Source organism: Tursiops truncatus, chromosome 4 (genome assembly GCF_011762595.2).
Source record: "Tursiops truncatus isolate mTurTru1 chromosome 4, mTurTru1.mat.Y, whole genome shotgun sequence".
Lineage (NCBI taxonomy): Eukaryota > Metazoa > Chordata > Mammalia > Artiodactyla > Delphinidae > Tursiops > Tursiops truncatus.
In genome coordinates, this window is record NC_047037.1 from 32,650,470 (window position 1) to 32,772,365 (window position 121,896).

The window sequence follows — 121,896 nt, forward strand, 5'->3', positions numbered from 1 at the left end:
GTGAATCGACCTGATCTGGACTCAGCTCCCCCCTCCAGCGCTGACTAGCTGTTCAGTTTTACCTCCTTATTTAGCAAAAAAATGTTAGCAAAAAAATGTTACGAGGTGAAGCTCTGGGACATTAAATAGGACGAGCAGACTGGGTGCCTGCGAACTTGACTCAGGTGTGAAGCTCTTCTCAGAGAAAATACTTTCTTCCCTCCTTGGAGGGAAATGTGCTGGTCCCTGGAGCAGTGAGTTTGAAGGAACAGTGCGGAGAAGTAGAGGGGCCCAGACTCAGCCCAGAAAGTTCACTTCCTGGCAGGGGGCTCAGGGCCACCGACTTCACCTCTCAGGACCTCTGTTTGCTCATCTGTGAAATGAGACAAAGTTGCCTTCTCTGTTGACTCCAGGGGGATTATAGGGATTGAAGGAGAAAGCACATGTGACATACCTTGTGGGCAATGTAGGACTGCCCTGTGGGTGGGGTGCCCAGCTGCCATCTGGGTTAAGAAGCTTGCTGCTCTGGCAGGCGTTACGGGCTGGAGTGCGTCCTCCCAAATTCACATATTGAAGCCCTGCCCACACAATGGGACCACACTTGGAAGTAAGGTCTGTAAAGAGATAATTAAATTAAAAGAGGTCCTTAAGGTCATTCTAATCCTATGTGGCTGGTGCCTTATAAGAGGAGGAATTTTGGACATGGACACACATGGAGGGAAGGCGATGTGAAGATGCAGGGAGAAGACGGCCATCTACCAGTCAAGGAGAGAAGCCTCAGAGGGAACAACCCTGCTGACACCCTGACCTTGGATTTCCAGCCTCCAGAACTGTGAGACAATAAGATTCTGTTGCATAAGCCCCCTAGCCTGCTGGACTGCGGAACTGTAGTTACAGCAGCCCTAGGAAGCTAAGAGAGTAGGTCTGGATGAGATCACGGAATGTTAGGAAGTCCAGGAACTGAGCGCTCGCCTCCTCTCCTACTCAGAAACCCCTCCCCAGACACACATACTGACCCCAATACCAGTCCCCCGGGGTCCTGCGTTCACGCCCTGCCTCCCTCGGTCCTGGAGCTGTCCATTTGTGTCCCTCAGTGAAATACCCAGTAATTCAAGAGGAGTCCACTTGGCACCGTGGGGGCCGTCTCTGCACAAAGACCCTCAGGAACACACCTTGCTGAGGTTCCACGAGGAGCGGGTGTCTGGGAGGGTCCTGGTCACATTGACTGGGATGGAAAGTGCAGCCTCTGCTCACCTTTTTCCGAGGAGAGGAGTCTGTTCTCTCTGGAAAGGGCTGGCGCACACCCAGGGCCCCGTGCCCACCTGCCTCGTCCCTCATGTGCTCCGAGGCCCTGTCTGGGGTGCTGGGCTCTCAGGGTTGGGATATCTGCTCGTGTGGAGGAATTGCCTCTGGGCAGTTGTAGTGCAGATCCCTCCCATGAGAGTGTGGGGTTCTGGGGGGCTGCCCGAGGATGGCCCTCACTCCTCTCAGGGATCAATTCCGCTGGGGCAGCTCATCTCCAGACCCTCCTCTCCTGCACCAGATTTGTTTAGTTGTGGCCTATGGTGGGTCCACTTGCCCCCCGAGAACCTCCCACCCTGTCCCCCTTTCAGGTCACACACCCCTTTAAACTGCTTCTGTCAGTAATGCAGGCTAAAAAGATCAAGGCACTGAGACCCACATATCAACGTTATGAACGTGGACCCTCTTGGAAGAGCTTCCAAGTCAGGTGCTGGGCTAGGAGTCCTGTGAAACCATGGTGGAATGTATCTTATTTCTTCTGCAGAGTAAGGGGGAAAAAACCAAGGTTTTTCTTGGCAAAACAAGGACACCCACACACACCCCTTTAAAAAATCGAGGCGTAACTGTGTGCCTTAGTCTACTGTCGTGTAATTGTCACACTGCAACATGTGGTCTGAGGCCATCTCCCCATCTGACTGGCTCCTGACCTAGGAAAACAGGAGACTGCAGGCCAGGCCAACATTCCCCACACCCAGGCTGCCCACACCCAGGCCCGTGAGGAGAGAAGTCCGAATTCCAGCCCCACGGCCTTGCGCCCGACTGCCACCTGGGCTGAAGGAGACTCCAAAGGTCAGTCCCCCTTGGTCAGCACGGGGCACAGCCTCCAAGGAGCCGGCTGTCCTGTGAAAGCCTTGCCTCCGAGGTAGCTGCTGGCACGCAGGGTTTCGGATCCACAGGCAATTCTGTGTGACATTGGACGGGGTCCAGAAATCGGACTGTAGCTTTGTTATAATAACACTCAGTTATTTCCAGTGAAGGGTATGGGGCTTTTGCTTCTTCCTTCAAGCTCCTCCGCAAATATGGATGTTTTCTAACAGAAGCTGGACCACACGCTGACGTTGAGGTCTGTGGCCTCTAATCTAACTGCGCAAAGGGCCAAATTGAAATGGGCTTTTCCTGACAGTTCCAAGGAGGGAGCAGCAGCCTGTGTTTGCGGGTGTTACGGGGCTGAGGGACCGGAGGCCCCACCTCTGTTCTCTGTCAGCGGGGGGAGCTCCTGGGAAGGCAGATGACCGAGGAGCTGGCCGGGGGCCCCTCACGTGTAGGCGTGCCCAGAGGCCCCTCCGTGCGGGCGGCCCTCTGCAGCCTGGGCTGGAAGGTCCTGGGGGAAGGAAGCCGCCTCTCCCAGGGGGCCTGCCTGCATTTGCAGCGGATACTACGGCGCCGCCTAAGCTCGTTGAACCCACTGCCAGGGAATTTCCTCCTCGTTGTGGCCTCTATATTAACATGAAGGCAAATAACCCATCAGGAATATTTAAAAAGACGTTTAGGGAGTTTCCTGGTTACCACCACACGTTAGCTCTCCGTACCCTCCGCTTCGGCTGTCTGATGCCGTTGGAATGCAGAAGGATGTCCCAGGAATCATAAAATCCTGACTAATTTTTGTAGATGTTCAATTATGCTTACTAGATGAATCTTACGAAGTCAGGAAAACAAGAAATATGTTCAGGAAAGATTTCCAGTCATAGCATTTGAAACCACACCGGACAATCTGTGGTCGGTGGAGCCTCTGCCCCATCCCCAGGGGCTCCGAGAGTGACTGGCTGTCCTGACCACAGCTGAGGGCCCTGCCCCAAGGCAGCTGCTCGCTGTGGGAAAGGAAGGAGCTGGAGCGTGGGCCCAGTCTGGCCAGTGCTTTGCTGGCTTTGCTTTCAGGTTGTTTCCCACCGGCTGGAATCTGCCTGACACTGAGGGTCCCCTCTCAGGGAGTTTTTAAATCGGGACACACAGAGTGAGAAGTAGAGAAACAGACAGACAGACACGCAAAGGTGTGGAGAAGTCATCATGAGAGAAAGGCAGATCCACCAGGGCAAGAGTCACAGACGCCAGCTTCTGGGAGCGGCAGGATGAGGGGGTCTCCTGGGCACATGGATGGGTCCCTGACAATGTGGGCTTGCCTCCCAGCCCTGCACTTACTAGCTGTAGGACTGCAGGCAAGTCACAGGCCTTCTCAGCCTCACCATCCTCCTCAAATGGCCAGTGATGGGAATTATTCCATAAGACTGCTGTGAGCATCATGTGATAACGCACGTTGGGTGTCTGGGGGTCGTGCTGGCACCCAGGCGGGGCAGACGCTCAACAAATGCTCACTGTTCTTAGAGTTAAACCCAAACCCACGTCCTGACTTCAGGACAACTGCCGAGGTCCTGCCTGTGTATCTCTCTCTGTCCTTCCTGTGTATCTCTCTCTGTCCTTTCTGTCTTCCTTTCCAAAAAACAGCCATCACTCCAACCAACTGGAGTGTCTGTGTTTCTGGCAGCTTGGAAGAGTTTCTCTAATGCAGAAATAAACAGAACCATATCGACTTGCCCAAGAGCCCAGGGGGCCAGGTTGCAAGTTCCTCCAGCGCTTCATGTTAAATGTGTGGGGAAAAGCAGCTGGTAGGTGGTGGCTTGGTCTTTGAAAGGCTGGGTCTCAAGTGCCCTTTGGGTCAGTGCAAACAGAACGAAATGCATTTATGGGGCCCTGCCCTGTTGGTCGAGCTCAGGAAGGAGGTGGAGACCATGCCAGGACAGCAGTGGAGGGAGAGAGCTGGTGTCCATGCTTCATCCAGCAGAGGAACGGCAGCCCCAGGGGCTTGATGGTCATCGGCAGAGAGTCCGTGCCCCTGTCTGTGTGTGTGTGTGCACTGGGTGTGAGCACACATAAGAAGGGTGGCTGTGCCAGAGTGCATGGTGTCCTGTGTCCATGCACGTGAGCGTGCTCATGCCAGGATGGGTGCATGCAAGCTTGTGTCTGGGAACAGCTGCAGGGGTAGCTGAGGTTGGGTCGTGTGCACAGGTGTGAGTGCAGCCCCGTGCACAGGTGGCCATGCGTGTCTAGGCGTGTGTGTGACTCTGTGTGTGGCCGGCGTGTGGGGAGATGACCCTTTGTCTTCAGCGGCTCAGATGGCTCCGGCACAGGATGGGGGTGTGGGGTGCAGCCAGCAGGTCACCTGGCTGACAGGGCTGTGATGAGAGCCTCTACGGGGCCTGCTGTGTCCCAGGAACCAGAGCCGTACGGGAACTGCTGATGGAAGACAGGAATGAGTAGGTCCCAAAGGTTTCTCTGGGTTTTCATTTCAAGGGACACAGAGTGACCTTTACCTGTGCTACTTGGGCTGCTGCTGCTTTGCCCTTCCCCCAGGGAGGGGAGGCTGGTTTCACTTTTCTTTCTGTTGTTTTCACTTTCAGACTCCCTTGATGAAACACCGAGAAAGGTGGGGCAGCTCTGGCTGTGGGTGCCCGGCTCCGGTGCCAAGGCAGGCCATGCTGCGTGGAGGCCGTGGGCTCAGAACCTGCTTGGTCCATGCCAATGGCTGTGCTGGGCCAACACGGCCCACCCGATGACAGAGGCTGTGACTTCCCAGAGCACATGGGACGGGCTTCTTTGTGCTGCTGAGAAAACAGCTCCCAAGAGGAGGCATGGTTTGTCCAAAGTAACACAGACATGGTGCCGGAACTGGGACCCGACCCAGCTGTCAGGCCTGGCATTGGTGGGAGATACCTCGCCAATGGGCCAACAGCAGGCAAAGGCAGGATCTAACCCCCTGACCCATGTGCTAACAGTCTAAATCAGACAGCGTGGCTCCCTACACCTGTTTCCCCAGGCCACGCAGGGTGCCTCCCTCTGTGTGGCCACTTTGTCATGGACCTCACTGTCCCCTCCTGCCTGGTCAGGAGCCAGGCAGGCCCTGCCCACTCCCACTCGGGCCACACTCACCCGACAGGCCGTGGGGTCCCCCCAAGACTTCTCCCAGGGTAATAAACTTGGGCTTCTCAGCTCTAGTCTCCAACCCTTCAGACAGGTCCCCCCTACTCCTAGAAGGGTCCCTTCTGTGTGGCAGGGCAGGCCATGAGCAGACCCAGATTTCTCTCTGGGTTAGCAACCCTCAGCTTCCCATGCCCCCTCCCACTTGGGCTATGCCTGACTTGCCCTGGCGCATTGCCCTCCCAGGGCCTGGGGCTCTGATGGCCAGTCATCTGCGCTCTGCATTCTCCAGAGTGCCCCCAACAATGACAACACCACAAACACACATAGCCCCCAGGCCTCCGTGTGCCCCCACAGATACTGTGCATCCTTAGGCAACACCGCTTCCCCCAGAACACCGCTTGCCTTCAGGTCGGCTGCGCCTCTCCTGGTCCCTGTGAAATTGTTCAGCTCTGCCCGAGGCTTGCTCTCCTGGATCCCTCTCCCATTGCTTCCGAGGTGTCTGTCTGTGCTGCAAGTCTGTTAACAAGCTGTGTCCTGGTGGATCCTTGACATTTCTCAGGCTGGAATAGGTACGTTCTGCACTTCAAATAAGATAATGGTAGTCTTTTCCCAATACACAGAAAAAGTTCATAGAGAGAACTCTCTTTTAAGTCCTCCTCCCATTAAACTTTTGACATCTGTGACCTCAGAAAAAGAAACAGTGACACGTTTGATATAAAGCATCTAGATTCAGTTTCACCCACAGTCTTCACGTTAGATTTGGCTATTGTTTATTTTTACCCCACTGACCTGTGTCTGAGATGAAATGCAGGATGAGGACCCTCGCTTGTGGAATGGATTCAATGGCCCCATTCTCTAGGAGGTCACTCAAGAGTGGCTTTGCTGTCACCTGACCAGGGCACACCCCAGACCTGAGTGATGCTTGTCATCAGCACCCTGACTTGGTCCGGAAAGGCCGTCAGGCACCCAGTGTAGCTAGTTGCTAGATTTCGTGAGTAAAAATAAAGGGCACCAAGTTCAATGTGAATTTCCAGGAAACAACAAATAATATTTTAGTATAAGCTTGTCCCATGCAGTATTTGGGACATACTTATACTAAAAAAAAAATTGTTGTTTGTTGGAAATTCAAATTGAACTGGGCATCCGGCATTTTATCTGGGGACCCTAACTTGGCACCTACATCCACTGGCGCGTGCCATCCAGTGTCAGAGGCTCTGCAAGCAGCTTGTAACTGGCAGTAAAGAACTGAGGTTTGTCAATGATCTATGTGTGTGGGCCGGCCCAGGCCGCTCCTGGCATAATGTCCCTCTCTTGGGTTCTAGAAAGTGCATATAGCCTCTAGACAATCTTACTGATACCCAGACCCTCATGCCCCCAGAGGTCACTCCAGCGCATCAGTTTTTGCAGTGGTCACCAGCTGCATAGTGCTCTGAGTTTATGCTTTCACCATGTCTCTTGCTTTTCTTCCTCTTCTTGGTGCATTGCTATAGGCTGAATGCTTGTGTCCCCCAAATTCATATGTTGAAACCTAACCCCCAAGGTGATGATATTTGGAGGTAGGGCCTTTAGGAGGCGATGCGGTCATGAGGGTGGAGACCTGAAGAATGGGATTAGTGCCCTTATAAAAAGGATCCCAGAGAGCTCCCTTGCCCCTTCCACCTGTGAGGACACAGCAAGAAGATGCTGTCCATGAACCAGGAATCTGCTGATGCCTTGATCTTGGACTTCCAGACTCCAGAAGTATGAGAAGTAAATATCTGTTGCTTATAAGCCACCCAGGCTATGTTGTTTTGTTATAGCAGCTCGAACACATTTTTAGAAAGGAAAAAGGCAGCATGACAAGAGCCCTCAGCTCAACATTGCACTCAGGCGCGAAAGACACTGTGACTGATTCCCACGTGAGCTCAGAGCTGGATGTTATCCAGGTTAATGATACCACTGTATGCATCTGTAAGTTAAATAGTAAATAAGGTTTCTCTATTCTTCATCTTCAATAATACATCTTCTTAATAATACTTGTGGATTGGAGATATGCAAATGGAATCAACATTTATTGAAAAATATCCAGTATTTGAAAACTTAGCTAACCTTATTAGTTTTTCCTGTAAAGTATCACACTTTAGGCTGGTGTGTTTACTCATATGCTTGTGAAACACTTCGGGATGATTTCTCTAAAAGACGACATCTGAAACACACTCTGCCCCGCATCACAGCACAGGGTTCTAGGGAGGTGCCCATGCCCCAGTCAGCCCTGGGAGGGGTCAAGGACTGGGTTTCTGCCCGCTCCCCAGCTTCAAGGGGGTGGTAGCCACATTTCCCTCGACATCAGTCTGGGCTGAAATCGCTGGCAAGTTGACTCCTATTTCTTCTCGTCGTGGTTCCCCTGAAGATGCCAGGTCACGAACTGCATCAGATGTTGACAGAAGGAATGGGAGAGAGAGGAGCTGCATTGCTTTTTGTTTGTGGAGGCAAAGGGCCAGGATGGGAGGGAGGCAGACCCCGGCCTCGGCTGACTGATGAACGGACTTCCTGCTCCCTCTTCTCCAGGGGCTCTGCTCCAACAAGTCAGGCATCCAAGCCCAGAGAGGGAAACCTGGGGCTCTGACTTTGGGCCACATGGCCCAGCTGGGCAGTGCTGCCCAACCCCATCCAGCATGCACCCTGTCTGCCTGGCTGGCCTCGCGGGACAACAGTCATCTGCTGGAGCGGCACACGGGGAGTCTTCTGAGGTTGGGGGCCTGGGGCAACACTGCCCAAAGAAAGGACCACTTTCGGTAAGGGATACTTGACATGAGTTTAGCTACACAAACTTTAGCATTTTTGTAAATGGTTATGAATTTTTTTCTAATTCGTTCAAAACTAGAAAAATATGACACTAAATTCACCAATAACCATTTATGATACCATGACACGCTGTAGAGTGATTTCTTTAACCTCTGCCACCTGGTCACATTGCATGGCCGTTTTTTTTGTTTGTTTGTTTTTTGCGGTACGCGGGCCTCTCACTGTTGTGGCCTCTCCCGCTGCGGATCACAGGCTCCGGACACACAGGCTCAGCGGCCATGGCTCACGGGCCCAGCTGCTCCACGGCATGTGGGATTTTCCCAGACCAGGGCACGAACCCATGTCCCCTGCATCAGCAGGCGGACTCTCAACCACTGCGCCACCAGGGAAGCCCTGCATGGCCGTTTTGATGAAGATGGCTATGCCCAGTAAGACTGTGACTTCCTTACAGGGGAGGGCTATGCCTGCATTGGTGAGGTTCTGGCATTGAGAGCCCGATCAAGAAGAGAAACTGGGCATGAAAAGAAGCAGAGCTGGGTGCAATCTTCCCAACTCTTGGCTCCAAAAAGCAAGTTTATTTTACAAGTTGGCGACAAAATCAATTCTTTAAAAACATCTTTCATTTGCCTTTCATTGACCCCTGGCTCACATCCCTGGCTCTTCTTTGTTTTTTAGTCCTCTTTTGAGGCCCCAGATCTCCTGAGGCCTGGGAACGAGGGACATCATGTCACGAGGAATCTACAAGGGGAGGGACACCAGCACAGTCACCAGGCGACACCTGCCCTTGCAGATTCCTGGAGCTTTAGATCTCCAGAGAAGGGGAGGCAGCCCTTACATCCCACTGGGGGGGTCATCAGAAGGTGGCCCGGGGCTCCCTCTGGGGTGGGGCCCATGGAGGCAGGGCTGGGTTGGCTGAGTGCAGAGGGAGCCCATGGCTAGGGATTTTCATGTGTGCGTTGGTTGTACATGACTGCTTCATGTTTCCTGGCAGGATGAAAGAGGATTTGTTTTCTGCTCCATCTGAGAACTTTAAAAAGGGAAGGATTAAAAGAAACAGGAAATGCAAGAGATTTCTGTCCATTAATTTTGTATCCTGCTACACTTACCAAATTCACTGATTAGCTCTAGTAGTTTTCTGGTAGCATCTTTAGGATTCTCTATGTATAGTATCATGTCATCTGCAAACAGTGACAGCTTTACTTCTTCTTTTCCGATTTGGATTCCTTTTATTTCTTTTTCTTCTCTGATTGCTGTGGCTAAAACTTCCAAAACTATGTTGAATAATAGTGGTGAGAGTGGACAACCTTGTCTTGTTCCTGATCTTAGAGGAAATGGTTTCAGTTTTTCTCCAATGAGAATGATGTTGGCTGTGGGTTTGTCATATATGGCCTTTATCATGTTGAGGTAAGTTCCCTCTATGCCTTCTTCCTGGAGGGTTTTATAATAAATGGGTGTTGAATTTTTTTGAAAGCTTTTTCTGCATCTATTGAAATGATCAAAATTAATGCACAGAAATCTCTTACATTCCTCTACACTAGTGATGAAAAATCTGAAAGAGAAATTAAGGAGTCACTCCCATTTACCACTGCAACAAAAAGAATAAAATACCTAGGAGTAAACCCACCTAAGGAGACAAAAGACCTGTATGTAGAAAACTATAAGACACTGATGAAATAAATTAAAGATGATACCAACAGATGGAGAGATATACCATGTTCTTGGATTGGAAGAATCAACATTGTGAAAATGACTATACAACCCAAAGCAATCTACAGATTCAATGCAATCCCTGTCAAACTACCAATGGCATTTTTCACAGAACTAGAACAAAAAATTTCACAATTTGTATGGAAACACAAAAGACCCCGAATAACAAAAGCAATCTTGAGAAAGAAAAATGGAGCTGGAGGAATCAGGCTCCTGGAGTTCAGACTATACTACAAAGCTACAGTAATCAAGACAGTATGGTACTGGCACAAAAACAGAAATATAAATCAATGGAACAGGATAGAAAGTCCAGAGAAACCCACACACAGTCACCTTAATTTTGATAAAGGAGGCAAGAATATACAATGGAGAAAAGACAGCCTCTTCAATAAGTGGTGCTGGGAAAACTGGACAGCTACATGTAAAAGAATGAAATTAGAACACTTCCTAACACCATACACAAAAATAAATTCAAAATGGATTAAAGACCTAAACGTAAGGCCAGACACTATAAAACTCTTAGAGGAAAACATAGAACACTCTATGACACAAAACACAGCAAGATCCTTTCTGACTCACCTCCTAGAGAAATGGAAATAAAAACAAAAATAAACAAGTGGGACCTAATGAAATTTAAAAGCTTTTGCACAGCAAAGGAAAACATTAACAAGACGAAAAGACAACCCTCAGAATGGGAGGAAATATTTGCAAATGAAGCAACTGACAAAGGATTAATCTCCAAAATTTACAAGCAGCTCATGCAGCTCAATATCAAAAAAACCCAATCCAAAAATGGGCAGAAGACCTAAATAGACATTTCTCCAAAGAAGATATACAGATTGCCAACAAACACATGAAAGGATGCTCAACATCACTAATCATTAGAGAAATGCAAATCAAAACTACAATGAGGTATTACCTGACACCAGTCAAAATGGCCTTCATCAAAATATCTACAAACAATAAATGCTGGAGAGGGTGTGGAGAAAAGGGAACCCTCTTGCACTGTTGGTGGGAAAGTAAATTGATACAGTCACTATGGAGAACAGTATAGAGGTTCCTTAAAAAACTACAAATAGAACTACCATACGACCCAGCAATCCCACTACTGGGCATATACCCTGAGAAAACCATAATTCAAAAAGAGTCATATATCACAATGTTCATTGCAGCTCTATTTACAATAGCCAGGATATGGAAGCAACCTAAGTGTCCATAGACAGATGACTGAATAAAGAAGATGTGGCACATATATACAATGGAATATTACTCAGCCATAAAAAGAAACGAAACTGAGTTATTTGTAGTGAGGTGGATGGACCTAGAGTCTATCATACAGAGTGAAGTAAGTGAGAAAGAGAAAAAGAAATACCGTATGCTAACACATATATATGGAATTTAAAAAAAAAAGGTTCTGAAGAACCTAGGGGCAGGAACCTGAATAAAGACGCAGACGTAGGGAATGGACTTGAGGACACAGGGAGAGGGAAGGGTAAGCTGGGAAGAAGTGAGAGAGTGGCATGGACATATATACACTACCAAATGTAAAATGGATAGCCAGTGGGAAGCAGCCGCATAGCTAGTGGGAGATTAGCTCGGAGCTTTGTGACCACCTAGAGGGGTGGGATAGGGAGAGTGGGAGGGAGACGCAAGAGGGAGGAGATATGGGGATATATGTATATGTATAACTGATTCACTTTGTTATAAAGCAGAAACTAACACACAATTGTAAAGTAATTACACTCCAATAAAGATGTTAAAAAAAAAAGAAACAGGAATAACTCAGTTTAGATAAGAGTAGCCAGGATCACTTCAGATCTCTTGGTATGGACAGATTATACTGGAGTGAACGCATTCATTCACTCAACAAATATTTATCGAGCATCTCTTGAGTGCCAGGCAAGGATCCAGGCACTGCTCCACAGGCTGTATTAAAGTGTGGCTGTTTTGAATGATTGAGTCAGATCTGGGTCGTGGTAAGGAAATGAGTACCATGTTATTCCAGTGTTTACCAAAGAAAGTGTCACTCTTAGCCTTCATGCAAAGAAACTCAACCCCTGCCTCAGCGGCTTCGTGCATTCATGAGCACGAGCATGCCAGCCTTCCTTCCTGTGCAGATACCATCAGCCCGCCAGTCCACGCCGGCTGTGGAAAACAGGGCAGACCCTTGGCAGGGGCTCACAGTGAAGGCTGCTGAGGCAGAGAGGAAGGAGCCAGGCAGCTGTGAGGCTCAGCCCCTGGGGAGCGAGCTCCTACAGCAGGAATAAGTTCACTGTTTCCTCTTCAGGGGGGCATCTGCCCTGCGCGGAGGGTCCTCTGACCCTCAGCCCAGAAGCGAGTGCTGGGGAGGGAGCTCATGGCCTTAGAGGAAACTGAGTAATAATTCTGAATGTAATTATTAGATACCTTTTTTCAGGTCTTTGAGGAAGCATAGCTTTGTGTGCCTTTAAACCACAAAGAATGTGGCATAGATAAAATGCAGCGGTAAGAAAGGAAGGTGTGAGTCTAACCCCGGGGCAGGCAGAGCACCCTCGGATGGCCATCACTGCTGTCTACCTCCACCTTTAGCACCAGTAATGACCATTAATACCTATTTCCTGCTCTCCAGCCACAGCAACGAGGACCAAGAATAAGTTGGAAACTGAGCCAAGAGAGGAGTCAGTCCAACCCAAGGTCAAGGGCCTCACTGTTGTAAGCAGAGCCCAAGTGGAGCCAGAACCTTCTCCCAGTCTGGGTGGCAGGGCCCCACTTTGCAACGAGCCTGCTTTATTCACTGAGGCGCTCAGGACAAGGCACTTTCCTCCAAAGTGGTGCTTCTCAAAGCGTGGTCATGGACCAGCCGCAGCAGCAGCACCCAGGAACTTGTCAGAAATGCAAATTCTTGGCCTCTCCCATGGGTGTTTGAGGGCTACATACCATGAGGGTGCTGGGAAAGAACCTGAGGGCAGCCGGAGTCGGGGCAGGGGAAGCAGGAGGGGGCAGTGTGCAGACTAAGCCGGAAGAAAGCCTCCACGAGCACGTGTTTGCGGCTGCGGAGAGCCTGCCAGGAGAAGAACCCAGACGTCCAGGGAATAAGTTAACAAGGTCCCTGGTGATCCTGTCACGAGCAGTCCATTGTGATGGAGAAATCCCCAGGCCAGTTTGCAGTGGGTTGAGCCATCAGTGGTAGGTGAGAAAAACAGAGACAATCTCAGGAAGCTTGACCGTAAAAGAGGACAAAGAAAGAGGACAGAGGCAAGTGGAAGCCAAGGGGTGAATGGTTCCTCTGTTACTCATGTGGGGAAACATGGAAAGAGAAGCAAGTCTGCTGAAGGAAGAGGTTCACAAATGAGAGAAAGTTGAAGCTGCAGTGGGGAGGGAGGAAATCTGAAGGAGCAAATTACTGCCCAAGAAAGCAGAAGGGGATGGACCCAGGGCACAGCCTGAGGGTTGGTCACTCTTGGTCAAGAAGAGGGACAGCCCTTGCCGGAAATTCTCTGGTTTCTAGGCTGGAAGGAAGTGAAAGTAGGTGGGGACAGATAAATGGGAGAACTAAGGCATTAAAGCACCGTGTGACTCGACTCTGTGAAATGCGAGGCTGCGTGCAGAGTGATGAGCCGGAGTAGAATGTGGGTGTTCTGGGGGTGCAGCAGCTCCCAGGGGAGCGAGGCACCCCGCGTGTGGCTGCAGGTGACCCCTTTGCTGGGAGAGAAAGGCCTCCGAAGTGGAGGAGGTCAAGGACTGAGGGTGTGGGGTGTGGGGTGGGGGCTGGGGGTCAGTCCATGTGGATATCCATGCTGCCCGGGGGCAGTGATGTGGAGGCCGAGAGGAAAAGCTCTGAGCCAGAGTCACGGCCTTGGAAAATGAGGAGAGGGGCCTGGGGAAGGTTGGGAGACAGAAATGAGGAGGGGCTGAGGGGGCCTGGGCTGGAACTCCAAGCCTTGCAAGAGGCAGGGCTCACAGAGAGGAGGCTTGGAAGTGGCCTCTGGGGCCCAGGGGAAAGCCTCCAGCCAGCCCCGCAACCACTGCCTGGGCCTGGGTGTTGGAGGGTGTGCAGCTCTGCCCAGGAGGGCACAGGGAGGTGGGCCCTGAGGGCAGCCAGTTCCTCGAGATGCAGGTGGAGGGAGCAGAGAGGCAGAGGCTGAGGAGGTGGGAGATGGGGACCACAGACCCAGGGTTCAAGGTGGGCTGGGCTGGAAGGGGCGGGACGGTGGGAGCAGTTGGGTCTGGTAGGAAGCATGGAGGGTCTAGGGGTGGAGGAGGCAGAGGATCTGGCTTCAAAGACCTTGAGTTCAGGGCCATGTCCCGGGCCAGGGTAGGAGCCTAGCTGCTGGACTGGGTGAACACAAGCTGAAACACGGGGGCCCAGAGGCGGGCAGGGCCAGCCAATGCTCTGTAGGCTCCGAGCCGAAATCCCACTCCCTGAGTTAGGCCGGACACCTCCCCATGGGGCTGTGGCTGGCGATGTTCTCGTGTTGCCTTTGATGCCCTTTTCTCTCACTCTGCCTGGATAAAGCCCATCCCAGTGCAGCTCCCACCTTCTCCACAAGCCTTTCCTGATCATCCCAATGTACAGTTTCATGTATATAAACATATAAACAAGATTATATGCCAATCAAAGATTTATCACGTATGTTTTATAGGGATGTCACTATATCAGTATATCATGTATATTATAAATGCTTAAAAACAGAAATGAAAAATTATTAGACAGAAAACAGCTATAATAGAAGTTGTGGTGTATTCAGACCGCTGCCCAGAGGATGATCCTGTAACCCCACCAGGCTGCACACGCTCTCCTTTGGGACAGCTGGGCTGCATTATGAGCTGCTGGGGTATGCAGTTGTCTCAGATTTCCTCCGAGTCTCCTTTGTGAATAAAAATTGTGTCATGGGCATAGCGGATGCTCAGCAAATATTTGTGAAAGGGACAAATAAACAAGTGACCCAGGAAGGTTTTAGAATAGAGGCCACGTCACAGCACGGCCAGTGGTGTGGACTTTGGAATCAGACGGGTTGCAGTTCAAGTTCCAGCTCTGCCCCTCACCAGCCCTAGGGCTGAGGGCAAAGTTTTAGGCTCCCTGAACTTCGTTTTACCCCCCCAGTGAAAGGGGGGCAATGCCCGGAGCTCCCCACAGGCTGCTGTGGGCTGGAGTGCACCATGAGGGGGGCCCCCGCCTAGCAGGGGTGTGACGTGAGCCCTCCGAGTAGCCAAGCTCTCATAGGAGGGAACAGGATGCATGTGAATTTCGGCCGCGTTCACTGACTGGAACCTGAGCACCAGGGGAGAGTGGTTACGGCAGGGCTGGACCAGGAGTAGCTTCCCTGACGCCCTTCCAGACAAGGGATCGGTTTGGTTTCAATTCTGAAAATGGTACTTATGGAAAATTGCTGTGTGACCAAGTGATTCCTTCTTTCTTTTGTTTTTTATAAAGCTTATATTTGATTCATTGTAAAGTAAATTTATCATAGAAATGAGAAAGATGTAGAAAAAATGAGTTAAAAAGTTCACATTTCCACCATGGAAAGATCATCTTTATTAACATTTTGCTGTATTTTCTTTTAGTCTTAAAAAATTTTATGCACAAGCTTTTTGAAAAACATAATTGCAAGTATTATATGTGTGTGTGTGTGTGTGTGTGTGTGTAATCTATAAGTTTGTCCTTTTTTTTTTGCAGTACGCGGGCCTTTCACTGTTGTGGCCTCTCTCGTTGCAGAGCACAGGCTCCAGACACGCAGGCTCAGCGGCCATGGCTCACGGGCCCAGCCGCTCCGCAGCATGTGGGATCTTCCCGGACTGGGGCACGAACCCGTGTCCCATGCATCAGCAGGCGGACTCCCAACCACTGTGCCACCAGGGAAGCCCCCAGTTTGTCCTATTTTTAATTTGACATCATGACACAGCGTTTTCCTTATTATCGCAGATTCTTCGTGAACATGATTTTAGTGACCGTGTACACCCACGGAGCTGTTTCTCCACATGTTTTCGGAGCCTCTGCAGCTCGGCCGTCTCACCAGGTGCTGGGCAGTCCGGCTTCCACACTTGTGTCTTCAACCTCCAGGGCACGACTCCAGCATGGCATTAGGGCTCCTTGACACCTGAGACCCAGCAGAAGGACGAGGTCTGTGTTCAGAAGACCTAGGTACCAGGCCACGCTCACCTCTTGCCTTCGTTCTCGTTCTTTGAAAGAAGGGTAGTAGCAACCAGACCTGCCTCACAAGGCAGCTCCCAGGTTAAGTGAGATCCTAGCTCTGAGGCTGCTCTGTGAATTGCCTGGTGTTGTCCAAACCTTGGTTTATTGGATTCATTAGCACTTTTTACATGCCAGCAACAGGAAATCCAGCACCACACAGCTTAAATTGGCTCACAGAATCACAGCATCCAGATGCTGAGGTCCAGCGGGACCCAGGGCCTGAAGGACACAGTCACAGGCCTCAGTGACCTCTGTACCACATTCCTGCTCCTTCAATGGTCACATCCTGGGACAGATTCTCCCAGAATGCCCCAGACCCCTCCCTGAGGGAGGCACCCCCCCTGCTGGCAGCCCCAGGAGAGAACATGCTGTCCTGACAGCTCCAGTAGAGGGCCAGGCCCCATGCCCTCTGCCCCAGCAGGGTCCACCCACCTAACCTCATAACCTGAGAGTGGGGAGGGGGTACCCCAAAGGAAGGTCGGGTGCTTCCACCAGAAGTGGGACAGATCTGGGGAGGGGCCAGCCGGAGATGCCCACTTCTCTGGCCATCATTCCTACTACTGTGGCTAGAGGGAGGCTCTCAGAGCAGGAGTCCCCACCACACCCCAGTGTGAGGGAGCTGTGGACTCCCCAGCCTTGGGTTCAAATCCTGCCCGGTCACCCGCCCCCACCTCCTCCCCAGCTGGCTGCGCACGGAAGCAGTCAACATTCTCTTCCCGAATTCCCAGCAATGGGGCCACACCCCCAGGCGATCGCTCCTGGTGACCCATGAACAGGGAGGAGGCCTGACTCCCAGTGACCTCATCAGGTGACTCAGCGCACGGGGAACAGGGCCCAGGGCCCAGGGTGTGTTAGGGACCCCAGCGCAGGGGAAAGACCCCACGGAGCTTTGGAGGCCCCAAAGTGTACCGCTGAGAACGCAGAGCTGATGCTTCCTGGCAGAGCGTGGGCAGGCAGAGGGCAGAGCAGCAGAACGGGTAGCTGTCAGAGGAAGCACTGGTGCCGTCAGGTCAGGCCCGGGAGCTGGGAAGGCCAAGCTCTGTCCAGTTGGGAAGTGAGGTCTGTGTGATAAGCGTGTCCCCACGAGCTGCTCCCACCCGAGTGACAGTCGGGCTCCTGCTCTGTCCCCTGGGTGACATCCTGCTGTCTGCGCACATGTTTACACTTGGTCCCTGCCCCAAAGGTTCACAATCCACCTGATATGGGGTCAGTCCAAACAGCGCCGGAGGGTGTGTGCACAGCCAGGCAGGGCCCACTCCCTCTCCTCGAAGGAGACAGAAGCAGGCCCCAGAATACCCTTGGGAGCTGTGGAGGGTGGGAGGGAAGGAAACAGGGAGCTGGAGGCCTTTCCGGTGAGGAGGCCACAGACCTGGATAAACACAGGAGGAGGAGATATGGGTGAAGAAGCAAGACTGACGAAAGAGCAAATTCCTTCCAGAAGCGAGGCGGGACCAGTGGGAGCGCGAGGCCAGACCTCGACCCACAGCCCGACAGACAGGGAGCAGAGTAGGATCCAGGTGCCCCAGAGGGACGTCGTCCAGGCCAAGTGGGAACTTTAGGAAATGGAAAAGGTGCGCAGTGCGTGTCCTCGTTGGGGCTTCCGTGGGGTGACCCTGCTGTGGACAGGTGTGAAGATTCAAGGAGAGGGCAGGGTGAGGAAAGGATGGGTACCTCTGAGCAGGAAACATGTGTGTGTGTGTGTGTGTGTGTGTGTGCGCGCGCGCGCGCACCCTCACACTGCAGCCACGACAGAGCCCAGGCCTTGGGCTCCCAGGCGAGGGTGTGGAATTCCAGGGCTGGGACTGGGACACTTGGCCTCTCCCAGTGCACACAGAGGGGACACCACGGTGAGGAGAGACCACGGGGCCTGGAAGGAGGCCTAATCCTGCAGTTCCCCTGCTGGACCCCCAACTCCATCCCCAACATTAGGGGAGGATGGGGCTCCAGTTACGCTTCCTTAGGGATGGGAAGGCTTGGGCCCCTCATGCCTTCAACCACCTCTGGCCTGGGGTGACAGGTGACAGCCCCCACCCAGGCTCAGCTTCCACAGAGGGGGCTGGATTAAGTGTCTCCCAGGCTCCATTGAGCAGAAGCCTCTGGGGAGATGTTTCTGGAGAAAGGAAGCCTCCGAAGGGGAAAGCAGGGAACAACTGAGGAGGGATCAGGGCCTAGGAGGGAGCACTGCTGGCTTAGGAGAAAACAACAAGGGTAACAATATGGTGACCACCACGGAGCTGCTCACTCCCCACGCAGCTCGGAGAAAGCGAGCGCTGCACAGACAGGTTGAGCAACTTGTCTTAGGTGATACAGCCAGTAAGCTGACAGAGCTGGGAGAACAAGAGGTCCCTCTTTGGACCATGGAGCCCAATGCCTTGACTATACAGGTGAGGAGTCAGCTCTCTCCGGGAAGGTGCCCACACAAGGTGCCTACAGTTCCTTCTCCAGAACTGGGGATGGGGGACAGAGTGTCGGATCAAGGCAGCCACACGACCTGGCATCTGGGGATCAGCCCTGAGTTGGCTCTCTGAGTTCCAGGGCTTTGTCTGGGCTATTGGAGACAAGAAAGACCCTAGGAGGTTCCCAGGGCCTGGGTGGACTTTACAGTAGCAAGTCAGGCCATTCCCCTGGGGTGCTGGCTTTCCTCTACAGGGGCCAGGAGGGGTGTCACTGGTGAGGAGACAAGACCTAAGGGGTAGAAATGCAGCAGGAGGAATGATTTTGACTATCACAGAGGAAAATATCTAGAGGTGTTTGAATTACACTGCTGGCCAGCAGTCCAAAGGCAAAGAGCTTTCTGCAAAAAGTTATCCATCAAGTCCCTGTGTGTAAAAGACAAAAGTTAGAGACACTCCCAACATTCAACAACAGCGGAGGGCTTAAATAACTCCTGGTTGCCCACTCAGCCATTCAAAGAGATAGTGACAAGCCCCTGTCAACGTGGAAAAATGCTTATTGTAAAAAGTAAGAGCTAAATGCTATACTGTGATCTTTCTAAGTAGAAACATGCTTATTGGAAAGAAACGGGAAAAGTAGAAACCTGAGTAAAGTTTTAACAGTGGTGTGGGATGATGGGTGGAGTACAGTTCAAACACAGTTAAATTAGTTTTGAAAGACTATAATATAAAGATTAACAAACAGTTCAAAAACAAGCGTCATGGCAAAGAGACAAAGCATTGGTTTTCTGGTTACTTGGTAACATCCAAACAACAGGATCCACGGGCCCCAGGCCCTCAGGGGCCAAGGGCACTCTAGATGCTCGTGACAGTGTGTGGCATGACCCCCAGCAGGATCAGGACGGTGAAGTCCGAGCCCTGCAGGGAGGCTGGCTGGTGATCACGCAGGAGGACGGGCTATGATAACACCGCTTGGGGACAACCTGAACCCGGGTTGATGGAGCACAGAGGATGGGGCCTGGCTGGGCTCCTCACTCACAGGGAGGGGTGCAGGGCCAGCCCTGTTGTGGTCTCTCTTTTTCCTGCGTCTGCTGCATCTCCTGCCATAGCAGTGAGCGACCTGCACTGGGTGAGACCTAGAGCTGGAACAGGACACCAAGGCCTTGAGAAGCCCTTCCCGGAAGAAAGCAAACATCCCATCTGTGTGCCCCACCCTGAACGAGCACTGGTGTACCCCAGGTAACATGCGACGCAGCTGGGGTCCCAGGAGTGGGACCCCTGCCCCTTCCTCTCTTTGCTGCATTTTCTCATGGGGAGTGGGGAGCTAGGTCAACCCCGGGAGGGGCCCAGTGGCCGAGAGAATGGCGTGCAGCAGGTGCTGCAGGAGGGAAGGTGCCAGGTAGAGGGGAGAGGGATGGAGGGCCCTCAGAGCTGGATCTAGAAGGGTCCCGGAGGCCCTGGGCTGTGCTCAGACCCCCACTCAGGGAGAGCACTCTGGGCTGGGTGTGTTGCTGGCAGCGGAGGTTCTGAGGGGGCAGGGATGGGTGAGGCCCAAGGTGTCTTCGGACCCCTGAAGGTCCATCCAGTGGGGGACTACACTTGTCCTGCCCGAACGCTGCGAGCGGAGGCCCCCAGGAGCTGGGACTCTATACCGAGAGGCCGGGGTTTGAATCCCGGCTCTGCTACCTCCTAGCTGTGTGGCCTTGAGCAAGTTCTTTTAACCTCTCAGTGCCTCAGTTTCTCCAAATATAAAATGGCACTAATAAAAGTAATCCCTCTTATTGGGCTGTTTTGAGGATTAAATGAATCAGCATTGTGCCAGCACGGGGCAAGGGCTGTCAACACTGCATGTTTGTCCAATAAAAATATAAACTAGTGGCCAGGGCGGTTCACAGGGGACCGGGCCTCCCCACCAGTGTCACTGACAACGTGGTGGAGCACTTGGCTGCAGGGGTGCCCTCCACCTTGGTGATGGGGTGGTCATTGGGCCCCCCTCACCACAACCCCCCCCCAACTTGGCACACAAGGAGCTAGGTGGGCAGAGTTAATGCAAGATCGTAGTTGTGTCCAAATTGTCAACAGACCCCCATTAGTGGCTGCAGGAGTGTTGGGTGTGGCTCGGGGACTGATAAACATACCGAGGGGCCCCTGGCCAGCCTCCAGTGACGACAAGGCTGATGAGGGAGGCCTCCAGGGGGCAGAAGGGAGGGGCCCGGAATGCAGGCAGTAGGGGGTTGACAGAGACAGCAAGGGCTTGGAGGCCTCAGGAGCAATGAGGCCTTTCCCAGTCACTGGGTCTTTTTGGACTTCATTTCAGCTCAGTTCCATTAAATAAACATTTTAAAGCAACGGGATGTGCTCGGCCAAATGGGGGATGCAAAGAGAATGAACACAGAACCGTTGTCTCAAGGAGCTCACAGCTGATTTGGAGCAAGAGAACATCATCAATTCCACCAACCACCAGGCACCGGCAGCTCCCACACCAGCACCAGGAACTCTCGGCACCACCTCATACACTTATAACAGCCCCAGGATGGGCACAGAGAAGCTGAGAGGTTAAGCAGGCCAACTAAGGTAACGCAGCTTGTGAAGGGTAGTGGCATCTATGTCTGACTTTGGGGTCTGTGCCCTCAGCAACACATGTATTGTCTCCACTGGAACCTGTGAAAATAAAGGCAGGAACACATGGTATGTGTTGGGGAAGAGCCCCAAGCCTCAGTTTATTCATCTGTGAAATGGGCATAATGACCTCTAGTTTCGTGAGCGACACGGGATACTGTATGTGACAGGTTCTATTGTTTTTATGGGGGCCCAGAATAGGCAGTAACAGGAGCTGCCCTTGAAGGGTAGAAGCCCAGTGCTATGAGGCAGGCAGCAGGGCAGGAGGAACAGCATGAACAAAAGCCTGGAGGCGGGACATGTAACTGCTCCAGTTTCAAGCGGAGAGAAAGCAGGAGGTTTCAGGGCTGAGATGAGAAGCTGCTCAGCTCCTTTATCTTTCTTCTTCCCTCTGCACTCCTCGGGCAAGTTCTGCCGGCCTCCGTTGGCACTTTCTCCCTTCCAGCTCCCCCTCAGCCCACGTAGTCTGGCTTCTGCTCACATCACTCACCGGAAATACTTGCCAAGGTCCTCGGTGCCAGCCTATAGCCAGCCCGATGGCCATCCTTGGGTCTTATCTTCCCTCCTCACCTTCCTAGGCATGCTCCTGACCTCCTCCTCCTTGAAACACTACCCCGGGGCTATATCAACATGTGGACATGCACTCTCGGGTTTACTTCCCTCCATGCTGGACTCTTCCCCTCTGTCTCCTTTGCTGGCTCCATCCCCTGCGTGACCTGGATGTTGCTGTGGCTGGTCCTGGACCTGTTTCTCCAACACATTCTCACCAGGAGACTCATCCTTTCTTGAGGCTTACCCACTGCCTCCATGCAGATGTCCAGGCCACAATCTCTAGCTCAGCGTCCGCCCTGAGCACTGGACCCCTGTACCAGTCTGCCTGCTGGACGCCTTGCCTGCATGTGCTCCAGGCCATCTGAACTCAAAAGGAACCTAGGAGGACGCATCGCATTCCCCCAGTTGCTGCTGCCCCTTCTGGTCCCCTCTGCCAGTAGTTGGTGTCACTGATGCAGGCTGCCCAAGTCAGACCCTGGGAGTCATCCCCGCAGAGCTCCTGAGATGCCTTCTAGACTGCCCCACTGCACTGTGACCCCGCTGCCAGAAAGGCCCATGTAAAATGCCAAACAGCCCACGTCACCCCCTGTTCAGAAGCCTTTAAAGGCTGTCCATTATGTTGGGGATAAGACCTACACTTCACTGCATGCCGCTCGTGTCCCAACCTCTTCACCGCACACCTTCCCACGGTCCCCAGGTCTCATGCTCCAGCCAGACTGAAATCATGGAGCAGATTTACCTTCCTTCACCTTAATCCTCCCAATCCTGGCAGTCCCTAGGGCTCAGCTTGAAAGTCACTTCCTCCAGGAAACCTCCCTGCTGCCCCAGGACGAGTTAGGACCCCTCTTCTGTGTTCCCACAGCAGATGTGCACAACAGCTCTTTTCCTAGGTCACACTGATGCTTCCTCTCCTCACTCCCCACCCTGAGTTCATAGAGTTCACAAGGAACTGTCTTTGTGCTTTGTTTTTCTAGTGCTAAAAAGTATTTGCTGAAATCAAAGGATCTGGGAAGAGTCTTAGAAACAGACCCTGGGGGTGTTCTTTGAGGGAAATGGGTTACCCTATGTGTAGACGCTGAAAGGAAGCAGCTAGAGTATTAACTACAATTCTTAGCCGCCTTCTAATGGGTGACCATGTGACCCAGTTTGGGCCAACAAGTCTTAAGGAAAGGTAGCTGAGCGTGCACAGGAGAGATTTGCTTCCCTGATGTGCTCACGGCCCCTTCCTGTTTTCTGTCTTCCACTTCCTCCCTGGAATTAGGAGAGGAGGCTGGCGGTGGAACAGGCATCTTGTGATGATGAGCCAGCCATAAGGACGGGAGTCACACACTAAGGAATCTTGAAGGGACCTAGGTCATGACCCCTAGACTACCTACTAGTGGCTTCTTATTATGAAAGACAAATAAATCTCATTGAGGCCCCAACTTCAGCTGGGTCTCCAGTACATTTAGCTGCACTCCCCCATAGAAAAGGCAGATGATGGCAGATAACCATCTGTGGGCATTTCTGAATAGACCTTTTCTTTAAAGATGATGCTAGTCCTGACAGTGGGCAGAGGCAAGATGAATGGATCAGGACAAGGTGAGGGCTAGAGAGGCCGACCCTGCCTAGGATTCTGTCAGAGGACCATGGCAAGGACTCACTCAAGGTTTGAGGAAGAGGCTCCAGTCATGGTGGCCCTAATGTGACCATGACCTTGGCCTGGGCCTTCTCTGGTCTCTGCTTGGTTTCACTTGTGAGATGGGGCTGCTGGGATAGATAGCTTTTCAAAGGGCATAGTGCTGCAAGTCTGGGCTTTGGAGTCAGGAAAGCAGGGTTCAGGTTCCAGCTGCATCGCTTACTGGGGGTATGACTTCCAGTCACTCTTTTTGGTTGACCTCATCATCATCCGTAAAATCCAGATTGTGACAGTGCTGATAACCGTTGGGCTAATGCTGGGGTTCTGTGGCATCGTGCCTGGGGGTGCCAGCAGAATGCCTGGCACAGTCCATCATGGCTGCTACAGCCCAGCGCCCAGCACACATTGAGTGCTCTGTGGGGAAGGCCGTTCTTGTGTTGCAAGTTCTCTGAGACGGCTTACTGGTGACCAGAGTTTCATGCCTACTCTGGATCTGGGGCTGCTGCAGGGCTCTGGAAAGCCTCGCTGATGCCCCTCGATCTGTGGGTGAGTAAAGTGGCCCAAGGCCACCCACTGTCCAGCGGCTTTTCCTCCAGCACTGTGTGTTGTTGTGTCCAGGGTCCTGGGCCACAGGTAGAAAGGAGAAGCCCCTGGACATCGGACAGCCCAGACCAGGCCCAGAAAGGCATCAGGCCTTGGGTAGAAGTAAGAAACCTACATGGTCCATCTGTCCTGTGGCCCCTGTCTTAGCCAAATCTTCCTGGGAGTTGAGGGGCATCTTTTCCTAGGAATAGCTAGGAGGAGGATGTGAGGGTGGGGTCTTGAAGAGGTTGGTTCTGCAGATAACTACAGGAATTAGGGAGTTAGAAAAATACCCCCAGAACTGGATTCCTTACTGCAGCTGCTTTGGGCAGACCCTTCTTACCCTTCTCGTGAAAGTGTCACCTTCTTTCTCTTTTCTGCACTACCTCTCCTGGTGGAAAAGATCTTGGGGAAAAAAAAGTAAGCGTTTGTTCATTCCAGCCCTGAAAAGATCAGTGGGTGCATCCCATTTGTCCACGACCTCCCACGCCTCCCCTCAACACTCCAGGCCAGGCGCAGCCATGCTGACACTCGACAGCACCTCCAGTTTACCTTGGCTCCCGTCCAGAGAGTCCAGGCCCAGCCCGGGGCGGCCCCCACCTCTCCACCTTTGTTACCAGGCCCCTCTACAGAGCAAAGAGCAGTTTAAATATAAATCAGTCCTGGACGCAAACAGAGCCTCGGCAAGTCTCAGAGCCATCACCGGAACTGAGAGCCCAGGTTTTGGACGAGTGCAAACAAGCAGAAACCGACTCCGTAAACCTTCCTGAGCGCGTCGGGAGGGGCGCGGAGTCTCCGCTTCCCTTCACAAGCGTCGGCGCCTCTCCGACGCCCCTGGCTCCCGCTGGCCCCCCCAGCGCCCCTCGCTCCTCCGCCAGTCTCCTCCGGCCCCCGCAGCCCTGCCGATCCCTTGTCGGGGCCCCTGCAGTCTGCGGGCCCGCGGCATTCACCCCGCCCCGTCAGCGCCCCGGGCGCCCCCCCCACCCCACTCAGCAGCCTCCCGCCCCCTCCCTCAGACTTCCCCCTCCCGGGGCCCGCCACCTCCCGCCCCCACCCTCCAGCGGGCGGGACCTTCTCCCGGGGCGGTCGAGCCTCGCGGGTCCCTGCAGGGCTGCGGGCGCGGAGACAACTCCGGCCGGAACGAGGTCAAGCGCAGCCGGCCACCGCGTCACACCTGTCTGAGGGGGCGGCGGCGGGGCGGGGGCTCGCAGCGCCCTTGACACCCGAGGGAAAGAGGGAGGAGGGAGCGCGCGTTTCATCATCGGCGGTGGCGGCGGCGGCCACTTATAAAACTTCTGGGCGCGCACCCTCGCGCTCAGTCTCCTCCGGCCGCGCCGCGTGCCTCCTCCGGCCACCAACGCCGCAACCGCCACTCGCCGGCCGCCCGCCGCAGCCCAGGCGTCCCGGCCCCGCTCGCCCGGCCTCCCGCCCCGGGCCCCGCGCTGCAGCCACCATGGGGCTCCTACCCGAGCCCGGCGCGCGCCAGGGCAGCGGCGCCTCTGCGGGCCGAGCCGGCCGCTGTCCCCGCTCTATCTTCAGCAACGTTAAGGTGAGCGGAGAACCCGGGACGTCCTGGCCCGAGCCGCGCCGGGCGCACCTTCGGCGGGGTCCCGGCGTCAGTGCTGCGGCCGCTCGGGAGGCGCTGGGGGGGCGGGCTCCCTCCGGGCGGGCTCCCTCCCCCGCCGTCCATCCGTCGGTGTCACGCTCCGGGACGCATCCCCGCGGGCCCCGCGCCGCCGGCGAGGAGGCACCTGGCCAGGGAAGCGCGTGCTGGGCGTGTGTGCGTGTGTGCATGTGTTTGTGCGAGTATGTGCTCGCGCGCGTGCTCACACGCCCTCGTCAGGGTAGGAAACAGGGCGATGAAAGTACTTGCTTATTGGGCCAACTATCTATTCAGATAGTCCTGGCACTAGCCGAGGGAATTGTTCTGTTCTTTGAAAAAGAACATCTCCGGGGCACCTTTTTGGGCTCCTGTGGGCAGTTACTTCGTTAAGGGAATGGGCTTGGAGTTGCCCGTGTCTGGCACCTTGTAGGGGACAGGCTGGGGTCCCTCTGAGATGAATATCAGAGCCCATCTCATCCTGGGTGGCTGGCAGAAGGGCTGTTCTCCGCTAGGCTTTCGTCTTCCCCAAGGGCGGCAGTGCGTGAGCTCTGCTACCTGAACGGGCTGCTGCCTGCAATGCTGAGAATTCCCCCGAGGCTGGCAACCAACACTGCAGCTCTTGGACCAGCTTTCCTGGTCCGGAACTGGCCCCAGGAAAGCAGCGGCTTTCGCAGTCTATTCCGTAAAGTCTAGGCAGGTGCCTGGCAAGTTATGGGGAGTAGGTGAAGAGGTGTAGGCAGTAGTGTGGTGAGGACCCCCCAGGGGGTCAGGAATGCTTTCCACCCCATCACAGGTCCAAGAGGACTGGAATGGTTGAATCCACACTCGGGCTTTTTTGCCTCTTCTGGCAGGGCAGAAGCAACTGAGGAATGCACCTCCGGTGGTGAGGATGTGGGAGGTTGTAAAGCCCAGGTCACAGGCTCCTTGGGGTCAGGGTGGGAATTATGGTGCAGAGAGGTTGTTTCTGGCAAGCACACAATCAGATGGGGCTAGGTAATGCCTCCAGTGGTGCAATTAAGGGGAACCCAGAACATACAAATGGAGGATGGGGGTCTCTGTGGACCAGTTATGTGTGTCCAACAGAAAAGGATCTGGAGGTCACAGTGGAGCCCATCTATGTACTTACTCATATTGTTAGCAGTAGAGCTGGGCTCCCCACTCCTGCTTCTGCTCGTTCCCCACACCACACTAAATAAAGGTTGAATTGATTCCATGGTTGGACATAAATAACACATAGAAATTTTGAGATAGTTTAAAATAATCCTCAAATCTCCTCACCTTTGGCCAGACCCTGATGAGAACACTGTGTGTGGTTTTGGTTCCATCATTTAAAGGAGTTTAGAGAAGTTTCAGCAGAGAATTGTGGAAAACTTGGGGTTTATAAATTAGGAATTGGGAGGAAAGGGCAGGGGCAACAGTTGGGTGGTCTGAAAAGAGAGAGGCCCAGGAGGGAGCCAGGGTGGGGGCAACTCTCTCTGTTTTCACCACTCTTAGCGTTGGGAGCAGGAGGGACAGCTGACAGCGAGGGTAACGCCAAACGAGACTGATCCATTTAGACCCGCCCTGAGTCCCTAAAATAAATGAGTTTATGGCAGCAGTTTCTTTGAAGATCTATAAAAATAAGATAATGTATCACATGCTGATGATATAGCCACATGTGCCTGAGGCCTGGGCCCAGGCCAATTGGCCTCCGGAAGGCTCATACCAGTTAGGAGTTTTTCTGAACTCTAAAAACCAGATTCCTTTAATCATTGCCTCCGTTGATCCATAGTAATTCTAAGACCAGAGTTAGGAGCAACTTCCACTTAGCTTCACTTATCCGCCTGAAACCAGGTAGGAGACTGGATATCTCAAGGCACATCTGGGGGCTGGAATTCCATTAGTTAAACTCCCTGAAGTCATTTCTTCCAGGGGGTAGGGCTGGCTTCTGGGGGCTTTGCTATTTGATGAGAGATTTCCTTCTCCCAGTGAGAGGTTTGGTGGCTGCCATGCACCCTGCCAGGGGGGTATGGACTGCACATGTCGTGACATGTGTAACATGGGAGGAACACAGGACGCCCAACCTGAGGACCCATCATTTTTCTAGGTTCCTTGTTGTTGGGACAGACTAACCAATAGGCTTTATGACATTCCTGCAAAACGCCACATACCACATGGTTTAGGGAAAGAAGATGAAGCCAGGGGACTCAGATCCAAGCCCCATGCCATCCCCTTACTAACTAGGTAACACAGGGAAGTATCCCTGAGCCTCGGAGTCCTTATGTGAAAAAAAACTGGGTAACATGAACAGTTCCCTCCTCCCGGAGGCAGGGTAGAGAAGGCCTTCATAAGGATTATGTGGAATGAGGCAGAGGAAATGGCTTTGTAAACCATACTGGGCTTTCTGGGATTGGCATCATTGTGAGGACAGTTCTCGCCTCAACAAACAAGACTGTGAATTCAAACGTCATTTAGGATCGATTATTCCACCAATTACGCCTCATTCTATGAGACATAGTTAATAGTTAAGAAAAACTACAGTTAATAATAATATCCAAAAATAGCAATAGTAGCGAACAGCAACAGATCTGTCTGAATTTACTGGGAACTATGGAAATATCTTGCCCATATGCAGTCCTCATTACAGCTCTGTCAACTGGATGCTGTTACTGTCCCCATTAATGATGAGGAAAACAAGGCTTAGTGAGGCTGGTCCTTTGGGCTTGGATACATAACCAGAAAGAGTGGAGTGTAGAGGAACCAGGAACGTGAGCCTCCAGGTCAGAACCCCTAACCCCTGTGCGCCTGGCCCTCTCTGTCGCACGGCACTGGTCAGCTCAGCGTTAGCGCGTGGAGATTCCTCAGATGTGCTTGTTCCGAGTGGTCAGGGCTTTCTCCAGGCCCTGGTGACACACACATCTCAGCCGTGACCAGGGACCACTGCCATGGCTGCAGCACAGATCCGCGTAAGCAGTAACAGGCTCAGACCCTTTCACTCCTCCCGACCTCATCTCGAGCCTGGTGACTCTCAGGCTCAGGCTGAGTTTTTGGTACTTCCTTCTGCAGGAGTCAATACAATCGTGTTAATCTAGAGACAGTCTCAATTGCCTCTGGGTTACAGCATTCTTAAGAACTAGAGGACCTGCTCGCCAGTCATGGTTAGAGGGAGCAGTTTGGCATCCAGTACTCCAAAGCTCTAAATTAAAAACAGGTTCATTCAGCAATTATGGGGCAAGGGTGGGGGAGTTAGCAGGGAGCCTTTTGGCTAACTTATCCTGGCAGCCTCAAAGAGATCTGTTTCTTCTGAAAATGAAACTTTGGGGGCCAAACTGAGGTTGTCTTATAGAAGGAGTGGTCGATTGGTAATTGCTGCCCAAAGTTTGGGAACTTAAACACACCTAGGGCCCCAGTGTAGGGAAATAATGGATATCCAGTCAGTGGATGGAAGGCTGGGGAAGAACAGTGGGAAGAAAGGGATAGACGAGTCTCACAGCTTGGCCTGGGTGGCCCTGGTGACCTGTGACCTGTGACCTGGGAGGGAGGCCCCCGAATGAGGGAGAGGTGCTTTGTCCTGGTCTGTGTCCGTAACGTCCTGAGGCCTCTGACTCCCAATCATGGGGCAGCAGTTTGGACTTAACTTCTCAGTTTCCAGAGGAAAGTGCTATATCCCAGAAACCTGCAATCCATGCTTGGGGAGACACTCTGAAGAGAACCCTCTGGGCCAAAAGAATTCCTTCATCAACCTGGTGGATTAAGATATGCTCCTCCCTCCCCAGGATGTATTTCTCTGACACTGGGGACAGCATATATTATGATCTCCAGGGTGTCTGTCCCCTGAGAGGCCCACCTTGCCCTGCTTGTGTGTGTGTGTTGGGGAGGCAGTTTTGGGGGATGGTTTGGGGGGTGGGGAGGGAGAACCATGGGAATGGGTGGGGTGGTGGTCAAAGGTCACTTAGACCCTTTCCTCCTGTAACTATGCTCAAAGCCCTTCCTAGCTTTCCTCGTGTTTCCTGGTGATGAATTCGTGACCTGTGCTGCCACAGAACAAGTGGCAGAGGGATTTATTTTGAAATAATTATAGATGCATAGGAAAAACAGTGCTGAGAGGTCCTGTGTTTACCCAGTTCCTCCCAAGGATTTCATCTTACATAATTACAGTGTAATACCAAAAGCAGGAAATTGGCATTGCCATGATGTGTGAGTATAGTTCCAGGCCATTCGATCGTGTGTACAGATTCAGGGAGACACCACCCCACTGCTTCAAGACAGAACTATCCCATCTCCACAAAGGTCTCCTTCCGACTCCTATCCTTGATATGTTCTCTAGCACAGTAATTTTATCATGTTGAGAACATTATATAAATGGAGTCATGAAATATGTGTGTGACCTTTTGAGACTGGCTTTTTTCATTAAGCATAATGCCCTTGAGATCGACCCAAGCTGTTCCATGTATCAATAGCTTGTTCCTTTTTTGAGGGGGTACGCGGGCCTCTCACTGTTGTGGCCTCTCCCGTTGCAGACCACAGGCTCCGGACGCGCAGGCTCAGCGGCCATGGCTCACGGACCCAGCCGCTCCGCGGCATGTGGGATCCTCCAGGACCGGGGCACAAACCCGTGTCCCCTGCATTGGCAGGTGGACTCTCAACCACTGTGCCACCAGGGAAGCCCTTTGTTCCTTTTTATTGCTGAGTACTATTCCATGGCATGGATGTATCGTGATTTCTCCGGCCATTCACCTATTGAAGGACCTTTGGGTTGTTTCCTGTTTGGGGCTATTACAAATAAAGCTGCTGTGAACAATCATGTATAGGTTGTGTGGACATAAACTCTCATTTCTCTGGGGTGAATGCCCAGGAGTGCCTTTGCTAGGTCATATGGTAGTTGCACGTTGATTTTTAAAAGAAACTGCCAAACTGTTTTCCAGAGTGGCCATAACATTTTACATTTGCACCAGCAAGCTATGAGAAATTCAGTTTCTCTACATCCTGGCCAGCATTTAGTGTTACTGCTTTTTATTTTAGCTATCTCTTTTTTTTTTTTTTTTTTTAAGAATTCCACCCCTAAAGAGAGGCACTGCCTCTGGTGAAAATAAACCAGAGGACCCCATTTTTATGCAACAATAGAATGTAAACACCGGAAGGAACCTCCTCCAGTTAAAGAAATGGGCCCAGGAGGGGAGGTGACCTGTGCAAGGTCTCAGGGAACTGGAAGTAGAGTATTTTAGTTATTCAAATTGGTGTGTAGTGAGATCTCATCATGGTCTTAATTTGCATTTCCCTAATGGCTGGTGATGTTGAACATCTTTTCATGTGCTCACTTGCCATGTGTATATGCTCTTCACTGAAACATCTGTTCATATATTTTGTCCATTTTTCTTTTCCTTTTTCTTTCTTTCTTTCTTTCTCTCTCTTTCTCTCTCTCTCTTTCTTTCTTCCTTCTTTTCTTTATTATTTTTGGCTGCATTGGGTCTTTGTTGCTACGCTCAGGCTTTCTCTAGTTGCGGCGAGCTGGGGCTATTCATCATTGCAGTGCGCAGGCTTCTCCTTGCGATGGCTTCTCTTGTTGCGGAGCACGGGCTCTAGGCGTGCGGGCTTCAGTAGTTGTGGCATGCAGGCTCAGTTGTTGTGGCTCACGGGCTTAGTTGCTCCATGACATGTGGGTTCTTCCCGGACCAGGGATCGAACCCATGTCCCCTGCACTGGCAGGCGGATTCTTAACCACTGCGCCACCAGGGAAGTCCCTCCATTTTCTAATTGGATTTTTAAATTGTTGTTTTGAGAGTTCTTTATATATGTGAGATACAAGTCCTTTGTTGGGCATGTGGTTTGCAAACATTTTCTCCCAGTCTATAGCTTATGTTTTCATCCTCTTACCAGAATCTTTCACAGAGAAAAAGGTTTTGATTGTGATAAAGTCCAATTTATCAATTTTTAATTTTCTGGATACTGCTTTTATTGTCATGTCTAAAAACTCTTCACCAAATCCTAACTCCTGAAGGAGAAATCCTCTGTTTTCTTCTAAAAGTTTTATAGTTTTGCATTTAAATCTATAATCCATTTTGAGTTAATTTTTGTAGAGATGTGAGGTTTAGGTAAAGGTTCATTGTTTTGCCTGTGGTTATGCAATTGTTCATGCACCATTTGTTGACAAGACTCTCCTTTCTCTATTGAATTACCTTTGTATCTTTGTTGAAGATCAGTTGGCCATACTTGGGTGGGTCCATGCTGGGTTTTCTATCATGCTTCATTGATGTATGTGTATATCTCTCTGCCAGTACCACAGTGTCTTGATTACAGTAGCTAAATAGCAAGTCTTGATATCAGGTAAAACTTGATTTTCATTCCGCAATGGAATGATTACCAAACCTTATAACCCATTCAGTTTCTCTTCTACTTTGCCTTTTAGAAAGATTTAAGGACAGATTTAAAGCTTGCTTTTAGTAGGTGGATGGGATCTTACATATTTACATGTTTCCAGCTTTTCTTCTGGCCTTAGCTGAATGGTTGTCTTTTCCCTTGAATTTGATTTTTCAGTCTAAGTTCTTAAGCTTTTTCTATGCGTAATGCCAGCCCTGCAAGGGAGGTATCAGCATCTCCCTTTCATACTTGAAATCGAGGCACATCCAAGACCACATATCCAGTCAATGGCAAAGCAGGAATTCCCACCAGGGTCATCTCACTCCCAGCCCCTTTCTTCCCATGGCCCCAGAATGCCTCTCAGTTCTGGATTCTTTCGTCCGTGAACCTTGGGGCCTGAGCGCAGTGATCTCTGAGGTCCTTTCATGTTCTCAGATTCCCATCTCATGCTAAGTTGCTGATTGAGATGAGACCAGGAGCAGGGCCAGCTGGGTCTGAGCTTTGCCAGGAGACCTGCTCTGAAACCTGGCAAAAGAGGAGGGTGCGGCTGGCCCGGTTGTCTGCGATCAATCCCAGCTCTCTTGGTTTCGTGGACCTTGATTCCCTGGGATGGATTAAATTTGATCGGGGTGAAGGATGAACCCAAGGCCAGGAGTCTCAGACTACACTGTGGACTGGATGGATGGGATGATCCTATCCAGCGAGCAGCCGTCTCCCAGAGCTGTCTTCCCAGCCTCATTGCCTTGATGGGTGGAGATGCTATGGAGGCTGTGGCTTGGGGAGAAGGCACCAGCCGGCGCAGTAACCCCAGGACTTGTGACCTGTGGGACACTCAGTCTGGTCAGCATTGGCACTGACCCCCACAGGGCTGACCACTGCCTCTATAAATATGGGCAAACTAACCCTTTCTTTATCATTTAGTGTGCACCAAGTCCTATAGGAATCTGATGACAAGTTTTATTTTGTTTACCCAAACATCAGCCGTACCTATTTATGTTCTGAAAGATGTTCCATCCAACACCCTTGAGAGATGCTGGCCTAGAGCACAGAAGGCCTCAGTTAAAATGCAGAGGGCACCAGGGAGGGTATAGCAAGCTAGTGGTTGTCAATCTGCCCACCAAGATGCCCTGAATTCTAGAAGGGAGTGACCGGTCTCCACAATGGAGTAGGACAAGGGGATGAAGGGTGGTGTCGGGAAATGTGGTTTAACTAATCATGGATATTACATTTCTGTAGAATTTTATGTTTCGTCCTAGAATCAAGTGTATTTTGTATTTTCCTCCACAATATATCTACATGCTTCCAAACAATATGTTGTATTTTCCCCCAAATCTTGGAGTAACACTGATGCTCCAGGAAGCTATGCCATGTCTAGCTCACGTCTGCCAGATGTGACCCCAGGTGGCGTTTGGGAAACAACACAGCAGGCCTCAAGTCAGAATTAGTTTTTCTAACCCAGACAGCTTGTTGGGCATAGAGGGAACCTAGGAAATGTAAGTGGGACAGGTGTGGGGTGTGAATAGCAGACAGTTCCTGGGCTGAGCCCGTGGGACACCCCAGGAGAGGAGCCGGCTAGAGAACGCAGTGAGGCCCCTGTTGGCCTGGGGAAAGGGGACAGTGGCAGAGGGGAGGGGGAGGACAGCAGGCTGCCGGAGCCACACTTGTCCTGCCCGACTGCCTGCCAGAGAGATTTCAGGATGGAATTAAACTGACCACATTCTCAGTCTGTTTTACATGTCCTTCCTGCCTGTGCTCCAGGCCCTTCTGAAACTGTGCTGCTTTGCCTTTGATTCACAGTGCATTTGAGGGAAGTGGTGGGGAGCTGAGTGTGGATGTCGGAGCCTGGGCCTCGCTCACTCATGAGCCTTTACTGCATGTTTGCGGTGGGAGGCTCTTCCCCAGGCTTCGCTGTTTGCACTCAGCTCTCGAAGAGACACCCACGTTTCCAAGAAACAATGGCCCGTAGGGCCCTGCTTCTCAATGTGACCCACTGCCTCGGTTTGCCCAGGACCGAGGGGGTTCCTGGGACACAGGACTTTCCGTTTTAAAACTGAAGACTTCTAGGCAGATTGGGATAAGTTGGTCACCCCACTGCCATTTTACAAGAATGGACTTCCACCCACTGACTGTGGGGCAGGGGAGGTGCCCATGGAGAGCCAGGGATGGTGCCCAACAATGGAAATAAGCCTCAAGGACTCATGACAGGAAGGAACTGGAGGCTTCCAGGGAGAAACCAAGCGGCAGGGCCCACTTCTGCCTCTTGTTAGTACATGGAAGTTCTCCCGCCTGGCCCTGCCTTCATTGCCCGTTGTGATTTGTGCAGCATTTTTTTTTTTTTTTTTTGCGGTACGCGGGCCTCTCACTGTTGTGGCCTCTCCCGTTGCGGAGCACAGGCTCCGGACGCGCAGGCTCAGCGGCCATGGCTCACAGGCCCAGCCGCTCCACGGCATGTGGGATCTTCCCAGACCGGGGCACGAACCCGTGTCCCCTGCATCGGCAGGCGGACTCTCAACCACGGCACCACCAGGGAAGCCCTGTGCAGCATTTTGAACCTCTTACTGTATAGAATCCATACGAGTAATGATAAAACTGAGCTATAGAAACATGGTGCCCCTCACTCACAGAATTACTGAATTTCAGAATTGTATACCCCCCAGAGTGAAGCTAGCAGAGCCCCCTCTTCCTGGCCACTCTCCTCATTGCTTCTGGTAGAAAGCAGTCTCCCCTCTCCCACAAGTCCTCTAACTAGGTTGAAACAGAAAGCCACGTGTCCTGGGCTACCCTCCTCTAAAAGCCAGGCCAGGCTCTGAAGGTGGGTGTTGCTGAGGGGCACATGTGACCCTCCGACCCTTGTTGTCCCAGATCACAAAGGTTCCTCGCTGGCTCTGGTTATCACTCACGAGGGGACCTCAGGCTTTAGGGAGGCTGGTGGGCCCGGGGTTTCCTGGAACCAGCAGAGACCTTCCCATGATTGAGACCCCGCAGTTTGTTATGCTCTCAGGAGCCCAAGGCCTGCTCCCACCCCAGCTCTCACACTCTTCCATCTTACCCCCATCTTTCTCTCTTCTCACCCCAGCTCTCGCTTCTCCCTGACTTGGAATTTTCATGGAGAGTCCAGCAAGAGCCCTGGACAGGCCACTGGGTCCACCCCCCGGCCTCCAGCTGGGCGACATCTCTCTGGAGCAAGTAGACAAGGACCAGAGTCCCTGACTTGATCATTAGGGGGCCTGACAGAGACCCTTACGGAGGGCGTCCGGCCTAATGCCCGTGGGAACATTCCTGTGGACCCCCGCCTGTGCCCCAGGCTGTAACGCCCACATCCCACCCACACAGACTGGCCGAGCCCAAGCGAGGTAGAACCGGCCTTGCCTAGCAGACTGTCTCCAGCCCTGGACCTTGTCACTGACTTGGAAAGTGAGCCTTAGGGCCCTGTGGCTGCCGCTTCATTTCCAAACTGCGCTTGCTGTCAGGAGGCTGCCCTCTCGGGCTCGCTGCCGCTCCAGCCTCCTCCCTCTGTGTCCCGGGAAAGCACAGGCCCACTGAGTCAACATGTGAAGTTAATACATAAACACGTACAGTTAACAAGGAGTGGGGACAGGTGTTAGTCAAGCCTGTATTGGTTTACCTTAAAGTCACAAATTTTAGAATTCCCACCCTCAGCACCAACATATTTTTAGCAGCAATTATGATTTTCTGAGCTATCATCACAAAGACGGACGCGTTTTATTAGGCCACATCTGTGTGATAAGGCGTAAGGGGATATGTGGATATTTAGTTGTGAATGCAAATGCTTTGTTGGGGGGCACCCACGTGTGCCAAATTTAGTGAAATACCAAGGGCAGGTCCTTTCAGAAACACTCTCTGTGCCACGAGGTGCATGTTGTCCATGTTGGGTAGTGGAGGAAAGTGGCAGGCAGCTTGTGGACACTGCCACATCACACAGTGACAGAGCTGCAATTCGGGCACTCTGTCTTAAGACCCTGTCCTCTGTGGCTGCTCTCCATTTCCCACCACAAACCCCAACCAGCCGAGCCAGGACTCTGCTACTTCCGTGCCCATACTCACAGACACAGCAGGGCTGCTTGTTCCTATTTATTGTTTTATTTTCCTGAACCAAATCTGACACTGGTGGCCCGGAAAGTCCTTCTTCCTCAGTCTTCCTCTCTTGTGGCACGTTGTCTCACCCACAGCACACAAGCGTTGAGACCAGGGACCCGGCGTGGGGTGGGAACAGCGACCAAGTGGCTTAGAAAACCTTCCTGAGCAAATAAATGGAAACCCAGTCTGCTGAACAACGTTTTATCATTTAACTCGTCTGTTCAGAAACTTGTAATGAGGAAATGACTCGTATAGCTAGTTATTGGCAAGGCAATAAATGAATCATGGGACATCCATCTATGAGATATTTACAAGACATGTTTTAAAGTTTTATTGCGAAAAGTTTCAACTTGAGGGAAGGGTTCGTTCTATAATGTTAAGTAGAGGCGGCAGGATGGACAACTGTATGAAGAGATGATCCAGATTTTTAAAAGTCACGAGACTTAAAGAGGGTATACCTAAACAGAGATAGTGCTCTGAGTGGGATCCTATAAATCGTTTCTTCTTCTTTATGATGTTCTATGTTTTCCATATTTCTACAATAAACATGTCCTGCATTTATAATTAGAAAAAACTACCAATTAAAAGCCCTGAAGTCTGCGGTGACACCCACCTTTGCCTGGTGCCATGAGATCTGTCGTTGTGGTCTATGAAGTGAGACGTAAGGTGGGAGGAGGCTGATCTCCAGGTCCCTGAGGATGCACCAGAGGTACGGCCAGGAGGGCAGCCAGGGGACGGGATTGTCTATAAGGACCACTCCTGTGCCCATCACTGTTGTCACTGCGTTATTACATCTATTATTTCACTGGAGTCTTATGGCTCCTCAGTGATGGAGGTGAAGTCAGATAACAATGCTTTAACTCTTAAAGAGAGGCAAAACTATGGAACATTTTCTTTTCTGGGAAGTGTTTCTGTCCAGGAAGGCCTCTCTGCTCTTCTGGTGCCCCACTCCCAGGGACTGGCTCAGAGTTTGGGAATCCAGCCCTAAGGGTTGGCCAAACATCTTAGGGGAGTGAGTGTACCTGATAAGCTCCGTGCCATGTTAGGAAGAATGGGCCTCAGGGGGAGGTGGTGAGGGCAGAGTCTGGGACAGAATCTGCTAAGGGCTGCCTGGGGTCTGGTCCTGAGCCTGGAGTTTTATAGTTGGGAGGATGTGATGACATCCCTGGGTTGGCTTTCACACAGTCATTTTGGTGAGTGTTGAGTCAGTTGGTGACCCACTGTTTGCAAGGCAGGACTCTGCTGATGTCATAAACAGCAGGGGTTTCAGAACTCTGAGGCTAGGAATGGTGTCAGTACAGCTGCCTGAGGTGCATTCATTTGTTCATTTATTCATGCAACATGTAATTATTGATCACCTACCATCAACCATTGGAGGTACAATGATGAACAAAACAGAATGGGCCATGCCCTCATGAGAGATGTAAACAGTGGGCAGATGCACAAATAGATGCAAAGTTATAAGATGTGTCAAATAAGAGGGGAAAAAGCTGGGTTTTGTGAGGGAGGAGAAGGTAGAAACAGAACTGGGTTCTGCTCAATACATCTGGGACCGCATACTCTGAACTCTAACATGCGACCTTCATGCTTCTGCTATTTAGCCGCTGCATGGGGAATACAACCATGAATCAGGCAAGGTCCCTGTCTTCCAAAGGCTCTGGTTAGTTGGGATAAGATGGGTCATAAAGAACTATAGTGAATTGTGGTTTTCATCCATATGACAGGTTTATAAAACATGGGACCCTCCTACTACAAATACCTAGAGTTACTGCATAAAATAGAACACCATCAAATATTTAAATGCAGAGCTGAACTTGCAAGAAAGAAAGTGAAATCTTCAGGGGCAAGAAACGATGAATGAGTTGGACACCCGAACAATGACTGTACCAGCAGGGGTTGAGGGGAAGCTGTGTATAAAGAAACCCTCAAGAAACTCCTGTTGCAGATTGGGTATTAGTAATCCTACAGGCACCAAAGATGACATGGGGAGCTGGCACGAAGACTCACGCATGAAACTGGGTCCCTTGCTCAGAAAGGAACCCGTAAAACTTTGCCCACCACCCTGTTACAGGTTAGAGGTATATCTCTAACAGGACCTCTGGGTAAAATAATTCCGCTGAGAAATCAAAACACCAAGTCCATGCCACATGGACTTGGAAGCAGAATGCATACTATCCACACAGTATGGGAATCTCTAAGCATATAAATTAGGATAAGAAATTCATTCCGGGCTGGTGACAACTCTTTGTCATCTGGTAGACACAAGAGCAAAACCACTCTGGAGGGATACTTCTACAGTCCAGACCAACTGGAATCCCCAAGAGAAGACAATGTCCGTGGAACAGGAGCTTACAATAAACAGTTATACAGGAAATGACCCACCATAAGCCACAGGCAGTACATATATTCAGTGAGGAAGATTAGCACCTCAAGATTTTAAGATAATGGAACATTTTGAAAGAGACTATAAAAATACATTGAAATGTTTAAAGAAGTGTAAGAAGAAATAGAAAACACCAGGAAAGAACAAATGCTGTGAAAAAGGAACAGGCAGATTTGAGAAACAAATGGGAATTCTATACATACAGAAAGTAACAATTCAGCAAATGGTGAAATAGCAGATTAGATACAATGATTGGTTAATTAACAGATTAGATAATTTCCCAATTTGAAGTCCTTAACTTAATGACATCTGCACAAAATGATAATTAGTAAGTGGAAGATAGGGTTGAAGAAGTCACCTGAATGCAGCACAGAGGAATAAAGAAGTAGAAACTGACACTCCACAGAGGAGAAACCTGGCAAGCACTGCCTTGGCCAAGTGACCAAGGTTAGCATTATCAGTGATAAGTCATCTTGAAAATATGTACCCTTTAACTAATGTGGTGAGAAGGGCGGTTTATCTCTGTGGCCTTCCCAAAAAACATAACCTCAGTCTAACCATGAGAAAATCATGGACGAACCGAAACTGGGGAGCATTCTACAAAATACCTGACCAGTACTCCTCCAAACAAGGAATGTCTGAATGTCTGAGAACTATCACAGCCAAGAGGAGCCTAAGGAGACCTGATAACCAAATGTGGTATGGTGTCCTGGATGGGATCCTGGGACAGAAAAAGAGAAAAGCTAATGAGATCTGAATAAAGTATAGTTTCGTGAGTAAAAAAACAAAACAAAAACAAAAATAGTGGAAACTCTAAAAGGCAGCTTAAGAGACATGAAAACAGTAAAAATAAAGTCCAATATAAGTCTGAAATGAGTCCCCAAGAAAAGAATGAATAGGTGATAGTCAATACTGAAAAAATGACAGAGAATTTCCAGAATTAATAAGACATATGGTACCTCAAAATAAAAAAGCACAGTAAGTTCTGACAGGAATTTACAAAAAAGTACACCTATACCTATCATACTGGAACTGCAGAACAGTAAAGACAGAAGAACTTTAAGAGCTACTAGAGCAACATTATAGATTACACATAAGACTCAATAATTAGACCAATAACAGTCTTCTCAAAATAAATAGATATACTAGAAAATAATGGAATACTTTTCAATATGCTGAAAGAAAATTACCACCAAATTCAAATGTTATAACTAAATGATAATTCAAGAGGACAAATAGAGATTTTCAAACAAAGGTAGAGAATTTACTAATCGTGAGTCCTACTAAAATAAACTACAAAAGGATGAAATTCATAAAGCAAGAAATCAAACACAGAAAAAGATGATACAGAATGGTAGTAATTATTGATTGTGAATAGACAAAAATAATAATGATTTATGGAGGGCAGAAAAGATGGAAGTAGAATAAGACATACCAATAATATGGAGAATTGGCAGGGAAATTTGGAGTTAAAATCTTAAGTCCTTGGCTTGCTTGGGAGGAGAGTGGAATAATTAATTAACTTTAGTCTTTCTTAAGTCAAACATTAAGTTAAAATGTATGGGTAATCATTCAGTGTAAAGACATTGAATGCATACCTTCCAAAGCAGAAGAGTGTAAAAAGTAGAAACCTAGTCAACCAAAAGAGGGCAGGAAAAGAGGAGAATAAAAGGCAAAAACAAACAAACAAGAAACATTATGGTAAATAGGAGCACAATAAAAGGAAGTGGACATAAATCTAGGTTTATCAGAAAGTGGAGTACTCTCACCATTTCAAAGCTAGAGACAGACTGCCTAAAAGAGAGAGAGAGAGAGAATCTAGTTTCATGCTCTTTAAAAGAAAATGTTGAAAATCAAAGGACAAAAGAAGATATATCAGGAGAATACCAACTAAAGAAGGAAGATTTATCTACTTTAATAACAGAAAATAGTGTTTCAGGCAAAAAGAAAGACGGATTGTGAGATGTCTGCAATGTCTAAAACTGACTAGGATATGTGGAACCTAGAAAAATGGTACAGATGAACCAGTTTGCAGGGCAGAAATAGAGACACAGCTGTAGAGAACAAATGTATGGACACCAAGGGGGGAAAGTGGCGGGGCGGGGGTGTGGTGTGATGAATTGGGAGATTGGGATTGACATATATACACTAATATTCATAAAATAGATAACTAATAAGAACCTGCTGTATAAAAAATAGATAAAATTCAAAAAAATTAAAATTAAACTGACTAGGGACTAATATCTAGACTATACAAAGATCTCCTGCTAACCAACAAGAAAAAGACAAGAAACACAATAGAAAAATGTGTGAAGGATTTGGGCAGGTGGCCTGGAGTGCCAGCTGCCCCCATCTCCTCTCTCCTCTTCTCTTAATTCCTCTCGTCATTGTCTTCCATTGTAAACCTCTGTCCTCTTCATGGCTGAGTCATGGTCAGCAACCAGCTTACCTGCTGCCCTTCATTTAGTTCCAACCTGAAAAACTACTGAGGCAGGACTCTCATTGGTTCAGCTGGGTCATGTGCCTTGAGGCAAGGTGGGGTCTCTGGGGGCTTCTCATAGTTGAATAGGTACCTTTTTCTAAAATAAGGGGGAGCCCTGTTCTCAGGAGGGGGGCTGAACAGACAAGACCGTTGAGCCTTCCTGTGGAAAGTTGGAGAACAGACCCCCGAAGATGTCAAAAAAGGGGAGGTGTGGTTCTGCCGAGGGAAAAGAAGTGGCCTGAGTGAGAACATTGAAGTGGGGGAAGACGGGGAGGGTTGATATGAACCAGGGTTTGTATTAGTGTACTACTGCCTGGTGGCTTAAAACAACATTGATTTACTCTCCTACAGTTCTGGAAGACAGAAGACCTAAAATCAAGGTGTTGGCAGGGCTGTGCTCCTTCTGAAGGTTTTAGTGGAGAATCTGTTTCCTTGCCTTTCCTAGTTTCTAGAGGCCACCAACATTCCTCGGCTTTTGGCCCCTTCCTGCATCCTCAAAGTCGGGAGTTCAGCATCTTGAAATCTCTCCTTTTCATCTTTTATTCTGACTCTGACCCTCCTGCCTCCTTCTTATAAGGACCTCTGTGATTACACTGGACCCTTTCAGATAATCCAGGATAACCTCCTATGCTAAGAATCTTAGTTCAATCATATCAGCCAAGTTCTTTTTGCCATGTAAGGCAACGTATTCACAGGTTCTAATATCAGTACACAGGCATTGGGGAGGCCATTATTTTCTCTACTGTAGGGTTTAATCAAACCAGAGCCAATAGAAGATACAAACACACACACACATGTATGTGTGTGTGTGTGTGTGTGTATATATAAATATATATATATATATATATATATAAAGAGATTAATTTCAAGGAATTGGCTTATACAGTTGTGGGGGTGAATAACCAAATCCAAAATTCACAGGGCAGGCAGTCAGGAAAGGATGATCACAGGCATTGGGCCAAAGCTCCTATTCAGGGGAATCGATCTCTCTCTCTCTCTCTTTTTCTCTCCACCCTGCTTTTAAGGCCTTCTGATTAATTGAATCAGGCCCACCCAGATTATCAGATTATCTAAAATAATCTTCCTGAAAATTATATATTTTAATTACAGCTGCAAACTCCCTTCATAGCCAACACCTAGATTAGTGTTTGAATAACTGGGGACTGTAGCGTGGCCAAATTGACACGTCAAAAGCACTGCCCCAGGTCAAAGGGCAGTGACATTCAGGACAAGTATGGGGCAGAATGTCCTGCAGGAAGGAGAGGTGAGCACCCCTGGTCAATAGCCCTGAAAAAGGAGGGGCGTGGGGGGCCAGAGGTGCTTTGCTGACGTCACTGATGGGAGGAAGCTGTGCTTAGGGGCGAGCTTCCACAAGGAGGCTTGCAATGGGGCATTCCATCCTCTCCTTACCACAGTTTGAAAATTCCATGATCGGGCTGTGCTTCCCTCCCCTACACAGAGCAGATGCCCAGCATATCACCAGCGTCTCAATGACCCTTCCTATGCTGCCCACCAGTATTTGTTCTGTGACCTGCTGCTGAGGTCACAGCCCCCTGGGCTGCAGACATGAATCGCCCGCAGTGTTGGAAGGGTGGATGAGCTCATGTCTGCTCCTCCCAGGGCTGCGGCTGGTAGGCGTCGAGTATTTGCCCAGCTAATCTTTCCCCATCTGAAGATGGTTACTGATGATTTCATTCAGGAGTCTTGAAACCTGCCAGGAGAGAGTCCAGCCAAACAGACCAGGTGTGGAAGATGAAATCACATTCCCTTGCCCTTGCTGTCAAGAGCTCCATGCGAGGCAGTTCAAAGGAGTTGGGAGGTGGATGGAAGTTCCTAGTCAGAGCTAATTGTGGGGTGCTCTCGGCCCACACGACAGCGCGGACAGAGCCTCACTGTGCGAGCAGATCCCGTACCCAGATGGGCAGATGGCTAAGGGGAGGGCAGAGACATCAAGGGTGTGTCTCAGTGTTACCCCCATTCCTTTGTAAAGGGTTTACACAGACGTTGGGCCTTGTCTCCAGGAAAGGAGTGCCCAGAAGTAAGGATTTGGGTTAGAGTTCAGGGGGACTTACTCGAGTCTGAGGCAGTGGTTCCCAAAGTGTGGTCCCTGTACCAGCAAGCCTCAGCGTCACGTGCGAGCTGGTTAGAAATGTGAATTCTTGTGCCCTATCCCAGATCTACTGAATCCAAAGCTGGAGGTGGGGCATGCTGCTTTAACAAACCCTCTAGGCGACTCTGATGCACCCTAAAGGTCGAGAACCTCTGCTCTAAGCCAAGGCACATATCAGAGCACTGATTCACAGGCAGAGGGCACTGAGGTGGCTGTGATATTCTTGTCTCCAAGGTATTCGTTAAAGTGATTGATGGGAAGTAATCGTATTAAACTGAAATGGTTCCCAGGGAACGTGAGTCTCTTGTGTGGAGAGGAACCGAAGGGAGGAAGTTTGGGAAGCATTCTAGACTGGCCAGCGAAGGCCTCCCAGAGCTCCCTGTGGAGAAAGGAAGGTGGGTGGGGTGGAGCAGAGCCTTCTTGGCCTTGAGGAGCACTGCGGCCACACGCTGACGTTCAGAGAGTCTCTAGGGAGCTCAGGGCACACAGGCGTGCTCTGCTAGGCTGAGTTCCATTTTGCTCTCTTTTTTCCCACAGGTAGTTTGGAAATGGCAGATGTTCTCGGAGGCCAAGGTCAGGGGCATTGTAACTAATGCTATTTATAGCTTAAAGCTTACCATAGGTAAACAGGGAATTTGAGGAATTGGTTTGCTTTCCCCTTGCTCCCGCTCCTGCCCTCATTTCCTGTGTTTAGACTGGCCATTTCATGGCACAGAGAAGACCTTCACAGCCTAAACGACCCGTCCCAGCAACAGTAGAGACCCCTGTGGCCCACTCCCCTGCTCGCTCCCTGGGGCCCTAGGCAGCGGGGGTGGGAGGGAGCAACGGAGGGTGTGGGTACCAGGAAAGGATGTTCAGTTGCTTTCATCTAAACGTGGCTTTGTGATGGGAAAGAGGCTAGGATGCCTCACTTGGCCCCCTGCCTTGACCTTTCCGTGTTAACAGCTTCCTTTCCTCTCTCAGGCCAAACCTGGGACCTGAGGAAACTTTTCCAAGAAAGGCTTAGGGCATTTTCTGCGGTGCTGACTGAAATCCTCTCCTGTCAGCCGAGGGCTGGATCCCACTCAGTTTCTTCTACCTTCCCCTCTCCAGGCCCTGCAACTGTTTTTCCCTCTTCCCTGCTCCTTGCAGATCTGAAGAGTGGAGTGGGAAGGAAGGCAGACACGGCAGAGGGCAAGGGGAACACCTTGGGAGGCACGTAGGAAAGTCCAGGAGGTGAGGCCATGGAAGGAGCAGCCCTCAGCCCAGAAAAGTCCAGAAATAAGTTGAAGTGATGGAGAGAGTAGAGCTGGAATAGAGGCTCCTTGGGACAAAGATGTCCCAGGCCACTGTGCTGGCCGGGGGTGACTACAGAAGACCAAGTAGATGCCTTGACCACCCTCATCCTGATGCAGCCTTCAGAGACAAAGCTGCCCACCCCTGGAGAAGGGGACCAGATGGGCAGACTTCTACCCATTTAAAGACTAGACAAAAGACTGGACTTGGACCAAATCATATTAGAAATCAAATAGCCTCTGTCAGGGGCCAGATCCTTTATCTTTCAAGTCAGAATTCACATGTCCCAGAGAGCCTCATCAAAAGCCCCTTTGTCCTCCTGATTCTTCTGCAAATCTAGCAAGTGAAGTTCTGTTAGGAGATATCCTTGGGGCTCCTTGCAGGCAACCTGTCCATCTTACAGACAGTGACTTGCAGCTGTGTGAAGTCTAACAAGGCATGAGGCTCTGACCTCTGGGAGAAGGAACAAAAGGTAACAGAGATAATAGGACAAGACATCTTCCCACAGCTGTGGTCTTGCTCAAAGAGTGCCAACATAAAGCCCTAGGGGGATTTATTTCAAGACCCCAAATAGTAGCTACTGAGTCACCATTTTAATGTAGTGATTAGTCCTTGGATTCCGTTTGGTCCTGAGGGGATCTCCTCCTTTCTTCTTGGGGTGTGGGGTTAAAGAGCTGTCAGAAGTGAGGGCATCTTTCCCTAGAGGTACCTGCCGGCTAGCCTGAAACCAGGGATGGCTCCCTGGATGTCCACTTGGGTCTTCCCCTGCCCCACAGCCCACCTCTGCCTCCACCATTCACCTGCTCTGCATTGTCTTTTGAGCTCCTTGCTTCCCTTCCCTTGGTCTTCAGATGCCCACTCACCATCCCCCACTTCTCCTTAGTCATCAGGTCATGACCTTCTCCCCTGCTGGTGTCCCTGCTGAATGCCACCCCCTGACTAGAGGCTTCTTGGACCTTGTCCCAAGATCTTTTATTGGCCTCCCTGCCTCTACTCTGCTACAGATTAACCTTTCTAAAAATGTTTGACATGCATTATCCCTGCTCAGAAGTCGTCGGTGATAGCCAGAGAGAGAGAAAAGTCTGTGGCTCCTCTCAGGTACCAGTCCTCTTACTTGACTTGGTTTTCTCCTCTCACTTAGCCAGAACTTCCTCAGACGAACCAGATCATTTCCTGACCCCTAATCACACTTGTGTTTTTCTACTCTTCATTTTGCCTCCTGGGCCTGGGATGGCCCCTTTTTTCCATTCCACTTTCTGATGTTCTCCTCATCCTCAAAGACCTAAGTCCAGCCTCCCTTTCTCCAGGAGCCTCTCCCTCACCCTCGTGTGTCCTGAGCCCCTTTGGCATCTGCCATATTGCCTTGAGAGTAGTTGCCACTACTATGTACACATACCTCATCTTATTAACACACTGCCCCAGAGGAGTCTAGCCCTGCTTGGTCTCCCCTGGAATATGCTTGGCCCATAATGATATTCAATAAATATTTGCTTATCACATTACTTCAAATGTTCCTTCTGGGCAAAATTAGCAATAATGTACCCCCTGCCACACACGCACATACACACACACACACACACATACACACAGCCCCCAATAAGATCTGTCAAAGCTGGCCGACCACAGGAACTGTAAACTGTGCTTGCACCTTTGCCAGAGGGAGGTTCCATTTCAGTCTTCATAGGGAGACACAGCCTCCAGTGAAGGATGTCTTGACTTGTGCGTGTTTTGAAGGAAATAAGCGTCTTCAGGAGCGGATGCCCGAATCACTGCTCTGGAATCACAAGTGTGATGGCGTCGGAGAGAGGGGTCCACAGGTCCCTGTGGGGGTATGTGTCAGCAGCGGAGTAGCCTAAATAAGGGACCAGGAAGCCTTCCTAGGGAAGCGATGTTCAAACAGTGCTTGACAGGGGAGTCAGGCCAGCAAGGAGGCAAGGGAAGGGGCAGGAGAATATTCTAGGCATAGGGCAGCATGCACGAGGAGTTGTAACCTGGATGAAGAGGGCTGAGTTCAAGTTCAGTGTGACGGGGCTGCACAGCCCTGCAAGGCGAGGAGGCCTCTTTCAGGTACACATGTTGCAGGCTCAGGTTTAGAGCAAGTGTGGAGAAGCCAATCAATCTGGAGTTCTGTCTTTCACAAGGCCTAAAAAAAATGGTGGGTAGACATTCTCTGGCCTGTGGAGAAATGCCTGCAGACTGCCTCTGCTACCTGGGAGAATGGCTATCAGCCGAGAAGGCAGAGCACCACCCTACAGGACAGCTTCGAAGGGAAGGAAGGAAACAGTCTCAGCTGGTGGAGAGAAGGAAGGCCCCTCCACTCCACACGGGCTTCCTGTAACGACTTGGCTCCCACAGAGGAGAGGTCTGTGTTGGGGGAAAATCCTCATGGAACGTGAGCAATCAGGCCCCCCCAGGTGTGGACAGAAGGCAGAAGAGCCTGGGAATGAGAGGGGGGCACCCAGGGCAGGGGAGTGGAGCCCAGAGGCAATCAAATCAGGGGTGGGGGAGAGTGAGGCAGGAAAGGAGTGACCAGCGCAGGAGGCCTCAGCTGTCTTGGTGTTTGTCCACAGAGAACAATGATGAGTAATCGCGGACTTAAGAAAATAACTGGGTGAATTTGGAGGGACTCGAACAATTCAAAAATAAGGCAACCTGCTTCCTCAGTCAGCTGGAGAGCAGGTGAGCGCAGACTCTCTCCGAAGCTGGAGGAGGAAGGGTGGTGGGCCCGGGAGAGGTGAACCAGGTTTCTAGTAGGGTCAGCTGGGGACATCTGGGCCAGAGCGACAGGATTTGTTCACTGAACTGAGGGAAGAGGACCAAGGGAGTTGCAGGTGTGCCTCTAAGTGACTGCCAGAAATCCTTGGCTTTTAGCCACATCACTCCATTCTGTGCCTCCAGTGTCTTGTGTCTCTGTACTCAAATTTGCTCTTCTTATAAGGACACCCATCTTTGGATTAAGGCCCAGCCTAATCCAGTATGACCTCACCGTAACTTGATTATATCTGCAAAGGCCCTATTTCCAAATAATGTCATATTCACAGGTACCAGGGGTTAGGCCTTTGACATCTTTTGGAGGACCCAATTCAGCCCATAATACCCAACAAAGAGGCTGGGGACAGCACAGGTGATAGGGAATGTCCTTAGCAGAGGCAGAGGGAGTAGGGTGGAGAGAGAGGTGAGATCAGTCGTGAGTATCGTAACGAGGATGCGGGGGGACCAGCTGGGGGGTTGGAGGGGAGAGGGGCTTGTGGGGAGGTGAAGTGGAGGCCCACAGGGCATGGTGGCGACAGATATCCTGGTTTCCTTGCCAGAGTCACCTGCAGGAGGTGCAGCCATTTGGGTCAACATCCTTGGTATTTTGACTGTCAGCGGTCAGTGGGGAGCCGGGACCACCAGGTTCCACGCCCCTCCAGGGACCTCCAGGAGGGCAGGTGGTGGGATCTGGATTTGTGCTCAGCACTTAGGGAGAACACGTCATCCTCTTGAGGCATCTGATGGGATAGAGAAGTTTGAATGTTGGACAAAGCCTTTTCCTCCTGCCACCCTTCCACCTGCCGCCAGAAAAGCAGAGGGAGGGCATGCCCACGTTGTGTGGCGATTGTCCTGTGTAGGGACCATCGGCTGGGAACATCTTATCCTGGCTGCCGGGGGCCTCTCCTCTTGGGACGGAGTTTTCAGGGAGCTGCCGTGGCTTTTGGAGTGATGGGGGCGGTCTTCGAAGGAAGCAGGCACCTGTGAGAACAGCCGTGGTTATGAATGTTGGGTATCCGGCAGGCAGAGGAATGCCGGGGTGATCAGGCTGGGGTGTGGGAATGCTTCCGTGCAGGAGAGCGTCGCTGCCAGTGACAGCCTATTGCAGGGGAGTCCCCGCCTTTGTGAGCTCAGGCGGCGGCGGCGGCGGCGGGACACGCCTTCTGCGTCCGTGCGGCTCCGGAATGCCACAGCCTCAGGAGGCGCTCTGACACCAGAGCAGCCAGTGAGAGGACCAGTGGGACGACGAGCCGACCCAGCGTCGTGGCGTCCACGCACGCCTGTGCCTTGGCCTCTCTTTGTGGGCGATGGGCCCACCCTCGTCTCAGGCGTCTGCTGTCTTTGACTCTGTTACAGGTTCTCGAAACCGGGTTCTCAGACCTCCACAGTGGCTTTGAAGGGGCTGGGCGTGCTGTGGTCCATCAGGAGCTCGGCAGCCTCTGAGGGGGTGGGCACAGGCTGCCGGGCAGCGCTTCCCCGGGCGAGGGCTCCTTTCTTGTCCCAGCGGGGCACCCACTGTTCCCGATGGAACCTCAGACTCCCCGCCGGGCAGCCTTGGGGGGACACCCAGACACGCCCTCCCTCACTGCTCAGTATGTCTCCAGTCTCTTTTCTCCTAAAAAATCGGGCAGGGCCAAGAGGTGAACACAAGTCCAGGGGTTCATTTCTCCAAGTGGAGATGTTTGGGAGCTCTGATGCACAGCTGGCTCTGGGTGTCACCCTGATGACAGTGAAAGAATTTACAAGGGTTTGCTAAGAAATTGACTTACCTCCTTGGGAGATAAATGGGCATAGTAGAAGGGGGAAAAAAAGAAAACCTATTTCTTCAAGGAATTCATGATCCACATTGATAATTTTACATCCACTTACTTACGGCTTACAGGTGTCTATGTAACGGGTGGTGTCATTCCCTGAAATTCATTCTTTCCCGTTGATTTGTTCATCGTCATATTTGCTGAGTGGACTGCCTCTTCCTCATAAAGTAGCAGCAGTGCTTCTGTGGTCATTTTCTTCCTCCGCCCCGCTGGCTGGCAACAGCTATGCTCTGGGTGCCAGGATTGCCACAGGGCACCAAACACTTAAGGTGGTTGTAACTGTAATCTGGGCTCAGGGCCATGAAGTAACAATGGAGAATGTGTAACAGGAGGGACATTCTTTGCCATCTTATAGATAGGTGAGTAGAAGCTAAGCAAGGGAGGGGGTGGGAATGAAGAGCCCCTCCCTCCATAGAGAGAATGGGCCCCACCACCAAAGGCTCTGAGGCAACACATCGTCTCACATGGGCCATGAATTTTCCAAACAGCTTACAAATTTCAACTGCCTGTTACTCCAGACCGAATGTAGGTAGCTTAGTACCCGAGGAGAGGCCATGGTGGTGGGAAGCTCAGCGAGGCCGGAGGTGGATGGGAGCTGGAACAGGGAGGGCCCTGTAGGCTGGGATGCTCTGCTTGATTTTGATCTGAGCTGGTGGGAATCCATTGGAGGGTTTTTTCACAGTGTCGTGACAGGCTCTGGTCTCCATCTTCAGAAGGTCACGCTGACACACTATATGATCGTATTTCTGTAAAATACAAAACTGGCAAACTAACCTGTGCTGCTAGAGGCCAGGAGCGTCGCTCCCCCGGGGCAGTGGGGGGTGACCGAGAGGGCACTGGAGGACGTCTGGGAAGCCGGAAATGTTCTGTTTCTCTGTCTGAGTGCTGGTCCCTCACGTGTCCTCGGCATGTGACATTTTTATCAAGCTGTACCCTTGTGACTTGTGCCTTTTTTTGGTGAATGTTATACTTAAATAAAGTTTCTTAAAAGATCACTCTGGCTGCTGGTTAAAGAATAGATTGGGAGGAGGAAGGAGTGGGCTTGGGGAAAGGGTAGGAACTTGTGGTAGTGGCCAGGTGGTGTCTGGACGGGAGGTGGCAGTGGAGGTGGAGTTGCGGCGTGGGCTGGAGCCTTGGTTTGGAGGTCGAAGCAGCAGGGCGAGGACTGGAACCCAGACGAGGCAGCGCCGGGTAACGATAGTCGATAGTCGTTTGGGGCGTGAATTTCAGATACTGATCATTGGGAGTAAAGTTGAACTGCGTGGGAAGCAGGGGGTTGAGGTGGGAGGTCCACAGCCTGGCTGTGGACTGGAGGCTCCAGCACACTACCAAGGATGACCTCTGGCATGGACGAGTAGGACCCCCAGGGTGAGTGTGTGCAAAGAGATGGGCAAGGGGGCTGAGGCCAGAAGCTCGGGTGGGGCGGCAGGAAAGAGCTCCCACAAGAATTTCTAAGGAGAAACACTTAGAGAGACTGCAAGAGCTCGGGGGTGGCAATGACGTCACAGATGGTGAGGGGAAACAGGAGTGTCAGATGCTGCAGGACTTGGGTAAAGCCGTTGTTGGAGAACCCACTGGATTTGGCAGTTAGGTAACCAGCAATCTTGGTGAAAACAATGTCAGCGATGCCTTCTTTGCCCAGACTCTCATGCGCTTGGGCTGCCGGGTGGAGCAGAACGAGGGCGTGACATGGCTTCAGTCGGTTGCTACAATTTACCAACTGTGTGACATGAGAACTTTGTAAGCTTCCCTGAACCTCAGTTTCCTCAGCCATAAACCAACAGAATCATATTTGCCTCTCAGGGTGGTATGAGGATTCACTTTATGCAGGAGATATTTATTGAACATTTGTTATGTGCCAGATAGGCAGCCAGATGCAGAGGATACAGGGTGACCAACAAACAGGAAGACAGAACAAAGAAGATGAGTGAGGAAAATAGCCCCTCAGTGCTTCCCTGTGGCCATGAGCCAGGCTTCTGGGGCAGTGGGGTCCCTCCTTCCTGGCCGGCTTCCCAGGGATCAGCTCCCAGGGTCCTGGGCTCTTCTGATACCACGTCCCCACACCCCGCCTTCTCTCTCTCTGAAAAACTAAATTCCCCTTCCTTGAGGGCAGGAAGGGAAGAGCTTAATCTGCAAACCCTTCAGGGAGGTGAGGAAAAATATTAACATCCCATCCTGTTACACAAAGAATAGGAAGAATATAAAATAGGTGAAGTTTCTATATTAATACAGTTTGAATGTTCTTTTCCTGCCATAAATGGATTCAAAGCAGTTTCCCTAATGGCTCCTTACTTCACCTAACAAACTGCTCTTGTGCCAACTTCCAGAGAAGACACATGGCACTTGTTTTCTGTGAGGGAAAGCTTTTCCGACTTAAAAAAAAAAAGAAATTTGGAAATTTCTGAAGAAGAATTTGGACACATATTTACATAAATGTCAATGATAATTTTGTTTCAAAGTTTCTATATTTCTGGGAAACTTTGAGCACCATGCTTCTAGCTAATCTGATAAATTCATCTAGTCTCATGCGCTTATGTTTCATCTCTTCCAGAATTTTTTTTTCATCTATGATTTCTAAAGCCCACACTGCAGGTCCCGGTCACCTGAGGCGGTCTCTCGCCCTTTGCTCTTTCATCTTCCCTTGCAAATGTCACCAGGTCAACGCAGCCATCTGCCTTCTTCATCCCTGGGGCTGAGCTTCAGACACGCACCACCGGGAAAAGCAGAGCAAAACAACCACAGCCAAAAGCGTGTGAGAATTTACTGGTATTAGGAGCTAGGAAGCTCGTCTGCCTTGCTTTTCCGTGGCCGTGTCGCTTCCAGCAGGGCCGCTGCCATGGAAATCCATGTGTTTCTTTACAGATAGTGCCCATCTTTGTACTTCCAAGGGCCCTTAGGACTCGGTCTTATCAAAGGCCTTTCCTAGCTCACAATAACAACAAAAACCACAGAATTATGCGGATTGGGACTTCCATTGTCCAGTTAAATTTTCTCTTACCTAGAGGCCTTCAGGTGAGATTTTTTTCTAAGCTGAGTGGACTAAACTAAAAAATGGCCGAAAGATCCTGGTCTGACCCAATTCCTTGGCCACCTGGCTCCTAGAGGTACTTGGCCAGCCCCACCCCGCCCCCCAGGAGTATGAACAGTGGATTAGGCCACTTCAGCACCGTGGTCCACTGGGCCTGTTGTGGTTTCTGGTGGCCTCCTGGCCTCCACTGAGGCTCCAGTCCTCCCTGGAGCAGCTCCCACAGACCTCAGAGGAGAACCTGCCGGACAGGAAGGTCACGGTGTGGACAGTAGAGGCTGGCTCGGGGGCCCTGGAAAGGACAATTACACTGAGCAGAGGTACTGTCGGGGCCCTGGCTCAGCTGGCCTCCCTTCCCAGGCAGGATCCCAGTCCCAGCTCTTCAGCCTGGCCACTGCCCTCTTAGGGAACAAGGAAGCTGTGAGGAAAATCTGTGTTTTTCTTTGATTGTTCTGATTTTTATACTTCCAAGGGTCCCCAGGACTGTGTCTTATCAAAACCTTTTTCTAGTTCATAATAACACGAATGATACTAAAGATGCCTTCTATTCCTGCTACTGTGACTACCACCACCTTGGACCCTAGGCTAGCTATTTTGAATATCTGAACTTTATGTTTTTTCCAGCATTCTTGCTACACAGGAACATACTTGATTTTCTGAATCACTTGGAAGAGACATTCCCTTTTGTGGCCACTGGGCCATGGTTCGGATCCAAAGTCACACCCTGCTGAAGGTACAGGAGGGGTGAGTAGGCCGAAGGCCTTTACTCCAGGACACACCTTTGCTTTGCTTCCTTTTTCTTTTGGCAGGATGGGGGAACGATCCCCTCTCTCCTCCAGCTCTGAGGGGCCTCAGAGGAGCCAACCCACAGACCCTCTTCCCCTTTCAGATGCTGCCTCTCTGAGATCTTTGGGAAACAGCCGGAGTCACCGTTTCTGAGTTTCCTTCTCTGTCCCCATTGCATTAGGGCCTCTTGAGCCCTGAGCCTCACCTTCCAGGTCTTACCCATTTGGTGAACTTCCAACCAGGACTGAGCATGGACTATGAGAATAGAGACACTAAAAACATAGAAATATTTAAGCGGAGATGGGGAGACACCCCAAGCAAGCATCACTGTCCAGCCATGTGCCTTCTGTTGGAGACATGCCAACCATTTTGGAAGATTCTAGTCAAATCATGAGGTGTCAGGATGCATGAGTGTCCTGGGGGTGGGGCAGGGAAGGTTGTGGAGAAGGGCCTGGGTACACTTTTTGGTTTGACCACTTAGTCCACTTCTTTTTTTTCCCATTGAAAAAGTGGGGACAGAATTGTTAATTTGTGTCCTGGAGTCCTCATCAGGAGGTAGGTTGGGTTCATAATTCAAGATGGTAGGCTCATCACGTTTGTCTCCCCTCATCTCCAGCACTCTCATTAGGATAAGAGCAATGAATTCAAAAATGGTAAAGACCAACAACAGAAAAAAGAAAGGGAGAGGGATTATGAGTGGATGAAATGGTCCAATAGCTTCAGCAAGATGGAAGTGTTGATGGATGGAACAGAGTGGCGGAGGGTGGGCTCTTAAGTGCGTGGGTGGGGCCGGCAGCGGGGGAGCCTGTGGACCTGGGACTCGGCACAGCCATGGGGAACAGCGCATTCAGAGTGGGCAGACATGGCAGAAGGCAGAGATGACACGTGAAGCTGAACCCGAGGGGCTAGTACGGAGCAGCCCTTTACCCCAGGGAAAGCACAGGTAGCCTTCTCTCCATGAACCAAGGGGCCGTCAGCTGGTGCGGGTGCGCCCCCAGGGCGGAAGCCCTGCTCCTGGCTCCCAGCTTGCTTGCCACACAGTGAAGTGATTCAATAAGGATACAAATACTGATAGAACTATTAAAAGTTGGGGGGAATAGGAAGAGAGGTGGGACCTGAATAAGTGAGCTAAATGCTCCTCTATCATGGCACACAGTCAAAAGTGATAAATCAAGGAATTGCAGAGCAAGCATATTATTCTGAGATGCGTGGATGTAATCAACAGAAACACTAAAAACAGAGGTGGTTGATTGTCCTTGCCCTGCAGTACTGGCGGTGGGCTCCAGCTGAGCTCAGGGCTGGCCTTATCGTTCCAAGCCCTTCCATATTACTTAATTTTTTTAAACATGTGCATATGATACATTGATTCAAAATAAAAGAAAAAAATGAAAAAGTGAAAATAAATGTAAGTGGATTTATGATTGTAGGAGGGATTCCAGCTGACCGTGAAAAAGAGCTTCTGAAAGCCAGTGTGGCTCAAACCCAGCTGGGTTATCACCATGGCTGGGCAGCTCTGGTGCTGCCCCAGAGACATGGGAGCCTCCAGCTGTTCCTGCCTCTGGACTGCAGTCCGCTCCAGCCCAGAGAGGAGGAACCGCACGGGCCCTGGGGCCAGATTTTGACCCGTAGAAGCTGGAGGAGCTAAAGCAAGCGGCACTTCGGAGTCTCCTCGCTCACTCAGGAGAGCTGCAAGCAGCCCTCAGCGCTCCTCTGAGCCCTCCCTGCACTGCTGGGCAGGGTGAGATTAAGGTTTCCCTGAGCTCTTTTTCATCTCTCTCTCCTTCCCTCCCCTTTCTTCCTTCCTTCCTTCCTTCTCTCCCTTCCTCCCTCCCCTCCTTCCTTCCTTCCGAAGAATAGTTCCATTTAGACTGCTGACACCTGCCATTTATGGATCAGAGCATTGTTCCAAACTGGGAGGTCACAGCCGATGTCCCAGTCCAGCCCCATCTCCTGCTCCTGAATGGCTTTCTTCCCACTCCTGGGCTCCCTAAGTGTATTAAACTCAGAGACATCACACCCTAGTGGACCTAAGGCATCAGCTGAATTTTCTAGAGTTTTGCCTTTATCAGGATGCGTGTGGATGAAATCAGAGTTGGTTAACAACAGAGTCAGTGGTTAAACAGGTAATAACCCTGTGGGGTCCACACTGCAGAACTTCTCCCAGTGTCCCTGTAACTCTAATTAGCTGCCTCAGATCATAGTTCTTATGTCTAGTTTGGAAAAGAGGGTCATGAACGTGTAGAGCAGAGGAAACTATGGCTAGGCTGGACTTTGATCCTTTCTGATTCATCCTGTGCTGTGAGGGTTTCACCCCTTGTCCTAATGGTTTACCCTTATGGTCTGATTACTTACTTATTTACTTACTTAGAGCTCTGAAGTTTGGCTGGGGCCTGGGGCCCCACTCTGAACCTTCACTTGGCATCTCAGCATCTTTTCAACCTTTCTTAGCTCTCTGGCAAAGGTGGTAAAAAGAGTCCTCATTGTTAAAGAAAGATCTTCATGACCATTCCAATCTCCCTGCTTCCTTCCTCGTCGAACTTCCTCTTCATGTTTGTTAAGATTGGAAAAAGAATAGAGCTGTGAACATGAACAGTTAGAAGTTTTAGAGCTTCCTGCCCACCACACCCTACAAGAATGTTGTTCCCCCTGCATTAACTTTCCCTTCGAGCTTTCTTCTATAAGATGTGCCTAAAGACATGTATAGTTTTAACACACACACACACACACACACACACAAACCTAGATGTTTACATTAGCACACACACACATAGATATTTACATGGGTTTTGATGGTTTCAAAGTGAACCCCTTAAATAAACAGATCTACTCCAATGAAATTGCCCATGCTCACAGTATTTTTTAAAAACTGTTTGTGGAATTCCCTGCAAAGGCTCAGAACACTATTTTGAATACCTTCCTGGTTGCAGATCTTTTTTAAAAGATCCTTAAATCAACTTTATTAAGGTATGGTTTACATATAATAAAGTGCACAGATTTTAAATAATTGATGAGTTTTGACAAACGCATACACCTGTGTAAATACCACCACAATCAAAATATAAAATATTTCTACCACCCCAGAAAGTCTCTTCATACATAAATGCAAATCTTTAACTTTTTAATTTGAGTTTAGAAATATCCAAAAATGATTTCAAGCCGAGCCAAGTGAGTAGGTGGGGCAGCTGAGCTGACAAATGATGTTTTGTACCTTGTAAACTTTGTGGCTTGTAGTCTGATTAAAAGCAATGCTGAAGGGGAAATTTATGATTGAGGACAGATCATTGGAACAAATCTGCAGCTTCCCAAATGAGTACTCTGATGGATGTATATTCTGGAAGAGGGTTCATCAGTTAGACTATTGAAAGACATATTCATTCACTTGACAGTGAATGAGCCCCATTTAAGGACCAGGCATTGTTCCAGACAACAGGTATGTGGCATCTTAAAAACACATCATTTTTCCTCTGTGAAGTCTGCATTCTGGTGGGGGTAGATGTCCATAAGTGAGAAGTCAAATGCATGACGTAATTTTAGGAAGCAATAAGTGCTATGAAAAAGGAAAAAAGTAGAGTGAGGAGACAGAAAATGCTGGTGTGCTATTTTTAAAAAGATAATACAGCCCATGTAATATATCTTTATTTTCTTTTCCTTTTGTGAAGAAATCTCAAGACCCAGATTCTACCATAAGCTTCTTTCAAAAGGGACATGGAATCTTTCCCTAAGCTGTATTCTGCAGAATGCTAGAATCTGTTTTATATATATGCAGGGGGTTACATGGCTAAAGAAGCTATGGAGAAAGTTGGGTAAAACAAAGCTAAGACGGTCTTTACCCAAGGTTTTCTTAGAGCCTTTAATATGCTAATGCGAATTGTAAATATTTGCAAGGGAGGATTATAGCATGCAAAGTTTTCCAAACTTTTTTCTCCTGGGAATCCTTTCAACTTGGAGCATCTCAAGCAAGTGGTGATCTGCCTAAGACATTGTGGGAAATTCTATCCTAGAGTTTTCATGCCACAGGAGACGTGAAAGCAACAGAAAGGTTCAATTATTTGGGCAAGAGGAGGGAGTGGAGGAAGCCTGGGCTTATTACATATCCCCCCAGAATGTGGAGCACTCTCTGTGGGCCAGGCAGGGCGCCAGGCCTTTAAACACAGACTCTCTCGTGCAAGCCTCACAAGGCAGCGGGAACAGGTATTACCACAGCTTCCACTCACTAGCGCGGAAACTGCTGTCAGAGGGTCAAATACGTGGCCGAAGGTCTTGCCGTTCCTTACAGTCAGGATGTGAACTTCAGCTTGTTTGACTCCCAAACCCAAACTATCAAATTCCACAACACTATGTTGTCTAAATGGTGGTGGCAGGAGGTGGGTTGCAACCCAATGAGCGCACCTTTCCTTCTCCCACCAATCCGTCTGCTTATGCTCATAAGCCCCATGTTCTCGCGAGGGGTGGAGTTCTGCGTCCACGCATGGTGTCCTGCCTGGTGTCGAGTGTTTGCTGCTCCATATCATGCTGGCCATGGAGTGGGTACTTGGTAAGTTTCAGCAGCCTGGGTCCTGTCCACATAAGCTCAGTAGATGGGACCAGATGGCTGTGATTCTGAGCGGCTCAGGCCAGAAAGCTCTGCTGGAACCACCCATCCACTTCTTTCTCTTTACTTGGCATCTTCTGCTGGGGCACCCATAAGGCACCCCGACCTGACAGGACTACAGTGGCTGAAAGCTGGCCGTGTGGTTGGCTCTTTGGTGTGTGTGGGGGGGTATGGAATGAGGAGGCACCCGCTGGCTCTAGGTGGAGTCTTCCACCTCATATCTGAAGGGATTTTTGTATTTACTGGAAAAAGCAAAGGCTTATCTTTCAGGAAAAGATCTGAGACAGATTTTCCCCCCACTATCTTCACCTTCCTCTCCTGAGACTGCTAGGGAACTGAGGAGAGATTAGTCACTCCTGTTAATTCATTACTAATTTGGTTAGAGGGAGACAGTCTTTTCTGAGCTTTATGCTCAGAACCTCGGGTGTTCCAAACCTGAACTCACTGACCACCCTCTCCATCTACACTCCTCCTCGTGGGCCCCCGTCACACACAGCCTTGCCCCGTTCCTGGCCCTCAGGCTGGAAACACTGCCCCTTTTCTTCCACCTGGGATCAGTGACAGCCTTGTCAACTCAACCTCTGCAGGAGCCTCTGATCGGCCCCTGCCCACCTCCCCACTGCCCTGGACATTGGTTCAGCCCTCACTGTCTCTCCCCCAGGCTGTTATGACAGCCCTCATCCTCTGCTGGATGTCGCCCTAAATGCCAGCCATGTGCCAAGGCATCAAGATACCTCTTCGCAGAAGTCAGTATCAGGTGCCGGGATTTTCGGAAGCCACCTTGAACTTGACACATGCCTGAGCCCTGTGCTGGGCAAGGGGGCCACCGAAGGGTTATCCAGACAAAGGCGGGGAAGATGATTTTGTGCAGATTGTGAGCAAAGATGCAGACAATGAGTGTGTGCTGTGGGGTGGTGTGACCTTGATGCAGTTTGAAGGACAAGGTGTTCTAGCTCTAGTGCTGCATAACAAAGCAGCCCTAAACTTAGCGCTTAAATCAATGGCAACATTTAGTTTGCTCACGGATCTGCCATCCATAGAAGCTCACTCTTGCTCCACTTGGCATTGGAGGCTGGAATCCTCTGAAGGCTCTCAGTCACATGTCTGGCCGCTGATGCTGGCTGCAGGCTGAAACTTTAACCGGAATTGTTGGCTGGAACACCACCATGTGGACCCCCCATGAGTAGGGAAGACGGGGCTTCCTTATAGTGTGATGTCTGGGGTCTAAGTGTCCCAAGAGAGAAAGGGCTGGGGGTTCACTATCAACTTTCAGGACTTGGCTCCGGGGGTCACAGAGCATCACTTCTTCTTCCTTCTCTTCCCTAGAAGCAAATACTTAAAATTGGCCCATATTGAAAGGGAGGGAGTACAGAACCCACTTCTTGATGAACGAATGTCATTGTCCCATCGTTAGAGGTGTATGTGGGACAGGAGATATTGGTGTAGCCATCTTTGTGAAACTTGATCTGCCACGGCAGGATGTGGAGCCAAAGAGGCAGGCAGGGTCTAAGACCTGTAGCATCTTGGATACCAACCATGAGCATTGGTTTATATCTTGTAGGAAGTGGGGAGCCAGTGAGAGGTATTAATTTGGGAGTAACCTGCTCACATTGGTGTTTGATAAAGCTCTTTCTGGAGTGGTGGGATGGAAGGTTTGAGGGGATGGCAAGAGATCTGTGAGAGGAATCTGAAGGAATCTAGGGGAGAAGGGAGAGGGCCTGAGGCAAGGCATAATCTGGAGATGAAGGGCCAGTCAAATACAAGAGATGCCAAGGTGAAATCACAGGGCTCAGCAGTGGCACCGAATGCCAGGGAGTGACGAACAGGCATCCAGGAGGATTCCCGGTTTCTGGCTTAGGGAACTGAGTGAAGGTGGTGGGGAATGAATGAAAAACTAGAGAGGTTTGTGGGGGAGGACCCTGAGCCCTATTTGGGAAGCGATTAGCCTGAGGGATCTGAGAATGTCCACGTGGACACGTCCAGCACACAATGAGGTGGACTTGAGTGTAAAAGCTCTGGGGGACGTTCTGGAGGAGGGTCTGAGATGTGGGCACCACAAATGGGGTTTCCAATGAGTGTGTGCAGAAACGGTGCCGTGCGCAGAGAAGGGGACTACAGACAGAGTCTGGGGGGGCATCAGCCTTTAGGGGACGGTCAGAAGAAGAGGATCTGGCAAGGCATCCAAGACCAAATGGCCTCTGTCCTGCATGTGGCAGGCACTGTGGGCTTAGTGCCAGGCACTTGAGATGCCTGCCGGGGACCGGTCCTGGGCCTGCCTCTCACACTGTGGAGCAGCCATGGCCAGTTCCCACCCTCGCAGGCCCTTGGTTTCCCCAACTCTGGGGCGCTAGGATTCCCCCTCTCCCTCTCTGGACTTCTGTTTCCCCATTTGTAAGAGAGACTAGATCATTTTCCAGGGTACCTTTATCACAGAACATTAAGAATTCTAGTATATGAAATGAAGCAGAGTGGAGCCTCCCTAAGGGGGCAGGGGTGGCAGGCTGCCCCTGACTCCAGGTGGACAGGTTTCCTTCTGCCACTGATGAGGAGTGAGGAGGCCCCGCGGGCTCCGGGGTCAGGGGGCTGGTGGTTCGGACAGGTGTCTGCTTTTGTGGCCTGATGACCTCCTTGGATTTGGATGCACGGGCAGGCAACTAGGGCTGCACGCTGGCCTCACAAAGGCTCTGCCTTGACAGGTAGGAGAGGGGAGGTCAGCTCTGATCCCACAGCCTGGAGCCGGGCCCCTGCGGAGGGGCTGGCTTGGCTTTACAAGGAAACGGAAATGAAGGTGGAGCCCCAGTTGCTCTCCTGAGATGCCAGCCCTTCAATTAAGGGAAGAGCTTTGGCAGACTACGAAACATAATGGCACCCCACCCTTCCCTGGAGGAAAAGTGAATCTCCAGAAGGGGCAATTCCAGGGGGCTCAGGATGTGGGGCTCTGGGCTCTGAGCTCTGAGCCTGCTCTCAGCCCAATAGCCGAGGACCCAGGAGAGCTCGGCCTGCAGCCGACTCTAGATACCACAAGCCCTCTCCACCCTCCCCATCAACCACATTTACTTGTCACATTTACTCATACCCACAGGACAAGGCATATGGGGCAGGGTGGGATGCCTTCTCCAGGCCCTCATCATCCACTCAGGAGAGGAGCCGGCACAGTCACAAATACCCCGTATGAGAGGTGGTAACAAGCTTGGCTAGTGTTTTCATTCAAATGGGCTAGTGTGAAAGCCCATCCTGGAGCCTCACTGGGGTGTGAGAGGTGGGCCTGGGAGGATGGGTGTTGATGGAGGGAGGAGAACGGAAGGCAGGTCAAGAGGAATGGAGCAGTGTGACCCCTGGCTTGTTTGTGCCCCTGGGAGTGACATGAATGTGGCCCTGAGCCCTCACAGGACACAGGAGGGAGGGCAGAGCTGTCAGAGAACAATTCCAGGTGCTGAATGCCCTGGGCCATGGCTGATGAGTCAGGCCTTTCCCTCAGGGATGCTTCTTCAACCCTGTGGTTTTCCTGCCATTGATGATAATGTGACAAGAATGGCAGGAATGATGGGAATGGTTCACATGTGTTGACTAAGGCTGTGGGTGAAACTGGTCCGAGGATGATGACATTTCACCCTAGGACCACCTGATGGAGAAAGTGTTCCCAGCTAACAGGGGAGCGGGGCCAGGCTGCTGGGCCTCTGTGCCCCCGAATGGAGGGCCAAGGTGGGTGGTCAGGGCTCACTGTCCAGAGGCCTCACCGTCCAGGTCTCCTCCCCAGGTGTTCGTGCTGTGCCATGGCCTGCTGCAGCTCTGCCAGCTCCTGTATAGCGCCTACTTCAAGAGCAGCCTCACCACCATTGAGAAGCGCTTTGGCCTCTCCAGTTCTTCCTCAGGTCTCATTTCCAGCTTGAATGAGGTAAGCAGGATGCTGTAGTCCATCAGACCCCACTTGTGCACCACCCTGATCATGGCATCCAGGAAGGGCCTTGGGAGGAGCAGAAGAACGGGGTGGGGGGGGCGGGGTTGGACCCTTGGGGGATGGAGACAGCCAGCTACATTTCCCAAGGCTGCCCTGCACCAGGCGCTGAGCTGAGAGCCTCTGGAGGCACCTGACCTCCTCATAGCAGCCCTGCGAGCAGGTACTCTGCTCCTCCCTGCTGACAGCTGAGGGCACCAGGGCTCAGCAAGGGCAGCAGCTTGTGCCAGGTGTGCAGGCCTGCTGCCTCCAAACTCTGTGCCTCTAATTGAGTTCTGTGACCATCCACAAGGTTATGTGGCCTCTGCCCATCCCCGGTCCAGGGGAAGACGAGCCCCAGGCATGCAGCTAGGGAAGCAGCCCCAGGCTGGCAGCTCCTGTCTTAGGAGGGCAACAGGAGACAGAGCTGCTCAAAGGCCCTGACTGCCAGGCAAGGTCAGAGGTCTATGACCTCCCAGCCACGTGGAGTTTACACTGTCCCTCACTGATGGCACATCAAAGTTAGAGGAAGATAGGGTGGGCCAAGAGGCCAGGGTGAGAGGTCAGAGGGCAGGGTCAGCTAGGAGTCACTGGAAGCCAGGGAGAAAGGGGCAGGGAAGGCCGCAAGCCCTTGCATCGCGGCTGCAGCATCGTCGGCTCCAGGTGAGGAGATGGGCCCTGGGCCTGGCTCCTGTCTTTTCTTCCCACAGGGCCCACTGTTCTGGGATGGAGGTCTTGGCCTCCCCCTCCCAGGAGCCCAGATGCAATTAGATCTTCCCTTGACATAGCGAAATTCAGGCCAACAACCGACCCAGTAGAGTCTGGGCTCCCCAGACAGCTTCTGGAATGGGCTGTGGGAAGTGTTCCAACGTCCCCCAACCCCCACCTTCCAGTCTCCCCATCGCACAGCCTGCTCCCTGCTGGAAACGCCCCTTTCCCCTTGACTCCTGCGCCCTCCACGGCCCACACGGCAGTGCCCCTCAGGAGCCCTCTCCGCCACGCCTGTGCTAGATCCCCCTGCCGTCCTCGGAGGAGGCTCTCTTCACAGTCACGTCTTCCAGACAGGAAGCTGGCAGCAGAAAGTCTACCCCCATCCCAGTGGCCGCACACGTGTGTAGTGCAGCCAGGATGGGAGCTCAGGTCCGTCTGACGGTCGCCACGCACTCCTCCTCCCCATGGACTGTTCCTCCACCCTGTGACATGCACGTACTTGCACACGTACGGCCCTGAGGCCCATCAGTCATGCCTGCTGGCCTCATGGGCCTCAAACGCCCTCCTCTGAACCCCCAGGCCCACGTGGATGCCTTCACTGCTTTCTGGATGTGTGTCTGTGTCCGTGTGTTTTAATGTATGTGTATACACGTGCATACGTATGCCTCTGTCTACCTGATTGTGCATCTGTGTCTTGAGCTTCCTGGTGATGCCCAGTGACGGGGGTCTTCCCCTCCACATAGGCTGTGCTCTCTTACAGGACAGGGACCTGGCACCACTCACACAAAATGCACCCTTCTATGTGTTGGCCTGTGACTTTGATAATGCTTCTGGCACATGTTGTCTTCATTCACGAAGGACACAAGAAAAACAAATCTCTGACATTTGTGTCATCACAGTCCTATCCCGTGACCCTGGCAGACATCACTAATCAACTGCAGTCTTCTTTTCTGCTGAGTCCAGACTCTGAATCCTTCTCAACACAGTGTTCTAGGCACATCTACTAATCAATATCAGAGCTGGTGTGTAGGCTAATCCTCTCTTCCACTATGGCTCGCATGATAGTTGAATCTATGATCTTTGATGGTTAAATTTTCATTTTTATTTTTCCCATGCTTGGAACAAAGATGTGGGCCCAGGAACAACTGGATTTTTCAAGGGGCAGGGAGTAGCTAGCTGGGAAATGTGAGACTGTGTGTGTATCCGTGTGTCTGTGGCAGGAGACTGATTAGGCAAATAAGGGGCAAAATATTTCCCCAGGTTATAGTTCAATAAAAAATGAAAATAATTCACCCATTAAATTTTCTCTTTTCTAAACTTAGATGAGCTTTTCAACAGTCAGGTTTTAGAACATGCCTGTGGGCATGGTTTGAGGCAAACAGCATAAGAAAGTTAATTCCTTGAACCTAACAATCTTGTGTGTGTGCTTAGTGGGAAAATGTGTGTCTGTGTGTATATCTGTGTGTCTCAGTATTTGTGCGTGTCTGTGTGCGTGACTATATGTGTGTATCTGTGATCTGAGACTGTGTGTGTATCCGTGTGTCTGTCTGTCTGTATTTCTGTATCTGTGTGCATCTGTGTGTGTATCTGTGTGTGTGTGTGTGTGTGTGTATCTGTGTGTGTTGAGGGGGAGTGGATGGGTGATTGTGTGGAGGAGAGGAACTCAGCCAAAGGGCTTTCTACAATCCCGTTGATTCTGACCGAAGCGTTTAGAAACAGACTAAGAAAGTAGGGGTCTTACCGGAAGAGCAGAGAGCAGCCAAATCAGAGGGGGCTTCATGTTCAAGCTCGAGGCTCCCAGCTTTTGGGGGGGTCAGTAAGGGACTGGCCTGGCTTCTTGAGCAGAGCCAGGCCCGGGTGCACAGTCTCGTGAAGACGAACCCTCTGGAAGAGGTGCCTGGTAGACACTTGAGTTGAGGGACAGTGTATCCCGAAGTCGGATGGCTGGGCGGCTGTCACAGACAGGCCTGAGCGGCTGGGGGAGAAGAGGACCCCGGCAGTGCTGCAAAGGAAGAAAAGGCAGGATTTGGCAGCACCGCAGACCACAAGGCGGCTGCCTATCAGAAGCCTGAGGGGTGTGAGAAAAGAACCAGGCCTGGTGGAGGGGAAGGTGAGCCCATCTGGATGCCTGGAGTGTGCAGCCAGCTTCCAGGAGACAGGAGCCTTCACGCTGGACCCAGTCTCGCTGGGGTTCAGAGGGTGAGGAGAAGGGGAGACCAGGGCTGGGTGTAACAAGCCAGTGGCAGGAGGAGGGCTTGGCTGGCAGGGAAGACGTTGGGCATCCAGCCCGGTGAAGTAGCGGCTTCCCTGGCCCACCCACGGCCAGGGCTGAGCAGATGCAGTCAGCCACCCTTAATGCCCCCCATCAGTTTGCCCTGGGCCCCTTTGGTTTGAGGCGTGGGTAAGGATGTGTTACAAATGGGCTGTGTGATAACCTTCAGATGCTCTAACACGAAGTCCACAGAGTTGTTTTAGGGGCCATTTCCGGGCCGAGGGGCTGAGGCCCAGGCTGCAGAGGCCCTGTTCTCCTCAGCTAGAACAGCTTCTTTTTTTTTAATATTAGGGAAAATAATTTTTTTCAAAGGAAAGCCACAGCTGAAGGAAAGTTTGGGAACCAAGGTCTTAAGCCAGCATCAGCCGTAACAGCTGTAGAGGCCCAGCTTCCTTCCTAGAAGCCAGCCCAGGCCCTGGGGGGAGCACAGGAAGGGCCACTCCAGGTGGATGGGATGGGACACCCCCCAATCCTTCCTCCCTGGGTCCCTTCGAGGCCCTCTCCCGTCCCTCTCCCAGACCTTTTCAAGTCAGCCTCAGTTGGCTTAGCTGATATGATCTGACATTTACAATCATTTCATGCAAAATCATGGGGAAACAAAAAGGGAATGAAATCTAGGAAGCATAAGGATAAAGCTTTGTTTCCAGGTGCTGGTTTCAGAATGTCCTAGAACCACGTCTTTCCCGATCAGACTAGGCTGCCTCCTCACCCACCTTCACATCCCCTTTCTCTGTGTGTCATAAACCATTCTTACTCTTGGCCACACAGGAGGGGTCTCTGGGCAATCGTGTCCTCTTCTTGAAAAAACCTACCATTTACACCAGCTATGTGTCAGACACCATTCTAGGTGCTGGGGAGACAGGAATGAACAGACAGACAAAAATCTCTGCTCATATATATCATTCTACTGATAAATATGACATTTATTTATAGAAATAAATAAAACATGGTGGATCAGATTAGAGTAAATGCTATGAAGAAAAATAAAATCGTGGAGGGGCACGGTGGTTACATTTTAAATAACTTTATTCTTTGAATTATATTTAAATTATAAATATATTTTAATATATTATAATTTATTTCTGTTAATTATTACAAATATAAGTTATATTTAAAATAACTCCTTTTTAATTAAGATATCATGGATATTTAACTTTATATTAGCTGTCCAGGTGTACGACATAATGGTTCGAGATAAGTATATATTGCAAAACGATCACCACAGTGTCTAGCTAACAACCAGTACCTCACATGGTTCAAGTTTTTTTCTTGTGATGAGAACTTGCAAGATCTATTCTCTTAGCAACTTTCAAATATACAGCACAGGGTTATTAACTATAGTCGCCATGCTGTATGTGACATCCCAGGACCTGTTTATTTTATAACTGGAAGTGTGTACTTTTGACGCCCTTCACCCATTTCACCCACCCGACCCCCTTCTTTTTCAGAGAAGGCCTTAATGAGAAGGTTCGACCTGAGCAGAGATCTAAAGTAGGGCTCGTTGAGAAGGGAGCCCCCCGCAGACATGTAAGATGAGGGAGCAGCAAGAGACAGAGTGGCTGGGGTGGAGGAAGTGGGGGGACAGAAGGAGAGCAGGTCGGAGCAGTGAAGGGGAAGGGGACAGGCTCCTCAGGGCTTCAGAGGCTCTGGGACTGACTTTGTTTTTGTTCCCGTATCGGATTTGGGCAGAGGGAACACGGTCTGACATTTCAGCAGGACCACTCTGGCCGCTAGGAGGAGAATAGAGGGCTCTGAGGCAAGAGTGGCGGTGGGTAGAAGGCAAAGCTCAGAAGGGTGCCATGGTGGCTGAGACCAGGTGGTAGTGGTGGAGGTGGTGAGAAGTGGTTGGCTTCCATTGAGGGCCCGGCCAATGGGATTTGCTGGTGGTTGGATGTCGGTGTGAAAGGGCAGTCGAGGATGATGCGCAGACGTTTTGCTTGAGCCACTCATAGGATGAGGTGCCATCTACTGAGAGGAGGAGGACTGGGGAGGGGGGCACCGGGTTTTGGGTGGAAGGTGAGGAATGAGCTCTGGGATGCGCCGGGCCTGTGGGAATCGGAAGCGCATACAGAACAAGGAAAGCCGTAGGACTGGCTGAGCTCCCAAGACAAGAGCAGAGGTATGGGGACTGAGCTCTGAGAGTTGAGAGATCAGGGAGGCAAAGAGGGACCAGCCAAGAAGACTGAGAAGGAGCAACCAGGGGCAGCAAACTAGGAGAACATGGTGTCATGGAAACTTAGAGAAAGGAGTGTTTCAGGAAGGCAGAAACAGTCAACTGAATCAAATGGTGCTGAGAGATCAAGTGAGAAGAGAACTGAGAATTGGCCAGCGGACTTGGCAATGAGGAGGTCATTGACAATCTTGGCAAGAGCCACATACCAAGACTCTGGTCCCTATTTCCCGAGACAGGGACACCTGCTTTAACGGCCGGAAGGAGACTGTGGTGTGGACAGGGTAGGGGTTATGAGTGCTGACATCCAGGGCTCCTCTGGTTCAGGTGGACTCACCTTCTGGGGCAGAGGACCATCTCTTTGGATGGAGTCGAGGTCAGAAGATCTGCCAGCACCCCTTTTACCATTTAAGACCCTGCTCCCCAAGCTGGGGCCTTCGGTTCCCCTCTTTGGCTCTGGGTGTGGCTCAGAGAGCACGCTTTCCAGGGAGCACCAGGAACATGAGTTACTGGTGTTTCACCCGGGAAGGGACTTAGGGCGCTTTAGTCCTCATCCCTCATTCACAGAGGTGGAAGCCAACCCAGGGAGGGCCAGAGCCGATTAGGAGCAGAGCTGCTGGGGCAGAAACTCACTTCTCCTAGGGGCAGTAGACCACTGTAGTTAAGGCGGGGCCCTTTAAACTCAGGCAGTCCTTGTTTGAGCCGCCTCCTGACCTCATGGACATGGCAAGTTACTTACTATTCTGAGCCCCAATTGTGTCGTCTGCAAACATGCGACTTGTTGCATGATGAAATGAGATAGTGAAGGCTGCTTGGTGGTTATTCTGACTATGAACTCAGAGTCCTTAGGGAGTTTAGTTAGGGAACACGTACTGTTCCTAGGAGCCAGCCAGAATAGGAAGCTTTCTTGAATTTGGCCCCCAAAGCTTTGGTCCTAATGGTTGAGCTTCCCATGGTCTCTAGATACTTCTCTTGGTCTGGTCTAGAAGGCTGAGGCTGGGAAGGGTTTCTGACAACAGGGGAAAGCTGAAACTGCATGCTTGGCCCTCCCGGCAAAGCTGGCACCACTGCTCTGCCTGGGCCCTTGGGCGACACCAGGCAGCTTCTTGCCTCTCTGCTGTGACGGTCAGGTCCACTCTGTGGGTGGGTGAGGACAGAGCCTCTGGTCTCACTCGGCTCCTCTGCTCTCTCTGCAGATCAGCAACGCCATCCTCATCATCTTTGTCAGCTACTTTGGCAGCCGGGTGCACCGTCCGCGTCTGATCGGCATGGGGGGTCTCCTCCTGGCTTCGGGGGCCTTTGTCCTCACCCTCCCACACTTCCTCTCAGAACCTTACCAATACACCGTGACCAGCATGGGTAAGTGGCCTCCCACTCTTGCTTCAAGGGGATGAGGGTACATGATTCTGTAGGTTCTGACTTTCAGATACGCTCTGGGGAGAAAAGCTGAAGAAACTTTCTGGTGGGAGAGGACAGCATAGCCCAGAGTGGTATCCATTGCCCCAGAAGCACCCCAACCAACTTTGTGAGACACCCGCTCAATCCTCCTGTGCTTTTGGTGGGATCCTGGGATGTTTGGATGCCCAGCATCGTCTCCCATCTTCCATGTTATTGTTGACTATATTTTAGCTCTGCCTGTCTTTACCCTCCTCCCAGTGGTCATTATTAATACAGTTGTTATTTATAAATAGTTCAGTACTTATTTATATTTACCCACAAGTTTACTGGTTTCTTTGCTCGCCGTTGCTTCTTGCATTTCACCCACCCTTGTTGATTTAACTTCCTTTTTCCTGAAGTACATCCTTTAGCATTATTTTCAAATAGTTTTTCAAATCTATCTGCCCTATTTTCATGGTTTCTTGGTATTTCCTTATGATTTCTATTTTCATTTTAGTTTCTTCAACTATTTTAAATGTATTTATTTTATAGTCCTTTTTGGATTGTTTTATTAGCGCAAATTTTGAGATTGCTAATCCTCCCACATTCTGTGTCTGCCTGCTCTTGTTTATGGTGGAGTGTTTCCTTTATGTTCTGTAATGTTTGATGGTGTGGTCATTGGCAGTGGGATTTTTTTTCCCCCTGTGGAAATTTTGTGTGGTCTGGGTAGGAAATAGCCCCAAGGGTGGTTTTGTATTTGCATTTACTTGGCACCCTGGGAACGTCACTGCTTTGGAGCCAATTTTATGATAATGTATTGGCGTGGGATCAATTTGTACTTGTTTTAAGGGATATGGTATGTGGCAGTGGTTTTGTGAGGAGCAGCAAGTGAGAGGCCCAGCCCCTAAATGCTTATTGTCGGTCTGCTGTATTGGAGTTGAAGATGTCTGAGGATAGCCGGGCCACCCGGGGATGCGCGGAGGGGTAGCTGATTCCTGTTCGCTTAAATACCAGGCTTGTTTTTAGTCATATATGCAGATCAGATCCAAGAGGGAGTCACTTAGAATGCCAAACAGGAATGCTTTATAGGCTGTGAGACCTACAGTGGGGAGGTGGGTAGCTGGAATGGAAAAAGAATGGAGGAACAGTGATGTGTAATGATGAAATGTTTGTTGGGTTGGGAATCTTTTCCCCACCTCCCTTGTAATCACCAGTAGACTGATCATTGATGATTACCATAAATTCACTGTGGCCTTGGATCTATTTGGACTCTTTAAGCCTGAGTCTTGCTTCAAATAGGCCCAGGAGGAAGACAGACCCAAGCTTAGGGGTCTAAGCTCTTTCTCCCCCTCGGTCTAGACAAGGGGTCTGAGGCCAGCTCTGAAGGAGAGTCAGGGGTTGCTGGCCACCTCAGAAAGCCATGTGCCAAGCCTGCTCCAGACACATGGTCCCTGCCCTTCCCCGTCAGCATGAAGACTGGGCTAATGAAATCAGCAAGGGAACCTGGGGTGCTGGGGCCAGGCTTCGGGGAGGGCATGCTGCTAGGCGCCACACACCATGGCCTGCTTAGCCTGGGGGCTGGCTCCCCCAGCCTGGGCCAATACCAAGGGCATTTGCATCACGCAGAGCAGCCACCACAGAGCGTGGCTGGAGACCTGCGGGCCTCTGAAAGCAATCACTCTGCTCCTTGTTAGGGATGGGCGGGCGTCTTGGGTCCTTTCCACCACCATCCTCCCTGCTCTGAGGCACACTCTCTGCCTCAGTGCTCTTAGCCCACCTCCACTGAGAGAGGGAAGAAGGGGACTGTGAGAGGGACCACAGCGCGCCTGCCAGCCTGCAGGGAGGAATCGCTGTCCAGGAACGTGAGCTTTGTTGTTTTTTGTTTGTGTAAATTCTATTTGCAACAATAGGACACAGTCTCCTTTACGCTGGCTGGGATCAGAGCAGCAGCTGCAAGTGCTCAGGGCTGGGCTACCTTCAGGGCATCTTCCCAGTGCCAGGGGGTTGGGATAAGGAGGACTTTGGCCCAGGAGCCACATCCTTGGGATCTAGCTGGAGCTGTGGGTGCCCGTACAGCGGGGGCATGTGCTATGCTAATATGTGCAAACAAAAATACTCATAAAATCTCACTTCGTGGGAAAAGTTTGAAATACGACTCTTACTTCAAATGTATTCCTATGGGAACTTCAGTTTTAAATTATGCAGGGCCATCAGGCACACACAAATCTCATTAAACGCGCCACCCTGAATCATGTCATGAATCTGGACGGTCCGGGGTCTGAAGCTGGACTTTGAAACCCCCTAACAGCATGGCCTTGGGCCACTTCCTCCGCAGCTGAGTCTCAGTTCCTACCTGTATAAAATGGACCCTCCCCCGCAGGGCTGCGAAGGCCGAAGGATGCATGCTCTGAATTTAGCCAAGGGGCTGGCACATGCGGTAACCATTAAGCGGCGGCTTTTATAACAAGCGGTGCTGGGAACAATACGTGTAATATGCTGGATACCTAGGGTCCCAAATGAGGAAGCGCCTGCTTCCTCTGGAGAGTCTGACAGCTCACAGCCAACGGGCTGGGCGTCCTGCGGGCATCTGAAGGCAGCTTCTCCCTGGTCCTCACTGTACGGCTGTCCTCTGCTCTAGCCGGAGCGGGGCCCCTTCCTTGGTGTAGTCCTTGCTGCACCTTTACGTGTGAGGCATAGGATTTCTCTTGGTTGAAGCGTAGGCTGCTGTTCTGCTCTATTCCCAGACCCTTCAGTGGGAGTCACCTGGTATGCTGGATAGAGAGAGCATAGACATTCAGATCCCAGCTCAGCCATTTAGGTGCTAAGTCTGCTTAGGCAAGCTGCTGTTCATCTTTCTGAACCTCAGTTTCTTCATCTGTAAAGTGGGAACAATAACACCTCCACTTTCAGTGTGTTCCGAGGGCAAAATTAAAACTACATAGTATAGGTAAAGTGCTTCGCCCGTGTTAGCTGTTCAGCACATTTCTCTTTGCCTGCCCTTGATGTGGTATTTGAAATCTCTTCCTCATGAGCAATGACCCCCAGACCTATTATCATGTGTTGATGGCTGACTCTTTCCCCTTGGAGCAAAGCTGCTCCAGAAATGAATGTGGGAAATGAAAAGTAACTCTGTATTTCAGGGAAAAAAATTAAAGAGGAGCTGAATACTGTGGGAATCACAGAGACCTTTAACAACTCATGGCTAATTTTAAAAAGGCCATGCAGACATTTATGAATGTTTAGATTTTCTAAATGTCAGTGGGGTCCGGAAATACGCCTGGCGCCTTTCGAGAAAAGCCTAGCCACCAAGCCAGAGCCTCTAAGACCACTTCTGGAAGGCTCAGAGAGGTTTGGATAGGGGGGAAACAGGCCAACCCGAGACCAGTTCTCCCGGGAGACAAGAGCAGGGGCTTCGGAAACAAGTGTCTGGTAGGAGTAGGTGTAACCTGTGAGAGGTCCTGAGCCAAGTCCAGAGGGAAGTCAGCCCCACCCAGACGATGGATGCACACAGGAGGGGCTTCCTGTGGGAGGAGCAGGGCAGGGGGGAGTCTGATGTATTTTTGGAGCAGTCAAAAAAAGAAAGGGAAGAGTGGCTTTCCAGTCCTCTGCTCATGAAGTTGCCAGTCCCTCACGCACTTCCGTTCATCAGAGGCGTCCCTGGGCAGGAGGGTGGTGGGCAGGCCTGGGGACGGGAGCCTCGGGCTCCTGAGTGACAGCGCCCCTTCCTCGGTGGAGGACACGCCGGCCTGGAGCAGAACCCCAGTGCCACGCAGGGTCCTTCCACTGGGGGAGCTGCTCAGGGGCCCTGAGCTCAGGGCAGTTCAGCAGGGAGCACCCAGCCGTGGTGCCAGAGGGACCTGCTGGGAACTGTGGGGGAAGGGAGTGTGTCTGCAGGGGAAGCGTGAGTGTGTGTGAGGGAGGCGTTCCTCTGTGAGGAGGTGGCCAGCAGTGGAGGGGGGGGTGGAAGGTGTGGGGTCTGCGTGGGTATGGAGGCGGGGACGGACGAGGGGGCAGCAGGGCCGCTGTTAGGGTGGAGGTGCCTAGGGAGGCGGGGGGAGCATGGGTGTGCTGGGGGCGGACAGTGGGTGGACGGTCGAGCGGGAGGTGCATGGCCCTGCCAGCTGGATCTGTTTAACCTGAAAAGGGGGGGAAAGCAGCAGGGGGGGCGAGTCACAAAACACATGGGTATTATCAAGTCAACTGAGAGGGAAACAGCCCTGAATGGATGAGCACAGCTAAGCTAACGAGACCTGATGTGGGACACATTTTCAACACACAGTATAGGAAAGAAGAGAAACGCGTGTGGAGAAATGACAGCAGACACCAGGCTGCTGTGTTGCGTGTCAGGGGAAGGCCGGGGAAGGAGCTGGGGCCGCGGAGAACGGGCATCTCCAAGGCATGGCCCCAGCAGCTGACCTGAGAGCGTTTGCCTGTCAGGCTCTCTTAACGTTTGTCTTGTGGGAGAGTCACGACCCACCCTGGCTGGCCTGGAGGCGGGATCCCTTGTTCTGGGTCTCCAGCCCTGGCCCCAGGAGAGACCTGGGGGTGACTCCCCCTCCCCTGGAGGCTTGTTCCTCACTTCCCTTGCTCAGGGGTGAGGCTGGGAGCTGCAGGCCTGCTCCATGTCTGGTGAGGAGAGGAGGGACGCCTAGGGGCCAGGCTGGGTCCTGCGTCCTGCTCCTCTGGGGAGAGCGGCGTCCCAGGGACCCCTGGTGGACTGTGTGTCTTGGGCCCACCAAGGCAGCAGGGAGGGTCTCCTGGGGAGAGTCATCAGCCAGGGTGGAAAAGGAAGGCTGGTTACTATTCCAGTGGCTATGGTTGCCCCAGAAAAACAGTCGGGGTCGGGGATAGCCCCACAGAAGCAGGGTGCCAGCCCCTGTCCCCTGGGGCACTGTGGTTTGAAGAAACCATTGATGCCTCCTGCCTGAGGCCTTGGGCCCCCAAGGACCCCCAGAGGACACAGGGAGCAGCTTCTGCTCTTCTTGCCACACTCGAGGCTGCTGTGCCCAGACACCTCCTGTGGCCCAAAGGCTTGACTAGGGAACCAGCAGGCACATTCGGGCAGCGAGCGACCCACACCATGAGGCAGGAAACCAGCAGAAGCAGTTTCTTTCTCTCAGGAACAAAAGGACTTTTGAGGATTCAGAGCTTGGATTGGCCACCGTCACGGGATGTGAGGCTCAGAGATCTAAAGGGGGAGACGGCAAAGATAAGTCAGGTATTTGGAGGCGGGGAGGTCATGGAAGTGGAGCCCCGTGTTGGGATTCGTGGCCCTGTAGAAGAGGCCAGAGAGCTGTCTGCACCCGTGAGGGTGCAGCGGGAAGTCAGCAGTCTGGCTCTCACCAGAGCCCCACCAGGCTGGCACCCCGATTTTGGACTTCCTGCCTCCAGAACTGTGAGAAATAATTCCGCTGTGTGTGAGCCTCCCAGGCTATGATTCTTTGGTACAGCAGCCGCAGCTGACTCCAGAAGATTCAGTCCCTTTGGCTGGAGCCCCTCCTCGTAGCCTGGGATCTCATTTTGAATTTTCAGCCTTTGGACTGTCTTATTTGCCATTGCCACCGGCTTCACACCATTCATCATGTCCTTCACAAATCTGTCAGCTGCTCTCAGCTGTCCCCAGGTCCGGGACAGCGGTGCTGCGTGGTGTCTCCCAGGTCACACTGGCCCATCCACGCCTGCATTGGGCACGCCTTGAGCAGTTCTCCCTCGAGGACTCAGCCGCGTGTCCACCTCTGGTCTGGATATCTGTCAGGATATCATGACAGGCTTTGTCAGAAGGCTTCCTCCACTCAAGTAACACCGTGTTCTGGCTTCCTGCCAGTCTGGGAGCCCCATTAACAAAGGAAATGAGCTTGGCTTGGCAGGACTGACTCTTGATGAACTCATGTTGGCTCAGCTAATCCCCTTTTTTTTATTTCCCCCTTCAAATTGCTCCTCATTAGCCTGTTAATAAATCTGTGAACAATAAGTTCTGCTTCACTCCCAACTGGGGGGTGCACATTCTGTTTGAATAGTAAAATTAAATGGCTCTGAGCTGCCATCCTGTTGCCTCGGGTGTGTCTTGCTTCCCTCCTATCCACTAAGAAACAGTGTTGATGATGAGCTGAGCTCGGTGATGCCTCTTTCCGAGGCCTGGTGGCAGTTCCTCAGGGGCGGGCGTGTGTGCGGGGAGGGGGGTAGGGTGGGGCTGAGGCAAGCCCCTTGCCAGCAGCGTGGTGCCCAGCCTGTCACACAGCGCACAGTGGACCTGCCCTCTCATGCCCAGCTCACTCGCCACATGGCCTCCTCAATACAAGTAGGCATTTCCCCAAGGCCCCTCTAGTGCCAGGGTGGCGGTGCGGAAGGGGCGTCCAGCCTCAGTCTCAGTCTCGGAAAGTCAGTCTTGAGATCAGAGCAGGGGATCCCTCTTCTTCCACTCACCTAAGCTCACTCTTTTCCTGCATGGATGTGAATCCTTGCAAGCAACCCACTTGCCCTCAACCCCTCTATTACATCCATCCGTTGCTAGTGACCAGCGCTGATCTTACTTATCTCTCAGTTTCTGGATCCAGTCCCCAAGTCCTTAAAAACCTGGGCCATAATGCCTGTCTCCAGGGTTCTGCCATCTCCCTCATCTGTTTAAATCACTATATCCCAGGTTATGACATTGTTATTCATTTTCATCTGAATAAGAATGTTACAAGGTAGGTATGATTATCTGTATCTGTTTTGGAGATGAAGAGACTAAGATTCTGAGAGTTCCCTGACCGGTGAGCAGTGGAACCAAGATTTGAACCCGGTCTGTCTGACTTCAAAATATGAATTCCTTGCACTGCTCCACCAGCTGTCAACCCCCAGCTAGTGCAGAAGGATATGCTCTCCTAGTTTCCCAAAATAAAAGTCAGAATGCACGTGCCCATAGAAATCATTTTCTAAGTGGAGGCTTAGTCTGGTTGGAAGAGAACACATGTTATCACAGGGGCACGATGGACTGACAAGGCTTTGTGAACTCCATGGAGACCCAATCACTTCTGATATGCAAACAGGTCACTTTATAAATGACTTTGAGATCTCAATCATGGGTAAGTTCGGGACAGCCTGTTCCAGGCCTGCCGGTGGGCGTGGCCAGAATTTCGGGAAGAACTGTTGAGTGGCCGAATTTGGGAGGATGAGGAAATAGGTCTTTCAGAGTGGAACATTCTGAATGAGGTTCCGGGAGTTTGCTGATAGCTCGAGGCTTGGCATTTTGGCCACGCTTCCAGAATACTCTCTGGAAACACCGCTGCCTTTCTCTATTGTTCTCTATGGGTCGCTTCTGAGGTTTGGGCCTTGCTAACCTCCTCCTCATTTGGCCCTACTCACTCGCAAACGGTGCCCCCTTCTGAGCAGGGAGGTAATGGGTGGCTCTCAAGGTGCTGCCCTCTTGTTTCCTGGCACAATTCTCCCTTTCCTCTACCAGACAAGAAGCACTACTCAAAGGAAAGCCCACTCGCCACAGCCTTCCTATGTTGCTCAATCCTTCTAGGGTTCTCTCTTGGCCCCAGCGCTGGATCTTTGTGCAGAGACCTCTTATTAGACCCTTGACAGCCCGCTGGCCTCAGCCTGGCCGCACCTGGAACGTGTGTCCTTGAACAATGGAGAGGCCAGGCCTTAGTCTGCCCAGCTTCACCCATCTCCGTGGGTCCCATTCCAAGGAGGTAGCCCTTCCTGCCACCGCGTCCCCACTTTGCAAACCCACGGAGGGGTTCAGAAATAAGAGCTGAAATTCTGCGTATGTAAATTGTGGGATGAGTCAGAGGGTTGACTGGCGTGCATCTGGGCTGGTGGGGGGGTAGCTGGAGGAGGGGAGAGGTCCTGAATTGTTTCTAGTTAGCCCTGTGAAAACTGGCACGGCTAGACCTCTGGTGTCTTGTGGGAAGAAGAATGTGCTCTGACAAACTTGAGCCTTCCAGAAGTGGGCCTCAGGGAAGATGAGAAACAGACTGACAGCCAGTTCAAACATACCCCCCTCCCTCCCTTACCCAGGCCCCTCAAGGCGGAGGCGGGTGGCCCCCGAGTCTGTGGTAGCTGGAAGAAGCAGGCGTTTCTCTGACCATATCACAGGATCTGATGGTGGGCAGGTGGGAGAAGGAGGGTGGTGAGCTTCTCTAAGTCCAAGGAGAGGACTGGGTGCGGGGCCTTTGCTGGAATGCCTGAGGAGCGGGGAGAGGTTGCTCTCTCCTTCACGTGGCCCGAGCTCTTCTGCTCCAGGGAGGAGAGGGGTGGGGTGGGCTGCAGAAAGCTGAGCCCCACAGTTCTGCCAATGGGTCCTGATACAGGTCTTCTCACTCCATCACTGTCTTCTTTTTTTTTTGCGGTACGCGGGCCCCTCACTGTTGTGGCCTCTCCTGTTGCAGAGCACAGGCTCCGGACACGCAGGCTCAGCGGCCATGGCTCACGGGCCCAGCCGCTCCGCGGCACGTGGGATCCTCCCGGACCGGGGCACGAACCCGCGTCCCCTGAATCGGCAGGCGGACTCTCAACCACTGCGCCACCAGGGAAGCCCTGTCTTCTTCTTTTTAAGAGAAGAGCCTAATGTTCTAAACTCTAGAAGACTCTATCTTCACCAGAGTGAGCTGGCCACGGCCATCACCGCAGGGAGGCCCAGGCGTGAGTTCCTGGAAAGCTCAGACCTTGTCTCTGACAAACACGTTCACCACAACACAACACGTCAGGGAGCAGCGGGTCCTCCCCACCGCCGTACCCCGCCTCCAGGACGGAGAGCAAGCCGCTGCTTCCCAGGTGGAGGAACTGATCTTTCCCTTTCGCTTGTGTCACAGCCTGGTCTGGGGTGGATTTGGCCCCACTTAGGGCAGGCATAAGGAAAAGAGAGTTTGTTGGGAGATCTTGAATCAATTTGGAATGTAGAATAGCCCAAGAAGATCTCAGTAGACTTGGATTTAATTTGGGGCCAATTGATTAGCTTTTAAAGTACACATTTTAAAAAATTTATTTATTTTAATTAATTTATTTTTGGCCGCGTTGGGTCTTCGTTGCTGCTCTAGTTGTGGCGAGTGGGGAGCTAGTCTTCATTGTGGGACGTGGGCTTCTCACCGTGGTGGCTTCTCCTGTTGGAGAGCAAGGGCTGTAGGCGTGCAGGCTTCAGCAGTTGTGGCACGTGGGCTCAGTAGTTGTGGCTCGTGGGCTCTAGAGCACAGGCTCAGTAGTTTTGGCACACGGTCTTAGTTGCTCTGCGGCATGTGAGATCTTCCCGGACCAGGGCTCGAACCTGTGTCTCCAGCATTGGCAGGCAGATTCTTAAACACTGTGCCACCAGGGAAGTCCCCAAATACACATTTTTAATAAAGGCAGTTAGTTTCTGACATGTAATCTGACGTTCTACAAGTTAATGATAACAGTTAAAAGATCCCCAGAGAATTTTGCCTCCTGGACACTTCATTAGGTGAAATTTCATGAGGATTTTTGTGGCATTGGTGCACCGTGCAACATGCCATGTAAAGACTTAATAAGCCAGTCAACATTTTTACAATCTTTGATGACCGCTAAATGGCACACAAAAAATAATTTTGCCAGCAACAATGTTCTAATAAATGTGACTTTAGTAAAATAATAAGAATCAGCAAAATCAAGAACTAGAACTCTGAAAAGAAACACTTATTCTCTGGCCCTTTGTTTCTGAGGCTCCTGCTTCCGTACAGCCAGCCTGGCCTTGTGTATCTGACACACCCACTGTGGGCTGAGCATCCCCGTGCTCGCAGCCGTGGAGTAGATCAGCACTCCCTACGTGCCTCTCAGGCAACACGCAGCCTCACCTATTTTACCACCGAAGTAGCTCTTGGCTGGGTCAGTTCTGCTCTTTACACATGGGCCTTAGAAAACTGGTTAATCCCTCCAGTGTGTTAGCTGTACTGCCCCCCCTCCTGATCGTCACCCTCTGGGCTCTCCTTAGGATGTAATCCAGGCCCCTTTGCGGGACACAGCAGCCCTCCAGGAGCAGCTGGGCCTCGCCCTGGTGGTGTTTGCATACTGAGCCCGCTGAACCTCTGAGCTCTCCCCTCCTCAGCACTGCTCTTCTGTCTCTTGCTGATTCTTCTCAGCTCAGAGGCTATTGTCTCTGGGAATCCTTCCCAAACCCTCTCCCCAACAGCACTGGGTTTGGTGCCTCCCCACGTGCTCTCTGGTACGCTGTGGATACCAGGCTGTATTTTTTATTGTGGTAAAATATATATAACATAAAATTTGCTATTTAAACGTGTCCAATTCAGGGCATTAAGTACTTTCACACTGTTGTACAGCCATTGTCACCATCCATCTTCAGAGCTTTTTCATCTTTCCCAATGGAAACTGTGCCCCTTAAACACTAGCTCCCTCTTCCCCCTTCCCCCAGCCCCTGCCTGGCAACCACCATTCTGCTTTCTGTCTCTATGAATTTGTCTATTCTAGGTTCCTCATATAAATGGAATCATGCAATGGTTGTACTTTTGTGTCTGACTTGTTTCTGTTAGCATAATATCTTCAAGGTTCATTCATTTTGTATGTAGCATGTGTATTAAGCCTTCCTTTTTAAGGCTCAGTAATATTCCATTGCATGTGTGTATCACATTATGTTTAACCATTCATCTGATGGACATTTGGGTTGTTTCCACCTTTTGGCTATTGTGAATGATCTGGCTATGAACGCCAGTGTACGAATATCTGTTCAAGTCCCGGCTTTGAATTCTTTTGGGTAAATACCCAGGAGTGTACATGCTGGATAATATGGTAGTTCTATGTTTAATTTTTTTTGAAGAGCTTCCATACTGTTTCCCACAGTGGCTGCACTATTTTACATTCTTACCAGCAATGCACAAGGGTTCTAATTTCTCTACATCTTACCCAACACTTGTTTTCTGTTTTTTGAAGGGTATGAAATGGTATCTCACTGTGGTTTTGATTTGAGCAATATTTTGGCAACATTGCGGTTGCTTCTTTGATGATGTGTGTAGCACAGCAGACAGAAGGCTTTGGAAGGTGTGTCCAGGTGTCTTTTCAGGTCTTAGCATCCCAGCTTTTCCCTGTGAGGCAGGCATCATCCGTGGGAGCTGACGGGCCTGGGTGTGGTCCTTCAGTGGCTGCCCTGGGAGCAGGGGCCAATTCTTTGCACCTCTTTCCCAGTGTGGTCATTTGCCTTTGGGGGATCTTTACTCCACCCTTGCACTTAAGGGAGACCTGGCCCTGCCACCCCATAGCCCACAAGACAACATGTGACAGGGAGCTGCTGTCACACCTAGACAGAGACAGGCAGTTCAGCCAAACACATTTGCAAGTGACAGCAGCCCACGGTTTTAGGGAACTCCAAACTGCTCGTTTCCTCATACAAAATCTACTCGAAATTTGTTTGAATCTTCTGAAAAGAAATGCCCATTTGAGAACTTGCCCATTTGAGCAGCTTTTTAATTTACGAGCCCTTTGGATGTGTGTCACCTCAGTCAAAGTTGGCGGAGGGAGGTGAGCAGGGCGAGTGGCCAACCGTTTGAGTGACCACACAGCTGCACCTGGCCAGTTGGTAGCACGGGTCAGAGGGTGGCCAGGGCCAGGCAAGCAGCTTTGCCCTCATTCCTGAACCTGCCCATATGGTCTTGAGAAGGGAAGTGGGGTCTTTTTCTAAAGACTAGCACAGCCCACAGCGTGTAAACGCTCACCCGCTGGGGTGTCCGTGTGGCTGCCGCACTGAGGGCACGGAGTGTGCTGTGAGCCTGGCCCTCCGGCTACCGCCCACCCTCTGCAGTGCATGGCCCCTTCCCCAGAATCCTCTGAGGTCTCTCAAAGTCAAGGTCACTGACGTCAGGAGTCAGATCCAGGACTAGAACCCAGGTCCCAGGCTCCCAGTCCAGCCGCTCCAACATCTATGGGCCTTGCCAGCCCACAGCCACCTGGGCCTCCCCCTGGGGATGGGCGTGAGTCTGCCAGCACCACAGCCCCGTCTCTGAGTGTTGGACATGGGGCAGTGTTGGTGGGAGGGTTCCTGAGTGTGGTGAGGAGTGGCTCTTTCTCAGCAGGAACATTTCACAGCTTTGTGCTTCCAGACTAAAGAGACGATCCTGAGAATCAGGCCCTTGCAGCATCACTGAGGCACACCAGCCTTCCTACAAAGGGGTAGGCACAGCCATCAGCCATGCTGACTAACCAGCGGGCCCAACTTTTCATGCCTGCTCCCCTTTCTGGAACCATAGCCTTCTAGCACTTTAATGACCCATGGGGACTCTCCCTATCCGGCCACCTTATGGTCTCTGCCTAAAGGGAAACTGAGGCTCAGAGAGGTTCAGAAACTTGCTCAAGATCACACAGCTACCTGGGGCTAAAACCAATTTTTCTTTCTTTAAAAAAAAAAACCTCTATTGAGATATGATTGACATGTAAAAAGCTGTACATAGTAATGTATAAAACTTAATGAATTTGAGGATGAATATACCCATGAAACCGTCACCACCATCAAAGCCACAGACATATCCATCACGTCCCAAAGTTTCCTCCTGCCCCGTTATTACTGTTGTGTGTGTGTGTGTTAAGAACACTTAAGTTCTACCCTCCTAGTAAATTTTGAGTATACAGTGCAGTATTGTTATCTAGAGGCGCTATGCTGTCTAGTAGATCTCCAGAACTTATCTGACATAACTGAAACCTTATACCCTTGACCATCACCTCCCCATTTACCCCTCCCCCAAGCCCCCGGCGATCACCATTCTACTCTCTGCTTCTTTGTGTTTGACTGTTTTAGATTCCACATATAAGTGAGATCATACAGTATTTGTCTTTCTGTGTCTGGCTTATTTCACCAAAGCCAATTTCTTGACTCTTTATACCATGTGTTTGTTTCGTCTCTTTGTTTCGGATTTCAGCAAAACTCCCAGCAGCCAGCCCCTTTCCAGGATACCTCTACCTGGGAGGAAGTTCCCAGCCGCTTACAGAGGTCAGAGGGCTCACGTGTTTGAATGTAACTAGGGATGGGTAGAGGAATCTCCCCAGGCCTGGCTCCTCCATCCCTGAAAAATGTGTGTTGTGTCTTTTCAAAACTGCCATTTCAGATTTGATTTCATTCAGGACTTTGAGTCAGGCACATATGGGTTCAAATACCAGCTCTGCCCCAGATCAGCCACTTATGTGGGCCAATAACCCCTGTGAACAGGACAAAATGTACGTCACAGCCTTGGCAGTGTCTGCCTGTGCAGTAAATAGAAGCTTAAAAATTCTGGCGCTGGAACTTGGATCTCTACAGTAAAGTGTGTAAGTCAGAGAAAGGCCCAATACACAAGCAAGGAGAGGCGTCAGGGAAGGTGGGGTGGGCAGAGAAACTCAGCCCTAGTGTGATGGGCCTGACTTTTGCAGGCCTAGGGCAATGGCTGTGGAACAAAGAAATAAGAAGTGGGAGAGACATTGTTACAATTTGGCTATATATTTTTATGAAAAAAATATTTTTAATTTAAAAGCTTTCACTGTTGCTTTATTTCAAAAGTATCTTGTGTTCATTATAGAAAAATTAGAAAGTACACTGAGGCAAGCACACACACACACAAAGATCATCACAATCCCATCACCCTGAGAGAACCATGGTCTTCCAGAGTTTTTCTCTGCATATTCCATTAGGCCGCATACATTTTATAAATTACGGATCATATTCTTCTCCAAACTACTAGTTTTTGTTTGTTTGTTTGTTTGTTTTGCGGTACGCAGGCCTCTCACTGTTGTGGCCTCTCCCGTTGCGGAGCACAGGCTCCGGACGCGCAGGCTCAGCAGCCATGGCTCACAGGCCCAGCCGCCCCGCAGCATGTGGGATCTTCCCAGACCGGGGCACGAACCCACGTCCCCTGCATCGGCAGGCGGACTCTCTACCACTGTGCCACCAGGGAAGCCCTACGAGTTATTTTTTGACTCTACAAGATGTTACAGCTGTCTTTGCATGTCAGTAAGGCTACCTCCCCACTCTGATTCTAAGAGGCGCCTCCTATTTACCCATGTGGTTAGACCACTCTCTATCCAAACCCTGAATTGAAAGGTGGGACAGCGGGTGTGGAGTGGGAGGGTGAAGGTACAGAGGGACACTTCCAAATGTCTGGGGCTGGCCGTTGGCCTGGGTGCACACAGCTCCCCTGCACACGGCTGGTGTCAGGTCTGGATGACCTCGACCAGACAGGCGTCTTGGCCCCCTTTGCCAAGGGGCCCCCTGATCGATGGGGGAGCCCCCTAGGCCAGTGGTTTTTAAACATGTCCTACATAGGCACTAGTATAGAGGACAGGAGATGCTGGGGCCAGGATGGACAAGCATGTGTTTCTGCGGGAGGTGAGGGGACGATAGGAGGGCAGATCCCTCCCCAGCCCCACCGTCCAGGGTGGCCCTGAGCTCAACAGCACTGGGCAGAGTCCAGTGTGATGGACAGATCCCGTCCACGGCCCTCACTTTTCCTCTCTGTGGGACTCTGAGGCCCACCCAGCTCAGAGCTCTGCCACCTCTGGGAGGGCCACAAATGAGAGTGAAACAGAACTCCAAGGAGAGGGATCCATGATGTTAGCAGTTTCCATTGGCTTCTACAAGGCTGGAAGAGAAGGTATCTCACCGAAAGGAGCCCTCAGGAGCCATCAAGGCCTCGGAGAGCGGACAGTGCTCTTTGTTTAGTATGAGCCAAATTGGAAACAGTGGCATGGGAGGGGCAGTCCAGCCTGGCCAGGTCGCCAAAGCCATAGGCACTAGTGCCCACAGGCCACACTGCGGCCTCTGGGGCCCTCACAGAAGGTGCAGCCTAGCTCCTGTGGGTGCAGCCCCGCCCCCATCTGTAATAGGGGGTTTTAAACCAGAGGGTCTCAAAGTCCCTTCAGCTTCCCAGGTTCTTGATCCTTGGGAGCTGCCAGGTTGGGTAAGCACGTTCAATGCCTTTGACAACAGGGCTCTTTAGCGTGACCCAATGCCGGGTTCATCTAGGAGTGAGGGCTCTGGGGGTCATGACCCCCGGCGAGCATCCCAGGCTGGGGGTTACACCATCTTCTGTGGGACAGAATGACCTCTGTCCTGCTAAAGTGAACCACACCTTGGGGGCCCGAGCCTGAGGCTGCGCACAGGGACGCTGAAGGCCGACAAGCCTGGGTGTTGACCTTGGCTCCCTCTTTCCCAGGGAGGAAGGTACTGATCCCTCCATGCCCAGCCCCCCACCTGTACCCAGAGAGGAGAAGGAATGGACCCCCGGGAGACGAGGATGGCTCTCACACCCGACAAGGGCTGCGCCGCCTCAGGGCAGGGAGCCCACCCTCTCCCCTCCTCTCACGTTTGTTTCTGGAGCCGCTCCCAGAAGGCCTGGGAGAAAGTCCGGGTCTGGAGGCCAGCTGATGCGGCCAGGACTCCAGGGCGGGGGTGACCGGCGCCCGCTGTCTCGTTGCAGGGAACAGCAGCCGTCTCCAGACTGAGCTCTGTCAGAAACACTGGCAGGGCCTGCCCCCCAGCAGGTGCCACAGCAGCACCCAGGACTCCCGGAAGGAGACCAGCAGCATGTGGGGTCTGATGGTGGTGGCCCAGCTGCTGGCAGGCATCGGCACGGTGCCCATCCAGCCGTTCGGGATCTCCTATGTGGACGACTTCTCGGAGCCCAACAACTCGCCCCTGTACATCTGTGAGTTGGGCTTGAAGAGGGCTGCGGGATGGGGGCGGGTCCTGACGTGGCCCAGCCAATGCGTGCAGAGGTCTGGGGATCTGACACACCTGGTTTGAGTCCCAGCCCAGGCCCCAGCTCCTCACCAGCAGGATGGGGCCCACAGTCTCTGTGCACTGGGGACGTGGGAGTACCTGAGGTGATGTATGTGAGCCCTTGGTCCCAGGGCAGGCACCGGGCAGCTCCTCGACCAGCAGTAGCTACTGCATCTGTCACGTCTGGGCACAGGCTGGGAACACGTGTTCTCTGAGCCATCCACTTAGGGAGAAGTTTGGCCTCAAAGAAGCATATGCAAAGCAGATAGCACATGACCATCTGACTGACCAAATCCTTCCCTTAGAACAAGCCACACTGAGCATCCTCAGGGCCCACGGCCCAGACCAGACAGACCACACGCACAGGCTCTGTGGCCCACAAGCTCCCCCAGGGCTGCCACTGCCACACCGTACCTGCAAGGAGATTTGCCCAGCAACACGCACCTGGGCCAGCATCTGCAAATGCCGAGGAGGCCGCTTCTTTCCCGGCAAGCGGATCTCTCTGGCATCTGGCTGGAGGAGAAACAACTTTGGTTCCGCACATCTCAGGATCTTGAGTGCCTGTAGGAAATGCCACAGGTGTGGACCCGTCAGGGCCAGGGGAGAGATGGGGTGATGTCTCAGGAAGCCCTCAGCAAGGGAAAGAGCCCGAGGCTGCCACCCTCTCAGCCTCCTTTCCTCCTCCCCTTTCCAGCCATCTTATTTGCCATCTCTGTATTCGGACCGGCTTTCGGGTACCTGCTGGGCTCGGTCATGCTGCAGATCTTTGTGGACTACGGCAGAGTGGACACAGGTGAGTGTGTGCCAGGACCACGACCCCCAGCCAGTCAGGACAAGGATGAAGCTTGAACTTTAAATGCTCACGGCCCCCTCGCCACCCACTCCCTCCCTCCCTCCTGTAGTCAGCGGACAGGTGGGCCTCCTCTCTCCAGCGGGTGGGGGTGGGCAAGGGGGATGCGCTGCTGAAGAAAACACACTTTCTGCCCTAAGAAAGCACACTTTCTGCAGCGGGAAACCTTGAGACCTAGGGCAGGGCCTCAGGTGTTGCCACCACAGCTGCCTGTCTTGGTGGTGGTATTAAAAAGAGCTCTATGATTCTTTGATTCTAAGATGGTTTTGATTGCTTAAAAAAATATTGGTAAGAGCTCTTTTGGGGAAAAGAAGAAGCACTACATAGAGTACACACATGGATTATGACTCCCATCCAGAGGGGTGTAACATCGTGTTTAACCATGTGGGCACAGGTAGTAGAGAGCCTGTGTCTAATCCTGGTTCCACCTCCTCTACTGGCTGAGTGATCTTGGGCACGTATCTTCATCCTTTCTGTGCCTCAGTTTCCTCATCTGTAAAAAGTGGCTAATGATAGGGAAATAGAGATGTTACAGTGTTTAGAACCTGCCTGATATATATTGAGGTTGACAGGAGTGAGCTCTTTAAAAAGTGACCTGGATGAAGCCACTGTGTATCTTAGGATGAGAAAGTACAGTCCATAGACAGGAGCACACGTACTGAGTTAACCGTTCAGGGAGCCGACCCCAGAATGGACCCTGCAAGGGCATATGGTTATTGTGAGGTTGCCTTACACACCCCAGCCTCCCACAAGGCAGGGAAGGCTGGCAGTGTAACAGAGGGACAGACAAAGTGCTTGATGAGGTGATGAGGGAGGGCCTCCCAGGGAGGTGAGGTCTGCATCCCATGTGGGTGGAATTACACAGGTGGTGATGGGAGAGGCCTTCCCAGTGGAGGAAACCATCCGGGCAGAGCCAAGGGGGGCAATGCGTGGGGCGTGTGTGGGTGATATGTAAGTTCCCACAGGCCAGATGTGGCTGGAAGGCAGGTCCAAGCCAGACCTTCAGGAATAACACCCCCCCCACCCCCCAGTGCCCAGCACCCAGATCAGAACCTGCCTGTCTCACAAAGAATGTGGGCAGGCCTTAACCCAGTCATGCTGCCAGAGCCCATAGACTCCTGTCCCTGGGACTGTCTGACCACAAGGTCATCTGCTCAGGGTCATCCACCTGTACTTCAAATGAAAGGGCAAAGCTAGCAGAGCTGTCTGCTCAGGGTCAAGCCATCTTTGCCCTTCACTGGCACTTCCTGAGTTGGGTCCCAAAGAGACTAGCAACTGAGCTCCCAGGCCACCAGGGACAGTGCCCAGGACAGTGCTGGGCTGAGGGCTGTTCTGCTATCTTCTCCCTCCTTCCATGCCCATGTAGTTTCTTTACAGAGAGAAACACAGTGGCAGACCCTTAGACGTGGATGGGAGACTACAAAGAAGAAAGCATCGCCTACAGCGGCCTGGTAGCCTACTCTGCTGGTGGTTGTTTTTTTGAGCATCTAAGGATTATGAGGCCTCCTTTCTTAGGGATCACTAAAGTTGGGAGGCAGTAGCATCCAGTGATTAAGAGTGCAGGTTTGGAAACCACGAATACATGCATGGGTTTGAAAATTGACCAGTGAAATGGCGCTTGCAGGCCAAAGTTAACCTCACTGATCCTCCCAGTGGCCTCCGTTCTCTGAGAAGATCAGAGTGGCCTGGAGAGAGAACACCGACTGGATGAAGATGCTAGCTCACAGCTTACCTCTTCTGCATCATGGGAAGAAAGTTCCCCCGATCAGTAAGGTGAGATCATGCATTCATCCAACAAACACTTGTGTCCTTTGTTTTCTCTTCAGCTGCAGTTAACTTGAGCCCCGGAGACCCCCGATGGATAGGAGCCTGGTGGCTGGGCCTGCTCATTTCCTCAGCCTGCCTGGTTGTTACCTCTTTCCCCTTTTTTTTCTTTCCTCGAGCAATGCCCAGAGGAATGGAGGTAAGCTTCTACACACAATTCTACCTGTAAGAGTTTCATAATAGTAGGTAGAGGTAGAAAATAAACAGAGCTGAGAAGTTGCAGCAGGTTAAGTAAATTCTGGGTGAAATCTAAACAAGTTTCATGATACAGGACTTCTGAGAGGCTTTGAGAGGTGAGAGTGCTTGTGAATTTCCAAAAGATGGTATCTCATCAGTGCTCCCTTACTGTGTTAGCATCTCACAGATTAGGAGGGCTCCAGGGAATGTAGTTTGGGGAAACACTGAGTTCATCTAAAGTGGGATAAAGAATTAAGAGCCAATAAAAGCTGCATATGTGACCTGGAGCAGTTGACTTTTGCATGTGATAGGGCCGGTCATGTCTAATCCTAAAGGACTGAGTAAGAAGGGGATTCCTAGTGCTGCAGAGCGTGAGGGTGGGCTGTGAGTAGAGCAGACTTTGAGCCGACTGCCCTGCCCTGCATCTTCCAGTCATATCTGTTGGGGAAAGGAATCAGGGAAGGATGAGAATGGAAAACAGCAGGGAGAAGTCTGGGTGGGGGCCTTGCCCTTAGACTGAAGGGTCTAAAACTTGTTCTGATCCCATGAAATTCTGAGTGAATGGTGCCCACTCAGGTGACAGCATGGCAACTGGGTCAAGGTTGAGGTTGAAGAGTTGGGAAGGAATGAAGGCTGGAGATCTGATGAGGCCAGTGCAGAGATGGGGGATGCAGCTGAGGACCGAGGCCATGGCTGCCGGACAGATGAGGCAAGGGCAGGGGTAGATGTCCTCGGAGGGGGTGCCGAGAAGGACTCAGCAGTGAGCTGAGAGGGGCAAAAATTTGTGCCGAGGTTCAGAGCCAGAGGCAGAGCTGGACGTCTGGCAATGAGGTGTGTGAGATCTAGGCCCAGCTTGGAGGAGGGGTGAGGGGAAAGGGGCCTCCACTTGTCTTGAGGAAGAATTTCAGAGGTTGGCAGCACATCGGGGTGGTTTTGCGGGGAGGCAAATCTGAATCCAGCTCTGCTACTTGTCAACTAGCTGAGGGATCCTAGGCAAGTTTCCTTGCTCCTAAGTCTCCTCTGCTTTAAAATACTGGAGATAGAGTCCCTATCTTGGGAGGAGGTTGTGAGGAATGGGAGGTTGCACGCAGAGCGCTGGGTGTGGTGCCCACCGTGGAGAAAGCACTAAACGAATGGGAGCTCCTAGGCCTGCTGATGAGTCCCCTGGGGGATCCTAATGGTGTCAGAGCTCAGGGGCCTTGCGTCTATGTGGTGGTTCAGAGCTGGGGGCCTCAGGCTGCAGCTAACAAGTTCAGAAGCGGAAGGCGAGTTCACTGAGGAGGTCTGCACAGAAAGTGCAGGCTGAGAGCCAGGTCAGAGCCTTGAACAGTGCCCAGGTTTGGGCCCAGAAGAAAGAAGGGACTCCATAGAGGAGACTGAAAGAGAGAGCTGGAAAACAGAGGTCATTCTAGACCAGAGCGTCCCAGAAGCCCGCAGCCCCTGGAATCTGAGGACAGGGAAGAAGTGTAGCCATGACAGACAGACGAGGGGTGAGATCCACTCAGATGCCTTTTGGCATCAGCCAGCAGTTAGATACGAAATAATATGCCCAGGTATGAAATAACATCTTGGGAGGCCCTGGCATGGCTGCGTTCTGGTCGGTGGCCAAGCACCGGGCTCACCGACACAGGTGGTGATGGCTTTGGACGCCCTCCCACACACACCCGGGGTGGCTGACCACTGCCCAGCCCTGAGCCACTAAGACCAGAGGGATCAAGGGCCCAGGGAAGGTGGCTGCAGGGAACCTGGGTCATTAACCCTCACCCCCTTCACTGCCTTCAGAGGACTCCCACCATAGCAGATGAGGCAAGGAAGATGGAAGAGGCCAAGTCAAGAAGCTCCCTGGTGGATTTCATTAAACGTAACTGAGTGACCCGGCAGCCCTGGGAGGGCTGGCTTGGGGTGGGGGCGGTCCGGGGTAGCCCAGCCCATGTGGTATTAGGTGTGGTGAGGGGCACTAAAAGCAGGCGGTCTAAAATTGGACAACCCCTCACGAGGGGCTCTGCCAGGGGCCCTGGTGACTGCTGCTGTGCAGATAGCAGGAGACCCAAACTCAGATAGAGGTAGCCCCACCCACACCACCTGGCCCACGTTCTCCTCTCCCCTCCCTTCCCATGGATGCAGCCATCATGTACAATCACCCTCCGCCTGACTTCTTCCAGGCCTGTCCTCCTTTCATTCAGCCCATGAGCATGTTGAGTGGAGTCCGAGTGGCTGTGTGCCCCCAACAGGCCACTGAACAGCTCAGGGCCTGGATTCTGCCCTGAGGAAGAGAGAGGAGCTGCCTGGAGGGGGGCCGGGGGGAGGAAGGGCAGTGGCCAGTGTCGCGGACCCTGTGACCGCTGCCCGGAGGCCCGGCCCTGACGGCAGCCTGTTGGCAGGGTTCCCCCGCATCTTCCTGAGCCTCCTGATGAGCCCGCTCTTCATGCTGGTGGTCCTGGCCCAGTGCACCTTCTCCTCCGTCATTGCCGGCCTCTCCACCTTCCTCAACAAGTTCCTGGAGAAGCAGTACGGCGCCTCCGCGGCCTATGCCAACTTCCTCATCGGTGAGTCCCCCGGGTGCCACCGCAGCTGGGCCCTCCCGCCACCTATCCAGGGCCGGGAACCCCCAGACCGGACACAGGCAGGAGCCAGAGGGTTCTTGCCCGAGAGAAAGAATTTTAAGGACATTCTTCCAGGTTGGCAGTCTAGACCGTTCCTGGCAGATTTCTTAGGCCCTTATCATTCCAGACAGGAGTGGGCGGAGGCTGGGGGATGACTTCCACCCTGTCAGAGGGGCTGAAAGCCTGACTGCCTCCCAAAGGCCCTGACATCATCAGGGGCGACAAAGGAAAGAGAGAGGATTGAACTGGGGGTTGGGCAAGATGCCTCTGGGTTTTTTCCTTCTTCTCCAATGACTTGAAGACATTCACCTGGATAAGGAGTATGGGGCCCAGTGATTCTCCATCCCCACTGCACTTTAGGCTCCCATGGAGAGCTTTAAGACATACGGACGCCCAGGCCCCACCCTCGATCAATGAAAGCAGAATGTCCAGCATCCAGCATCGGTGTTTTTTGCAGCTGAGGGTGAGAAGCACTGATGTGGTCCCACCAAGTACCCAAGGGAGTTATGGGGCCCAATTCACAGGTGAGCTTGACCATGTGGAAGTGGCAAGGTGGTCAGGGCGTGACCCCTGACCTCCTGTGTGGCTCTTGGCTGTGACTTCACACCTCTAGCCTTTGGCCTCTGACTAGCACATCAGGCAGGGGGCGCCACCAGTGCCTTGCTAACCCCATGTGATCACAGTTCAAGGACGGGCCAGGTAATGAAAGGTGCTTAATAAGTGCACATTCAACCCACATCCCTCTGGCTGCAAGGGCCCCACTTCTTTCTTTATTCTTGGCACAGGCAGGGCAGTCTGCCATGTCAAGATAACTCTGCAGTAAATGCTCAATTAATGTCGTTTATTACTATTGCAATTAATCATATTGAATGTCGCTTCAGGAAGCCATGCCCCCTTCTCTGTGGTCCAGCTCAGTGTGCGGCCCACACACACTGCGAGGCCTGTGCACCCAGACCAGCTTCTCTCCGTCTGTAGGTGCTGTGAACCTCCCTGCTGCGGCCTTGGGGATGCTGTTTGGAGGAATCCTCATGAAGCGTTTTGTTTTCTCTCTGCAAACCATTCCCCGCGTGGCTGCCACCATCATCACCATCTCCATGATCCTCTGTGCCCCTCTGTTCTTCATGGGCTGCTCCACACCAGTCGTGGCAGAGGTCAACCCCCGCAGGTAGTGGGAATGAGGCCGAGGCCAGAGCCTGTCTGTGGCTGCCACACGTCTTCCTTTCTGCTTCTTCAACTATCCTCTCTCCTTTTCCCTTGTTGATCTAATCTCTTACGTGGCAACTGAGAAAATCAGATCTTGAGTAGTGTGCTCAATTATGAGAGGAAATCAGAGGGTCCTAGTGGGGCACCAGCAATCAGGTTAGGGTTCGGTTTTTTAAGAAGCACCAAAAACTAATTAGTTTGGTTTCAGGATGAATCTGTAGTGCTGTGAGCCTCAGAAACCAGGAACTGTCTACCTTTAGCATCCACTCTGTACCGGCTAAAATTACAGAGTCTTATTGAGCTGCCAGAGAGATGCCAGATGAGAGACGGAGACCTGCAAAGGTCTGAGAAAGAGCAAGGAAGGTGATGGCAGACTTGAAAAATTAGGGCAGGTGAGGAAGAGGGCAGGTAAAGCATACCTGTCGGTTTGCATAAAGCAACATGGTTTTAAGTTCTAAGTCTGGCTTCATGTTCAGGAAGGGCTTTGAGGCCCATGAGGGAGTGTGCTGAGCAAGGAGCCGTTACTTTTTTCCTGGGAGCCACCTTTCAACAGCTCTTCTTTAAGATTTTGCCCGGTGAGGTTGCAATACTTGGAGATGCCATACTTTTCAGCCTTGGTGTTTTCTCTTTCTCTTTGAAAGAAACTCTCCTGTCTCTGGTGGGTATGAGGGAAGGGAGTATCACTCAGGATGGGACCCCCCCACCCACCGGTTTGTCCTGGTCTTCTGGCTGTGGATTGAGAGAGACCAAGAAGGCTTTCACTGGGAGTTTAGCACGGGGCTTTGTCATCAGACCAGGTCCTAGTTCTGGCACTGTTCTTTACTGGTTGGGGAAAGTTACTTAACTTATCTAATCTTCAGGTTCCTCATCCACAAAAGGAGCACCACTAATACTGCGATGGCTGGCACGCATGAAAAGCCCTCGGGCACAGTGCCTGGAGCATGAGGGATGCCCATTAACTAGGATTAGTGTAATTATTTTAGCAAAGCTCTGAACCTTGGTTTATCAGCCCCAATCCCGACCCTCCCCTAAGAAGATCAGGAATATCAGATACGGTAAGATTGGTGAGATCAGCCAGTGAAATCGCTTGGTTGAAGCTCAGGGGAATGGAGTGACCTGGGTGATGGCTACATAGACCCAGAGACGGGAGCCATCTAGACCCTGGATTGCCTCAAGGGGCCTCAGCCCGAGCTCAGATGAAAGAGAAGGGAAGGGAAATTATTGCCTGTGACTCTCCCATAGCATCTGCCACCTCTCTCATCAGAGTCCTGACTGGTTGGCTGTCTCGACCCCTTCCAAAGTGGGGGATTTGCCAACCAAGCATTTCCAACGACTAGTAGTTTGGGATCCTACTAGCAGAAGAAGTAGAGGTGCCATCAGCACTGGCCGAATTCACTGTTGGCTCCAATAGACATAATTCAGATCCCTGGGTGGCGCTGGCCCAAGACAAACAGAGACGCACAGGCACACTGACCAGGCGGGGCACTCACGCTGGGCTGGAGTGGAGAGGTTTTCCTTTGGTCTTGCTTTGTTTGATTCCCATTTCCTGTTTTGCTGGCAGCACATCAAGTTCTATACATCCACAGCCTCCCGCCTGCCGCAGGGACTGCTCGTGCCCAGATTCCATCTTCCACCCGGTCTGTGGAGACGATGGGGTTGAGTACCTCTCCCCTTGCCATGCTGGCTGCAGTGAAATCAACGTCAGCTCTATAGTCTCCAAGCAACCGGTAAGGGCCGGAGGGGCCCCGGGCCACTGCCGAGTGTGTGCCCCTGCAGCTTGCTCCTCCACTCGGGATGGGCAGGGCTCCACCCCACTCATTCCCAGCATCCTGACCTCTGGGCCACACCCACCCTCTCTCCACCTCCCCTTCCCTAGGGTCATGACCAGATGTCTACAGCCTAAAGTCAATTAAAGATTGGCCGATGTCCAACAAATTCACATTCCTGAGGCCTAACAATGCTCAGAGCAGAAACAAGCCAGAGCATTCCTTCAGCTGAGGACTGCCAGTCTCACCCTGAAGGATCCTGATGGGCCTGTCTGCGTCCTGGCAGTGTTGCAAGGCCACATGGACTGGCCCAGATAAATCGAGGGCAGAGGGCCTCTGTGATGTGGACCTGGAAGCTTAGAGCCAGAAGTGGTGATAGAGGTCATTTGGTTCAATCCCTCTCGACACTCACCTATGGCCACACAACTGGCTTGAAGTCTGCAGCTATTTAGGAGCAGATCTGAGACTAGAACTCAGGGTGCTGCCTCAGCCTGGGGCATGTCTGTGCAAGGCCAGGTATCTCCCGGCCACAGCCTCCCACTCAGTTAGCCCACACTCACCAGGCTAACTTGGTGAGGTCCTGGCCAGCCCTCAGAGCACTACGGCTCCCAGCCTCCCAGGACCAGACAGCAGCAAACCAAGTCCAGTCGTTTGTGCGGTTATTCAGCAAATACTTAGTAAACACCAGACACAGCCGCGGGTGCTAAGTATTCAGGGGGGAACCCATCAGCCCAGGTCCCTGCCCTCATGAGTTTGTATTCTACCAAATAAACGCACAAGGGAGTTTCAGAAAGTAACCCATGCCATGAAGAGACTTAATGGGACAGAGAATGCCTGGGGGCCTCCCTGAGGAGGTGACATGAGAACTGAACCACCAGAAGAAGAAAACACTATGAAGACCTGGGAGTGAAACGAACAGAGTGAACGCAGCTGCAAGGCCCCAGGGCATGAATGAGCTGGCACAGAAGAAAAGAGAGAAGGCCAGGGCTGCCAGGGAGTGAGGAGAAGAGTCATACCCAGCTCAGCCAGGGAGCCGGCAGGGGTCAGGTTAGGATTTGGATGTTCTTTTTCCTAAGAGCACTGGGAAGTCTGTGCAGTTCCCCTGAGGATGCCCTAAGGAGAGGATGCATCTTATTCCTTTAAGCCTGTGTGGAGGGCACAGGCAAGGCTAGACCCATTTACCATCCTCCCCTGAGAGGACAGGACAAGGCTGCTTCCACAGCCAGCTCTGCGGACAGAGGAGCGTGGTTCTCAGGCAGCAGGAGGACAAAGAACTTGGACAAGTTACTCTCTCAGTTGCCTTCTAGTTGGAGGAGCCTGTGGTGGCTTCTGTGGTTTTCTTATCTTTATTTACTTACCTCTGACTCATCTATTTCCAGAAATAATCTTGACAGGTTTCCAGTAACAGCACAAGCACATCAAGACCAAAATCCATTAGCATAATATCAAGAAAAAATAGCAAATTATAAGGAAAAGTATCTATGTTTAAAAAAATCCAGACTGAAGGAGGTAGCAGCAACACTGTATATAACTTAATTATGAGCTTCCTAGCAGCCAAAGTAAAAAGAGTACATAGTTCCAATGCCTGGTAGAAGGACGCATACCAGTTCATTAGTTCTAATCTTGCCCCTATAACTGCTTTGACACTTACAGTAATTGGACCATAGGCTGGTCTATCAGACAATGTGAGAGAAAAGGTGAAGGCCACCTGACAGGCAGTGGCCACCAAGGAGAGCTATACAACAGTGTTGAGCCGTATGGATTCGCAGACTTGAGACAGAGACCTTTGCAGACAGGAAGGATTTCTCTCAGGCAGAAAGTACAGTAGATTCCTCTGGGTTCCCACTGCTATCTCCCCCTATTTTTATCTTCCTTTAATGTCCCTGCAGTAAACACACAAACAGCAAAAACAGCAACCCACAAAACCACTGCTGCTCCAGAGGAGGGCCCTCCCAGGCCCCAGTCCCCACTGGGTGGGCAGTGCCTGGTAGTGGAATCCTACATATCCTGATGCGGGTATAACTGCGGGAAGAGCCCAGCCCACGCTGGACAACTGGTTTTGGTGAAGATGGTTTCTGTTGCCCAAATAGTGGTCAGAGGCAGTATCCATGGGGCACCTGAAACCCCCACCTGGTCTCCCGTCCAACCTCTGCATCCAGCATCACCAGCTCCCCAGGGAGGGCAGAGGAGCGAGAGCTGGGGCAGGCATTTAAAAGTATGTGGAGTCGAAATAATGACAGCAGGTTTCCCCCGTTCCCCTCCCTCTCCTTCCAAGACCTACTCGAACTGCAGCTGCGTGAGAGGAGGATCCGCTTCAGCAAAGACGGGCCCGTGCCCCATCCCCTGCGCCCATTTCCTGCTCCCGGCCATCTTCCTCATCTCCTTTGTGGCGCTCATAGCCTGCATCTCCCACAACCCTCTCTACATGATGGTGCTGCGGTGAGTGTGCCTCTCCTTCCCCACGCTTCCCTCACTTCGTGCCCAGCTGCCCCCTTCTCAGCTCTCCTGCCTTTCGTGCCCCTCAGTGTCCTTGGACGTTCTTGGGGTGATACAGGGAGATAATGCTGGTGCGCCAGTGGCGGGGGCTTCTGTGCCGGGCTTGTTGGGAGTCCCTCGCTGCAGCCTCACTCCGTGTCTCACGGGGTCCCTGTGCCTCCATCCTGCACAGGGAGGGCAGAGCCTGACGGCTGAGCCACGTGACCAAGCCAGGCTGCCTGATTGCACATCTGTAGACTCATTTATCTTCAAGTCCTAAAAGAACTGAGAGGGTGGAGGAGAATTCAGTTGGATACATAAAATCGGGGAAGGAAAATGAGGAAAGTTCCAGAGACAGAATGAGGGCCACGGAAAGGATGGAAATGAGAAAAGTGCAGTGTGCTAGGAGCCAGGTCAGAAGGGAGGGGCCGGCCAGGTGGGAGGGGAGGACAGAGGTATCCTGTTACAGCAGCACTGAGGTGCCCCTGAGGTGTGGACAGGGAATGACCTCCCTTCACCTCACCCTCGGCGAAGGAGAAAATAAGGTTTCAACCAAGTGGGCATAATTCACCCCCTGCCTGCCTCCCTCGTGTCCTCATCCGTCTGGCAAGCAGAGAGGGAAAAACACAGGATCTGGAAGCCCAGGGCCAGGGTCAAAGGCCCACTTCTGCCATGTACTGGCTGAAAGTCCTTGGGTGTTGCCCATCTCACCGAGTCTCAGTTTCCTCGCGGATGAAAGGGGGTTAATGATATTGACCTCGAAGGATTGGTGTCAGGGTTATATGGTAAATTGCTTTGTAAATACAAGGTGCTCTGCATATTAGTTAATTATCACTATTAACCAAATTATTGTTATTGCTATTACTATTATCAGCTAGCTAGGTGGCTAGTTTCCCCAGAAGACTAGGAGATGAGGAAGGGTCTGGGATTTTACCTTATTTACAAGTTAGCTTGCAAACTACCAAGCTCCTGTTTCTGTTACTGTTCCACAAAGATGCTGGCAGAGGCTGGGAGATTCCCGGGTCAAAGCCAAAGGACTTTGCTGCTCACAGCACAGCAAGCAGTGTGAACCTCATGCTGCATCATTTATCCATGCCCCCCAAGTCCTACTGGGTGACGTGGAGGGGCTCAGGTGTATGTTTCGCCTGCAGTGGGTGTAGGTCACAGCTAAGGAACACTGAGTTTGGGAGAGCCACTGCTTATATAGACCAAGCCTGCTGCTGGTCTAGAAGATTTTACCTCATGCCTCAAGGATGCTCGTTGCAGCCACAACCCTGGGAAATGGCCCACGAAGCGAACAGTCAGGACCTTGCATTCTTAGCATACTCCGCAAGACTGTGTAGGGACGCTGGGAGCACCTTGCCTCCCAGCACCACCCTCTCCTCCACTGCTCCCCATCCATGCATTCCAAGTACCCGTGCTTTCACCCAAGGCCCCTGAGTGGGCTTCCCTTCTTACACCCCAAGTCAGATGGACCATGGTGGACCCAGGGATCCTGAGAAAGGTGTGTGGGTGGCCATGACGAGGAGAGGGAATAGGATAAGGAAGTCCCTGAGCAGCGGAGAAGGGCATCCCTGTTAGATCACCTCCCAGAGGGCTGTCAAGCCCCAGGGATGGGGAAGTAGTGGAGGCAAAGCACCATTTCAACCACAGGGTGGGCTTTTCTAGAAAATCTCTGGTCAAGGGCTGGATTGAAATTGGAGAAGAGGCCCCAGTATCCCAAAATGATTTAAAGATAAATCCCACTGGGAAAGATGAAAGAATGGATGCTGTGTCGTATGGAGAAGGTGAGGCTTAACGATGGCATTGTAGGTGACCCAAACCTTATTTGTATCAGTCGTGGCCTCCAGCCAGGCATGGAAATACAGGCTGGGAGTGAAGGTTTGCCGAAAATGTATCAGGAAAGAGAGGTCAGAGAGCCAGCGTTAATTCGGGGCTGAAGGGGCAGAGAGTACAAGGAACTCAAAATCTCTATCAGAAGCCAAACTGGGGTTCCCAAGTCCCATCTGGCTGAGAATCCAGAGGAGTCTGCCCAGGGATAAGGACCAAGACACGGAAGCTTCTCCTATGGATCGGACCACTGAAGGCATCTGTGGGCAATTAAGGGAGTGTCCATGAGATTGAGATTTGAGGCACTTCCCACGTGGGGGATCCCAGTGGGTGCCTCCCCGCTGCTTCACCCCAGTGAGTATTCTGAGAAGCTGAAAGAAGGTCCCTTTCCAGTTTGCTAGCAGAACTATGGAGGTAAAACAAAACGTGTGCAGAGACCTGGGGATTACTTCTGAGTTCCCTCCCTTGCTGGCCCCTCAGCCCCCGAATGCTTTCCCCCAGCCAACTCCCGCTCAGGAGTGCGTGCACTCAGGGCACAGGGAAGCCTGGTGCCCCGGCTGGCCCGCCCCTGGCCCCCCACCTCGTGGAAGGGCGTGTCGTCGCTCTGCTCCACGCCCAGCCGGGATGACAGGGCCTGGCGGTACCTCCTCCAGACAGCCTGCCTCCTCTCTCTCTCTGAACGTCCTTCCTCAGCCAAGCACTTCTCTCCTCTTTAGAGAAGAAGGGTGGGAGCACGACTGGCTGCATAACTTTCAGGACCCAGTTCAAAATGGAAACGCAAGGCTCCTGGTTTGAAAATTATTAAGAATTTCAAGCCAGCCACAGCAGAGCACTAAAGCAAACACGGGACCTTTCTGAGGGAGGAGCCCTGTGAGGCCACACAGGTCGCATGCCCACGAAGCCGGCCCAAAGTAGAGGATTCTTTTAGTTGCACACAGGAGCCGACAGCCCAGGGGCCCTAATTACACTTAGTATCAGGGCTGTCTTCTATTGCTGTAAACACCACAGGAGCTGTTCAGACCTGCAGCCATAAACACAGCCTTCAGTATCCTCTCCGCTCCCAGACACTCTGCCCTTTGCTTCTTGAAGGGGGCTCTGGGCAGCCCAGAAAATCACAGAGACCAGTGGTTCTCAAACCTGAGTGTGCACAGAATCTCTTGGAGGGCTTCTTCCAACACAGATCGCTGGGCCCCATCCCCAGAGTGTCTGACTCTTCTTCTGAGGCAAGGCCTGAGAATCTGCCTTGCAAATAAGTTCCCAGGGGATACTGACGCTGCTGGTCCAGTGATCATGCTTTGCGAACCACTGAGAGGAGCAACGGGAGCTCGGGGAACCCAGCCAGGCCACGTGAGGGCAGGTTCCGACACGCCCTGAGGCTGTGGCTGCCCCGGTGGGGGGAAGGCACAGCCCTGAGTCCTCCCACTGCTGATTTCCTGTGTGCCTTTTCAGCGTGGTGAACCAGGAGGAAAAGTCATTTGCCATCGGAGTACAGTTCTTGCTGATGCGTCTGCTGGGTAAGTGTCAGAGATGCCCCCCTCCCCGTGGCCCCAGATGACAGGGAATCAGAGGGCTGTGGGGTGCAGGGTGGGGACGGGGAAAGCCCCGTCTCATCTCTGTCGTAAAGAGAAGCTGTACACAGTCAACACAACAGTAAATGCCAAATCCCATATGGGCGGTTTCCCCATCACTTGAGGTTAGGAAAGATTCCATCTATGGCATTAACACCAAATGAAAGTATGTAAGAAAAAGGAAAAGTGGACGCAGCTGAGAATGCCTAATAGAACATTGAAGGCAGGTATTTTTTCATCTCTCTCCAAGAATTCTCTGTAGGAACAAAACCTCGTGCTCCTGTCCCAAGCAGAACGGCAGCGGAGCCCAGCCCTGGCTTCCTTTCCATTTGACAAAATACACTCCTCCTACCTCTATTTAGCAAAGTGGGGCCCTCTGCCGACCAACCCTGCCTGCTCTCAAGCAGCCCAGAACCCAGGAGGAAGGGAACTGTGCACAGCAATCAGGACTGGCTACAGGAGGACAAGCTGCCTGCAGGCATCAGGGAACACCCAGCTTGCCCTGCAGGTCCTTTCCCAGACTGCTCACGCTGGACTGTCCCTTCTGGACACCTCCAAGCACTAGATAAACACAGGGCACTAATATGGAGACCCTTGCAGTGAAGGTACACTAAGTAAAGGGACTGATTCCAGGACGGATTCACACTAAGTAAAGGGATCAGATAAAATGACAGATTTATTGAGGACCCGGGGGCATGCACCGCAGCGGGGAATACGGTGACTGCAGTGGAGGGATTTCATCTGTGATCAGGGTGCACTTTCTGACCTTAAACGCTGAAATCCCTGCAGAGCGCATGGTGCATTATTATCTGGGAGTCTGATCTGCACTTCACCCCGTAGCAGCTTCCATGATCACACTGGGGTGTGTGGGTGATGTCTCTCCTGGGCCTGCTGAGCAGGAGGCCCTCTCCGACCAAATCTGGGGGAGGTGTGGGGTGATGAGGAGTGAATCAGTTTTTTCAGTGGGATTTCTCGGTGTCTGGCCACTTGCTCCTCTCGCCCCAGAAGCCCCCCTTCAGACTCTGCTCCTCTGGCCTATATTACAAGCACAAAGGACACAGGACACTGGGATCTATCCTGTCCTGGTGGCAGAGGTATGGTCGTCACCACAGTGCCTTTCCATTTATAACTTATCATTTATAACTTGCTCTGAAACCTCCACTGGGAAGGAAACCTTACATTCCGCCCAGCCCAACAGCAGCCAGGATGGGCTCTGGAGAGCCCTGCCCTGCTTCTTCTAGCCACGGTGAAAACAGCCCCTCTCCTGAGGCTCAAAGCACCTGCTGCCTTTGTTTTGTCATTTGAGCTCAGATAACTCAGTGTGGCCACCACAGATAGAAAACCCAGGCTGGAGGGATCCATTCATCACCTGAGAAGGCAATTCCACCCTGGGTAGAAAAAAGGACTTGGCAAGTTTCAAATTACCCACTGGGACTTGGCTGAAAATTTTTCTGGACTTTATTTCTATTCAGGGAACAGCATTCAGGAAGGTCAGTCCTTGTGTCCAGTTTCCATCCCCTGTTCACCTGGAGATTAGGGAGCCAGCAGGTCTGAATAGAGAGGCTGGTTCTTGAAGGTTCCCACCTCTGGGCAGAGCCAGAAGCAGAAGATTGCCTTTTTCTTTCCTCCAGAAGCAGCTTCCCACAGGGCCCAAAACAGAGTCTGAGAGACTGTTCAGAGTGGTTCTGAGAATGGGGTGGCCTGGCCCAGGTGTGGATCCGGCCGAGCCCTTCCCCAGTCCAGTGACTGCCTGGAACTGTAGCTAAGGATGTGGGGCTCATCCGAATATTCAGCAGCCGTAGGGCATGGCCCCGATGGACCAGTTCTCGCCACTCAGCTGTGGGGAAGTTCAGGGGGCCTGGGAGGTTCTGAGCAGCCAGGGTATTGGGGGTCTGCTGGGGGTGTTGTCTAAACCAGCAGGGCAGCTTCGTGTAGTGGAAGAATGTGGGATCTGAACCTCCAAAAACGAGGGTGCAAAGTCCAGCCCTAACCCCGCTTGCCTATGCAAAGGTGAGCCAGCCAAGCCCACCTTCCTCCCCGTTAAAATGAGGACACCCACCCACCTCCGGGCTGCTGTGAGGACCCGAGGAGTTGGTGTCCTTGAGAGCCTCCTGCCACCCAGTGGAGCCTAGCAACCCCAAGTGTGGGAACTATGGTATCTGTCTGAGCAGGCCCACGGTGACATCTGCAACTCACTCTGCCCTGGAAGGATGGCTCAGGCCCCTTTTCTCTTCTAAGCCTCTGGTGAAAGAGTAATTCAGGCTTCATGGAAAGCTCTTCTGCTTTCCAAAGTCACTGTGGTTCCCAGGGTGGGGCAGAGCCGTGCTCATGCCCGTGAGCTGTGCAGGGGTGCTGGGGGGCTCACTCCCCACCCTGCCGGGTGCCTCTCCTGGCAGCTCCACGTGACCTGAGCTCTCTGAACTCTCTTCCCACTGATGCCAGCCTGGCTGCCGTCTCCAGCCCTCTACGGCCTCACCATCGACTACTCCTGCATCCGCTGGGGCGCGCAGTGCTCTGGAAGGCGAGGGGCCTGCATCTACTACGACAACGACGCTCTCCGAGACAGGTGAGGGCCCGCACGACGTGCCAGGCCCCAGGCCCAAGCAGAGGCCGTCATCTGCTCCAGTGGCAACTGTGAGGCTCTCAGGCCTCCGAGGGAGAGGGCAGGAGGGGAGCTGCCTTGGGCAGGGAGCGGGGCCACCGGTGACCGGCATTTCAGGGCCCACAGAGAGCCGTCCAAGACTCAGGGGCTGCTCTGTTGTGGCCCCCCTTCTGCGGTCCCCACTGGCCCTCGGGGGGTGGGAACAGCAGCAGAAAGGTTTTTCAAAGGGAGAGGCCGTGGCTGTGGGATGATGATGCCAGGCCAGCCTCCCACTGCTCAGAAAGAGGTGGCCCGTCACGGCTCCTGGCAGAGGCCAAGGGCAGGCGGCACCCAGCTGCAGCACCACTGAGTTTGGCACCTCTTCCAGCCACCTCACCTGCTGCCTCATCACACAGACAGAAACAGCAGGGAGAGTGGGCTTCAGGGGGCAGGACGGGATCTGGAAACGGCGTGGGAGTGGAAGGCCAGCATAGAAGGCCTGGAGCGGGGCAGACCAAGAGGCAACGGGAAGGTGCCCCCTCCTGGCTGTGCTGGGCAGCAGGACCCTCCAGTCGGCTGGGTCTGCGGTGTTTCTCTGGCCCTCCAGGGGTCGCCAGGGCAGGGACGAGAAGCAGTGGACTGGGAGTCCCACATCTACTCCCCGCCTACTCCTTGCGAGGCCTGTGGTCCTGGGGTTAAAAGGAATGAGGAGAGCAGCCCCACCTGGGTGGGCCCGGATCCTGCCCTGAGTGGTGAGGACACCTGGCCCGGGCCACTGTGATGCTGCCCACAGAGCCTCCACACCCCTCACAGGGCCTGTCTCCTGCCCCACAGGTACCTGGGCCTGCAGGTGGGCTACAAGGCTCTGGGCACGCTGCTGCTCCTCTACATCAGCTGGCGGGTGAAGAAAAACAAGGAGTACAACGTGCAGGAGAAGGCCGCCAGCCTCATCTGACAGGTGACCTCGGCCGCCGCTCTGCTCTCGAGAATGGACCCTGCCCCGCACCTGCCCACATTTACTAACGTTAACACGGCATCTCCTTTTCATTTCTTAAATAAGAGAGAAAACCCCACCAACATTTGCCTTCCCTGTCCCCCCCTCCCAGAGCACCCCAGGGTCCCTTGGGGCTGCTGTGCACCTGGGCCAGGGGGGGCACAGAGCTGGTGGGCTGGGTCTTCCCTGGCCCCTTGGGAGGGGCCCCCAGAGGCCCAGGCTCATCCTGCGCAGTAGGGATGCTCACTGAGGCAGCTCTGCACCCCCAGCCCCGTAGTGGGTGGTTTCCCAGGCGGAGAGACCTCTGGGTATCTGCCCAGAGGAAGAAGGGAGGGCTGAGCTCTTACTGGCCAGAACCAGGCTAGGGGAGGGGGAGGCTGGCTGCAGCCCCCTCTGCCTCCGGGTTCGGCACCAGCACAGAACCCAGGAGGGGCTGGCTCCCTTCCCCTCAGATCCTCACTTCCTGCCCCGAGAGGCCACTTTGGAAGCTTCCCTGTTGGGAAGTACAGCCAGCTGTTCCCCTCTCAGTTACCCACGCTCAGGCGCCAGAGCTGGGACTGACACCCAAGGATGGGCCATCCAAATGCCGTTCACGTTAACTCTAGGCCCTTCCGTACACGGGTCTGTGCATGTTTATCTCTGTCTTTCTGGGGGTATATCTCGAACTAAGAATGCCACGCTGTGGTGAAGACCTGCGGCCGGCTGTGGATAGCCGTGATGCCCAGGCCCCACTCCACGGTGTGAGGACAGGACTCGTCATCTCAGAGTGGTGGGAAGAACCCCTCCCCCACAAGCCTCCCCAGGCGCAGATGAGGTGGCTTCACATGGGCTCCCTCATCTGGACTTTAGCCTGTGTGTCACGGAGTAAAGGGAGGCCATCAGGGATGTCCGCAAAACAGGTGATGAAGCCCAGGGAATGTCAAAAGCTGCCAGGCTGCTCGGCCATCTGCAGCCCACAAAGTAGAGGCCCGAGAGGTTGACTCTCCTGGTCCTGAACACACTCATCAGCATTTTCTCAGCCTCTTCTCACCGCCTCCAGAGGGGTGAGCGCCTTCTCCGGACTTGGGCTGAGAGGCGCTGCTGCTGTGGGTGCAGGTTCAGAGTCAGAAACCAGCAAGGGAGGCCTTTCATCCACAAGTATTTTATTTATTGGAGACCGACCTTGTGCAAGGCGGCGCTGGCGCGTGGTTCTCCCGGAGCTTCCCCGCCCTCCATCTACACTAAGGCCTCCTCCCAGAGTGGGCTCACTGGGCAGGGCTGGGACTGCACAAGCAAGAACCCGGAGACTGTCAACAAGACCTTGACCGTCCACGCCCCATCGGACTGAGCCCGCTCCTGGCCTTTACCAAACAGGGAGCTGACTCGCCATGCCCTCTGGAGCAGCTGGACATTGGTTGTGGCCACATGCAGATCTCTTGAGTGCCACTGCTCTTGGAAGACCCGTCCAGAAGCCACCTCCAGAAAGGCCTCATATGGTGGAATGTCAACGGCCACACTGCCATGGGACCGAAGTCTTTGTGAAAGCCACTGTCGCAGACAGCCTGATTCCAAAGCCACCAGCTCTATTTCCACAGATCTCACTCTGGAAGGGAGGCTCTATGCAGCCTCAGGCCCTTAAATGGCCTGCTTGGAAAATGATTCCCTGCAACTAACCCTGGTCCTTCTCGCTGCCATTTAACCAAATTCTGAAGGCACTATCTTCAGCTGAGCTCATGAAGAATGAATGCCAACCTTCAGATTCTGGAAGATGGTTGCCCTCCCAAGCCTTTTTTTCTATTCTGATATTGCTATTAATATATTATAATTCTGCTGTTGATATAATTTGGTCATGAATTTGTACTGTCATGTACATTGGCTAGAGAGCAGACAGAACCTATACCTTCTGGCCAGAGGAGCTGCCCCTGCCCCAACCCTTGGGGGCCCAAGGCCATGGGGATGGGAAGTGATGCTACTCTAACCCATCATCCTGGTACAGAGCAGCAGCAGGTACCTCTTGTCCCTTCAGTGAATCTCTGCAGGTGACTGTCAAGACCCCACAGTGCTGGGCTCTCAGGAGCCCTGATCCCTGCCCTTGAGTTTATATGCAGAAGTGGGGTTGGACATGAACAGCTAAGTCCATGACACAAAAGAGAACTAATATCGTAATCATCACCGATCACTTGGTCACAGCCAGTACAACTGGCCCACAGCAAACCTGCCAGCTGGGACTATAATAGTGTCACCTTCATTTCACTTCCGGTGCAAAGCTTAACAAGTTTCCTTGAGTGTTGGACTCTCATAGAGTGTGTTGTTAAAATGCAGATTCCCGACCCTCTCCACCCAGCCCCAGAGGCCCTTTATATGGGGCTGAAGGGGGCCCAGGAGTGGCATTTTTAACTGGCCCCTCGTGTGAGGCTGATGTGGCTTGTTAGACCCTGTGTGGTGGGTCGTTAGGGCCTCAAGGATGTCCACTTATGCTTAGACCACTGAGACACGGACCCACACTGGGCCTGTGGTCAGCTCAAAGGTGGCCGGAGGAGGAGAAGGCTCCAGTCAGGGGCTAGTGGACATGGAAAACAATGCAAGAGCCCACATTTATATTGGGTTCTACCAGTCCTAAGGGTGGAACTCTCCCTCTACAAGCTTGAGAGTGCAAAATGTGTCACTGTCATTTCTTCATATTGGTTGTGTCTGACTTCAGGCCCTCACGCTGCTGACTGGCCGGAAATTCGACCTCAACCAGCCTTGTGTTTGGCTCTCAGAGCCATCTGCATGTCCTTGGGTCCTGCCACTGTGGGTCTTTGGTCCCTTCCCAGTCTGAGGCCTCCTAGAAGCCCTGCTTCTTCCCTGAGCCTGGAAACCCTAAAGAGGCCAGATCCCAAGACTAGGGTCCTGTGTACCCGCAATGATGCTCCCCATCCCCACATCCAGTCCTAGGAAGTCCACCCCTCTGCTCCACTCCCTCTCCCAGCTCCTCGGGGGCTGAATGAAAAAGCCAGGAAAGGAAGGGTATGCAGGAACTTTTTTATCCCATCCTTCCTTGAGCCTTTTTGGCACAGGAAAGGGAAAATGCAGTGAGAATTAAATGCCACATCTCCATAAATCATGCTTTGGCCCACAGCCCTTTGGGGTGATCCTTACCATAGCCCCATGTTGGAGGCCAGACTGGTCTTAAGGCTCCATTTGAAGATGAGGAATCTGAAATCAAGGAAGTGACCGTGTAGTCAAGTTTACGCAAATAATAACTGGCCGGATCTGGACTCAAACCAGGCTGTCCAGACCTCTCTGTCTGCTCCAGCTCCCCTACTGAGTCAGTCTGTTCCCTCGGAAGTTCACTAGCCCATGGGATGGAGGTGGGGGAATCTACTGAGGGCCAAGCAAGGTAGGTAACGGAGATGGAGAGAACCAGGTAATATTTCACTTACCCACCTGCTTTTCAAGTAATGAACGTTACAACTGTTCATTAACCAGGGCCACGTCAGCCCTATAGCACCAGAAGTTAAAGGAGAGTCACGGAGAAAAGGGACAAAGAGGAAAAGGCTTTTAGGAGAAAAGGCCTTGAGAGAGCTGCACACAGACAGACCTTCAAGGAGACACGCCCACCTGGTGACGGGTTAGCAGTCTCGCTTAGCAAACAAAGCCACGTTGTGATTTTCTCCAGCTGCGTTCAAAGATGAAGAGATACATTTAATCTGGGGGTGAATCCAGTCACTATCAAATTAATATTAAAATATTATATTACAGATTCCCAGGGGCTGTGTGTGTGTGTCTGTGTGTGTGTGTGTGCGTGTGTGAGAGAGACAGAGACAGAGACAGAGAGCGAGGAAGAGAGAAAGAAAAAACAAAAACTCTGTGAATCCAAGAGAGAAATACTATCTTTTACAACCACAAGAACTAAATAGCTGGGAGAAATGTCCATCTCCTGCCAACAGCACAGAATTCATTATAACCTTTAACCAGAGATTAAATACGTAAACAGGTCGTGGGCAAGCCCTTGGCAAATTATAAGTGAGAGAAAGTTTTTCTCCCAAGGTACACCCTGCCCGCTCACCCACTCATCCGCTCTCCACCCCACCCCCGCAGTGTCATTGCCGTGCCACACAGGGGTCACCACAGCTTGCTGAAGTCCCTGATCCCAGGCACCTGCTACAGCCTGATGACAATAACAGTAACTAAAATGTGCACAGATCTTTAGAGTTCACAAAGCCATCCATTCATTTAACAAACTCCTTTAACTGGAAACTCAGTCAGGATAGGCTTGGCTGCGCTGGGTAGCAAACCTCACCAATCTGTCACGTGACACAACAGGAGTTTACGTCCTAGTCTACTGTGGCTCTGGGTGACTCTCAGGGCAGTGGCCTCCAAGCAGTGGCTCAGTACCTCCACTTCATAACATGCTGCCATGATGGATGAAGCAGGGCCAGGCAGTCCTCGAAGGTCTTGCGCTGGTAAGTAAACGTTTTGGCCCAGAAGTAACATGCTTCACCTCTGCTCCCAGCCCCTTGGCCAGAACTAGTCAGTGTCCCTGCCTAACTGCCACAGGGATGGGGAAAGAGAATCCTTTTGTGAGCTCAGAAGAGACAGCAGATATGGATAAGCGCTAGGCTCCTCCACCACTGGGGCGAACCTGGATGGAGGTAGGTGCTCACTGGGACACTTAAGTGCATCAGGTGTTGGGGGAGGGGGTCCAGCAAAAAGAAGTTCTCCAAAGGAGGCAGCATCAGTACTGGGTCCCCAAAGGTGAGGAGGTGATTTCCAGGCAAAGCTGAGCCCGTAGGCAGTTTGCCGAGGAACGGGGAGGTGGGCAGGAAGGTTGGCTCAGAGGAAGCAGATGGAGTATTGGCAGAGGGAGATGCGGGCTCGGGGAAGGGTTCTCCTGAGATGGGAGAGACTTTCTGGGGCAAATGGCCAAGGGAGCGGGGAGGCTGAAGAGCCAGAGCGAAGGGGTCTGAGGAGGAAGAGGGGGTGCGCCAATCCTCTGTGCAGGAATCTCACCCAGAGCTTCCACCAGCCCTGAAAGGCCAGCACGACTAGTTCTACCCTACAAATGAAGAAAACGAGGCCCTCCCAGTTGTGACTTGTGCCTTCCTTTATTCACTTAGTACCTGATGTAGATGAGGACAAAAGATGATACACACATGATCCCTAACCTCCAAGGTCACATAATTAAGAGCAAGAATTAGGTACAAGTGCTGAGAGCTCATTCGGCTGAGAGATCAGAGTAGGGGCTTGATCCATCCTTGCAGGATGGGCTAGATTTCAGGAGACCCCAAGGTGCAGGGAAAGACATTCCAGGCAGAGATCAGGAAGCAGGAAAACCTGTGGGAGTTCTGAGAACTCACTGGACACAGGGTGCATGAAGGAGAGCAGGGGTCATCTCTGGAGAGGCAGTCGTGTCTGGGCTTAGCGGTTCCTGGAGGGTTTTGAGGGCGGCCAGGAGTGGTGGGGCCCCCTGGTCCTGGCTGAGTCAGCACCCACCTCTTCCCACTTGGGCCTGGAAGGAGGACCTCAGAGCCCCAGCCAACCCATCCCAGGAAGGTCCTTCTAGCTCAGGTTCCCTCCAGGGCTCTGTCTACACTGGGAAAGGGCTCCTGAGTGGGCCCTGCCGTCCCTCAGGGAGCGGTCCTCTCAGTACCCCCAGCACACCTGGCATGCTCCCAGGGAGCCCCCACGTCTTGTGCTTGGAGGAACCACCCATTTGCGTCCTCCCTCTTGGCCAGAGCGCCAAGGCTGCCCCAGCCCAGCGTGGGGTGGAAGCTGCTCTATCCCCTCTCTTCCCCTCCCACCTCCTCTTTCTCCCTACTTGAGCCTGTTGGAACTCCAGACTTGGAGCTGGGAGTCAGAAAGTCTGAGTCTCAGGGCAGAACGGGGCAGGTAATTTAAAGGGGCATCCATCCAGGCCTTTAGTGTTGCTACCCCCTTCTCCTTTATCTGTGGTCCATCAGCGTGCAGCCCCTTCTACAGACACCAGCTCCATAAACGTGACCTCAGAGATCCCAGACGGGGCCCAACATTTGTTTAAACCTCAGCCCTCATTACACCTCACTACCACCAGCTTGCGGAAAAGGAAGCAGCGGGTTCGGATGAGTTCTCCCTTGGGTCCCCCACTGCGAAAGACCGAGGCAGGTTTCACGCTATTCCCGTCTGGCTCCTTTCCTCTCCATTCACACCGAGATTCCAGAAGGGCTCCTGCAGCCCAGCGTTTCAATAGATCAGGTGTGTTGAGTGCCCACTCATTTTGTCCTAAGAGCTTCACATACGTTTGCACCTTTAATCGTCACCACAAGCCCAGTGAGATGTAATTATCCTGCCGTTTCCCATGAGGAACCTGAGGCACAGCGGACTGTGGTCCGGGGCCCTTTTCTCTCATTTCCACCGAAAGGCGGCGCGGGGCAGGCGCTGGGGTCTGCAGAGCCGCGCCTCGCGGGCGCCATGGGAGCGAGGCCGAGGGGCAGGCGGCCACCAGGGGGCGCCGCCCGCCGCGCCGGGCCCGGAGTAAGACGCCGGGCACCACGCCCCGCCCTCCGGAGCGGCGCGGGGGAGACCGGCTCTGCGTCCCCACCAAGCGCGTCTGGGGGCCCCCCGAGGCCCGGCCCCGCGCGCCTCCCGCAGCTCAGCGTCCCCGCCCCGGCGCCCTGGGGCCCGCCGGGCTCCTCTCGCCCACCCCACTCCCGCATCCTGGACACCCCGGGACCGCCCGGGGTCTCAGCCCGCCGGCGCCTGCCTCTGGCGTGTCCTTGAGAAGATTTCCTTCCCCCGCCGCGCGATAAAGCGCCATTTAGTCTGTTTATCTGTATTTTCAGTACGAAAGTGCAGTAAACACATTCAAGAACGAGGAAGGTAGAGAAAAGGGTGCCAGGAAGCACCGAGAGGGCCCGCAGGCACATATGTCTTACCCCACGCTCTACGACGTGTCGTGGGCAGGGCGGTCACCCCAGCCCGCCTTGTGGGGTCACAGCCTCCCCGCAGCGTCGCCGCCTGGGAACCATCGTTCTGTGGCTGCAGGGCGCTCAGGTATCCTCCCATCCCTCCTTAACTCCGGTTCTTGGAGCACCTCCTGGGGTCTGGCCCTGAGACAGAAGCGGGCACCAGAGAGAAAGCTATGTCCGATTCAGGCCCTGTCCATCTCGGGGAGTGTCCAATTGCCCATCCTGTCGCAGACTCGGGCATCAGGCAAGTGCCGGGCACCAGGCTTGTGGCGGTGAACAAGACAAATAGAAGCCATTCCCCGGTGGAAGACAGACGTAACCAAGAAGGCACACAAATTGTGTGGTTGGGATTGGCTAATAATTCCAGTTGCAATAGTGCCATGGAGGAGAAGTGCAGACAGATGCCTGCATCGGAATGCAGGGCAAAGCGGGTATGTGGTGGTATCACAAAGGTGAGAGAGGCCAGTTCCCTAGTGGATTAGGGATCAGGAGTAGGGGAGGTGAACTCCAGCTGAATCTTGAAGGGTGGGAGCAAGTTTGTGGAGCAGGGGCCTTAGAATGAAGGTGTTCTGGGCAGGGGGAGCTACAGGCTTGGAGACTCACAGGGGAGAAGCTTGTGGTATGTTTGCCTGGAGGGGGGTCGGGGGTGGGTAGCACAGTTACAAGTTGCTGGAGGCGGAGTGTAGCTGGGAAGCAGGCTCTAGAGGGAAGGTGTGCCACGTACCGTCTACACCTCCTTTAGTAACTGGATGCTGCCTGTGGGTAATGGGAAGCCACCGACACGCTTTTAAGGGGCAAGATGCAACCAGATTTCTGGGTTTAAAAGGCCGCTGGGGCTGCATTGTACTTGGGAAAGGGAGCCGGGCTGGCAAAGGTAGGTTCTCAGGAAGGAGGCCTCCTTCCTGTCTTGGTGGCTGCTGGGGGCACTGCTGCTAGAGAAGGTCAGAGCTGAGATGCCCCAGCAGGTCCAGAGCCGAGGGTGGGACCAGCGAGAAGCAGGAGCCTCCCAGGGGCCCACAGGCTCCCGGTGGCCAGGCTGAGCTGCCCAGAGTGTGAGGGTTCGCATGAGACCTGCTGGAGCGGGTCCCTGCACCAGAATGTGCCTTGTTAAAAAATAGATGTTGGGAACTGGCTGTCTCTGGGCCCAACACATGGGGTCTAATTGGCCCACTTAACATTTGTTTTTAAATTAGCTGCAATCATTGAGAGAGTTTGAATCTCGGGAGTTTTTTCTTGGAAAAACCCTGGGCCAGTACTCAAGTCCTACAACAAGGAACTGGAGCTGAGTAGAGACCACCCTTTCAGGTGGTCCCTGTATTCTTAGGGTTGCTGAGGTCCCCACATCACATGCTTAGCCCCTGTGGGTATTTAAATTTTCACACATACCTACACCCCTAAAGCTTCAAGCTAAGGCACCAGAAATCCGGGTGAATGTTGGAAAGGGCCAGTCCAGAAGCAAAGGGCTGTGTTTGAGAAATAACCTCCAGATAGATGACTGCCTGCTAGAAGCCGTGAGAGACAGTGGTGACTGCAGGTGGCTGATTGGGGCCTGCTGGAGAATGAAGTCCAAGCAGAACTCCCACCTTTTTCCCCAAACCTCCTTTCACTGACTTTCCCATCTCACTTAACAGCACTCTAGCCTCCTAGTGATTAGACCAAAACCTCGGAGACAATGGAAAATAAGCTTAAAAAAAAAATCAACTTTATTGACATATAATTTGCATACAACAAAAAGCACTAATTTTAAGGCTACTTACTGTTCAGTGAGTTTTGAATCCAGATATAGAATGTTTCCATGACCTCCAGAAAACTTTCTGATACCGCTTTGCAGTCAATACTACACTTACCTCCCTACCCCATCCTCTCACCTCATTCAACCACCACTGATACGCTTTATTTCTACAGATAACTTTACTTGTTCTAGAATTTCATATAGATGAGATCACACAATACATAGTCTTCAGTGTCGGGCTTCTTTTGCTTAGATTCATTCATGTGGTTGTGGATATGTACAAGTTCATTCATTTTTATTGCTGGTTAGTATTCCGTTGGATGAGTATAATTTATCCATTCACCTGGGCATTTAGGTTGTTTACAATTTTTTTTACTACTATGAATAAAACTGCTATGAACATTTATGCACACATCTTTTTATGGATCTATGTTTTCATTTCTCTTGGGGAAAAACCTAGGAGTAAAAATTGCTAGATCAAAGGGTATGTGATGTGTAACTTCATAAGAAACTGCCTGTTTCCAAAGTTGAAATGGAAGTGGAAGACCTCAGTAATGATCTGTTATGTAGAGTACAAGTAGCACTAACTATTAAAAAGATTGATAAATTGAACTACATGAAAATTAAATACTTCTTTTCAGCAAAAACACCATTAAAAGAGTGACACAGCAAGCCACAGAGAAGAAAAAGAGTTCCAACTTATATAATAAGTAAAACACTTGTATCCAGAACCTGTACATAAAATTCCTATACATGTAAACAAGAAAAACATACCCCCAACAGAGAAATAGGCAAAGTACTTGTATACTTACTTCCCAAAAGAGGATATCCAAATGCCAACAAATATATCAAAATGTACTTAATATCATTAGTCATTCAGGAGATAAAAATTAAAACTACAGAGTGATTCTACTACATCTCTACCAGAATGGCCGCAGTTATAAAGACTGATGATACTAAGTGTTGGCAAGAATAGGAATGCTCATATGTGGCTGGTGGGGGTGTAAATTGGTGTAATCACTTTGAAAGCATTTTGGCATTTTCTACTGAAGCTGAACACATTGCATATCATTTGACCCAGAAATCCCACTCCTATGCATATACCCACAGAAATACACTGCCTGTGTGCAAGAGACACCAGCAAGATGTTTCATAACAACATCATTCATAATAGCCCCACCTGGAAACTGCACCATACACATACATGAGCACATACATATACAATACATACAGCAATGAATACAGTAACCACAGCATCATGGATGGATCTTACAAACATTTCGTTGAGTGAAAAGCTGAAACCCAATAGAATTCATACCCTGGGCTTCTAGAACCACTCAAATGAAACTGCATGTTGTAAGTCAGAAAAGTGGTTAGTTTGGGAAGAAAGGAAGGCTTAGTAACTGGGAAGGGCATGAGGATACCTGCTGTGATTGTAGCAATGTTCTACTTCTTGAACTCCTGGTGGATACATTGTTTTGTGATAATTCATTGAGCCATGCAGTTATGCTTTATGTGCTTCTGTGTATCATAGTTCACAGTATAAAGAGTCAAAATGACATGGATGCATCTCTTTTGGCACCTCTGTAATTGCACCATTGCCCCATGGATGAAACACAGAATCGTCCTTAAAGTAAAACTCACACCTAAGATTTGATTTTACAAGGATTTATTTAATTAAGTTTTTTGAGTAAATTTTAGATTAAAATCAACACTTGTGATTTTATTGTACAGTAACATGTTACCAGCTTTTAAAATAAATGGTCTTTGTATTGAAGTGCCTCAAATAGAAAGCATTTCCAATTGTAAAACTTGCACCAATTTACTTTTATATTTATGATTTTTTAAAATGAGGGCCAATACTATCATGTTATATGGCACCACCTGCCCTGCAACTTATTTTAGACAGAGATGACTTCAAACCAAAAGTCTGATTTGTTTTAACTTAGTAGAATAAAGAAGTGGCTTTTTTATTCCCCACTTCCTCATTCTGCACTGTCTGATAGGGGAAAAAACATTATGTGGGAAAAAATAGGATTATCAGTTTTAACATTCAGCATAAATTGTAATAAATTTTAATACTTATTGTTCAAAATTCATCTTCCTCTTAAAATGTTCCAATTAATAACTTTTTACCCCAAAATATCTGCATACATTTGTTCTGTCTTGTCAGAGCACAATATTTACTTTTTAAATGGGAGCTTAATTGTTTATACATAGTTTAATCTTATACTCACAAGCTACCTATTTCAAGAACAAAGTTTTTGAGATAGACTCATCCACCAGAGGGCAGACAGCGGAAGCAAGAACTACAATCCTGCAGCCTGTGGGGAAAAAAACCACATTCACGGAAAGACAGACAAGATGAAAAGGCAGAGAGCTATGTACCAGAGGAAGGAACAAGATAAAATCCCAGAAAAACAACTAAATGAAATGGAAATAGGCAATCTTCCAGAAAAAGAATTCAGAATAATGATAGTGAAGAAGATCCAGGACCTTGGAAAAATAATGGAGGCAAAGATCGAGAAGGTGCAAGAAATGTTTAACAAAGATCTAGAAGAATTAAAGAACAAACAGAGATGAACAACACAATAAATGAAATGAAAAATACACTAGAAGGAATCAATAGCAGAATAACTGAGGCAGAAGAACGAATAAGTGACCTGGAAGGCAGAATGGTGGAATTCACTGCTGTGGAACAGAATAAAGAAAAAAGAATGAAAAGAAATGAAGACAGCCTAAGAGACCTCTGGGACAACATTAAATGCAACAACATTCGCATTATTGGGGTCCCAGAAGGAGAAGAGAGAAAGGACCCAAGAAAATATTTGAAGAGATTATAGTCGAAAACATCTCTAACATGGGAAAGGAAATAGCCACCCAAGTCCAGGAAGCACAGAGAGTCCCATACAGGATAAATCAAGGAGAAACACGCCAAGACACATAGTAATCAAATTGGCAAAAATGAAAGACAAAGAAAAATTATTGAAAGCAGCAAGGGGAAAACGACAAATAACATACAAAGAAACACCCTTAAGATTAACAGCTGATTTCTCAGCAGAAACTGTACAAGCCAGAAGGGAGTGGCATGATATACTTAAAGCGATGAAAGGGAAGAACCTACAACCAAGATTACTCTACCCAGCAAGGATCTCATTCAGATTCGATGGAGATATCAAAAGCTTTACAGACAAGCAAAAGCTAAGAGAATTCAGCACCACCAAACCAGCTGTACAACAAATGCTAAAGGAACCTCTCTAAGTGGGAAACACAAGAGAAGAAAAGGACCTACAAACACAAAACAATTAAGAAAATGGTAACAGGAACATACATATCAATAATTACCTTAAACGTGAATGGATTAAATGCTCCAACCGAAAGACACAGGCTCACTGAATGCATAAAAAAACAAGACCTATATATATGCTCTCTACAAGAGACCCACTTCAGACCTAGGGACACATACAGACTGAAAGTGAGGGGATGGAAAAAGATATTCAATGGAAATGGAAATCAAAAGAGAGCTGGAGTAACAATAGTCATATCAAATAAAATAGACTTTAAAATAAAGAATGTTACAAGAGACAAGGAAGGACACTATGTAATGATCAAGGGATCAATCCAAAAAGAAGATATAACAATTATAAATATATATGCACCCAACATAGGAGCACCTCAATACATAAGGCAACTGCTAACAGCTCTAAAAGAGGAAATTGACAGTAACACAATAATAGTGGGGGACTTTAACACCTCACTTACACCAATGGACAGATCATCCAAACAGAAAATTAATAAGGAAACACAAGCTTTAAATGACACAATAGACCAGATAGATTTCATTGATATATATAGGACATTCCATACAGAAACAGCAGATTACACTTTCTTCTCAAGTGCGCATGGAATATTCTCCAGGATAGATCACATCTTGGATCACAAATCAAGCCTCAGTAAATTTAAGAAAACTGAGATCATATCAAGCATCTTTTCTGACTGCAACGCTATGAGATTAGATACAAATTACAGGGGAAAAAACCGTAAAAAACACAAACACATGGAGGCTAAACAACACATTACTAAATAACCAAGATATCACTGAAAAATTCAAAAAGGAAATCAAAAAATACCTAGAGACAAATGACAATGAAAACACGACGATCCAAAACCTATGGGATGTAGCAAAAGCAGTTCTAAGAGGGAAGTTTATAGCTATATAAGCCTACCTCAAGAAACAAGAAAAACCTCAAATTAACAATCTAACGTTACAACTAAAGGCACTAGAGAAAGAAGAAAAAACAAAACCCAAAGTTAGCAGAAGGAAAGAAATCATAAACATCAGAGCAGAAATAAATGAGACAGAAACAAACAAACAAAAACAATAGCAATGATCAATAAAACAAAAAGCTGGTTCTTTGAGAAGATAAAATTGATAAGCCATTAGCCAGAATCATCAAGAAAAAGAGGGAGAGGACTCAAATCAATAAAATTAGAAATGAAAAAGGAGAAGTTACAACAGACACCGCAGAAATACAAAGCATCCTAAGAGACTACTACAAGCAACTGTACGCCAATAAAATGGATGACCTTGAAGAAATGGACAAATTCTTAGAAAGGCAAAACCTTCCGAGACTGAACCAGAAAGAAATAGAAAATATGAACAGACCAATCACAAGTAATGAAGTTGAAACTGTGATTAAAAATCTTCCAACAAACAAAAGTCCAGGACCAGATGGCTTCACAGGTGAATTCTATCAAACATTTAGAGAAGCGCTAACACCCATCCTTCTCAAACTCTTCCAAAAAATTGCAGAGGAAGGAACACTTTCAAACTCATTCTATGAGGCCACCATCACCCTGACACCAAAACCAGACAAAGATACTACAAAAAAAGAAAATTACAGAACAATATCACTGATGAATATAGATGCAAAAATCCTCAACAAAATAGTAGCAAACAGAATCCAGCAACACATTAAAGGGATCATACACCATGATCAAGTGGGATTTATCCCAGGGATGCAAGGATTCTTCAATATATGCAAATCAATCAATGATTAACAAATTGAAGAATAAAAACCATACAATCATCTCAATAGATGCAGAAAAAGCTTTTGACAAAATTCAACACCGATTTATGATAAAAACTCTCCATAAAGTGGGCATAGAGGGAAACTACTTCAACATAATAAAAGCCATATACGACAAACCCACAGCAAACATCATTCTCAATGGTGAAAAACTGAAAGCATTTCCTCTAAGATCAGGAACAAGAAAAGGATGTCCACTCTAACCACCATTATTGAACATAGTTTTGGAAGTCCTAGCCATGGCAATCAGGGAAGAAAAAGAAATAAAAGAAATAGAAATTGCAAACAAGAAGTAAAATTGTCACTGTTTGCAGATGACATGATACTATACATAGAGGATCCTAAAGATGCTACCAGAAAACTATTAGAGCTGGTCAATGCATTTGGTAAAGTTGCAGGATACAAAATAATGCACAGAAATCTCTTGCATTCCTATATACTAATGATGAAAAATGTGAAAGAGAAATTAAGGAAACACTCCCATTTACCACTGCAACAAAAAGAATAAAATACCTAGAAATAAACCTACCTAGGGAGACAGAAAACCTGTATGCAGAAAACTATAAGACACTGGTGAAAGAAATTAAAGATGATACCAACAGATGGAGAGATATACCATGTTCTTGGATGGGAAGAATCAATATTGTGAAAATGACTCTACTACCCAAAGCAATCTACAGATTCAATGCAATCCCTATCAAATTACCAATGGCATTTTTTACAGAACTAGAACAAAAAAATCTTAAAATTTGTATGGAGACGCAAAAGACCCCGAATAGCCAAAGCAGTCTTGAGGGAAAAAAACGGAGCTGGAGGGATCAGACTCCCTGACTTCTGCCTATACTACAAAGCTACAGTAATCAAGAAAATATGGTACTGGCACAAAAACAGAAATATAGATCAATGGAACAGGATAGAAAGCCCAGAGATAAACCCACACACCTGTGGTCAACTAATCTATGACAAAGGAGGCAAGGATATACAATGGAGAAAAGACAGTCTCTTCAATAAGTGGTGCTGGGAAAACTGGACAGCTACATGTAAAAGAATGAAATTAGAACACTCCCTAACACCATACACAAAAATAAACTCTAAATGAATTAGAGAACTAAATGTACGTCCGGACACTATAAAACTCTTAGAGGAAAACATAGGAAGAAAACTCTTTGACATAAATCACAGCAAGATCTTTTCTTTTTTGACCCACCTCCTAGAGTAATGAAAATAAAAATTAAAAAAAACAAACGGGACCTAATTAAACTTAAAGGCTTTTGCACAACAAAGGAAACCATAAACAAGAGGAAAAGACAACCCCCAGAATGGGAGAAAATATTTGCAAATGAATCAATGGACAAAGGACTAATCTCCACAATATATAAACAGCTCATGCAGCTCAATATTAAAAAAACATACAACCCAATCCAAAAATGGGCAGAAGACCTAAATAGACATTTCTCCAAAGAAGATGTACAGATGGCCAAAAAGCACATGAAAAGCTGCTCAACATCACTAATTATTAGAGAAATGCAAGTCAAAACTACAATGAGGTATCACCTCACACCAGTTAAAATGAGCATCATCAGAAAATCTACAAACAACAAATGCTGGAGAGGGTGTGGAGAAAAGGGAACCCTCTTGCACTGTTGGTGGGAATGTAAATTGATACAGCCACTATGGAGAACAGTATGGCAGTTCCTTAAAGAACTAAAAATAAAATTACCATATGACCCAGCAATCCCACTACTGGGCATATACCCAGAGAAAACCATAATTCAAAAAGACACATGCACCCCAATGTTCATTGCAGCACTATTTACAATAGCCAGGTCATGGAAGCAACCTAAATGCCCATCGACAGACAAATGGATAAAGAAGATGTGGCACATATATACAATGGAATATTACTCAGCCATAAAAAGGAACGAAATTGGGTCATTTGTAGAGATGTGGATGGATCTAGAGACTATCATACAGAGTGAAGTATGTCAGAAAGCGAAAAACAAATATCATATATTAACGCATATATGTGGAACCTAGAAAATGGTACAGATGAACCAGTTTGCAGAGCAGAAACTGAGACACAGATGTAGAGAACAAATGTATGGACACCAAGTGGGGAGAGTGGCAGGGTATGGGGGTAATGGTGTGATGAATAGGGAGATTGGGATTAACATATGGATGTTAATATGTATAAAATGGATAACTAATAAGAAAATAAATAAGTAAGCATTAAAAACAATTCATGTATTGAAAAAAGAAAAGAACAAAGTTTTTGTTTTTTTTATAAAGTCCAGTCCTCTATACATGAATTTTCTTTACTCATTTAATATACTTACACACATTTTAGAATTTAAAAATCACACTCTTTCACTGGACTTTGTGTGAGATTGCAAAGATGGGCCCTCTCAGGCCACAGGGACACATGGAGGGCAGGGGGACAGAACAAAACATTTGTGGCAATGAGTCAGGAATCTACAAATCACTGTACTGTCTACCTGAATACTACTGAATCTTATTCCACGTCTTTGGATGGATAACCTCATATGACCATGTTTTTTTTTTAATAAATTTATTTATTTTTGGCTGCCTTGGGTCTTCATTGCTGCATGTGGGCTTTCTCTAGTTGCCACGAGCGGGGGCTACTCTTCGTTGCACTGCACGGGCTTCTCATTGTTGCGGAGCACAGGCTGTAGGCACAGAGCCTCAGTAGTTGTGGTTCACGGGCTCTAGAGCGCAGGCTCAGTGGTGTAGCACACGGGCTTAGTTGCTCCGTGGCATGTGAAATCTTCCCAGACCAGGGATCAAACCCGTGTCCCCTGCATTGGCAGGCGGATTCTTAACCACTGCACCGCCAAGGAAGTCCATGAGCATGATTCTTATGTGTTGATCGGGCATCTCTGGAGACACACCTTCCTCTCTCCTCCCACCTCACTGCACTGGGACGTTCGTGGGGCACATAATTCACACTTTAAAAAGGAACACTTTTCTCTAACAAGCGTACAAAATAAAGCGAGCATGGCAGTTTCTATGTCCTGAGATTAAGGGTTGCATTCCAGAGAGAATTAACAGTAAGCCTGGAGCTAGAGGGTTACAGAGCACGCCTACAAATAAACTACTTCAGGTAATGATGAAAAGATCTGAATAAGCAGAGAATTAATTTTTTTTTAAATTTTCTCTTTCATATGAGGTAAAACCAGTATGAGTTTTGTAGAAAGAATGCATACTTATTATAAATTATTCAAGCACTGTGTAGAGGTTAAAGAAATTCAAATGCCACTACTCATAAATAATTAATATTTACATTAGGAGGGTATCATTCTAGACATCGTTTCATGTATGTGTTCCAGAAAAGCTAAATAGATATACTGAAATATCTTATCACTTCTCAGCTTTTTGGCTAAGATCAAGTGTATATATATTGAAATATTTTGATAAATATGTGATTTTTAATATGCTATTTGTAATGTTATTGTATTTCAGTTCATTTTTAGTTAAAACCTGAAAAAGAAATCAAAAGGAACATGAAACAATGATAAAATTTCAAATAAATATTTATTCACTTCAAGAGGGTTTTGTAAAAGATCCTTCTATAATTACAAAAAGAGTTTAGAGGGAAAAAACACATTGATATGAGAGTAATCATTTTTACTTTCCATACTTCAATGTAGGCATTATCATTGGACTCCCTGATATGAAAGATGAGGACACCAGATCCAAAGCCTTCCTTCCCCTCCCTCACATCATCATATATTGTGATATTAATATGTTTACATAAATAGTATTTATATTTTAGTTTGTAACTACAGTTTGTAAAATGTTTTGTATTACTATTATTTCATAGTTAAATATTTCCAAATCTTAACACAGCTTCTCCACTCCTGAAATCTACATTTTGATTTACAGACATTTAACTCCAAGTAAGACCTTAACCCCTCTCTGATGTTTATTTCTTGAATGTTTTTGTCCTTGGAAGTATTTATTTTCAATAATACTTCCCCTTAAATTTTTCACTTATGGCTTACTTTTTCTTGAATATTTAAAATTTTCCCAAGGCTTAGAGAAATTAAAGGATTTTACCCTATGTCACAGAGCTAGGATGCAAAGTCAAGATGAAAACACAGGACTGATTTCAAAGTTTACCCTTTTGTCATCCATCCATTATCCACTGCCCTCATCCACTTACACACTTGCTCATTATCCATCATTCCCACCTATGTAGCTCTGACTCTATCCATCTGTTATCCCCATCCATCCATCAAGCATCCACCTACCTACTTCATCATCCCTCCATTCACACACATGATGCAGACTTACATGCATGTATATGTAGCCATTTATCGACCCCCTATTTTGTCTGTCAGTCCACCCACCACCCTTCCATTCATCTGTCTATCCATATATCTACATTCATTTACTCCAATATCCACCCATGTACATAAATCCATACATAATTACACCCACTCTTTCGGACAATCTTCTATTCAGCTATTCATCCACAAAGCCACCCATTCAAAAATTAGTCCGTTCCATCTCCCATGAATCCTTTTATCCTTTCTATTAATTCATCTACTCATCCAGACAGTTTTTCAATTCATCCAATCACTGATAACTCTGAAATCTAGACCTTCCATAGAATAAGGAGTGGTATCCCTCTAAGATTCTCTTGTGATCTCATTCCATTTCACATCATCAAAAGAAGACCACATACATATATACAATGGAATATTACTCAGCCATAAAAAGGAATGAAATTGGGTCATTTGTAGAGACGTAGATGGACCTAGAGACTGTGGTACAGAGTGAAGTAAGTCAGAAAGAGAAAAACAAATATTGTCTATTAACGCATATATGTGGAATCTAGAAAAATGGTACAGGTGAACCGGTTTGCAAGGCAGAAATAGAGACAGATGTAGAGAACAAACATATGGACACCAAAGGGGGAAAGCGGGGGTGGGGGTGGTGGTGGGATGAATTGGGAGGTTGGGATTGACATATGTACATTAATACGTATAAAGTAGATAATAAGAACCTGCTGTATAAAAAAAAGAAAAAAAATTGAACAAAAGAAGAAAAGAGAGAAGACCACAGCATTCCATGGGAGCAATAAGGAGGTCTGTGAGCTCACACCCTAATCATCTCTCAGCCATATGAAAATTCTTACAACAGAGACTGTGGATCTTATGGCTCTAAGCATGGAGCCCTCTGTTAACAATCTCCCCAATAACTGAAACTTCTGATCTTCTCACAATAACCAATCCCCTCTTTATTGAAGGGTCATCAGCAAAGATGACAGCTGCAGACCATGAGGCAGAAATTTTGCCCATATTTGGATTGCTTTAGACCTCCTCCAACATTGGCCTGATATTTTTGTTGTGGGCAAACCTTTCAAAAATCCACCCACTGCTCAGCTCTCTGGCCATCCAGCCACTATTGAACATGACCTGCCAATTTACACATAGTTTAACAACTACTCCACCCCACCCTATGTAGGTTAAGCAGCCTGGAAGCCTCACTTCAATGGACCGCAGTAAGAACTTGATGGGAGAGAAGCTCAGTTTCTCACTCAGATGAGTGATTCATAGCTAGAATGACTGGATAAAGGCGATTTACGAAAAACACACATCACAACAAATCAAAAGGAAATAGAGTAGAAATAAAAATAAATTTTAAAGACTCTCTTGCAGAGTAATTTGCAAAGTAGAGATAAGGAAACTCTAATCAAACCTAAAGCTGAAAAAGGAAAGGAGAAAGAGGAAGAAGGAGGAAAAAGAAGGGAACGTAAATTATGATGATAAGGAATTCAAGGAAGAGAAGGGGAGGTGCAAGATAGTGAACTAGCCCTGTCTTCTGGTTGCCTCCCCCAAGAAATCAATGACAGAGAAATTACAGAAGTAAGATGGAGAAACTAATATAAACACTTTGACTAACCCCTGGGAGACTAAGCTGGGTGACTAATGGGAAACGTTAGTAGCAGTCTGAGGCGGGGGTGGCAGGTACACAGGTGGGAAGAAAGGGTGGTGGAGAGATGTTAAGTTCTGTTCGTTCCTGGCTGCTGTATTTCCCGGAGGATGGCTGGAGCCTCTGTCACGGGAGAAAAGGAATGAGCGGCAGCAACTTGGCTGCTCGGGGTGCCAGGCTCATAGCAGAGCCACGCCCATCTGGGATTCTGATGAAGCACATGCAGGCTGCCCAGATGCCCAGACATCTGCTCTTCCATCCCAGTCTCCTCCAGACCCTCATGGATGGCAGATGACGGTTTCAAGGACAGTAGGTGATCCCACTCATGAGACCATTCTAAAGACTCTGTCTTCTATCATTGCTGCTTTTTTCGAAGAATCTAGGAGTCCCTGACTAGAGAGATTTCTCTGTGACACAAAAGCAAGAAGGAGGTTGAGTAGCAGTTCTGGAGTACCCAGGGCTCTCCATCTGGTGTGAGTCATCCCCACACCACCCTTCATACTTACCAGGAGCGACAAAAACAGACCTTCATCGTATCCCTTACTCATTATCTGATTGGACAGCTGATAACCACAAGGGACACGGGAGTTCACAAGCCAAAACCAGGAGAGACTTAAGGATTAAAACCACTATAAAAGATATACACAAACTGGACACAATGCATACAGATCAACTGTGTAAAATAAGTATAGCAAATGTAGCAAATATATTCAAAGGTATAAGGGAGAATATCTGTAAAAGGAAGAAGGAACAAGAAGCAATTTTTTAAAAACCCCTCTGATAGAAGTTTAGGTGATTCATTCCGGACACCAAGAAAAACTAGGCGCAGTTTTTAAAAATATACTTGAAGGTATTGGAGAGAGAACAAAGTAGCAAAGATGTAGTGGGCCTAGATTTTGGAGAAAATGGGAATCCAGGAAGGTGTGCCCAACATTTGGACTACATCTGGCCCAGAAGCATTTACTAATTCTGGACAAGTCAGCCGAGAGTCTGGGAGGTGTACTAGTCAGGCTCAAAGGAATGGGGTAGATAGTTGGAGTCTAGGACTCACTGAAGAAGAGAGACTCATGTTGGGATGAGAACCCAGAGAAGTGCAGCCTAGTCATCAGTTTGGACTGCAAGGAGACCAGCTCTCACAGAGACTTCAGTCCAGCTCCAAAGTATTTCAGTTTCTGAAACTGGATTAAATGAATATCGTTTGCTAGGATTCCCTAGTGCCTGGCATAAACAAATGTAAATCCTCCTTAAAGAAAGATAACACCTTCCTAGGCATCAAGGAAAAGCAAATTAAAGCTACTGTGAGAAATC

At 50.5% G+C, this 121,896-nt stretch overlaps 1 protein-coding gene and 1 long non-coding RNA gene across 3 annotated transcripts; both read left to right on the forward strand.

Annotated features, from left to right (window-relative positions):
• The first annotated feature begins 18,954 nt into the window (after positions 1-18,954).
• Positions 18,955-20,952, forward strand: LOC109549827 (uncharacterized). Its single transcript, XR_002176184.2, has 2 exons — positions 18,955-19,488; positions 20,567-20,952. It is a non-coding gene; the product is annotated as an uncharacterized lncRNA (long non-coding RNA).
• Positions 20,953-24,561: 3,609 nt separating this feature from the next.
• SLCO2A1 (solute carrier organic anion transporter family member 2A1) lies at positions 24,562-102,720 on the forward strand. Of its 2 annotated transcripts, none has more exons than XM_019934193.3 (14): positions 24,562-25,169; positions 60,632-60,769; positions 67,158-67,320; positions 82,728-82,955; positions 83,724-83,822; positions 85,706-85,842; positions 87,663-87,741; positions 88,262-88,426; positions 89,459-89,648; positions 91,248-91,413; positions 93,728-93,891; positions 97,207-97,271; positions 99,722-99,891; positions 100,741-102,720. In XM_019934193.3, the coding sequence occupies exons 1-14, from the start codon at positions 25,074-25,076 to the stop codon at positions 100,927-100,929; spliced, it is 2,049 nt and encodes a 682-aa protein (XP_019789752.1). In that variant the 5' UTR covers positions 24,562-25,073; the 3' UTR covers positions 100,930-102,720. The 2 variants fall into 2 exon arrangements, with proteins under 2 accessions (XP_019789752.1, XP_019789753.1); XM_019934194.3 differs by having other exon boundaries at positions 99,768-99,891.
• The last annotated feature ends 19,176 nt before the right edge of the window (positions 102,721-121,896 follow it).

Bases quoted from the DNA above. Each gene is read 5' to 3' on its own strand.
- SLCO2A1 (XM_019934193.3), top strand. From the start codon at position 25,074: ATGGGGCTCCTACCCGAGCCCGGCGCGCGCCAGGGCAGCGGCGCCTCT. The intron at 83,823-85,705 runs GTGAGTGTGTGC...TTTTCTCTTCAG, and splicing joins CTACGGCAGAGTGGACACAG to CTGCAGTTAACTTGAGCCCC. The intron at 85,843-87,662 runs GTAAGCTTCTAC...CACTGCCTTCAG, and splicing joins CAATGCCCAGAGGAATGGAG to AGGACTCCCACCATAGCAGA.